Source organism: Carettochelys insculpta, chromosome 3 (genome assembly GCF_033958435.1).
Source record: "Carettochelys insculpta isolate YL-2023 chromosome 3, ASM3395843v1, whole genome shotgun sequence".
NCBI lineage: Eukaryota > Metazoa > Chordata > Testudines > Carettochelyidae > Carettochelys > Carettochelys insculpta.
Genome location: NC_134139.1, coordinates 65,324,090 through 65,434,770, shown reverse-complemented (window position 1 = coordinate 65,434,770; position 110,681 = coordinate 65,324,090). Strand labels below are relative to the sequence as shown.

The 110,681-nt window shown below is 46.2% G+C and overlaps 1 protein-coding gene and 1 long non-coding RNA gene across 2 annotated transcripts; one reads left to right on the top strand and one right to left on the bottom strand.

Annotated features, from left to right (window-relative positions):
• Positions 1–13,147: 13,147 nt before the first annotated feature.
• Positions 13,148–60,418, bottom strand: SRD5A2 (steroid 5 alpha-reductase 2). The gene is made up of 5 exons (XM_074988629.1): positions 56,780–60,418; positions 34,232–34,395; positions 19,635–19,736; positions 14,653–14,803; positions 13,148–13,554 (listed from the first exon to the last, which is right to left on the bottom strand). The coding sequence occupies exons 1-5, from the start codon at positions 57,058–57,060 to the stop codon at positions 13,488–13,490; spliced, it is 765 nt and encodes a 254-aa protein (XP_074844730.1). The 5' UTR covers positions 57,061–60,418; the 3' UTR covers positions 13,148–13,487.
• On the top strand, positions 44,061–46,055 carry LOC142010318 (uncharacterized). The gene is made up of 3 exons (XR_012644766.1): positions 44,061–44,083; positions 44,751–44,842; positions 45,969–46,055. It is a non-coding gene; the product is annotated as an uncharacterized LOC142010318 (long non-coding RNA).
• Positions 60,419–110,681: the final 50,263 nt, after the last annotated feature.

Here is a 110,681-nt window from a genome sequence, read left to right as displayed (position 1 = left end):
CTTAAAATAGGGGTTACGAAAAGTATGATTTAACCTTATTTATTAAGGACCGTCTCATATTCGCATGCATTGCAGCTCTCAAATTATTGAATTTTTTACTGAATTTGGAAAAATGGCTCTTGCTATTTTGGTTGTTGACCCCTGATCTACCCTATGGTAATGCACTACAGTCAACAAAGCACAATGCAGACACAACTGTTAAGAGAGTTATACAAGTGCATCAGTCTGAACATAAATAGACAAGCCCTTAGGGATAAGTCTAGATACGAGTTATGCTTCTGTGCTCACTCTTGTTTGTTAGTATGGTTGCAAAATAGGATCAAAGGCTTGGAGTCTTGTTATATCTTTGCCTCCTACTATCCCATCTTTTCCCCATATAGGCACTTACACACTCTGAACAATCTTTTTGTTAACCGGAAACAGCTGTGTTTCTTTAGTCTCTCATTGTAAGACAGGTTTCCAAACCCCAAAATTATTCTTATAGCTGTTTTTGGAACCTTCTCCAACTGTCACATTATTCCAGTGATGGTCCTTCTAATGCTGAACAAAACCTCTTTTCCCTTCCCAGGATTGCAGGATTCCCAGGACTGTTCTCTTAGCCACTGCATGCCACTGTGAACTCATGCTCAGTTGATTATCTGCTGTGACCTCTTAGTCTTTCACTGAATCATTGCTTTGCAAAATACAGTCCTGTGTCTCATAGGTGTGAGTTAGTTCCCTGTTAACCTTGCATCTGCCTGCATTAAAATATGTTTGGATCAACTCATTTTATTAAGCAATCCAGATTGGTTCTATGGAGTTATCTATCATTAAGTTGTCAGCTAATCAGCTAGTGGTTGACTATAAAGTCAGATTAACTACAAATATTAATTATTTAGGTAAATAACCAGAGTATCCAGCAGTTTGTAAACATATTTTAGTCACGATTTAAAATAAATATTTGCTAAAGAGCAATTTGTAACACGTAGTATGTCATATTCTATACCTTGGGGAAAGCACCATGTATTCCCCATATTCATCATTAATATAATTATGATATTGCATAGAAACAATAAGATGTGAGGTATAGGGGAAAGGCTATAAACTACTGAAACCCACTGTTCTAGCTAAATGTGTATATCTTTAGTGCATATGAAGCTCTGAAACTGTGTTGTGTGGTCATCACAAAAACATGCTGTAAATTGGAGAATCCACCAGACAGTAGCTCCCTAGAGACAACCGTGAGCAAAGTAAAACACCCAGGCAGATATCAAACAACCATGAGCAGCGATTGTCCAGCAAGGAAGCTCCAGTTCAATGACACATCCATACGAGACCACAATGACGTTTAGAAGCGCAGCCCCAAGGGGATCTTCCGGAAGGAAGTCCTTCTTCCAGAGGCCCCTTCTTCCTGAAAATTTTCAGGAAGAAGGGGACTCTGGAAGGAGGACTTCCTTCCAGAAGATCCCCTGGGGGCTGCGCTTCTAAACGTGGTTTTGCAGTGCAGAAGAGCATCTTCCTGACTCCAAATCATGTGACCTTATGCTAATGAGGCACTAGGAATTTGTATCCACACCTCATTAACATATTTGGGGCTGTTTATTAGTGTAGAAACAGCCTATGGTATCTCTTGTTAGGTCATCTATTGTCAGGGCTGCCTCCCCACTCTGATACTCTGGCTACGTCTACACTACAGAGATCTTTCAAAAGAAGGTTTTCCAGAAGATCTCTTCTGAAAATACTTCTTTCACAAGAGTGCATCCACACACAAAAAAGCAGATCAAAAGATAAATCTGCTATTTTGATAGAGAGCATCCATACAGCCCCCCTCCTTCAAAAGAATGGGCCAGGGATCAAAAAATCCAGTGCCATGAGGACTGCTCTTCCCAAAAAGGGCCCACAGAGCAAGTACACACACTTTTTTTGAAAGATGCTTTCAAAAGGAAGCGCTCTTCCTGATCTAGGAGCAGAAGAGGATTCCTGGAAGAACGCCCATGTTCTTTCAATTTCAGATCAAAAGAGCGCATTGTGTGTGTAGACGTTCCATGAGGTCTTTTGAAAAAGGGCTGGATTTTCCAAAAGAACTTGCTAGTGTAGATGCAGCCTCTGAGTGCAGAAAGTGGGGGCCTGCAAAAACCTTAAAAATACCTTGCCTCTATAGGTTCTGCTTACAAAAAGCTCCCTAAGGTCACAGATTCCCTGACCCTAAGCAATAATTGCTGCCGCCACCATCACATGAAAAAGTTGCCCTTAAAAACCAGATTATCTCCCTGTGGGTTAAGGCCCAAGCTTTACCCTTTCCTAAGCAGATAGCTTGGAAACAAAGAGCTGTAATCTGATAGCTGACCCTTGGGTCTACACATATACACAGACGCTCCTCTAGGACACAGCAATCAAATCACTGCCTTAAAAAAGTAATTTATTCACAAAACAAAAGATGGAAAAAGACTAAGAAAGTAAATAAGCATACTTGGTTGCTAGATGTAATTAAAGCAACAAAAGATTGCCAATATTAGAGCACAGAGAATTACCTCTCTGTGATTCATCTTAGAAATTACAATGTACAGGGCAAAAATCATCAACCAGCCTGAAAAGTCCCACACCAAATCCAAAATAAAAATAGCCTGAACTCACCTAACCTAATCACATTTCCTTTCTACTTACACATCTAAGAGCTAATTATGCCACAGCCGGGATATTTACTTGAGTCATTCAAGCGCCTTAAGATCAATCCTTTTTGCTTATCTTCTCTGCCTCCACCTCACAAAGACCCCTCAGACTGCAATTGTTTTCAATTCAGAAGAATTTCTCTTTCTCCTGGCTGTCCCCCACAGAGAACCCCCACCCCACCCTTCTGGGTTTAACCCTTTACAGTATTCATTCATGACATCTCTAGAAACTGAATGCAGGATGTCTGGATCTAAAAGCATTAGCCACTAGGGCTTAACCTGAAGGACAAGGTTTGCTAGCTCAGTGGGAAAAGCAGACATACAAACCTCTATACATAACTGAGCCAGAAGAAGGGCACAACTGAGTTGAAAACTATAATGTATTTGAACGCTCACAGCTTGGCAAGTTCCCTTGCTCTTCTAAAGGTTGATCTCTGTTGTTCTGCCACATCTATTGCAAAAACCTTAAAAAATCATCCCCTTCCCAAACAGCTGCAAAATTAGTTTGCTATTTATTTTGAAAACCAAATCTGACAAATTTGATAATCAACGTACAAGGTTTGGTATTCTTACTCCCACGGATTTCTTTATCCTTTCTGCCCTTCAGGGACACACACACCTTCACCCAGTTCCTGGGGCTCAAGGTGTAACCCTGTTAATTCAAACATCCACCCTTACCCAGTTCCTAGGGCTCAGGCATAACTTCTTGTGGGTATGCAGGATCTGTGCTACTGAAAAAGCCTTACACATTAATAGGCTTATTCTCTATTTATGAACAATTACCAATCAAACAGAATACATGCTAAGCACACAGCATCATGCTCACCAATCCATGATAGAAGTAGGCAGACTTCCCCTATTGGCCGGACAAAGTCAATCTTTCTGGATGCTGGTTCCTGCACTCCATGGTTATACAGAAGAATTCTGGCAACTCTGGTCTTATTTAGGCTGTTTCCTGGAGGTGAGTTCTTCTCACAGGTGTTTTCCTTCATCATCTTCTTCTGTTCCCTTTTCTTTCTTCTTGCTGTTCCTTTACCTTTCTTCTTGGCCTTCAGTTTATTTAGTGAAACTTGGAGTCCTGCTTAGCTATACTGTGACCAATTATTTTAGTATAATTTTACTAACCAATTGTAGCCTATTGTAACCTAACAAATCATACCTTACTTGATTTACACCTAGTAAAATTAATTATGCAGCAGACAGAAACTATTATAAACCAGACAGATATCATACAGACAACCAATAGAAATGTAAGGACAATCATCACAGAATGGTGATTCTACCACCTCAGCTATTGACAAGTAGTTTCTTGCCAGACAAAATGATGTTAACGAAGCTTTCTTCTTCTAATAGTCTGGTAACAGAGAGGGAGCCATGCTAGTCTATATACTATCAAAACAAAAAAGCAGTCAAGTAGCACTTTAAAGACTAGCAAAATAATTTATTAGGTGAGCTTTCGAGCGACAGACCCACTTCTTCAGACCATAGCCATAGCAGAATAGACTCAATATTTAAGGTGTTCCCTCCTTCTTAAGGTGGCACAGTGGCAGTTCGTGCCCGGTATGCAACGCTGGCCCAATAACACACCGGGAGTGGAAGAAGAATCTTTATTTGGCATGCCAAGTAAGGTGCAGGGGGATCTCTCCTCAAAGCCTGCACACCTTGCAACAAGCAGTGAGCAATACTTATACCTCTCTCCTCCTTTGTTCACCCCCTCCCAACAAACCAGGGGAGAGTTTCTCATAATTCCCTTATCCACTCCCCCAGCTCAAACTGAATTCTTACTGGTCTTATGCCATTCCGCTCTGGTAATTCTCTATTGAGCAGGAGGTCAAGTACCAATAGATTATTAACAAAAAGTAAATTACAGGAAGGTAGAGTTATTCGGTCGTATAGAACATGAACAGGATCTCATTAACAAAACAATACTGAAAATTAAGGAGGGTTCACTAACAATGCTAAATTCAATATTGAACCTTATGAGAACATCAATAAGCATTCATTTACAAAACAATGTCTCTATGAGATCAGAATATAATAACGTTTCCCGTGCCAACATTTCCCCACTTTGAGAACACTCAAGATGTCCCATATTGAGTCTTCTCATATTCCTTACTTAAAACCTGATTCATGGGTAGCATTCCCATTTTGTTATCTCTTAATACATGCATTCCTACTGATTGGTGGAAAAGGCCAACACACCCTTTAAATAATGGCAAACCTACTTGAATACAGCAACAGGCTAAAAAAAAGATTACTATTATTACCACCAAGGAAGATAACATGCTTTTTATCCAATTTAGCCAACCTCCTAGGCCCCAATTCCACCACTGAATACCCTCGGGGTCCTGTTTAATATGAGTAGCCAATTCCCGAAGTTTAGATAGACAGCTTTCAATAGTTTGGCTTTTATCAGTCAAATTAAAACAACAAAGCCCCTCAAACTCAGCACAACCATGATTATGGCGTAAGAGAAGATAATCAATAGCCATCCGATTCTGTAATACTCCCTGACGAACCTCAGCCAACTCTTCTGCTAAAGCCTCAATTAAAGTAGAAGTAAGATTAATTGGTTTAGCTAGAGCACAGGCTACTTTGGTTAACTGAACTGCATTATATGTGGCCAGACCAGGGACCCCTACCAGAGAGGCAGCAAGAGCTGCTGCCTCTGACTTTGATAACAAACTAACAGAGGCGTCACAGGACTCCTTCATGATTTCCAAACCACGTTTAACTCTACTTGGTGCGAAATGGGTGTCTGAGTTCGAGAAAACATTCCCTGGGAGTACCCCTGTTGTTAATCTTCCTATCACACATGGACCTCCTGAACTATTGGCTGGCACATATGTATAAGCTATCAAGCCACATATCAAAAACCATCCCTTTGGCAGGAACATGTGGGTTCTAGCATATGACACCATGCTAGCAGAATTACAACTCAGATCCGTATTATGATTAGCTGCCACTTTAGTGGCATTTTCAAATGTAAAACAGTCGGGGGCCCCACTAACATTTGCTAACCTTACCTCCAGGCGACGCTGATTAGAGTAAACATCAGGTTCTGGACTGGGGCCAAAATTATACAGGTGGTTGGCTGTGAGATTAATATTGAAACATTGGAAAAGTGTATCATTCTGTATATATTGCAAAGGAGTAGGTACTCCTATAAAACAAGTAGTCATTATCGAAGCCATAGTATAACTTCCCCCAACACAAAAGTGTGAACTATTAGTAGCGGTGATAGCTAAGAGAACCCACCAGTTATCCTCTACTGGGTGAAGAGAGGCGGGGGCCTCTTGTGGGTCCCCTATATCTAGAAATCCTAACAAACAGTTACATATTAGCAAATAACGCATTTTGCTACAGCATACAGAATTACTTTCGCTTAAACAACAATTTCAGTCCTAAGTCCTCTTCAGCTTCTGGGGTGACACGGCTCACAGTCCACTCCTTTTCCTCAGCCGGTTCGACCTTCTTTAATCGAGTGAAATGGACCCACGGTTTGACTCCTTCTAGTTTAGCAGCAGTTTTTGTGGTCAATAAAACGAGGTGGGGTCCTTTCCACTTCTCTTGAAGGGGCTCCTCTTTCCATGTCCGAAGCAACACGCTGTCTCCTGGCTGAATATCGTGAAGGGGTTGGTCCAACGGAATGGGCTGATTGTCACGAACAAACCTGTGGATTGAAGACATAACAGACAACAGCGACAGCAAATATTTCCTTAAAAACCCCTCCCCTATTCCCCATTCTATACCTGTACCAGGCACCCCATTCATTGGCCATGGTCGCCCAAACAAGATTTCGAATGGGCTTAATCCTAACCTCCCTTTGGGTAATATTCGGGTCCTTAAGAGGGCTAAGGGGAGGGCCTCTGGCCACTTAAGCTAAGCTTCCTGGCACAATTTTGACAAATGTCTTTTCAAAGTCTGATTCCCTCTTTCCACCACTCCGCTGGCCTGCGGTCTATATGGAGTGTGGTATTTCCATGGAATATTGAGTCCATCTGCTACTTTCTCCACACATCGGGCCGCGAAATGGGTTCCTCGGTCTGATTCAATCCATTCTGGTACTCCGAACCGGGGTACTATCTCCTTTAAAATTTTAGTGATAACCGTGTTGGCCGTACAATTTTTACATGGAAATGCCTCTATCCATCCTGTAAAACGATCCACAAGTACCACTAGGTACCGAAACCCACTGGCGCGAGGTAGTTCAGTAAAGTCAATTTGCCACACGAGTCCCGGTCCCAGGGCTGATGGTAGTGGGGAGGGTACCACGGGTCTTCCTGCTCAGGGATTATTTTTCTGACATACCATACAGTCTCTAACCACCCATCTGGCTTCATTTCTTATTCCATCTCCTATAAAGTACTTCTCTAATAATTGGATCAGGGCCTCCTGACCTGCATGTGTCCCTTGATGAAAACTCATAACCGTTGGCCTTATCAAGGGTCCAGGAAGCAACACTTGTCCTTTTTCACTTACATACCATCCTTCTCCCAGGTTCAGCTGTAACTGCTCAGCTAACTGCTGTTCTTGGGCAGAATATTCTGGCTTCTCATGGGGATCTGGGAGAGTGGGAATCAGAGGCAAAAGAGCAATATCTTCCGTATTCGCTACCCGTTTGGCCTCTCGGTCTGCCCGGGCGTTACCTCTAGTTACATCTCCATCCTCCCTTTGGTGAGCTCGACGATGGACAATAGCTACCTCCTTTGGTTCCTGTATAGCCTGGAGGAAAGCCTGGATTTGTTCTCCATATTTGACAGGCTCCCCTTGAGCTGTGAGCATTCCCCTTTCTCTCCAAATTCCAGCATGGGCGTGTGCTACCCCAAATACATACTTAGAGTCTGTCCAAATTGTAACTCGCAGATCCTTAGCCATTTCCAGGGCTCAAGTGAGGGCTATAAGTTCTGCTAGCTGAGCTGATGTACCCACTGGTAAAGGACGGGCCTCAGTAGTTTCGTGCAGGCTGACTATCGCATATCCAGCTCTCTTTTTTCTGCAACTTCCTCTTAATATCAGGGACAGATCGGGTAGTGAAAATTCCTTTTATAATAGCCTCTGTAGCCTGATCATCTGGGTTTGCATTAGTGTTCTGTCTAATGGAGTCCCGGATGCGCTGTAGAAAGGCTACAGGGCTTTCCTTAGGCTCCTGTAACAACTCGTATGGCTTTGCCCAATTGTTGTGTCTAACAGCAGACTGTCGAAGTCCATGTAAAAGTAATTCCTTATAAACCCTTAAACGGGTATAGTCGGCCAGGTTATTTGGGTTCCAGCAAGGATCTACCATAGGAACCGAGGCCTCTGGAGCTGGGAAATCGTTCCCCTCTAATTCACGCCTCCTTCTTGCTTCCTCCCGGGCTTTTGCCACAACCTGGCTACGCTCCACTTCAGATAACAGGGTTCTCATTAAGACCTGGCAGTCACTCCAATCAGGCCTGTGACTGGCTAAACACCCTTCAAAAATTGAAATAAAGCAACTAGGATCCGTGGAAAACTCCCCGGCTTGGGCTTTAAAGGTTGCCAAATTGATCGGATTAAAGGGCACATGGGAATACACCTGCATAGTAGTAGCCTGCCGATCTGCAGCTCCCGGTCTGTCAACCACTGTTTCAGTCACTAATGGATATAATCCAGCCGATGGGGCTATCTCTGAATCATGGGAAACCCTTTCCCTATATGGAGGGGGTGTGGGTGCAGAAGCCGAAGGGGGGTCCTGGTGACAGTTTACATTAGGCTTATTTACAGCTGGTTGTACTACACATGATAATCTTAGATCACGCTTATTTACAGCTGGTTGCCCTGTACATGGTAATCCACACATTTCCTGCAAGTCTTGTCTATTTCTAAGATATTCAAAACACTGGCCATACATATGTTCTTCCCATTTACCGGTACGTTGTAAGAACAAAAGCAGCTGCAATATGGTGTTATAATTTAGGGATCCCTCTGGTGGCCACCGCTCCTGCCCTTCTAAGTTATACTGTGGCCACTCTACTATGCACAGTCTCCTTAGCCTAGATTTGGTCATGGGGTCCCCCACTATAATTTTCCAATGTTTCAAGACACAACCCAAGGGAGTATTATCCTTGGGGCTACTTTGACCTAGTCCCATCCTTATCGCAACCTATTGCCCCAACCCTATATTGGCCGTCCAGCGTCCCGGAAGTCCCTTTCACAAAAAGGGACTGGGTCTTACCTGTCCAGAGGTCCGGCTCTCGCCGCTCCACCCTCTGTTTCCTCTCTCTCTTCCACGTTGCTGCGTTGCACCGTTGTGTCGTCCCCAGCAGGGGCTGCGGAACCCGGACGCCGAGTTCCCCGGTAAAATTACCGGTGCATGCTGGAAGTCCGACGCCGTCTCCCGCTACCCCCACCAAGAGGTGAGCCGGGCAAAGCTTTGATTTAGAATGCCCACCCAGGGACGCCAAAACTGTTGCCTCCTTCTTAAGGTGGCACAGTGGCAGTTCGTGCCCGGTATGCAACGCTGGCCCAATAACACACCAAAGCTGTGTCTACACGTGCACGCTACTTCGAAGTAGGGGCACTAACTTCGACGTTAGGCGGCGAGACGTCGAAGTCGCTAACCCCATGAGGGGATCGGAATAGCGCCCTACTTCGACGTTCAATGTCGAAGTAGGGACCGTGTAGACGATCCGCATCCCGCAACGTCAAAATTGCCGGGTCCTCCATGGCGGCCATCAGCTGGGGGGTTGAGAGATGCTCTCTCTCCAGCCCCTGCGGGGCTCTATGGTCACCGTGGGCAGCAGCCCTTAGCCCAGGGCTTTTGGCTGCTGCTGCGGCAGCTGGGGATCCATGCTGCAGGCACAGGGTCTGCAACCAGTTGTCGGCTCTGTGGATCTTGTGTTGTTTAGTGCAACTGTGTCTGGGAGGGGCCCTTTAAGGGAGCGGCTTGCTGTTGAGTCCACCCTGTGACCCTGTCTGCAGCTGTGCCTGGCACCCTTATTTCGATGTGTGCTACTTTGGCGTGTAGACGTACCCTCGCAGCGCCTATTTCGATGTGGTGCCGCGCAACGTCGAAGTTGAACATCGACGTTGCCAGCCCTGGAGGACGTGTAGACGTTATTCATCGAAATAGCCTATTTCGATGTTGCTACATCGAAATAAGCTATTTCGATGTTGGCTGCACGTGTAGACGTAGCCCAAGAGTGGAAGAAGAATCTTTATTTGGCATGCCAAGTAAGGAGCAGGGGGATCTCTCCTCAAAGCCTGCACACCTTGCACTAAGCAGTGTTCAATACTTATACCTCTCTCCTCCTTTGTCCACCCCCTCCCAACAAACCAGGGGAGTTTCTCATAATTCTCTTATCCACTCCCCCAGCTCAAACTGAATTCTTACTGGTCTTATGCCATTCCGCTCTGGTAATTCCCTGTTGAGCAGGAGGTCAAGTACCAATAGATTATTAACAAAAAGTAAATTACAGGAAGGTAGAGTTATTCGGTCGTATAGAACATGAACAGGATCTCATTAACCAAACAATACTGAAAATTAAGGAGGGTTCACTAACAATGCTAATTCAATATTGAACCTTATGAGAACATCAATAAGCATTCATTTACAAAACAATGTCTCTATGAGATCAGAATATAATAACGTTTCCCGTGCCAACAAAGGCACAGAGAACCAATAACAGTAATCAAGGAGGACAAAATCAGAAAAAAATTATCAAGGTGAGCAAATCAGAAGGTAGAGGGGTAGAAGCTGGGGGGAAGGTCAAGAATTAGATTAAGCCAAGTATGCAAACGAGCCCCTATAGTGATTCAGAACATTCCCATCCTGGTTCAAAGCATGTGTTAATGTGACCAATTTGAATATAAAAGACAGCTCAGCTGTCTCCCTTTGAATAGTGGTGGGAAAATTTTTCTTCAGTAACATGCAAACTCTTAAGTCATTAACAGAATGGCCCACTCCATTAAAATGTTGACTAACCAGTTTGTGAATCTGGAGTGTTCTTATGTCTGTTTTGTGCCCATTAACCCTTTGTCTAAGGGAGTTAGAAGTCTGTCCAATGGACAAAGCATCTGGGCATTGTTGGCACATGATGGCATATATGATGTTAGTTGAGGAACATGAGAAAGTGCCCATGATTCTGTGAATAACCTGGTTAGGTCCAGTGATGGTATTTCCAGAGAAGATATGTGGACAGAGCTGGCAGCGGGCTTTGTTGCAAGGAAAGGTTCCAGGACTGGTATTCCTGGGGTACAGACTGTGGCTGTTGGTGAGGATCCTCATAGGGTTGGGAGGTTGTCTGTAGGAGAGAACAGGCCTGTCACCTAGGGCCTTCTGGAGGCGTAGAGAGATTGTTATGCCTCACATTTTTGAGGAATAATACTGCCGAGGCAAATGCAGAGTTCTGTGGAGAATCTGTTGGCAAAAAGCTTTAAGTGTGTAGATGCTTCCTGGGTTATGTTGACAGAAGGCCCCTTATGTTGACAAAATTCTATGGTGTAGACTTGGCCTGAGCATGAGGCTATGTCTACACTAGCCCCCTCCTTTCAGAAGGGGCACGGTAATAAGTGAGTTGGGAATATGCTAATGAGGTGCTGCCATAAACGTGCAGTGCCTCATTAGCATAAATGGCATCCGCGCACAATTCAAAAGCACTGCTTTTGAATTTCGCACCGTCCTTGTGGATGGGGGCCTTTCGAAAGAACCCCCCGGATTTCGCAAGCCCCTTCTTCCTTTTCAGTTTTAGGAAGAAGGGGCTTTTAAAGTCCAGGGGGTCTTTTTGAAAGGCCCCTGTCTACACGGGTGGCACATGATTCCAAAGCAGCACTTTTGAATCGTGTGTGGCCACCATTATGCTAACGAGGCACTGCATATTCATGGCAGCACCTCATTAGCATCTTCCCAACTTGCTCATTACTGTGCCCCTTCCGAAAGGAGGGGCTAGTGTAAACACAGCATGTGTGTGTGTGGCAATCTGTTGACAGAGGTTCTGTCAAGATTTCTGTGTTGACAGTAACTTCTGTCGGCAGATGCTTCCAGTGTAGACATAGCCTGAGATTTTTTTGAGTTGACCAGACAGCACCAGAGAAAACTTACCCAAGGGAATAAACCTGCACTGGCTAATAGGCCTTCACTAACTTCATCTTCTTTGTCATTCACAAAACATTACACTGGATCCCACCAATAGTAAATCTAGTTCATCTAGCTCATCACCCTCTGAACAACCTCACTGAAAGGATTAGAATAATTAACAAAAGTAAAAATGAATTTGTGGAACTTGTGTGACATTTGCCACCACGGCATTGATCACTGTGCATGTGTGTCGTCAGCATGCTATTCCCTCCGTCCTTTTCTTGTCTATCTAGATTGTAAGTGCTATGGGACAGGGACTGTCTGTCATAAGTTGGTATAGTGCCTAGGACAATGGATCCCCATTCTCAGTTGGCCCCAGGGTCTATCATTGTAAACATAACAACAATAGCAAAGCAATGGGAGATCTCCAAAGAAAAGAAACAGAGCAAACAGGAAATTGTGTGCGGCATCTTGAACATTGTTCATATAAAAGCCCATAAACTTTATTTTTCTGTTAATAAAATTCCATACAATCAATTCAAAGGCAAGTTTCAGAGGCATGAAATGTGTTTAGCTTGACTTTTGTCTTTCGCATCTACTGACATAATTATTGTGATCTATGTCATGCTCTAATAAGTAATAATCAATATCAAGGTCTTCCTTTTGTAACTGGTGAAATCCTTGGCAAAATTCTCCACTGCCTTCTGAAATTAGTGGGAAACATACTGGGCTTCTGTGGAAATTCATCATTGTTCCTGTGGCAATTCAGAAGATGGAGAATACCTGACAGTGGGGTCCTTGGACAAAATTAACTATTGGCATCACAGAACATCTTCCTTCAGTAGGAGATTTTTATGTGGTTTTTATTTCGGTCCTGCTTTCGGCACATCTGATCTTTGTAAGAATAGCACTAGAGGGTGTTTCAATGCATAGCTTTTACATGTCTGAAGAGAATCTGAATTCACAAGCCAAAAATCCTGAGGTAGCTGTGAATGCTGTAATGAACACCAGAATGATCCCTGACTGTGAAATATTAAAAGTTTGGCAGTATAAAAGTTACAGTTTAAAGAGGTAACACACATAGGCTACGTCTACACGTGCCCCAAACTTCGAAATGGCCACGCAAATGGCCGTTTCGAAGTTTACTAATGAAGCGCTGAAATGCATATTCAGTGCTTCATTAGCATGCAGGCGGCAGCAGCACTTCGAAATTGACGCAGCTCGCCGCCGCGCATCTTGTCCAGACAGGGCTCCTTTTCGAAAGGACCCCGCCTACTTCGAAGTCCCCTTATTCCCATGAACTTCGAAGTAGGCGGGGTCCTTTCGAAAAGGAGCCCCGTCTGGATGAGCCGCATCAATTTCGAAGCGCCGGTGCTGCCCGCATGCTAATGAAGCGCTGAATATGCATTTCAGCGCTTCATTAGTAAACTTCGAAATGGCCATTTGTGTGGCCATTTCGAAGTTTGGGGCACGTGTAGACACGGCCATAATGTGTCTGATTTTCTACTCTTGTACATCAGTGCAACTCTCCTGATATCAACAGAGTTACATCAGTTTTAGATTTGTCTACCCTCATGCCCATTGTTTGGCAGGACTCCCTTTGCACATTCAGCTACCTCAGTGTCTCAGGTAAAGTTGTCAGTAGTACCCACTGTAGTTAAACACAGGAGTGGTAGTTCTGAATTACATTATTGTTCATTTAAACCAGGCAGATGAGTTTACATGTTTTTTTAAGTGAAACCCTAAATTAAAATTGATCTGTGTAAAATCATGTACAAAAAGGGTGTCCCCATTTTCACACTTTAAAATATGAAAGGAATCAGGGCTTTCCTTGATTTTGGGTAGTCTGTAAACATCCTGAGATAGTACCTGAAAAACAATAAATGAGTGAAACTGAATGTATACCAGAAAACTCCACTTATTGCTTCAATAAAACCTTATTTTCCTCCATCCTGAAATGCCCCCCAATGCCTATTTTTGCAACCATTTTCAGTAACTGCACAAAGGAGTTGTTTTAAAAGATTTACATAAAGATACAGTTACTTGTGAAATTGTTATTGTTAAAGTTATGACTTAAACATACAACAAATATTGCAAGAATTCAGATTTAAGGGCCAGATCCCGTTCTTAGTCACCACAAAGTAAGGTCTGAGTCACAGTTACAGTACAGCCACTCTGCACCGCTCTGTCAGTCAAAAGGGGCTTTATCCATGGGTCGAGACATAGAGTATCTCACAGTCATTTTAAGTCCCTTTACGGTGCCAGAGCTGGGTAAAGGGATTTAGCCTAAACAACAATCAAGTTCATTGACTTTTTCAGAGTGAAGAGTTACTGCTCTCCTTATTTAGCTCCAAATGTGCAGGTACGGTTCACTAGGAACTGTTTCTGCACTAAAAAAATCAAGCAGTCCTGTGGCACCTTCAAGACTGCCAATATTATTGATTAGGAAATGAGCTTTCGTGGGTAAGACCCACTTCATCAGATTTGTTCCTGGACTGAAGCACTTTCCTTGACTGCCACCTCATGGACGCTCTGAAGGCTTGTAGGAATAATCAGCAGTTACCCTTGTTGACGGAACACTGTCTTCGCTTTCACTGCTGGCTATATCATCCACATTAATGGGGTCTGCTTCCCAAAGGATGGCTGCATAGCCCTTTCGCAAAATCAGACCATTTTAAAGTGCTTGAAGTTGGGCCCCCAAAAATCAATATACCCAAAACCACAAGTCCCTTTTAAAAATGGAGGTTCTAGAAAATGTAATGAGGGAATCAACAGAAAAGCTCATTTTAAACACCACATCGTGTTTTTTTTCCTGATGTACCCACATTAAATGTTCATTACATTGAATGATGAAGCATTTCTGCTTCAATATACAGTACTGAGTATTTCAACCTGATCATGAATTCCACCCCCAGCCCTGGGACTACACAAGTGTAGGTGAGCATGAAACAATCTTGGTTTTGATACCTGTGATGATGATAAGCACGAGGCCCAATGCAGCACAATGTAAAAAGTGCAAATGCAAAGGCTGGAAAGGACCAGGTTGCTATGGCATAGCCAAACCATTCCACTATCTCACCAAAGTAATTAGCTCCAGATACATATGTGAACAGTCCTCCTGCATTCAAAAAGAGTGACGAGTGCATATAAGAAAAATGAAATCAAATTACCCTCTTTTTAAGTCAACAAAACATTGAAGGTCATCAGATTCTAAGTCATACCTATCACATTTACAAAGTTTGATTTTCCTCTCACTGAACCCTTGTAAATCAATGAATAATTCCACTGAAGCCAACAGAATCATACCAAAATAAAACTGGCATAAGTGAGAAGACAAATATGTCTACTGATTTCAAACCCCTTTAAAAACATCCATGGGCAATGGGTGAAGCTGCTGTTTGGGAAGAAAAGCGCCCCAGTCTGTGGCCCCACCCATCCACAGCCCCTGCTCTGCCCAGGCATTGCCTCCACCCCAGCCTCTCCCTCTTCTCTTCAATCCCCATCTCTGCTCACCCCTTTAAGTCAAATTCTTGAATGCGAAAAGCAAAACAAAAACCCAAATGCTTTCCTACAATTTCCTTTTAAAGAAAATGGAGCATGTTATCTACTGCATGCCAGATTATGGAGACTGGATTTGCAGAAGATACTTAAATAAAAGCACTAAATTTGGGAATACAAAATGTCAATCATGGGTTTTTTATATATCCTGAAGTTAACCAAAGATTTATTTGCAAAAATTTGGTGAGTAAGGGCAAGTCAGCTGTCCCACTGAATACAGCATTTAATATTATGGACTACATGATGCAGATATTCCACTTTTACATTTCCTTCATCAGTATTTCTAAGTGATTTTTTATGTTAAATGTACCCTTAAATCTTCACAAAGTAATCTTTCCAGATTACTATATATTTAATGCACTGAAACAAATCCATTTTACATTAATCAGAATGTATTAGTGTGTTCATAACGAAGTTCATTGTTTCAAAAAAAGTGAACACTCATTTATATTGTGTGATCTCCCTAACAATAGATATATTTATGAAATTTCATATGTTTATGCTGAAGATAAGTTTTGTAAGATTTTAGGCATAACAAGGATTTTATATCCTACTAAGATACTGGTTTTGGTGGAGAGTTTTCTTAAAGTTAATTTATCGAATAGTGAGAATTAAAAAAGGGAAACTCGTTTGTCTAGCTATCTGAAAGAAAAGGGAGGTTTCCTAAGGGCTCTCTTCAACAGGGTGGGGAAAGGAGAGCAGAGATGGAGAGGAAGACTTTGGAAACAGATTTCTGACCTGTAGTATTTAAAATCTGTGTTTTGGATATGGGTGTTTTTTGAAGAATTTATTGTAAGAACTGTATATCTGAAGATCCAAGTATTTAAGACTAAACCTGAATACTCAGGTTGTGCATCTTAAAAGTCTCTGCCAGGATTTTTTAGAGATGTGATTTTTTTATAATCTTCAGCAACAAATTAATGAAACATTTAACACCCATTTTAAACTATGAAAGTAATGCAAAACTGCTTTTATCAGTAAGTTCAGAAATTGACAGTGTATACCTCTGGATTTGCATTACCACTTAATGGCTCTTTCACAGGTTCAGTGTTATGCTAAAAGGTCTGGAAAGGTTTTCATTTTTTGTTAATGGATTCACTCTGGGGGAAGACTCATAAGGCTGCAACAGCTTACTATAGGAGCCTGCATGAACTGTAGAATAGGGTTAAGAAGAGGGGAATGATTGAGCACTAAGACCCAGGGGAGCCTCTTATATCTGCCACTCATGCAAATATGAATGCTCACAACTAGAGACAGGCTTGAACTTATTCCACAGATGAAAGTTGGTGAAATAAGGCCTGCACATGGTCAAACTGAACGATTGACTCACCCTTTCTAGCCTTAAAAATCTATGATTCTTTTAATTTTGGGGAGCTCAATTTCTGGATTTATGTTTTGGAGCGAGAGTCCATTGCTGCTCCCTAAACCTATTTTACAGTAATTAGTAACAGGCAGAAAGGAGTCAGAGCCAAGAACTTGAAAGCTCCTAGATTCCCATCCTGAGTTCAGACTGCTTTTCCCACTGAGACAAGACACTCCCGAATCACTTCTCTGCACAGGGGGCAGACAATAGAGCAGGAAATGGGTTGAGGAGCAGTTATGGCAATGGCAAAACATAGATCCAGAAATATTAGTGAGGGCTATTTTCACACAACACGCCACAGATTCAACATGACCTAGACAAGACAGCATGACAAAGAAGTCTCCAGTTCTATTTCCTGTGGTGGGGTATCTACCCATACCTGTCAGGAAGGAATTAAAGCACTCCTCCACTCACATTCAGCATCAGTACTGGTAGGGGTTATGGTTGGATGGAAGAACTGGAGCTCAAGTGGTCAGGTTAGTACTCACTGAGCAGTTCATACAAATATTCCTCACTTCCAGGTATGGAAGTGGGTATGGCGGCATCAGCCACGGTCATTAACAACAGTGCTACAGTTGATGGAAAACTTTTGGTGCTATAGAAACTCCACAGGCAGATGGAAGGGCATAATTTAGGGTTTACAAGCTGACTCTGATTGATGTGCCTGGTTACGAGAGGGCACCCTAATACCTATGTCAGGGACAAATATTTGTCTTCATTCTCTCAGCAATTCAAACAACCACCCTGACGGTTGGTGAGTCACAGCAATAGGTCCAGACAAAAGCTAACCAGGACAGCAGATCCTCAGTCTTGCTTTTGAGTGGACTATGGCCTTAGGTACCAGGCCCCAACAAGAGGCAGTGTTGTTGCTGAGTAAGAAGATGGGCTAAGACCACAAAACGGTTATCTTTTTCTCATGTGAGCAACTGGGACACGTGACGAGAAAGCCCCATAATGGAGTGCAAGCATGCCCAGGTGTGGACAACAGAAAGCAGACCAAGGAAGAAAGCCCACCAAAATACTGTACTTGGATTGATTAATGGGGCAAAAGTCCATGGTCTGTTCAGCTTCAGATGAAGGCAGATCATGGTGCAGTCTCCCCTGGCTGTAGTGGAAGAGGTTGGAAATGAGATAATCTTCCTCCAGTGCATTCACAGAGATGCGATGGGTTTCCCCAACAGAAGCTATGGTTAACTCTGGGTCAGCATAGGGATGCCCTACTGGTAAGTTCTTCCTCAACATTGGCCCTACCCTGTCATTGTTGGTCAGGACTGGTGGCATTTTTGGGAAATTATTCAAAAGTTAGGAAACTGGAGACTATAACCTCTGATGTGGCATTTGGGACAAGTCCCACCCAGGTTACGAGAATCAGGGGACCCTCCTGCCGGGAGTTCAAGATCCACGTTCAGGTTGCAGACAGGAGAGGTAACTGGGGGATTGCTGTTAACAATAGTGAGTGCCCGTTGTGCTCAGAAAATAGGATGTCTTTGAACACAGAAGAGGAACTTGTCTGGCACTAGGGCCAAGGAGTCAGATTCTAGCTAGAGAATCAGTGGTGCCGAGCAGCATTCAGTTGAACAGCTCTAGGTTTGCAGAAATGTGAGGGGGGCAGCGGCACGTGCTCGCACATGCCCCCAAGCCTCATCTCTTTTGAGGGGTAATGCCCCCCCCAAATTACACCCCTAGGCATACCCAGGCCTGCGTCCACCCTCCTGGGCTTCCTATTGCTTCCTCATTATTTTCTGCGGGGAAGCATACAAATTCTGCAGAGGAACAAGAATTCTGCATGCACACAGAGGCACAGAATTCCTCCAGGAGTACATGCTATGATACTTGTTAATGGGATGTTAACAGTTATCTGGTTAACGAGTAGGCCTCACACTAAACAGATGAGGCTTACCAGTTATGGTTAAATGTTATGAGCTGGACAGCTCCCTGCCTGCCATCGGACAGGGGGTGGGGAGGGTTGCGGGGGCACTCCAGCACAGCCAGTGTAGCCCTCATTCACAGTGGCCCAGGGCGCACCATGAGCCAAGGACTCTCCATCCTGGCTGGAGCAGTCCCTGGCCATCTATCCTTCATTTAATCGGTTAACTTAATATTTAACCGGTTAACTAACTAAACAGGATTTTACAGCCCTTGTGTCTCCAATCCCATAATTTTAGAAGAGTATCATTCAGGAAAGAAGCACAGCAATGAAGACTTCTTCTGTGGTAAGTGGGGGAGTCAGGTGTGGATGATGGAATTCTGACATCCATCTTGAGGTGGAAGGGCACATGGTGGGGGCAGATCACCCTCCTTAAACATGAGACATTGAAGAGCTCCTCTGGGCACAGTCAGCCTAAACATGGTGTGCATCATGTGACTTGTCAAGCTTGGAAATAGAAAAGCTCTTAAATGGGAGGATCCCTGCTCAGCGCAGGGCAGCACTTTTAAAAGAGCAGAGCCTGACCAAGGCTTGAGAGTCTTGGCTGCTCCGGCCCCTCTCAGAAAGTCAGAGGACTGGTACTTTATTCTTTGGCTTCTTGAAAGCCTAGAACTCTGCTTTTTATGGAGTGTGGAAGCAGACTGACTTTCTGTTTGTGCTAATTTGGCTCCCCTACAAGGGGGCAGAAGCCCTGAACTCCAAAACAGGAGCAGCACATACCCTCCCCTAAGAGGGCTGTGGAGAGGCATAGCCTACAACACTTCCTAGCCTGATGCTGGAGAACCCCTCCCACCCACCACCCAAACTGTGCAAAGTTCACATAGAAAATGTTCTTTAGGGCACAAAAGATAGGAGTGGCCTGCTGAACTCTCCTCCTGTCATCTGCAAAAATTCAAGCCAAAGACGTATGATTACCATGCCTCTGCAATTAATTCATGCAGTAGGGGAGAACATCTGGGCCAACTATCAAGGTGAAACAAATACCGCCAAATAACTCTAAGAGCTTCATGTTTTTAGGTATATTTTATTTTTTCCAGCCCCTTCCTCTCTCTTTCCCCAAAAGAGCTACGTTTTGTGGGTGCAGGCATAAGGGAAATGTACCTTTTGGAATCTTGTAAGTCTGCTCTCCAGGTTTCCTTAGCTGGCATAGCAGGAAGTCACTGTGAATATTGATTCCAATGCCCAACAAAAACAACAGAACACCTACAGAATGAAAATGAGATGTTGATTGGCAAGATAGCTCCTGGCCTGTCTAATTACAGAATAATAGAAATTTAGGGTTGCAAGGGGCATCATTACTGAAGGTGCAATAAGAGTCAGGTGAGCTGGGCAACCAGCCATGGTTGGAGCAGGAACAGGCTGGGATAGGGGCAGGACAGACTAAAGTAGCAGTCTGTCAGAACTACCATACAGCTGGAAGTAACTAGAGCTCTGTGGGGATACAAATGTATTTCTGCTGATATAATTCAGTATCCACAAAACTGCAGGGCTCTTCCAGGACCCAGCGTGGAGAAAGGGGCAGAACATTGAGCCATCACTCAATGAGCTAGTACACCTCACTGCCATTTCCTCTAGCATGGCAGTACTGCTATTAACCCTGCTCATTAGGGTGGGCGCAAGGCTAACCAGTACACCCCTGGACAGGAGACACGTACAGCTGTGTGCAAGGGCTGTGGGCAGTTCGGCTGCACCAGATATGCTTTCAGCTGGGGGTGCTGGATCCTGGCAGGAGTAGCCCCAAGTTCTGCTTCTTTTGCTGATGCAATTTCCAAGAGCAGGCCTGCCAATGGGAGCAGTGGGGAGGCAAAAGCGACAACCGCCCTGGGGCCTGGTGACAGAAAAGACCCTGGAGCTCCCAACCCCCACCACCGCTACTGCCACACTGGCAGTGGTGGCCAGAGTCCCAAACCTTTTGAATTGTTGCTCGGAGCGCCATGCAGAGCAGTCTGAGCAGCACTGAGGGCTTGGGGACCTGGGGGATGTGCCACAGTGTGTTTGAACTGTAGAAATGTAGAATGTAGACACTGTATGTAGAATGCATTGGAAGATTGTTAGCCTCAGCGACTTGAAAGAACCCATATTAGGGTGCTCCAAACAGCCCTTCCTAGCTGCTAATTTTGAGACACACACACACATCTGAAAAAAGAGCATGCCTCATAGATTTCAAACAGACTATGGTTAACTCATTGTCATATACAGTGTTATTGTAACTATGCAGGTCCAGGGATACTAGAGAGACAAGGTGGCTGATGTAGTACCTTTTATTGGACCAAATTCTGTTGGTGACAGAGACAAACTTTCAACCTCATACAGGACCTGGAGAAGAGTTCTGGGTAAGCTCAAAAGACAAGTATCAGTGAGGTAGCCGTGTTAGTCTGTAGCTTCGAGAATAACAAGAAGTCTTGTGGCACATTATAGACTAATAGATATTTTGGAGCATAAGCTTTTGTGGGCATAGACCCAATGACTCATGCATCTGATGAAGTGGGTCTTTGCCCACGAAAGCTTATGTTCCAAAATATCTGTTAGTCTATAAGGTGCCACAAGACTTCTTGTTGTTCTCAAAATACAAGGTTATGCACCTGCAGTAACTGGCATTCTCTGAAATGGGTATCCCTGTGTATGCTGCACATAAGAGCCGTGTCTACACGTGCACGCTACTTCGAAGTAGCGGCACTAACTTCGAAATAGTGCCCGTCACGGCTACACGTGGCGAGCGCTATTTCGAAGTTGAAATCGATGTTAGGCAGCGAGACGTCGAAGCCGCTAACCCCATGAGGGGATGGGAATAGCGCCCTACTTCGACGTTGAACGTCGAAGTAGGGCACGTGTAGACGATCCACGTCCCGCAACATCGAAATAGTGGGGTCCACCATGGCGGCCATCAGCTGAGGGGTTGAGAGACACTCTCTCTCCAGCCCCTGCGGGGCTCTATGGTCACCATGTGCAGCAGCCCTTAGCCCAGGACTTCTGGCTGCTGCTGCGGCAGCTGGGGATCCATGCTGTATGCACAGGGTCTGCAACCAGTTGTCGGCTCTGTGGATCTTGGGTTGTATAGTGCAACTGTGTCTGGGAGGGGCCCTTTAAGGGAGCGGCTTGCTGTTGAGTCCGCCCTGTGACCCTGTCTGCAGCTGTTCCTGGCACCCTTATTTCGATGTGTGCTACTTTGGCATGTAGACGTTCCCTCGCAGCGCCTATTTCGATGTGGTGCTGCCCAACGTCGAAGTTGAACGTCGACGTTGCCAGCCCTGGAGGATGTGTAGACGTTACTCATCGAAATAGACTATTTCGATGTAGCATGCACGTGTAGACGTAGCCAAGGTGTCTCAGTGCCTTGAGCTTCTGGATGGAAGATTTTTAGGGACTGCGCCCCCAGGGCAGCGCATGCAAAGTATACCGCTTGGACCTGTAGTGGCCATTAAGCATCACAGGCCACTCGTCACCCCTCAATTCCTTCTCTATCCCAGACCAAAAGTACAATCGGAAGTAGAGGGGCAGAGGGATGGGTTGTGGAGCATCCACAGGAGACCCATCTCAGAGAAGGTCAGTTACTGCAGGTGAGTAATCTTCTTCTTCTTCAAGGAGTATCTCAGTGGGTGCTTCACATAAGGGACTAAGGAGCAGTATTCTGTTGTGGTTGGTAGGACTTCGGTTTGTTGCTTTGTACCACATTCAGAACGGAGTGTCCGAAATGGGTGTTCACTGCTGCATGTTGCTCTATGGAGTAATGTTGTGTAAAAGGAAGAACTGAAACCCACGTTGCCACTTTGCAGATGTTCTGTATTGGAGTCCTCTTCAGGAAGGCCCAGGAAGCCAGGGTAGCTCTGGTGGTGTGTGTCTGGATTGATTGCAGCGCAGTGATTCCCATTTAGGTAGTCTTTGTTTAGAAATCATTTGTCCCATGGAACATTCTGTTGTACAGATGAATAATCATGATTTATGATGGGCTATTATTCTTTGCAAAGTGTGAAGCCTGGAATACTCTGCATTGACATGTGGGTTTGGGAAGAAAATGGGTAAGTAAAGGAAGGAGGAAGTGACTTTGGGGAGAAATGTTGGATGTGGTCTCAAAATCACTTTGTCTTTATGAAAAATAGCATAAGATAGGTCAGCCATAAAAGCTGCCAGCTCCCCTTCTCTTCTTTCTGTTGTTATGGCTAACAGGACCACATTTTTCATGGACAGAAGTAATAAGGAACATGTGGCCATTGGTTCAAAGTGTTTTGTGGTGAGTGTACAGAGGACCATGTTTAAGCCTGAAAAACAACCCGTGGGGCCGCTGGATGATTGAGATGCTGAGGGAGCACTCTAAGACGATAATGCCATTGAGGGGAAACTAAATGAATTCTTTGCTTCACAGTCTTCACCTCTGACCAAACCTGAGCCATTCTTTTCAGGTGACAAATCCAAGGAATTGTCCAAGATTGAGGTGTCATTAAAGGTGGCTTTGGAACAAATTGATAAACTTAATAGTAACAGGTCACTAGGACCAGATGGCATTCACCCAAGACTTCTGAAAAAACTCAGATATGAAATTGCAGAACTGTAGATTCGGGTTTGTAATTTATCCTTAAAATCAGCTTCTTTACCTATTGACTAGAAGATAGCTAATGTGACTTCCTTATTTAAAAACAGTTCTAGAGGTGATCTGGGCAATTACAGACCAGTAAGTCTAATATCAGTACCCAGAATGGCAGAGAGCTGGGAACTGGGGGCAGCCTGATTCCTGTTTCCCCACCCCCTGCTTGCGGGACCCAGGAAACTGACCAGCCCACCATGGCTGGTCAGTTTCCTGGCTGCTTCTCCCTGCCTTCCTCCAGTGGCACTTGCTGGGGGAAGTCAGGGAGAAGGCTTTTAGTTGGTGGGCTGGTCAGTTTCCTGGGTCTTGCAAGCAATGAGGAGATGGGAAACAGACTGCCCCCTTGTTTCCAGGTCCCTGCCACTCTGGCAGCCAGGAAATTTTCCCAGCTCCTGCAAGCCCAGGGGAGCCAAGAACCAGGCAGCAGCCTGGTTCTCTCTCCCCTGCCAACTTGTGTGAAAATTTGAGTTACGGTGGGATTGCAAGAACGCAGTCCCCACGTAACTTGAAGGTTTACTGTACACACATTTTCAAGATGCCCAGCTTCGTTCCTAAGTTAATTGCTTTGCTTTTCCAGATCTTATCCATCGCCTTCAAGCTCTCACTTGCTTTCATTATTCTAGTCGCTATTTCCTTCTTACAGTCTAGGTCATATGTTATGTTGCTCCCCAGATACATGAACTTCTCTATGGTCTCTAGTTCGACCGCGTCCACAAGGATCTTCCTTCTTATTTCGTTATCTCCAAAGACCATTGCTTTTGTTTTATCAATGTTCATAATCAGTGCGTGCCACTTCTCTTCCTCGTTTAGCACCTGCACCATTCTCACTAGCTTCCCTTCATCTTCCCTGATGACAGTTATATCATCTGCAAATCTCAATTTGTTAATTCTCATCCCATGCACTGATATCCCTTTTGCCTCTTCATTGATCTTGTCCCTCACTCTTTCTAGGTATATGAGGAAGATACTTGGCAATATCAGATCTCCTTGTCTCGTACCTCTGCTCATTCTAAACCAACTTCCCATCTCTTCACACATTCTTACTACTGCTTCCGCATTGTCATTGATATCCGTCGACAACTATCAGTCTGCTATCCCCTCCATATGACTCCAACACCGCCCGAGTTACTTTTTAATCTATACTGTGAAATGCCTTCTGAAAATTGACGAAGCAATTGTAGATGTTCTTGATCTTTTGTCAGCCTTTCTCTGCTATCAGTCTTAGTGCCTATAACTGTTGGATGGTACTTTTATCTTTCCTGAATCCCACTTGCTCATCCGCTAAATATTCTTCTTTCTGCAATCTCAGTCTCTCCGTCAGTATCATCATCAGCACCTTGCCTAGATGACTTGTTAGGGCAATCATTCTGTAGTTCTTGCACTCCAATACACTTCCGTTTTTGTGTACTGTCACCAGCACAGATCTTATCCATTCCTTAGGTGCCTTTCCTTTTTTCCAGGCTATATTACATAGTCGGTGTATTTCCTGAATATCTTATTGCCTCAATAGAAATCTATGGTATATCCCCATCTTGAATACTGCATACAGATGTGGTCACCCCCTCTCAAAACAGACATTGGCATTGGAAAAGGTTCGGAAAAGAGCAACAAAAATGATTAGGGGTCTGGAATGGGTCCCATATGAAGCAAGGTTAAAAAGACTAGGACTTTTGAGCTTAGGAAAAAGGAGACTAAGGGGAATATGATAGTGGTATATAAACTCATGAGTGGTGTGGAAAAAGTGAATAAGGAGAAGTTATTTACTTGTTCCCCTAACAAAAGAACTAGGGGTCACCAAATGAAATTAATGGGTAGCAGGTTTAACTGCCAATAGGGAGATGGAAGGAAGCATTGGGTATAGTAGTGTCCTTGTTTCTTTTTGGTTTGGGGGACATACATACCCAATATTTTGAGGGTATTATGTGAGTCTTTCATAGTGTGTAGGAACTGGGCGGCATCTCTAGAGCTAACAAAAGACTTCTGCCCTTCAAATGGAAGATTCTCAATTCTGGCTTATATTTCTTTAGAAAATCCAAACAAGTGGAGCCAGGAGTCCCATCTTACTATCACCCCCATGGCGAGGGAATGGGCTGTAGTGTTTGTGGAGTCCAGAGGATCTCAGAAGGCCCTTCTGGCTATTACAGAACCTTCCACCAAGTTGGCTGTAAACTGAGACAGGTATTCCTTTGGCAATTGTTCAGTAAAAACATTCTTGTTCTGGAAGAAGTTGTATGTGTATTTGCCAACAGGGCTGAGTAGTTAACAATACTGAACTGAAGAGATCCAGGGGAGTAGGATTTGCTGCCTAGGAGGTCCAATCTTTTCCAGTCCTTATCATATGGGGTTGAATGAAATTGAACCTGTTTACCCCTGTGGTGGACTGTGTCTACCACCAGGGAGTTAGGAGAGGGATGTGTGAACGGAAACTCTGCTCCCTTAGGTGGGACATAGTGGCTACGTCTACACGTGAAGCCAACATCGAAATAGCTTATTTCGATGTAGCAACATCGAAATAGGCTATTTCGATGAATAACGTCTACACGTCCTCCAGGGCTGGCAACGTCGATGTTCAACTTCGACGTTGCGCAGCACCACATCGAAATAGGCACTGCAAGGGTACGTCTACACGCCAAAGTAGCACACATCGAAGTAAGGGTGCCAGGCACAGATGCAGACAGGGTCACAGGGCGGACTCAACAGCAAGCCGCTCCCTTGACACAGTTGCACTAAACAACACAAGATCCACAGAGCTGACAACTGGTTGCAGACCCTGTGCCTGCAGCATGGATCCCCAGCTGCCGCAGCAGCAGCCAGAAGCCCTGGGCTAAGGGCTGCTGCCCACGGTGACCATAGAGCCCCGCAGGGGCTGGAGAGAGAGCATCTCTCAACCCCCCAGCTGATGGCCGCCATGGAGGACCCGGCAATTTCGACATTGCGGGACGCGGATCGTCTACACGGTCCCTACTTCGACGTTGAACGTCGAAGTAGGGCGCTATTCCGATCCCCTCATGAGGTTAGCGACTTCGACGTCTCGCCGCCTAACGTCGAAGTTAACTTCGAAATAGCGCCCGACGCATGTAGCCACGACGGGCGCTATTTCGAAGTTAGTGCCGCTACTTCGAAGTAGCATGCACGTGGAGACACAGCTAGTGTTTCCTTTCTGCACACTTAGCTGTTGGTGGGGGAGTTACTGGGATTTGCCACAGTTCTTTAGCAGGATCCATTATGGTGTTATTTATTGGGAGAGCCACTTCAGCACTGTGAGAAGGATGCAATGTATTAGTCAATTTATGCTGTGGTTCAGGCGATTCAGGTAGGGACATCTCTAAGGTATCAGCCACTCGACTGAATAAATCCTGGAAGTGGGTGGGGTGGCATAATTGTTTCATCAGGGGACGAGGAGGAGATGTGGGTGTGTAGTATGCTCTCTTCCTCAGTCTGATCCCCGTGATCTTCCACGCCTTCCTCATGATCTTGTTGGGAGGAAGGAGAAGGAGAAGGTGGTTGAATTGGTGCAGTAGCTTGTTCAGGAGGAGGTCGGACTTGATGTCTAAAGTTGGGGTCCCAGGCTGGCCAAGTAGGAGGCATCATTACTGGGGTCATCTATGGATATGCAGGCGACTGTAGTGTGGGTACTGATGGAGGCAGTGCTGGGTATTTGGGAGAAGAATGTGTGGGTATTGATGGCACCAGATTGATGTCTCCCTCATCATCAGATTGTTAAGACGGTCCTGAATTTGCCGGTGTGGAAATCAGTGTTGGTGCATGGTCCATCAGAATTGTGTCAGTGCCAAAGAATGGTGTGCCTGGCACTGATGTGAGTGTGAGGTTGCCTTGGACTGTTAGAGGTGACTGCAGATACAGCTGGTACCGACGGTTTAGCTGTAGTCAGTACCGAGGCAGCCAGGGTGCACAGCACTGATGGTTGTGCTTCTGCCAGTCCTGACAGCATCTGTTGAGTTGCAACCAGTGCTGACTTGTGCTGAGATGGCTTATGAATGGACCGTGCCAACATTTTTGGGGCCAGAGCCACTTGTTTCTTTGGCCGTACTGCAGCAGGCAGGGCAGGCTTTTGCTTTGCCTTGTCTCCTCAGGCCATCTGCATACCAGATGGGCCCGGTGCCTCACAATCCGGGGCAGACTGCACTGTCAGTACCAAGGCAGATTGATGCACCGGAGAATGCTTTTTCTTTGGCAGTTCTCCATGTGGCAGTGCAGAAAGGCTATACTTCATGGGCAGCTTGGATTTAGCTGGCCCTTAATCAGAAGCTAACACAGGCAAAGGTTGCCTCAGTGGGGCCCTCACCTCAGGGTCTGACATTGAGCTGAAAGATTTTTTCCATAAGAATTCATTTTAGTTGGAGCTGTCCAGCTTTTAAAGACCTCGCTGATGATTTTTGTACAGCGAGCACACTTCTGTGGAACACGTGCCTCACCTGAACATCATATACGCTGGTCATGGCCATCTGAAGCCGATATTAAGAGATGGCATGAAAAGCCCTTTTTGAAACCTGGGGAGTCAGGCATAATTGTAGAAATGGGCACTGAGTTGAACAATAAGAGAAAGAAAAAAATTAACTGTTTTTTTTTTGGTTGATTTTAGAAGGGGGGAAAGGACTAGTAGTGAAAACGATCTGTAGAGGGAGTGAATAGGGAGCTGCTAGGGTTCCAACATAAGCCAAAGGCAGTAGAGAAGGATTTGAAGGATGGCGGGCAGCACTCGACCGTTAACGGCCACTACAGGTGCGAGTAGCATACTGCATCCGTGTTGCCGCTGGGGATGCCACTGCTAAAAATCTTCCGACTAGAAGTGCAGGCCTCTGAAACGCCTCACGTGGAGAACCCGCAGGAACACTCCTTGAAGAAGGAGCTTGTCTCCCGAAGTTGGTGCAATCAAAGTTACTATCTCATCCATCTTTGCTCTCTAGTGTTAATTCAGTCAGCAACAAACTAGTAGGGCCTGTCTCTCCCCCACATTAAGGTAAATTGAGAATAAGTCTGTAGCATCAGTGGAGTTGGATCAGTGTGAAATTGGGGAAAGTGAAAGGAAAATCGGGATTAATTGTGCTACCTGGAGTCCCTGAAAGCGGACTCTTAAATTCTAGTCCTGTTTATATGGTCATTAACACACTTGCCTGAAGCATGCAACCACATCTCCCTCTGGTGGTTGATCCCTGCAACTAACATGCCTACCATAGCAGAGCTAGAGAAGTTCTATTGATTTATAGTATCGTCGGGGTAGCCATGTTAGTCTGGATCTGTAACAGCAACGAAGGGTCCTGTGGCACCGTATAGACTAACAGGAAAGTTTTGAGCATGAGCTTTCGTGAGCACAGACTCACTTCATCAGATGCTGGTCTTGGAAATCTGCAGGGCCAGGTATAAATAAGCCAGAGCAAGGGTGGGGATAACAAGGTTAGCTGAGTCAGCAAGGGTGAGGCTTACTACCAGCAGTTGATCTGGAGGTGTGAACACCAAGGGAGGGGAAGCTGCTTTTGTATTTAGCCAGCCAGTTGCAGTCTTTGTTTAAGCCTGAGCTGAGGGCGTCGAATTTGCAGATGAATTGTAGCTCAGAAATTTCTCTTTGGAGTCTGGTCCTGAAATTTCTTTGCTGTAGGATAGCTACTTAAAAGCAGACTTAAAAGTAGCTATCCTACAGCAAAAAAATTTCAGGACCACACTCTAAAGAGAAATTGCTGAGCTACAATTCATCTGCAAATTCGACACCCTCAGCTCAGGCTTAACAAAGACTGCAACTGGCTGGCTAAATACAAAAGCAGCTTCCCCTCCCTTGGTGTTCACACCTCCAGATCAACTGCTGGTAGTAAGCTTCACCCTTGTTGACTCAGCTAACCTTGTTATCCCCACACTTGCTCTGCTTTATTTATACCTGGCCCTGCAGATTTCCAAGACCAGCATCTGATGAAGTGAGTCTGTGCTCATGAAAGCTCATGCTCAAAACTTTCCTGTTAGTCTATAAGGTGCCACAGGACCCTTCGTTGCTATTAATTTATACTGTAGGTTCTGCGCTTTTGACGATGCTTCCTGGGTTCAGTTCTTGATGTCCACAACAGTTTCTATGTGTGTATGGGGTCCTGGTTCATTACACTCACAAAATCTCGTTAAAACTGTAGGAGCTTGCCAGGCTGCATATTAGGGCCCCCGAGTGCAGTTTCTTGAAAACAGTGACAGAGATAGCTGTGTCAGTCTGTATTCTATCAAAACAAAAAAGCAGTCATGTAGCACTTTAAAGACTAACAAAATAATTTATCAGCTGATGAGCTTTCGTGGGACAGACCCATTTCTTCAGATCATGGCCGTACCAGAACAGACTCAATATGTAAAGCACAGAGGTCCAAAAATTTTTATCAAGGTTGGCAAATCAGGAGAGGAAAGGAACCGGGGTTGGGGGGTAGGGGCTGTGCGGGGGGCGGGGGGGTGGAAGTTAAGAGTTAGATAAAACTTCAAAGTATGCAAAAGAGTCCTTATAATGGGTCAAGTAATTGCTGTCCCTGTTCAAACCATGTCTTAATGTGTAGAATTTGAATATGAATGTTAGTTCTGAGCATTCTCTCTGTAGGGGGCTGTTCAAGCCCCTTTCAGTACAACACAAACTTTCAGATCTTTAACAGAATGGCCTACCCCATTAAAGTGCTGGCTGACACATTTGTGTATTTGGAGTTTTTTGATGTCTGTTCTATGTCCATTCATTCTTTGTCAAAGAGTGTTTGCAGTCTGTCCTATATAAATGGTGTGTGGGCATTGTTGGCACATGATGGCATATATGATGTTAGTTGAGGAACAGGAGAACGTGCCTGTGATTCTGTGATTACATTCAGTGATGGTATCTCCAGAATAGATATGTGGACAAAGTTGGCAACAGGGTTTGTTGCAAGGAAAAGTTCCAGGATTAGTATTATTGTGGTACAGCCTGTGCTTGCTAGTGAGAATCCTCATAAGGTTGGGAGGTTGTCTATAGGAGAGAACAGGCCTGTCACCTAGGGCCTTCTGGAGTGTGGCATCATGATTTAGATAGGTTGTAGGTCTTTAATGATGGGTTGCAGTGGTTTCAGGTGGGGGCTGTAGGTAATTACTTGACCCATTATAAGGATTCTTTTACATACTGTAAGAGTTAGATAAAACATCCACTTCCCCACCACACAACCCCCCAGCCATCCCTCTGCTTTCCTGATTTGCCAACCTGGATAACAACTTTTCCGATTTGTCAACCCTGATAATTTTTGGACCTCTGTGCTTTATATATTGCGTCTGTTCTGATAAGGTTATGATCTGAAGAAGTGGGTCTGTCCCACGAAAGCTCATCACCTAATAAATGATTTTGTTAGTCTTTTAAGTGCTACATGATTGCTTTTTTCTTGAAAACAGCGATGATATAAGGTCCAAGAGGAACATTTCACTGGATGTGCAACTTTTATGCCACAACACTAATTATTTTATTAAATACCTTTAATTGGCCAAACATAGAATACATCTACAAATTGCAAAGAGGGGAGCTGTTTATTACTAGTTAATATTACTTACTATCCTATATAGTGAGGATATTCCTAGCTAATGCTATGCAAAACTTTCCTTGTGAACACTGCATTGAAAAGTGCTAAAAATGCATGTTTACAAATCATTACCCAACAGCGCTCTCAAGCTCACCTATGCCTGCTTAGTATTTTAATGTTTGCAGTGTTGTTGATACCATATTGGTCCCAGAATATAAGAGGGGAGGAAAAAGATAATATCTTATATTGGAACAACTTCCATTAGTGAGAGAGACAAGCGTTTCAGCTACACAGAGCTCTTCTTTAGGTAACTCAAAAGCTTGCCCTTTACCAACAGAAGTTGGTCCAGTAAAAGATAGTGTTTCTCCCACTGTGATGGAATGCACCCGATATTCACATCACGCACACAGGTGTAATAATCGTGATACAACACAGACCTTGGGAGGTTTTATTTGAAAACTAATAACTCATTGGTAAATAATGTCATTATGAAATATGAGCAGCAAAATTATATAATCAAGACAAAATGTCTTGGGGCGGGCCAAGGGGTCACAGGAAACGCCCCCCCCCAGGTGGGAGGGGCCAGCCAGCAGGGGGAACAGTGTGGCCAGAAAGCCAGCTCCAGCAGCAGGGGTCTGCAACCCCCCCCACGCGCTCATTGGCAGAGGGGTGGGGAGAAGTGCAGGAAGTTGTCCCCAGCTCACGCTGTTTTGCAGCCATGCTGTGCTGCTGCGAGGGACTACAGGGGCAGTCCCACCTGTCTTTGGGTGTAGCTGAAGAGCCACGTGAGCAGGAGCCACCTTGCTGTGCTTTCTTTGCTGTTGTCAGTGAATGCAGGGTGGGGGTGGGGTGGACCTCTGAAGGGCCGGCCGGCCAGTTGTCGGGGGGCCAGCAGCAGAAATCTGGGCCTCCCTGCACTCACTGGGCATGGGGAGGGGCACAGCAAGGCAGCCCCAGCTGCTCTGGCCCTGCTGTTTCGGGGGAAGGGAACAGGCTTGTCTCAACACTACCTGGAAGCAGAGTGGCACAGTCATAGAGCAGAGAGGAAGCCGTGCTAGTCTATGTACTATCAAAACAAAAAAGCAGTCCAGCAGCAATTTAAAGACTAACAAAATAATTCATTAGGCACTAGAGGGGCTCGTTTGCATACTTGGCTTAATCTAATTCTTGACACCGCCCCCCCCCCCCCCCCCCCCCGTCTGCCCCTCTGCTCTCGGATTTGCTCACCTTGATCATTTTTTTTCTGATTTGTCCACCTTGATTCCTGTTTTTGGTTCTCTGTGCCTTAAATATTGAGTCTGTTCTGGTCTGGCTCTGGTCTGAAGAAGTGGGTCTGTCCCACGAAAGCTCATCACCTAATAAATTAATTTGTTAGTCTTTAAAGTGCTACTTGACTGCTTTTTTGTTTTGGTCATAGAGCAGTGTGAGCTGGGTTTGCCGTGAACAGCTTCTCCTCCCTTCTGCCAGTAAGTGTGGGGGTAGGGCATGGAACCAAGCTGTGGGTGCTGTCCCTCTGGCCTTGCTAGTCCCCAGGTCCACCTCAAGTGGGGGAAGAGGCTGGGATGGAGTAAGGGTGGGGCGTGGGGCAGAGAGGGGTGTGCTGGCCCTTCCCTGGTTTGGGGGAGACATTGTGGTTGGTGCCCTTACCCAGGACCTTCTGATATCAAGTCACTTCTGAGAGTAAGTAGGAACATAAGCTGAAATCATGACTGATGTGTATCTTCCAGTCAAGTCTGGAGAATGGATAAACCTGTTTCTCAAAGACAAAGGACAAGCTGAAACTTCTAGCTAGATGTCATCACGGTTGATGGGCCATCACTCATCAAGCAGTAATCCTTTGGCAAGAAAGTGGAGCAGAAACGGAGATCTGCATCTGAGTCTATGTAAACAGTAGAACTTACTGCAGAGTAACTTATATTGCTCAGTGGTGTGACTCAGCCACCCCCCTGAGTGACACAGGTTACACCAACCTAAGTGCCAGTGAGGACATCACTGCTGCTGTACGCTCCATGGTGTATCCATGTTCTTAACAAACAACAGCGTGGAATCTCCTTCCTCCCAGATTCCAACTTGTGTGGAATTGTCTCTCTGAAAGTGACTGCAGGTTGTCACTGACGCCAATACTCAGGGTTTTTACACTGCGTAATGCTTTCTGAAGAGCCAGAACCCTGGCTCTGTTTTTAGGGAAGAGTTAAACTGACAGGCAAGAAAGGGGAGTGTCAGAGGAGCTGACAGGCTCCGCAGGCCCCTGGACAAGGTGTGTGTGTGGGGTGGGGAGTTCCCAGAAGGGGTGGGGAGGAGGTTATCCAGCCCTAAAAGCTGCCTGGAGTGCACAGTACAGTGCTTGGGCAGCAACCTAAAGGACTAGAGGGCCTGGCTGTCGCCCCTACTAGGACAATAGTTGCTGGAGCCCAGATGCCTTTGAATCACCCAGACCTGGACCAACTGCCCCTTTGCTCCCTACCCCATCAACAGCCCAGGGAGTGTAATAATAACTGTATATAACTCACCCCTACTTCGCCTTATGCTAGTTCTGCTGCTGACTTGTGGCGTGATCCTAAGCAAGTCTCTTCACCACTCTGCCCCCCCACCCCTCTTTTTTCTGTACAGACTGTAACTGGGAGCAACCTCTTGCTAGGTTTGTTTAGAGTGTCTGGCACAATGGGACTGTAACCTCAAGTGAAGCCTCTGGAATTGTTGCAGTTCTACTGCAATCTGTCATGAGATCCCTCTGCAGAGCAGAGATTCCCCCAGCGTGTTGCAGAATACAGAGGGCCCTAATAATAAGTAAGACATTTTACATAAGGCAAGCCCAAAAGTATGTCCTCCCACAGCTTTTTCCCCTTCATTTTTCATCATTTCTGTATTCACATAGTTCAGAATCTTCCCTTCAGCTCAGCACAACAGGACTACGTCCACTGGCTTCTCCTTCTCAGTAACTCTCCATGAAATTCCAGGGCCAAATTCAGTGTGCATACTACATCACCGAAGTCAGGGGAGTTGAATTTACTTACACCAGGACCAGATTTGTTCTTTGGTCTTTGCACGTGTTTCAGGTAGAGAAGGAGGTTGGCCTTTGAGGCCTTGTTTATATAGGTGATTTGCATTAACTCCATCCATGAGTGACCAGCTATCAGTGCAATCCCCTCATGTGGGCAAGGAAAGCCACAGTTTGCATGAGAGGAGCTTGTTGCTTTGGCTTGTCTGCACCAGTGCAGCCGCACTGGTGAATAGCCACCAATTGCTGAGTTAGGGACCTTCCATGGTGTAGATAAGACCTAAGTTCATTTGGAATTTGCAACTCCTCAGCCTTATCAAAGCACTAGTCTAATATGGTACAAGAAGGCTACAGCCAGGCTAATGATCTGAGTCTGTGCTTTAACAGCTGGTGTTTTCAAAGTTGGCTGCTTGGCAAAAAGTTACTACATTTAACTCTATTTTCATTGTAAAAAGGGCTGTTTATTCATTACCTCTGGGCCAGTCAGAGTGTTGTGTGTTGATTTCCGTCACCGCTGTCTGACTCACAGCTGCAGAAGGTTAGAACCCAATTCAAAATGCTTATAAGGTGCTTGAAGAATAGATACTGGAAATCATATGTCTGCAATTACCTGATTTAAATCTGAAGTCAGCGAACCAATCTTTTGGGTATTGAGCACAGTAAACCATGTAGTACCCTTGAAGAAAACCATTATAGCTACAGAATAGCGTGGCCATGACAAACAGCGGCAGTGGAAAAGGTCTGCCTCTCATGATGTATGGGTAAACAAATGTCCTATGGTAAACAAAAAACAGTCAAATCAGCAGTAAACACCAGATATCAATACATATACATACGTAAACCTTGGTAAAATGCGGTTCATGTGGGCTGGCATTACCCCAACATTGTTATTTTATACTTTTTAAAACTAGGTCTTTATTTAGAAAGTTTATAACAGGTTTACAAATCTTAACCATGTTAGTGATAGTACAATTATGATTACAATAGTGAGCTTTTGTTTAGAGAAACAATATGCAGTGATAGAATTAATGGATTGCTTTTTATCTGGGCATTACCATGTTAGTAACTTTACTTGTGGCAAGTCTGAACTATTTCTGTATTGCAGAGGAACAAACTTTACCAAATACACTGAATGATGAAAATAAAACCTGACTAGCAAAAGTAATGCAAATAACCACCAATGAGGACAAGTAGCATTAGAGAATCACAGAATCACAGGGCTGGAGGGGACCTCAGGAGGTCATCTAGTCCAGCCCCCTGCTTCAAGCAGGATCAACCCCCACTAAGTCATCCCAGCCAGGACGTTGTCCAGCTGGGACTTAAAAACCTCAAGGGATGGAGAATCCACCACCTTTCTAGGCAATGCATTCCAGTGCTTCACCACCCTCCTGGTGAAGTAGTTTTTCCTAATATGTAACCTACACCTCTCCCTCTTCAACTTCTGACCATTACTCCTTGTTCTGCCATCTGACACCACTGAGAACAGTTTCTCACCCTCCTTTTTAGAGCTCCCTTCAGGAAGTTGAAGGCTGCTATTAAATCACCTCTAAGTCTTCTCTTCTGTAAACTAAACAAGCCCAAATCCCTCAGCCTATCCTCATAGGTCTTGTATACCTTTCTATAAAATGGAACTTCCCCTTGTTGTCTAAGCACAAGGCTGGGAGCTAGGAGCTCATTTAGACTCACTGTGCTCTTGAGAAAGTCAGACGACATCTGTCTTGGTTTCTGTCTTTATAAAATGGAGACCACATTGTCAGCCCTCATAGAGGTGTTGTGAAGATTCGCTGGTATTTATAATTCACAGGTGCACTGACTGAATTGCTGTGCCCCTGGGCCTAGTGGGGCGGGAGCTGGCTCCATGCTCCCGGAAGGGGCTGGACCTTGGGGTAAGGAGTGGGACTGGGGTGTCAGCCCTTCTGCACTGCCAGGCGAACACTGTGTGGGGCTCTGGTGGTGATTTAAAAGGCCTGGGGCTCTGGCTGCCACCGTAACAACAGTGGCACCGAGAGCCCTGAGCCTTTTTGAGTTGCCTATTGCAGAACCTTTCTAACCTCCCGCCACCCATTGGTGGGCTCAAAATGCACTATATGAATGCTGAGTATTGTTCATTTCTGACTCTGTTGTCCCATTCTGACACCAACGTTGATGCCTATCCTGTCCTGTCTCAAGAGGTAGCAGAAAGAAAAGTGAGAAAAATGAGTGACAGAATCTTGGGACATTCTACATATAAGATGCTTAATTTGCAAAGTCCCGGAACCAAATGGCTGAGCAGCATGCAGGGAGCAACTCTTCCTCTAATCAAAAACTCTTAAAAGGGCTTTAAATGCCATTTCTCAAAGCTTCTCTTAAAAAGTAGAGGGGTACATGTAAGAATCAGAGTGTATTTGAAGAGTTATCCTAAGTACCCAAAATTGAAGACAACCACATTTTGAAAGCCACATATATTAGACATTTTTTAAACAGTTGCCAAATTTCACATCTTTTAAATCAGCATCTGACTTTCACAAGAAGGCAAAAATCAAAACAAGACAAAAATCAAAATGAGGCCAAAACAAAGCAATGCTTGAAAGAATCCCAACCCTCTATGTGACTACATTTCCTGCCCCTACCTTGCCTCCTGGTATGCAGTCTGGGTTCTGGGACTGTGGTGGGCCTGTTGTGCACCCCTGAACTCTCTCCCTCTTGGCCCAGCTTGTCCCCAGCTTCCAGCTCATGCTTGCCAGGGGTGGATTTAAAAAAAAAAAAAGCCTTGAAAAGCCAAAACAAGTGCAAGTACAAAGTACAAAGATCCTGAGATACTATCACAATCTGACACATTTCTGAATATACTTGTGTATCTTCTAAATATACTTCATGCAGATTTCAGTTTAATACACTCTTCAGCTTGCAGCAGACTTTGTAAAGAGCGTGTTATGACACACACATTTTGCAAAATATGCAAGGCTTAGATTAAATTAGCCATAAATGGTGGAAGGAGAAGGACACTAAATGGCTGGCAGGGAACACCACTGAGATGGACCTATTCTGAAAGAATATGGAGAGGAAAACAAACTAACAGATGCAAGGGATCCAGTCTGGGGAACAGAAGGAGGAAGCTATACATTGAGGTGGGAGGCAGCTGGGAATAGTTTGCAAGCTCTTCTGACGTCTGACTTGGCTTGCAAGATTTTCAGGAACTATGTTACAGAGCAATGCTTAAATCTTAAAAGCTAGAATGAGTCTGTAATATATGGGAGGTTTCCCCAAACACAGCTGAGAGAACCAAACCTGGGCAAATTGTTTAAAACCTGTCCACACACATCCCAGACTGGAGTTTCCTGCACTATAAGACAAACCAAAACCAGTCAAAATGAAAAAAAAAAAAAAAAGGCAGTCCAGTAGCACTTTAAAAACTAACAAAATAATTTTAGGTGATAAGCTTTCATGGGACAAACCCACTTCTTCAGATCATAGCCATATCAGCACCTTGCCACCATCCTGGCCAGCAAGAGGTTACACAAGCAAATCCCTCAGGCTCACCAGCTACCCTGATGCCCTAATCAGTATCCCTCCTTACACTGATCAGACGTTACGAAAACCAGTCTCATCAACTCCATGCAGGTATTTCCAGTCCCCAAAAGCAGAGCCAGCCTTAGGGGCGGGCGAGGTGGACTGTTGCCTGGAGCCACCAATTTCAAGGAGCTGTTGAAATGGACCAGCCCATGCTGCAGATGTGTGGGGAGGAACAGGGCTGCAGCTGAGCTTCCTGGTGGCCAGGGTGCCCTGCGGGCAGCCAGGAGTACAGCAGGACCCAGCAGGAGAGTACAGCAGCCAGGAGGGCACAACACAACCCCCCCCACACACACTTTGACAGCCCCCATTTTCCTGGGGCCTCCAATTAGTTATGACTGGCCCTGCTCAAAAGGACCAGCCACATTTCCAGGTCAATATATATTTAGAACTTCTCCCAAACAGCACACTGTGCCTACCCTTTAGAACTGAAAATCTAAAGGTTTATTAATAAAAAGAAAGAAAGAATAGGGTGAGTGAAATTGTTAAAGCAATCATTTATATACAGCAATCACAAAGCTCCTGATGCAGGCTACAGAAGATGGAATGGGCTCTGGAACATATCCTTTGTTAGGATGGGTCAGCAATTCATTCAGGCTCAGCTCATAGCAGAGATGTTCTTGAAAACTGCAGATAAGAAGCTGATTCTCAGTGTCCCTTATATGGCCTTGCCCATGTGGAGGGAAATCATTGCCTGGGATCATGTTCACAATGGAGAACCACATGATCAGGTCACCTGACAATGTCCTTTCTTGGGGCATCCTGCCACTGGCAGACATCCAGACAGCATATCCACAGCTAAATTCCTGAGATGTGGATGGGAGTCTGAGGGGCCCTTTCTTTGTTAGGTGCAGTTTCACCTGGCTAGGAAGTTGCCACGTCTTCTATTGTGATTTCACAGAACTTAACATTTCTAATACAAGTATGGAGCCAACCTTAAAACTTCACATACAAAAATTATACAAACATATAAGCAGCATAAACAGGTTCAGTGAGTTACCAGCTTTCATTAGGCACCTCACTTGGTCCACTTGGCCCAAGATTTGGTACAAACTCAAGACAGTGGTTACAGTAATGGGTCTCATGTTCATTTTGAAATCCAATAACGTCACAGTGACTTCTGGGATAATGCCACCTAGACCTGAGCAACAAGCAGTGTGAAGGAACAATGCCCTCCAGGGAGAATCAGGAGACATCCAATGGAGGCACAGTGCTTCTCAAGGCTTCACCATTTGCACTTGTATGCTCACTAGAGTTTGTGCGCACCTTGAAAACTTAACCCTACGTACTTCTCCAAGGTTGCATGAAGAGTCTTACAGAGCCACAACAGTACCCAGGGCTCATCTCTATCAGTCCAATGATTTATCTGTAAGAATATCCTTTCTACCCATCTCCCCCTTTCTGGGCAGCACACTGCTCGGGAAACAAAAACTACTTAATAGTTCTGTTAGTTTTTGACAAAGAATAGTACAGCAAATCTCCCAATAATATAAAACTTTCCTTCCATAATCTGTGTTCAAATCAGAGTGCAGGTACAGCCCAGATACACTGAAAAATTAGTACCTCAGTCAGGTAACAATCTCTAAATTGAAATCATTTGAACACAGTAAACAGCCAATTCTTACAATTTTATTATAAATCTCATTGTATTTGATGTTCTTCTTGAAACCCCTGTTCCTCACGTAAGTCCATGGCTCCAGAATGCCATCTTTCATTTATTTATTTAGTGCTGCTATTACTAGAAGCCCCAGTCATAAAGTAGCATCCCATTGTGCTTGGCACTGTATAAAGGAATTAAAAAGTAAACAGACCTATTTACTTCTAGTCCTTATGGTCATTGAAAGCATGCATCAAGCAAATGCTAAAAGCTCAGAAAACAGAAGGTAGATAAAAGAAGCCAATAAAAAAAAGGTTTGTCAGGATGGTTAAGCTTTGGAATAAATTGCCTAGGGAGGTTGTGGACTCTCCATGACCCGAGATGCGTAACAGCAGATTAGATGGACATCAGTCAGGGATGATCTATATTGGGTCAGCAACCTTTCTGAGGTGGTGTGCCAAAATTTGACCTTTTGTCCTCTATGTACGGTCCAAGCACCAGTGATATTTTTAAAGCTGCTAATAGTCCTACTTACAACAGCTTCATTAATAAATAAATTTAGATGCAGAGCTTTACTGTTTAGCTGCAGCTGGTGGTGGGGAGAGCTCTGGCATGTGCTGGGGACAAGTGAGCTGAGGGGAAGGTATTGGGCAGCCCTGGGGAAGCGAGACCTCCAAACACCTCGCTGGAATTAACCACTTGCCAGAAGTCTAGTGGCAATGACTGGTGAGGTAGCAAGAGAAGGCAGGAAAGGAAGTCAAGAGGGCTTGGCCCCCATCCCAGACAGTAGGAAGAGGCAGATGGACTAAAAAAATCCCTGCCCTGGGTCAGATGGCAATGGGGCAAGGGACAGGTGGGTCAGAGGGGCTCAGTGCCTATGCCAGGAGGAGGAATGGCAGGGGAGCCAGTCTCCTTTCTCAAGTGAAGGAAGGGCAGATGGTAGAAAGAGGGGTTCTCCTCCTCACCAGGCAGCTCACATTCTGGTCTTTGCCCAGTGGGTCCAGATGCAGGGTGTGTTGGAAGGTGCTGCCCCTCCAGCTGTTCTAGCAACTTGCACCAGGTTCAACGACACAATGGCCCTCTGTGCACCTTGAAGGCCTCAGTATCAGGAAGCCTCAGGCTGGCAAGCAGAAGCACCACCACCAGCACCCTGCCCTGTAAAGACACAGGGAGACACAGCATGTCCTCTGGGGCGGCTGACTGTTAGGGCAGTGCTACCCTCTGGCCCCTGCAAGCCTCACCTGAGGGCTGCAGCATGGTAGCCACGGGGGACTGGACCCTACCTGGTACTCAGCACCGTGTCTTTGGCCAGAGTGCAGCACCATACCAGGGGCCCAGCAGCTGAGACTCCAGCCCTGGCCCACACTTTGGGGGCCAGGCCCTCTTCTCTGCTGCATGGAGGGAGCAGGGTGGAGCTGAGCTCCTGCCAGCAGGCCACTCAAAATTGGTCTGTGTGTCAGGAGCTGATGACCTTTGATCTAGGTGGTACTTGATCCTGCCGTGAGTGCAGGTTACTGGACTCAATGACCTAGTGTCCTATGAGTCTATGATTGCTCCCACTGTGACAGCTAATCAGAGTTCTGGAGAAATCACAGGTGGGAGGAGCTGGGAGGTTAGGGGACAATTATATTGCCCAGGGGGAGATATTTATTGGACATCATTGGAGCTGTTGAAAAGCTGGTTAGATGAACATCTGTCAGGGATGATCTAGACTGTGCTTGGTCCTGCCATGAGCACAGGGGACAGGAGCAGCTAACAGGGAGTTCTGTGTGGGAGTATAGAGGGGGAGTTTGAAGGGGGCTAGATACACATGGAGTTCTTTAAAACGTCTTCTAACTAAAATAAAAATCAAAACTATCCAATTTAAACAAAAACCCTATCAAGAATCTAATTATCCAGCAGCACAGTGGCTATTATCCTGTTTATTGCACCCAACATAGCATGTACGATAGCCTGCCCTATGGATGGCTGGCATGTGTGCATTTGATGAAAGGAGTACCCGGCCCTCAGAGACCACATATGGGCTTTGGAGGAGCGCAGGGTGGCTGAATTGGAGGAGCTAAGGGAGGTAGAGAAGTACATAGATGAGGCTTTCCCGGACGCTGTAGAACTGTCCCGCTTCTATTCAGACAGCACCTGTGGTGTTGAGGGTGAAAGACACAGGGCAAAAGAACATTCAGCTGGAGCAGAGGGAAACTATCCCATAGTACCCTAGAACCCATCCCACAGTTCACTCAAATGTGAACTTGTGGAAGGTAACAAACCATAGTTAATGCGATCCTTTAAATCAGCTTCCACACCTGATGACCGGGAGCTAGCTAATGTGATGCAAATCCTCATAAAGGGCTCTCCTGGATTTTTGGAACTCTGATACAGCTGACTGAACATTCTGCAGCAGCTTCTTTTAGCTTTTTAAAAATCGGATGTTTTTATTAATTATACCTGAAAATGGATAACACCAGAAATACAGTATCCTAAAAGGAGATATGAGACGCTCTTTGGTACAGGGTGATAAGCACACTAGGTCAGTGGCTCCCAACCTTTTCAGTAACGCGGCACGTTTCAACAAGACAATCAGTTCTACAGTACACTCACAATTTTCAGCTGAATCAGTTGCTCTTAAATGTCACATTTATTTACTTTTACTCTGGTTATGGTCTTATTAGAGAGGTCTGCAACCTAGCAGTGCACACAACCAGCTAAACAAGGATCAAATGCATTAATATTTCAATCCACCACAGAACGCACCATCTTACATAGCGAGGACAGACACATTTTCAAAATCTGCTCAACCCCAGGCTAGGAACGTCGAGTAAACCAGTAACCACTGCCAACAGACTCCCCTCCCTGCCAGCCCACTGGAGCCAGGGCATGGCGTTTAAACCACATCCTAGCTCCAACACACTCCCACCATCTCTCCCTCACCTTTGCCACAGCAGGGACAGGCTCATCGCCCTCTCATTTGGGCCAGGAAACAGAATTTCAGCTTCCTGCCGACATGAACAGGGTCCTGTGGGGTTGGTATTTCCCCTCATGGTGGCTCTGCAAAGAACCCCAGCAAGGGGAAATTGATGCCATTTCCCAGCAAACTGAGACAGTTCGTATGGTGCACCTGTGTACCACAGCACGCTGGTTGAAAACCACTGCCACAGTGAGATGGCTCACTAAAATCAACCATCAAAGACAAAGTTAGCAATGCTGCCATTAATAATTGTCCTCTTCAGATTAGTTTTTAAAATATATTTGCTAAAGGAGGTAACGAAGGTAGTCTCAGATTGCTTTCTAAGAGCTGTGACAAACCCGTTGACTGTCCATTAGGGGCCCTGCGCTTCCAGGCGGCTCCTTGTGTGCCTCAGAGAGGCCCTTTCATTGCCCTGGAGCTTCCTTTACCAAGCCATTTTCATCACAGGCCAGTCTCGAGTGAGGTCGGAGTATGAGCCTCTCCACCAGACTCAGGCTGCCCTGGTTCGGCTCAAGGTCGGTACCTCTCCAGGGGAAGGGTGGGGAGATTCCAGTCCCACCCACTGCCCCGGACTCTAGGAAGGAAGGGAGCTAGTGGGGCTTTTGCCCCTGCCCCACAGCAGTGATCTTTCCCTGGGCCTCTGCACCCACCACTTCCCTCTGGTACCTGGTGGCTGGCGTCCCTTGGCCTCACTCGGCCTCTCCTGCTCCATCTTTCTCTCAGCCCTTCAGCCTCCTTCTCTCTGGGCACTGCGCTCCTCCTGCTGCCAAGGGAAAACCTTTTATAGGGAGCCTGGAGGCCTTAACTGGTAGCAGGTGCTTGATTGCAAGCAGTGGCTGGCTGACTCCTAACGAGCCCCAGCTGACTATGCAGCCTGCAGGTCTGCATCCTCTGGGAACTTCGGAGGGGAAGGAAAAAGGCATTCCTCCAGCACCCAAAACTTTGGGCCTCCATCAGACATTTGCCAGCTGCTGCATCTGGTCTGCCACAGAGCTTATATTTACCTTCCTTTGCCCCCCAGAGGTGGATGTATAAATAACTTAACACCAAAAATGTTAATATTAAGGCTGTAAAGTCAAGCACAAAAGTTAGAAAATGCCAGAGTGATGGGTGTCCCTTCCTCTCCAGCTTGTTCTGCAGCTTTCCTCCACCTCCCTTCATTCTGATCAGTTTGTTTGTGTTCTCCTCCACGGGAGATGAGCACTAGCACCAAGGACAGGGAACACAAGTCACAGCTTTCAGTTCCAGTACCTGGGGCCAAAAGTGACCTCAGGCAGCCAAGAGCAACAACTGCAAATAAAGTGCTGCTCAGTCTCTACAACTGTAGGCTGGAGCATCCTCAGTTGCTATGTGAAGGTGGCATACACACTGTTCAGTCACAGACAGGAACTCTGAAGAGATGGAACATGTTCAGTTGTGCAGAATCTTCAGCAAATTTAGGTCAAATCTAACCGAGGCTTATGAGTTGGCCCGATTTGGACAGCTTTTTACAGGAATAATCAAAGGCACATCTTTGACACAAAGTAGTCCATCTGCAAAGTTTAAAGTTTTAAGCTCCAATACATGGGAGGTGAGAACATATCAACCAAACTGTTTCAAGACCTTTTTTTAGTGTTGACTAAACGAAGTATTTTTTCATAACCTTGCTCTCAGAAGTGGTGGAACCATTTTAGCTGAATGTTAATCAGTGGACTCAGAAGCCCCAAAGAGTTCAGACAAAAATCGCTATTGTGACTTCACTTGGCCCTCTTGGAAATTTGGAATTAAAATAGGAATCAGGGTGGCGATATTCCAGTCACACAGAAAGAGTTCTGTGGATTCCACTAAACTATTACTACTATATGAGTTTCACAGCAACACTGCTTGTCCAAATAATTATTCTTGCACCAAAAAAATTAAAACTCTGCCAAGTTTTGCATATTTTGTCAAGCGTCAATTGTTTTGTTATTTAAACTACAATACTAAAAGGAAGGAAAAATGATGACTTTTGTCTTCTGAGAAACACTGTGATTATGGCAAGCATCTTTGAAAATACTCGAGGGGCTGTGGAGAAGTCAAAAGGAAGGACCCTTTACTAGAAATGTTCCTGACCCATGACAAATCTGAGGAATCGTCGGGGGGGTAGGTGTACAGTCACATGGAAATAAGCATCCGGGAGGTCAAGGGCTAAGAACCAGTCCCCCTTCTCCAATGCCGGTATGATGGTTGCCCTGGTTACCATTCTGACCTTTGTATTGTGAATAAACCTGCTCAGTTTCCTGAGATCAAAGATCCATCTCCATTCCCCTGTCTTTCTGGCTGTGAGGAAATAATCTGAGGAGCATGTAGGATCTCATCTGCGTTAGTTAGAAAAGGTTGTTTTCTGTCAAAGGGGAGATCCTCTCCCTTCGTTTGGCACTCCCTTGGGATCCCAGATGATTGAAGCCATGCAGCCCTGTGCATCTCTATGGCTGTGGCTCAGCTGCAGTGTCTGCAATGTCCATAGCTGCCTGGAGAGCTGCTTTGGCAATTGATAATAGACTGGAGGAGTGGTCATTTGTTACTGGGCAGAGCCTGCATGAGCTCCTGTAATTTGGCATAACTGGCATGGTCGTAACTGACAGGGAGGGCTGCATAGTTTGATACGTGACACTGGAGCATAGCAGAGGAGTACGCTCTATGACCAAAGTTGTCCAGCTGTTCGTACTCCTTATCACTGAGGGTAGATTTAAACTGTGGATTCTTAGCCCTGTGATTTACCAAAGTCAACACCAGTGAATTGGGCTGTGGATGTGCAAAGGGAAAGTCCATATCTTTTGCAGGGATGAAATATTTTCTGTCTGCTCTGCAATTCGTGGGCAGGACAGAGGCTGGGTTCTGCCAGAGAGCACCTGATGGTTTGAGGATAGCCTCATTAATGGGTGGTACTATCTCAGAGGATGGTGTAGGTTGTAGTAATCTATACTGTTTGTCCTGAACCTCCCGTCGTGCCATGTCTTGTGATTGAGCTACCCGTTTAAATAGCTTCTGAAATTGTTTCAGATCTTCCACCGGTGGAGAATGTGAGACCTGGAATAGTGCCTCATCTTATGCAGGCCGAGGTTCATGTTAGGAGCACTCTGAATCTGAGTGAGGTAGGTCCCCACCCTGATTGGAACCCACTTCAGAGATCGCTGAGGGCGGGCGAGCTGATGAGGAGTGCGCTGAGATGGTGGGTGAGTGAGTGCCTGGAAGCATGCTGTTGTTGACGTGTAGAGTGCCTGGAGTGGTAAGTATGAGAGGAATGCAGTCTGTAGCCCTGCCACGCATCCCAGGGGCCCCAGTATGGTGGGAAGTATTGGGGGGGATACAACCATGGGTGGCTGGCCCACATGGGATACTGGGTGAAGGAAGGATCCCTGTATGAGTGCCACGAAGCCTGTGGTGGAGGAGATGAGCAGCACGATGACAGCCTGCTTCTGTACGCACTGCCATAATCAGATCTTGGGGATAACGGTGTGGGTGAGTGCGGGGCACTCTGTGGCACACTAGTGAGCCCAAGCTTTAGACCATGGTGAGCAAGTCGGTGCCGCTGTATCAGGCTTTGCAGATTTTTGTAGGTGCTTCATTTTGCACTGAGCTTTCTTGTGATGCTGGGCCTGTTGGCATAGAAGGAGGGCATGTTGGAACTTGTGGTTTGTCCAAAGCCGATGTCTCAGTAATACTATCCGATATGGCCAAACTGGTGCCTACCTCAGTCATCTTGTTTGGGGTGGGCCTGCGTTTCTCCACAGTGACAAACACATATGGCTCTGGGTAACGCTGATGACGAGTGTGCCGGAGAAGCCTTATTGGCCTGAGAGCCCTTGAGGGGTAATGGAGTTGCCCTGTCAGAGGGTTTTTGGAACAAGCATATCTCATCTGGTTTGTCCCTTGGTGAAAGAAGAGTCTTTTCCCAGAGAGTCAATTTTTGCCACATTTCATGGGCTTTCCTGGCCCTTGCCAGCATGCTGAGGCAATGAGGGCACTTGCTGGTGACGTATGCGTCCCCTAAGCACTTAGCGCATGAGGTATGCCCATCCAACATGGGCATCAAAGCTCTACATATATATCACATTTTTTAAAGCTGTGAGAGTTGGGCATGATGGCAGGAAAAAAGCCCCCGTGGCAGCTGTCGCTTTTTTTTTTCTCCCCCACAGTAGTAGTAATATTATAGTCATAGTACCAAAGTTCTGAGGTAAAAGTCTAAGGCAAAATGTAAATTTGTATGTTGCCTGTCAGAAACATGGAGCTGCTCCGAGATCCGTGTCAGCCTGGAGATGGTAGAAAAGGAACTGAAGGGGGGCTTGTGCCACACATGCACTCCATAGAACATCTGAGGGCCAGATGCTCTTCTGATCAGCAGTGCAAGGGGGCCAGAAGACCTAAAGTGGGGCACCGACAGTGATCACTTGAAGAAGGACATTGTCCAGGAGGGCTATCCGACAACAGCAAACCATGAATAGGAAATCAGAAGTGGAACCAGCAGAGGAGGAGCACGAAGCAGGAGCCCATGCCAAAGGAAAGGCAAAGAGTGTGAAAGGAGGTGAGAGTAGAAACAGAAATACAGCTGTGGGCATGCTATTGAGCAGCCAGAAACCCGGGCCTGTTGCAGGAAGCCAGATTCATTAGCTTAGGAGTTAACTGAGGGCAATGAGCAAGGTCTGGGTTCAGCTGTCAGCCCCTGATATCAGGGGAAAAAAATAAAATTGTAAGTCATTTACCTTCTTATATTTTTAATTGCCTGCTTCTTTATGAAAATCAATAAACAATTAATAAAAAAGAGCAGTTACCAAGATCAATACAGGAGACATTAGATGACCTTCTGTAGAGGAGCTCAGACACAGACCAGATGATCTAACGGAACCAGAAAATGGCCCAAAAATGTCTATATCTGTTAAACCCTTTTTCCTGGCCCCTGTGCACTCATGTCTTTATCAGAGTTTCCCCGCCCCTATGGATCATATGGATGTTTGGAGCCTTCAGTGGTGGTGCCAAGATTACAAACCATAAATACCTCTGTAGGGAAAGGCAGATAGCACATTTATGCAGCATGAATTTCGGCATAGAACTAAAGAAAATTCCATCTGTGCAAAATAGGACCTTTTAATACAAGTCCATAGGAATGCCCATATAGAGGTGTAACCAGTGATCAACACTGACAACAGCAACTACTGCTCAATTAATTAAAATATGTTTATTATCACATATAACATCTTTTTACTGATTTTACAAGTTCAGAGTCAAAGGGAACAAGGGCAAGAGATGAACTAAATACATGGTGGTTCTGGTGGAGGTACCCCAAGAGATGCTAATGGAGCTGATCTTGGTGCCAAGGGTACTGACAACACCAAGATGAATGAGGGTGCCTGAAAATGGGGTCTAATGAAGTGTCCAGGGGATACCACACTGACCCGACAGCTACCTGCTAGGGGATAAATTTTCCAGCAACCGAGACATACATGTGCATGCACCTAACTTGGAATGCACATGAACAATCATTTCAAGAAGAATTTGAATGTCTGCTATTTCCATTAGGGATATTTGTGCAAGATAGCAAGTATGTTGAAAGAAAACAAGATGTATTTTGTAGACCCATCTCAAAGGCATGGCCTGCATACTGTCACACACCTTTCACTGACTGTTTAGACAAAAATGAAATGCCCCTTCCTGAGAAAAATCCTTCATCTGCTCCAGGCATGTCAAATTCAAAGCCTACTGAGGCTTTCTGGTAGCAAAAAAAATGTACTTCTATCAGAAAATTGCAATTATTTTTATTATAGATTATGTTTTAAGTATATTTTATAATATTTTCAGGTCTTGTTTGAATATAATACAATACTTTTAATTGAGAATTTAATACTTAATATCAGCTATACTGTTTATTAATTTTATTAATATTTCACAAAATTTGAGAAAAGACACACCTAGCAGTGAAGGAAGAAAGAAATAGAAAACCCTGATGATGAAAGCAGACCAGGGAGAAAAGCCAAAACATCTCTAAGAAAGAAGGGACAGATGGTTTTGCAGAGAACATGCAAGGCCAGGTGTCAGGACACTTACATTCTATGGCTAGCTCTCCACTCTCTCTGCTGTCAGTTTCACCATCTCTAAAAATGAGGATAATCATTTCCACAGAGGAAAGTCATGAGTTACCAACATGAATGAATGAATGAATGAATGAGTGTATGGGCTTTGAGATTTGTGGCTGGAAGGAACAACAGCAAGAGTTAATTTAAAAAAGAGGTATCTGAGGGGAATGGAGTTGTACAGACTCAGAGAATGAAGATTAGGGCTGAGAGAAACTGATCACAGCCAGCTCACTAGTGGAATGCCCCGATTCACCGCTGTCTGAGGAGTGGAAGACGCGGCGAAGGAAGAAGCTTTGCGAGAGATCGAAGGTGTTGTCACTGCATGAGTGGGATGTGCAAAAGCGGTCGAGCATAACATCAAACTGCATGATGCTCAACCTTTCTGGGAGAGATCTAGAAAGATAGCCCTTTCTGAGATGGAAGATGTCCGACAGCATCTTCAAGAGCTGGCAGAGAATGGCATCATTACAGAATCCCACAGCCCACACGCTTCACCCATTGTGGTGGTCCATAAAAAGAATCGGAGAATTCGGATGTGTATTGACTTCTGCACCCTAAACAGCTGTACCGTGGTCGACCAGTACACTACACCGCAGATTCAAGATGCTTTAGATTGCCTGCTGGGAAGTCAGTGGTTTTCAGTTTTAGACCTTCGAAGTAGGTATTATCAGAATCCTCTGGAAGCAGAAGATAAAGAGAAGACAGCCTTCATCTGCCCATTAGGGCTCTACCAGTTCGAATGCATGCCTCAGGGGATTTCTGGGGCACCAGCCACATTCCAGCGTCTTATGGAGAAAGTTGTGGGCGACATGAACTTACTGCAAGTCTTGGTTTATTTGGATGACCTGATTGTATTCGGAAGAACGTTGGAGGAGCATGAAGAAAGACTTCTTAAGGTCCTCGACCGTTTGGAGGCCTATGGATTGAAGGTTTCTATTGACCTGTGCCAGTTCTGTACAACATCAGTGAAGTATGTAGGTCACATTGTGTCCCAGGAAGGTGTGAGTACTAACCCAGGTAAAATAGAGGCACTTGTTACCTGGCCACATTCCAACAATTAATGGGAGCTTAAAACCTTTCAAGGGTTTAGTGGATACTACTGTAGATTTGTGAAGAATTATGCTACCATTCTCAAGCCTCTGAACGATCTCTCCCACGGATACCCACTTGGCAAGAGCAAGACTAGGACCAGGGGTAAGTGGAGGCCCCCAAGGCTTCCAGAACAGAGGTGCCATGGTCCTCTAGATCTTTTTGAATCACAGTGGGATGAGAGGTGTGAGAGAGCTTTTCGAGAGATCGTTAACTGCCTAACTCATGCGCCAGTATTAGTGTTTGCTGACTCAAACAAACCCTTTATTTTACATACTGATGCCAGTTTGGAAGGTTTAGGTGCAGTTTTATACCAAGAAGTGGATGGCAAACGTAGACCTGTGGCCTTTGCCAGCCAAGGATTGTCTGACAGTGAGTCTCGTTACCCCATCCACTAGCTGGAGTTCTTGGCCTTGAAGTGGGCCACCACGGAGAAGTTTCATGACTGCCTGTATGGTGCTAAGTTCCAGGTATGGACATACAACAATCCATCGACGTATGTGTTGACCAGTGCCAAGCTGGACGCTACTGGACAGAGGTGGGCGGCTGCCTCGGCCAGCTCTGAGTTCAGCCTACAGTTCCGATCTGGGAGAAGCAACATCGACACAGATGCATTGTCACGGCACCCACAGCCATCAGAAACTGCTGAGATTCCTTTAGATGGCATGAGAGCCATTTGCAATGGAAGTTATCACAAGTCCAAGGCCCCTGAGAGTTGTATTGCTGAAACTCTGGGTTTACCACCCGAGAGTGTGTCATCAGCTTCCGTGAACTATATTGTGTGGGACCAGTCTCCATTGCCCAGGCTCAATGCAGTGACTGGCAAAAAGCCCAATTGCAGGATGCTGATATCGTGACACCCTACGTGCAAAAAGAGAGGGGCAAAACCCTATGACCATTGTTTCCTCTACTGCTGGAAGTAAACTACTGTTGAGGGAGTGGAACAAACTCAGACTGATACAAGGTGTGCTGCACCGGGTCACAGTAGATCCATTGGAAAACTGACGAACACAACTGGTACTGCCAACAGAGTACAGAGCCCTGACCATGAGGGCCCTGCACGATGATTTTTGGGCATTTGGGTATGGAAAGAACCCTTGAGCTTATCCGCAATAGGTTCTATTGGCCCCGAATGGCCAAGGATGCACACAGGAAATGTGAGATGTGTGCTTGACGCATTCAGCGGAAAACTCTGCCCACTAGAGCAGCCTATCTGCAGAACACCCTGACCAGCAAACCCTCGGAATTGGTATGCATCGATTTTTTGTCGTTGTTCCTCCTACCGGCCACCCACCTGTCACACTGTCCATCCGTCTGCTGCTTCTCCTACCGGCCACCCGCCGGTCATGCCATTTGCTGCTCCTCCTACCAGCCACCCGCCGGTCATGCTGTCCATCCATCTGTTGCTCCTCCTGCTGGTCGCACCACCCGCCTCTCCTCCTACCAGCCAGTTGCTCCATCTGTCCGCCACGGTGGGTCTGGCTTGAGGAAAAACCCTGTGATTTCAGCTCTTGGTGGCCTCAGCTGCCACTCTGTGATTTCAGCTCTTGATATCCACCAAAGTGGATGAAAAGGAACCCCTAGATGTTGAACCCGGCCCTGGTTGCTGCCAATTCCTTCCAGCAGAAGGGTTACATGTCGTTAAGGGTGTACTTAAGTTGGAACATTTCCATTGTACAGGATTTGCTTTTTCAATCATTCTGACCAGGTCTGAATAATGCTTTGGCTGATTTGATGTATTTCCCTCTCACCTTTGTACAGGGTGGGTACGCAGTGAAACCCATCCCCAGTAGAGATTCCCCTTTTCCCCACCTGCTTTTAGTGGGCCAGAGAAGACATCACAATCCAACATTTTTTCTCCTACAAAGAGGAAGGAGGGAGTGAGACCATTTGAGGCTTGCACTGCCCCCCCGCCCAATGCACCAGCCCCAGGGCCCATTGGGCCTTGCACTGCCCCTTCCATGCACTACACCCCCAGGCTCCCCAGGGTCCTTGAGGCTTGTACTGCACTGTACTCCCCACCGTACTTCCACCCATATAACTCTGACACACCCTCCTCTACCCCTTTCTCCCCACCGCTGCAGCTCTCTACCTGCGGCTGCCCCAGGCAGGAACTCCCTCCACCTCGGCCCACGTGAGTTTCAAGTTGGGTTCCTTAGAGCAGTCACACACCCTTCTCTGTCATGCATGAGCAGCTGCGGGGAGGAAAGAGAGACCTGCCCCTCCCCGCCCCTCCCCCCAGAAGTGCCCCAGTGCTCCTGGGCTGCAGAGGGAGAGTTGACCACACGCTGCTTCCAAGAAGGGAAGGGAAGGGAAGGGAAGAGAGAAGCCAGCACAACACCTGCTCCTCCCTTTCACAGGAGGGAGCAGGCTAAAGGTGGGGCTCAGCCCAGAAGAGAAAACACACACCCAACAGTTTTTCATTGACTACCCCTGCCCACCATAAGCTCCGCTGCCTGCCTGGGGAAAACCCACACCAGGAAAAGTGGGGGAAGCATGATGCTCTCCCAGAGCCTGCTTCAAATGACCTGCTCTTTTGTAACCAGGCCTGGAAAGAAAGACAGAGAAACCTGCACACCAGGACCACGGCGGGTGTGCTGGATTGGGGGAGAGACACTGGGAACATGCTTGACCGGAAAGGCAGCAGCCTGAGAAAATCACCGGCCAGTCCCATTGAGCCCCTGAGCTCTTAGAAAACTCACGCTTACACAAGCCTTGAAGAAGAAACAGCATTCCTTCCCCCCCCGCTCCCCAGTGCTGATGCCAGACAGAGCAAGCCCCCACTTTTCTTGCGGCTTAGCTAATGGTTTTCTTCTTTACAGCTTCTTTCCTGGTGGTTTTTCCTTCTCAGACCTCTTTTTCCTCCTTCCCTCATCTTTCTCCTTCTTTTCCCTTCTCTCCCTTTTCTGTTTGCGCCTCCAAGGGCAGGGATCAGGAACATCATAAGCACTGGCAAGGACCTGCTTTTCTCCTGTAGATCCAGATGACCACCTCGCTCCCTTTTCTACCACCCTCTCACATGCAGCAGCTCACTCTCAGGGGGTTAGTCTTTCCCATCTCCATGGTCTCTGGCCTTCTTCCCTGCAAAATCACTAGTGACAGCCAAATCCCCAGAGGGCTCTGCAGCATCTCTGGCAGAAACATGCCAGCTGAACAAGCGGCTTGCAGCCTCTGGCAGCAGAAAGAAGGGGGACTGGCCCAGTGGCCACAGGGGCCAAGATAGGTGTTTGTCCCACTCCCTACCTCTTTGAGCTGCCCATGTCCAGCCCATTCTTATTAAAAGCCCCAAGAGCCAAAACCCCCGAGATCCTGTTTCTCCATGCATGAGTGACAGGGAAGTCTCAGTGTGTTGAGTGCCTGGGCAAGCCGCACTTTTAATGTTTCATTAGCATCTAGGTGGGGGCTCAAAAACAAGCGATAGTGCCGCATGCAGCCCCATAACAGGGTGTTTGACGTGCCTGATCTGCCCTCTCTACAGCTTTTCCCATGTAACTTGAAAATAGCATTAATTTTTAAGATTTTTTTTCAAATATTGCTTGGTTCAATAAAAGTAATCAACATTACTTGTATTAACAGAAGAATTTATTAGAGAAAAGGTGCTGTCATTATAGATTTACAATTGTTGGGATAACAATAACAGTAATACTGGGAATCATTTTTTGTGTAGTCACAAACTTGATAAAACTGAGGACATCTTGATGCAAACTGGGGATTAAAATGGGAATCAAGGTGAAGATATTCTAGTCACACATAAAAAGTTCTCCAGATTTCACAGCATCATTACAAATATAAACTAGTTCAAATCTTTTGGGGATTCTGCACCAAAAAACTAAAAATTATGCATCTATCACCCCAGCTTCCATTGTTTTGTTAAGTTATTTAAACTACAAAACAAAAGGAAGTCACAAGAAATATTCAATGTTCCTAAAAACATAAAAAATTAAGTTAAACACATTTGGTAACTGCATTTATAACTGCATTCCAGTTATAATACTGGATGTTCATTAAAATTGCATCACAGAATACCAAAAAAAAAAAAAAAAAAGTAGAATGTATTTGTAAATTGCTCAGATTTTCACATATTAAAGTTTTGTTAATCATTGTCCCAGACCTGTCAGGGTACGTTGGAGAGTGCTTCGTTCTGATTGTCTTGACATCTTATTAACTCCTTCGTAAATATTTTATTTGCCTTCAAAGCTGTTTTTTAAATGGGTATGGAAAATAAATCCTGAGCTATAATCTAACCCCCATTATGCCCTTTGGGCACAGGAAAAAGAAAAGAAGAAAAGAAAAGAAAATGAAAACACAGAGATCTTCCTAAGGATTCCCTTATTGTCACTGTGGCAATGTACTGGGGCTCAAAACGTTCACAGATTTTATGTTCCTAGTGAAATTGTCAGAGAATGGGAACAGTTAACTACCAATAAGAATGCTGCTATATTTCTGCCTCAGAGAATGGGATCAAATAACTATCAATAGCAACCTTAACAATTTTATTACACAGTCAGGGTGCTGCTACATTTGTTCCTCAGTGAATAAGATCAGGTAACTCAAGCAGGTTGCTTCATTTGTGCCTCAAGCTTGCTTCCTGCATAATTAAAAACCTTACCCTTACTGTCAAGGAGCCTCAGAGAGAGGAGTGGAGTCCTTTTCTCTTGAACTTGTTGGCACCCCTTCAAGGTGATCAGACAGGCCCTGCCACCCCCCTCTCATCTCTTTGAGTTTGCTCATTAGGGTGGAATAGGCACACTGCCTGCACTGCCCAGGGAGAGGTTTGCATCCCCCTACAGATTTTTTTATGTAATTTTTTATGCACAGGGGGCATCAGAAAATTCGAGCTATGTGAATTATGAGCCCCACAGAGCTACAGAATCCCCCCTCCACCCCCAACCAGGAGTATAAGCTATGGGATAGTATTCGTTTAAGTAGCTTTTGAGCACTGTTGTGGTGCTCGCTGCTTTCTATGTTTTAGAACGGGGTTGTGCAAAGTTGAGGAGGGAGGCTTGTGAAATTTTGTAAGTAGGATGCAGTGCAATTGGGCGGCCCTCCGCCGAAGCCTCTGTTACCTTCCCCACAGCCATTCTGCTCCTATTGCGCTGAGCTCCGCCCAGAGCTGTCTCCTTTTTTTTTTTTTCTGCCCAAGGCAGCAGCTCACTCCAGGTTGTCTCTCCAGGGAGACAGGTGTGGCCTTGCTGCAGGACAGCAGCTTGACTCATGACCCTCCTGCGGGGAAGTGAGCCGCAGCTGAGTGTTCAGGGGAACTCCAACTGAGCTTCCCACCGCACACAATCTGTCGCTCACCTTACAAAAGTCTCTGCTTGAGGATGCCAGCAGGAGAGGCTGGGGGACAGTGTGGCTAGAGAAGCAGGCAAGCTTCCACTCTATGCAGACTAGACAGCTTGGATCAGCAGCTGCCAGGTTCTCACTCCCCGCTCCCACCAGGCAGGGCCAGCGGGAAAAGTAAGTCCCCCTTCAGCAGCATGTTGAGACCTCCCGAGCACAGGCTCTGGGCTCAAGCTCCACCAGGAGCTTTGCTTTACAAATGCTGATTCTATTTTATGACATGTTTAGACTTAATTCCTTGAAGCACCCAGGGCTGGGCTTGCTTCAAAGCTTCTGATATAGAGAGGAGCATATTGGCCGCATCCACCCTACAGCAATCTTTTGAAAGATGATATTCCAGAAGATCTCTTCTGGAAGCTCTTCTTTTGAAAGAGTACATGCACACACAAAAAAGTGGATCAAAAGAGCGATCCAATCTTTCGATAGAGAGCATTCACACAGCCCCCGCTCTTTTGAAAGGATGGGCTAGGGATCAAAAAATCCACCACCATGAGGACTGCTTTTTCCCAAAAAGGGCTCGCAGAGTGTCTGCACATGCGTTTTTTTAAAGGACCTTTCGAAAGGAGACACTCTTTCTAAGCCAGGACTGAAAGAGGGCTTTTGGAAAAAGAGCTACATTCTTTTGATTTCAGATCGAAGAGCATGTTTTATGTGTGGCTGCTCCGTGTTTTCTTTCAAAAAGGGCCTGATTTTCTGAAAGAACTTGCTAGTGTAGACGTGGCTATTTAGTTTAACGTTTCATTGCTGCTCAGAATCCCTTACAGTAAGAAGCAGTGTAAGTTACAAAACTAGCACAATTATGATCAATCTCTTTCTGTTTAGTGCCAGAGTCAGAGAAATCATCCCATGGATTGTACTGATAAATAAGGAGATTTATAATTTTTTTTTGCTGGCCTCTCTTCCTTGAATGAACTAAAAATAAAAACCTAGCCTTTCAAAAGGAACATGGCATTCAGAAAGCTGACTTATCTACTTCCTCTCCACTCACTCCTGGGGCCTCCATTACCACTGTTGCTGAGGGAATGCAGAGTATCACTTACAGGAAACCACTGTCTGCTGAACAGGGGTCAGGGGCTGCTAAATTGCAAGGACAAAACTTGGGGCCCAGTGTAAAAAGTTTGCTCATCCCTGGTTTAGAATCCGTCAAAAACAACTCAATGTCTGGCTTAACATACACCCTCTGCTCTATATGCTATTAGCAAACATGATTATTGGGGAACCACCAGAACCCTGATAGTGTCTTCGTATTATTTTTATTGGGTAAGGAAAAGACAATGCTAAACATAACAAAGGTTTCTGTATCTATAATTCAAACTTTTTTTGTAACTGTAGCCTTTTCCCTGTCCTTAATTCATGTAGCAACAATACAAAATTCCCATAAAACACCTCAATTTGTGTCGATCATAGAATATGTTAAAACATTACAGCTGGATTTGCAATGGCTGAATACTGCTTTTTGTTGATTTTTAACCAGACATTGTCTATTTCCTAACAGAGGAAGTACATAATTAAAATTGGGGTAATACATTTGTCAGCCCAGACTGAGAGGCTCAGTTCTAGGAATGGTATATCCTCTCGTCGGCAGAGTGAAAGACATGTCACCTGGAGTCAAGTATCGGAGGGGTAGCCGTGTTAGTCTGAATCTGCAACAGTAACAAAGGGTCCTGTGGCCCCTTATAGACTAACAAAAGTTTTGAGCATGAGCTTTTGTGAGCACAGACTCACTTCATCAGATGCTTTCCAAGACCAGCATCTGATGAAGCGAGTCTGTGCTCACGAAAGCTCATGCTCAAAACTTTTCTGTTAGTCTATAAGGGGCCACAGGACCCTTCGTTGCTGTCACCTGGAGAGTGACCCAGTAAGTATTATGTCAGGTACAGGCAGTCAAAACCCAGCTCCTAGTCAAAGGCCCTGGAGAAAATGGAAGGGAGGGAATCGCATCTCTCAGGAACACACCTAGGGGCCAGGGCTGGGAATGCCATGCCACAGCTCCTCCAGCAGCAGCTGGGGGAGGGCTCTCTCAGAGGTTGGAGCACTGGCTTGTTAAGCTGAGGGTTGCGAGGTCAATCCTAGAGGGGGCCAGTTACGGGCAAACAGATTCCTTTAAAAAAAAAAAAAAAGAGGGACGGTGCTTGGCCGTGCCAAGAGGGCAGGGGACTGGACTGGACGACCTCCTGCGGTCCCTTCCACCTCTGCCAGACGCCTATTTCAGAGTGATTGGAGCTAAGCCTGCCAGGCAACACGTGCAGTGCTCGTGGAAGGCGGGAGGGGGCGGGGCAGCACAGCACAGCACGCAGCTCTGGAGCAGCGTCGGGGGTCACGCGCCGCCTCCCCGGGGGACGCGAGCCTCGCTCTGGCAGGGCCACCCGGCTGGCTGCCCTCGCGGCCGGGAGCGAGAGGCTGCCCGGGGGGCAAGGGGGGGCTGCTCACGCGCCCGCGGTGTGCAGCAGGGGGACCCCCCCCTTCAGCGCCCGCGGCCAAGCTAGAGCACCCGGGGGCAGCAGCCCCGCCAACCCCCCGCCCGGCTACCTGTAGAAGTAGTGCCCGCAGAACATGCCGCCCAGCAGCCGGCAGGCCAGGGGCTCGAGCCTGGGCGGGCTGCGCAGCGCCAGCAGCAGCGCGGGCACCAGGAACGAGGGCAACTCCTGCAGGAACCAGGCGCGGCGGGAGGGCATCCTGGGCCAGCGGTGCTCCGGCTTGTCGTGCTTCCCGTAGCAGGGCGCCTGGCGGAGGCTGTGGAAGAGCTGCAGGATCGCCAGGACCGCCATGAAGGAGCTGAGGGCGAGCACCAGGCTGGGGAAGCACTGCATCCTGGAAGCGGGACCCGGCCAACGCTGGCCGTGGCCCTGATAAAGTACCGATAAGCCTGCCCCCTCGACCAGCCTCCACTTAGCCTGAGTAGGCTGCGGAGCCCGTCCTAGAGGGAGGGGAGCTGGACAGGGAGGGGCAGCGCTCCTTCACAGGCGGGAGTCCCTCACCTTTACACTCATAGGGGTAGATCAAAGTCCCTGCTCCACCCACCTGCCTGGCAAGACCAAGTAGCATTTTTGAAGTCATCTCTATTGCACAATATCACTATCAACGAACAGTCCTGCAGCACCTGAGAAACTAACACCTTTATTAGGATCCATCTGATGAAGCAGCTTTTATCCATGAAATCTCTCAACCTAAGACATTTGTTAGTTTGTAGGGGGCCAAGGACTGCTTGTTATTTGTGAAGTTCCAAACGTACATGGTGATGCCTCTGGGGCTTTTTAAAATATCACTATTGTAAGAAAAAATGAAGGGGAAAACAACCAAGCTCTCTGGGCTCAATTAAAATAACGTGTAGCCCCCCTTCTTTTGTGGTGTTCTTCTAATTGTTTTCAGGTCTAACAACAGTGTTCCCTGTTTTGCAGCACTGGCTGCACAAAGAATGCATTTAAATAATTAAACCAGCATTTAAGTGCAAAACAGCAGGGAGAGCTAGCAATATTTAAATCTGCAACAGTTATCCTATCAATATAAATGAAAGCAATAAATACAATTAATAATCTCTGATAAATTTAAATGATGCTCAACTGCATAAAAATGTGCATATAATTGGCGGCAGCAAGTGTACACCATAATAATTTAATTTGCATATGGACAAAATTTAAAGTCCAAAATATACATTAATAGTGTAACGCATGTATATTTCAGAAGAAATGCAATTTAGCACATACCATTTTGGAGTCAGGAAGCACTTTTCGTCATTATTCAGTTCTTGAAATGAAATTATCCAGGAGACTTGCAAAGTCCAATTCAGGGGTAGAGTTCTTATGAATGTGCAGAAATGCCATGTGATTTAGATGTTCGTGACATGTCGTGGTTCTCAAATAATTTTTTAGTCTGTTCAGGCAACTAAATGATGACTGTGAGCTGAAGGTTGTAGTTAGAATTGTATAAAACAATTTCAAGAGAATTGTAACTTCTGACATCAACAACCAGGCCTTCACTGTGTTTCAGAAATTGCTGCATCAAACTACACAGGCAATTTCTTGATCTGTGAATATCAAGCAGTGTTTCTAAATGAAGAGAGAGCCTCTCCCTGTTAATGTCACAATGGTAAGATTCACTTAAGCTGTGTCTACACTTGAAGAGAGTTGAAGAGTTCCACCGTGATGTCAGCCGTTTCCACCCCACGATCAACCTTAGCCTGGACCAGTCTAAGGCATCATCGGTGATCTGCAACCCATCCTGGACAATGATCCTTCACTCTCACAGACCTTGGGAGGCAGGCCTGTCCTTGCCTATAAACAGCCTGCGAACCTTAAACAAGTTCTCACCAGCAACTATAGATTCCAACACAATAAATCTAAACCTGGAACCAATCCCTGAAACAAACCTCTCTGCCAGTTCTGCTCACATATCGTCACAGGACCTAACATCAACCATACCATCGGACTCCTTTACCTGCACATTTACTAATATAATATATGCCATCATGTGTCAGCAGTGTCTCACTACAATTTATATTGTCCAAACTGGACAGTCTCTACGTAAAAGAATAAATGGACATAAATCAGACATCAGGAACGGTAATGTACAGAAACCTGTGAGAAAGCACTTCAATCTCCCTGGACACTCTGTAACAGATTTAAAAGTAGCAGTGCTAAAACGTAGAAATTTCAAAAATCAAGTGGAGAGAGAAATCTCTGAGCTGCAATTTATTTGCAAATTTGACTCCACCAACCAAGGAGTAAACAGAGACTGGGAGTGGCTGGCCCCTTACAAAAGCAGCTTCTCTTCCTTGGGTGTTAATATCTTCCTATTAAACTCGGACAAGGGGCCCACATCCCCTTGTCTGATATGACTTGTTTTTGACTCTTTTGATACATGCTACTGATAATGGGCCATTCCCACCTTGCTGAATAAATCTTTTCAGCTCTGGCCCTACCTTTTTCCTGGGACCCCCACCCACCTACCCACTCATACATCTGATGAAGTGTGTCTTTGCCCATGAAAGCGTATGCTCCAAAATATCTGTGTCTATAAGGTGCCACGGGACTTCTTGTTGTTCTCGAAGATACAGACTAATGCAGCTACCTCTCTGATACTTGTGACAATACAGGGGGCCTTAAAGCTTTCACAGCTTTTCTACCCTTGTAGGAATTGACTGAGAATGAGGACGGATGACTAACAATACAAACAATAGGAATGTAGCAACATTCCTGCCTCTGAGAATGTTAATTAACCATCAACAGCAACTTAAACAACTTTATAACTGTTAGGCTGCTTTATTTGTGCTTCTAGCACGCCTAGTGCACAATAAAAAGCCCTGCACTTACAGCTAGGGAGCTACAGAGAGAGGGCCAAAGTCCTGACTCTCCCTTTTGTTGACATGCACTTCTGTAAATCCAGTCAATGCCATCCATCCCTGCAACAGTGATCACATGTACCTTGCCACCCATCCCAAGTCCTCTTCCTTCCTCTGTCCCTGAGTCTGCTCTGGCATGTTGGAACAGACTCACTTCCTGGGCTGCCCAGGAAGAGGCTTGTGTCCTGCTCTAGGTAGTTTTGTTTTTGTTTTTATTTTTTACTCTTTTTTTTTTCTTTGCATGAAAAATGTGACCCATGTGAATTATGCATACCCGCAAGAGCAGGAATATCAATATTGTATTCCAACGACATAAATCTGGATAACTAAAGATTGCTAAAACTCCTGTTCTTAAATTGTAGATTTGCCACATTCTTCTTTTGCATAACTTCAGTTTGCAAGCTGGTGGTCAAACTCAGGCCATCACTTGCTGAATTACCTTTTTGATTTTATCGTCTGGGTAACTTTATCAAGAATGTAGCCATCATTGATGATTATTACTGTTCTTATGAACTGAGAATTTGTTCGTGGAATAAACTGAAGCTACAGCATGTCAAAGGCACAAAATGATAAGGGCTGATTAAAAATAGAAAATCAGAAGCTGCACTCACCTCCTTCGATACACTATATTTTGTTTTACACTTATACAACCCTTTCTAGCATATTATAGAGTATAACATAAGTATTGTGCTAAACAAGAACATACCCCACACTGAGCACCAAATTTAAGTTGTGTGTTTTTTTCCCTGTTTGATTTGGCCAGTGTACATGGGAGAGGGACATTGCTGATGCTTCTGTGTCTGCCCCACACCTTGGGGCACTGGGAATGGGGCTGCTGTCCTGTGGGGGACTTCCCTGTCTGCCCCATGCCTTGGGGTACCATGAACAGGGCTGCTGCCACATGGGAGACCTCCGCAACACCTTGTGGTGTCAGCAATGGGGCTGCCACCCTCGGGGCACTGGTAATGGGGCTGCCACCCCACAGGAGAGCGCTGTGGCTGCCTCATGCCTTGTGGTGCCAGCAATGGTTCTGCTGCCCTGCAGGAGAGATCCCTGCAGGGAGTGGGGGGCAGCTGCATGGGAGGGTGTCCTGTGGCCAGGATTGGGCTACCTCCCTGCAATGGTCTCCCTGGCTACAGGGGCAGCTGCCCTACAGAGGAGCTGCCCATCACTGCTGGGGCAGGAGGTCCTCCTTAAAATCTTAGAGAGGGGACAAAACACACTACCTTACCCCCCAACATACCCTGCTTTACGTCTATGGCAGGACCCCTGCCTGCCCCTGCTGCTGCTGCCTCTACTGGCCCATCAGTATGTTCTGTATGTGCTGTCTGGCCAGCTCCTGACTGATTTTACTTGCAGCTGGAGCTGCACTGGCTTAGGGAAAGGGCAATTCAGTGGGGGGGGGGAGTGAATGAACGGGACAGTTCACCCTGTTGTTAAAAAAAAAAAAAAAAAGGCAGGACACCTGCCTGAAATACGGGACTGTCCCTGTGAAAACAGGACGGATGGTACCTTCTTCTGGAAGACGTGCAATTTACATGTAGCACTCCCTTCAGAAAGTACTTCAGAGTTCTTCAAATTTAGGGAGGCAGAAAACTTGTCACCTGTTGAAAGATTTGAAAACTTGATAAATATTTGTCATGTGGACAATCAGGTCTAAATTTTCTGAATTCTTGTAGGTTATGTGATCCTCATCATGTGTAGATTCTGCCGGAACATGGGGAATACTTTCAGGCAATACCTGCTTTCTCTGAGATACAAAACCAGGAGTTAAAATTGTGTATGAAGATGCTCAAAGTCAACCTATCTTTCCAGATATTCAAGGCTATGTCTACACATGCCCCTCCCTTTTGGAAGGGGCATGTAAATGCAGCAGGTTAAAATGCTAATGAGGCACTTATATGAATATTCACTGCCTTGTTTGCATAATGGCAGCCTCCCAGAGTATTAAAAGTGCTGCTTTCAAATTGCAAACTAGCCATATAGATGGGGTTCCTTCAAAAGGAACCCCAGTTTCAAAAGCACCCTTCTTCCCAATTTTTTTGGGGAAGAAGGGTGCTTTCGAAATTGGGATTTCCTTTCAGAAGAACCCTGTCTACACAGCTAGTTTGCAATTCGAAAGCAGCACTTTTGATGCTCTGGATGACCACCATTATTCATATTCATATTCATATGTTCCTATCAATGCCTCATTCACATTTTCGCCCTGCTTCATTTATATGCCTTTTCCGAAAGGGAGAGGCATGTGTAGAGATAGCCCAAGTGTTTTGGCTTTCAGTGACAGAGACTGACATTGAATTGCATAACTGATGTCTCAAATTCTGCAGATGCAGAAAGAAAATGTTCACTGTACAATCCGATCCTTTCTAACAGACGCAAATAACTAAGTGATAAAAATATTCTTTTTTTTTTTTTCTGTAGTATAATTTAAATGAAAACACTGGCTTGCACTGAAATTCAGGACAATAATTAGCAAAACTGTATAACTTTCATGTGTGAAAGTCTGAGAAATTTAAAATGACATTTTACTCTTTTGTTGTTGGCGTTTGGTTTTCTGTAATGTAATTTAAATGAAAACACAGAATTGTAACTGGAATGCAGAGTATTAGTCACTAATTGTAATTTAATTTTCTTGTGTCTAGGAAATGCTGAATAGTTATTGTTATTCTTTTCTATATTGTAGGTTAAGTAATGTACCAAAACACTTGAAGCTGCTGTCATCCTATTACATTATTTTTACAAATAAAATATGCAGAATTTTGCAATTTTTGGTGCAGAATTTTGAATATTTTAGTACAGAATTTCCCCAGGAGTACAACATGGAGGTGACATGTGACAAATCACCTCCATGTTGGTGCACATAACAAAATTAATGGGGTGGAGATGAGGGGTTTGTTGTGTGGGAAGGACTCAGGCCAGGGAAGAGGGTGGGAGAGGAAGAGGGCTCTGGCTAGGGGTGAGGACTCTGGATTGAGACTGAGGAAGAATGACTTGGGGTGTGGGAGGGGAAGCAAGGGACAGAGGGCTGGGTTCCAGAGGTGAAGGATACCAGAGCCAGGGATGAGGACTTCAGAGTGTAGAAGGGGTCTCAGGGCTGGGACAGAAGGTTGAGGTGCAGGGGGGGAGGTGAAAGCTCTGGCTAAGCGTGCAGGCTCTGGGGTGGGTGTGGGTATAAGAAGTCTGGGATGCCGCCAGACTGCTCCAGGGTTGGGGCCAGAGGATTCACCTCAGCCATCTCCCTGACAGCAGCTCATAGTTCTAGGGATGGGGCCCATCTCTACCCACCAGCAGCACAGTACTCTGGATCAGGTGGAGAGGCCTGCTGCAGCCCTATTAGCAAGCCTTCCAAATGAAGCCAGATCCAGACATTGGTGGAGCCAGGACCATGTTCCTTAATATCGGTAGAGCAGCACAGACCCATATGATCGCTGCCTATTCCTTCACCAACATTCCAATCGTCTGCCCCCTCTGAGCTCACTGGGTGTCTATATCGGGCTTGCTGCAGAGGCTTTTGAAGAAGTCCCTGTGAAGATACCCCATAGATTTCTGAGTGCATCTTTTCTTTTCCTTTGGCAATCTTTGAGCCAAAATCGCATTTACCACTGGAAAGTAGGAAAGCATCTAAAGTTGTTAGAAAGCTCAGTAGGAACATTGAGTGTTGTGCTTCATACAATGGTAAATCCTAAAATGTCTGTTAGTCTACAGCGAAAAAGGGTAGAGACAGTCATTTCAAACAGAAAGACATTATTTTATGGAATGCTGGTGCTAGTAGTATAGGATCAATCTTCCCTGCAACCACATGGATTTAGAAAATGGCTGGCTAAGAAAAGACTGAGAAAATCCAAAAACTCATCCTTAGGCACCACTTGAAAGGCAAATACTGGATTCACCTGGATATATTGGCAAGAGGAAGGATGGTTTAGGGAATAGAGCCCAGAAGAGGAGGTCTGTGGTTAGTTCCTGGCTAGCTCCTTCATGTATTATCTGTGTGACCATGAGCAGTTCAATTTACTAAGAGTTGTTCTTCCTTTACAATGGGATAATAAAATTCTTTATTCCCTGCTGTGGGAGGCTATTGCAGGGGTTAAGTCATTAATATTTGTAGACCACTTGCAGGTATTTGGGTGAAAGATAATATAATGCAAAATGTGCAGTAGGTTATTTGTGATTCAGATAAAGAGAATCATCCATTTGGCGCTTATATGGTCCCTATCACCTCACAATCTTTAATATGGTGTTTTAAATAATTATTTTAAAATAATAAAAAATTATTTATTTAAATCAAGTTACCAAAAAAGCCAATACTGACTATACTTAGAGTGCATTTAATTTTGTAGTAATCCCCCTTAAACTAATTGACACTTCTTCTTTTTTGAGAAAAGAAGCATTGAATGGGGTTCCCCTGAAAAGCTGAGTTATGCTGAAGTAAAACAGGGAATAGATTTATGGCACCACCATTATGGTTTGTGACCATAATATTTCAAAATAAGGGCCATGTTTTATGTAATATAAGAAAATGACACTCAGTGGCAACTGGCTACTCTAGATTTCTCTCACTGCAGCTTTCTCTATTGTATACTTGGGTGATAGCATCAACTAGACGTGGTCATCACTAGGCGTAATAACCTCAAAAACGTCCTTCTGACACACAGCTATCATAGTGCTGACTGTGATACAGGTCACTCGCTAGTTTGCTCCAAGCTCAAGCTGAGACCCAAGAAGCTGTACCGCTCTAAACCTGCCGGAAGGCCCCGCATTGACGCCAGAAAGACGGCAAACTTGGAGAAAGCTGAAAAGTTCAGAGAGACCCTCCAGGAAAATCTGTGCAGCGGCCCTGTGGGTGCCGATGTGACATCCAAATGGCAACATCTGAGGGATACAGTTTACAACACGGCCTTGTCGGTGTTTGGAAGAAGAGCTAGAAACACGAACGACTGGTTCGAAGCTAACTCTGATGAGATGATTCCAGTCATTGAAAAGAAGCACGCTGCACTCCTCAAGTACAAACACTCACTGAGCCAGAGTACCCAGCAAGCACTTAGAGCGGCCAGAAGAACAGTACAGCAGACAGCCAGGCGCTGTGCCAACAACCACTGGCTCCAGCTATGCAGCAGCATCCAGACCTGTGATGACTTTGGTAATCTCAGAGGAATGTACGAGGGTATGAAGAAGGCATTAGGACCCACCCAGAACAAGATGGCACCTCTGAAATCCAAATCTGGTGAAGTCATCGCTGACAAAGCCAAACAGATGGAGCACTGGGTTGAGCACTACTCCGAGCTGTACTCATGCGAGAACGTTGTGGTTGACGCAGCCCTCGATGTCGTTGAGCTCCTACCACTTATGGACGAACTGAATCAAGAACCGACTGTGGATGAACTGAAGAGAGCCATCGACAGCATTGCAGCAGGAAAGGCCCCTGGCCAGGATGGTATACCACCAGAGGTAATCAAGTGTGCCGCGGACACACTCCTGGAACCCCTACATGAGCTACTGTGCCTGTGCTGGAAAGAGGGTGAGGTTCCACAGAATATGCATGGCGCTAACATTGTAACATTGTATAAGAACAAAGGAGACAGAAGCAACTGCAACAACTACCGTGGAATCTCCCTCCTAAGCGTCACTGGTAAACTGTTCACTCGCATCATCCTTGGCAGACTCCAGAAGATTGCTGAGAGGGTGTACCCTGAATCGCAGTGCGGATTCCGCGCAGAGAGGTCTACCGTTGACATGGTCTTCTCTCTAAGGCAGCTGCAGGAGAAGTGCAGGGAGCAGAGGAAGCCACTCTACATAGCCTTCATCGACCTGACCAAGGCCTTTGACTTGGTCAGCAGGGATGGTTTGTTCAAACTGCTCCACAAGATAGGCTGTCCTCCATGGTTACTGAAGACGATCCAGTCGTTCCACGAAGACATGAGAGGAACCATCCAATATGACGGCGCATTATCAGATGCTTTCAGAATCAGGAGCGGCGTCAAACAAGGATGCGTGCTTGCTCCGACATTGTTCGGGATCTTCTTCACACTCCTCCTGAAGCATGCCTTTGGATCTTCAACAGAGAGCATCTTGCTGCCCACAAGATCTGATGGGAAACTGTTTAATCTTGCAAGGCTGAAAGCTAAGTCTAAGGTGCGGAAAGTCCTCATCAGAGACATGCTGTTCGCAGACGATGCTGCTGTAGTGTCTCACACAGAAGACCAGCTTCAAAAACTGCTGGATCGGTTCTCCAAAGCGTGCAAGGACTTTGGGCTTACCATCAGCCTAAAGAAGACAAACGTACTCAGTCAGGATGTTGCTGAATCCCCATCAATCAGCATTGACAACTATACATTAGAGGTCATCCACGAGTTCGTTTACCTCGGGTCCACCATCACTGACACCCTGTCGTTGGACACTGAGCTAAATAGGAGGATCGGAAAAGTGGCCACAATGCTGTCCAGACTCAGCAAGAGAGTGTGGAATAACAACAAGCTGCACACTCACACCAAAATGCAAGTCTAGAGAGCCTGCATCCTCAGCACCCTCCTTTATGGCAGCGAGACTTGGACGTTGTATGCCTGCCAGGAAAAGAGGCTGAACGTCTTCCATTTGCACTGCCTCAGGCGCATCCTTGGAATATCATGGAAAGACAGAGTGACCAACGTCACCATCCTCGAGCAAGCTGGAATCCCAACCATGCACACCCTCCTCAGGCAGCGTCGGCTCCGCTGGCTTGGCCACGTCCACAGGATGAATGACGGAAGGATTCCAAAAGACATCCTGTATGGTGAGCTAACCTCTGGCAAAAGACCTCCCGGACGCCCCCAGTTGCGCTACAAAGATGTCTGCAAGAGAGACCTCAGAGAGGTAGACATCGAGCTGGACAACTGGGAGGAACTAGCAGACGACCACAGCAGATGGAGGCAGGGGTTACACAAGGGCCTTCAGAAGGGCAAGATGAGGATCAGACAGCTAGCAGAGGAGAAGCGAGCACACAGAAAGCACACTAAGGACTTGCCAGACACCCACCACGTCTGCAAGAGATGCAGCAAGGACTGTCACTCTCGTGTGGGTCTTCATAGTCACAGTAGATGCTGTAAATGAAGTCCTCAATTGAAACTATAAAGGGTGCGATCCATAGTCTATGCAGACTGAAGGATGCCTACTACTAGTCCTCCAATTTATCCAGGTCACTCTAGATTCAATCTCTACCCTACAACGTATCTACCTCTCCCTCTAGTTTTGTGTTATCTGCAAACTTGCTAAGGGTGCGATCCAGTCTCTCATCCAGGTCATTAATATAGATGTTGAACAACACTGGTCCCAGAACCAAGCCTTGAGGAACTGCACTTGACACCGACCATCATCCAGATATTGAGCCATTGAGCACTACCCATTGGGCCTGACCGTCAAGCTAGCCCAGGGTTCCACCCACTTCTATTTATCCTATTAGTTCTTCCCTGTTTGTGAGCAGCAGGTCAAGTTGCACAGAGCTCTGGTTGGTTCCTTCAGCACTTGTACCAGGAAGTTATCCCCAACATTCTCCAAAAACTTCCTGGATTGTCTCTTGTGCTGCTGTATTGGTCTCCCAACAAATGTCCAGATGATTAAAGTCTCCCGTGAGAACCAGGGCCTGTGATCTGGAAGCTTCACTTAGCTGCCTGAAGAAAACCTCACCTATCTCATCTCCCTTTGACTCCCTCTGGCAGTCTGTGCAGACACCAACTACAACCTCACCTCAATAGCTGATTTAAGGGTGGCAGTCCTGAAACAAAGAAATTTCAAAAATCAGATGGAGAGAGAAATCTCTGAGCTGCAATTTATTTGCAACTATAACTCCATTAACCAAGGATTAAACAGACACTGGGAGTGGCTCGCACCTTACAAAAGCAGCTTCTCTGCCCTGGGTGTTAATATCTCCCCATTAGACTCTGACAATGGGTCATATCCCCCCTGTCTGATCTGACGTGTTTTTTCCTCTTTTGATATATACTATTGATAATGGGCCATTTTCACCTTGCTGAATAGACCTTATCAGCTCTGGCCCTCCCTCTTTCTGGGACCCCACTCTTTAAATACCCCTCTGAAACCACCACCCCCCACTCATGCATCTGACGAAGCGGGTCTTTGCCCATGAAAGCTTATGCTCCAAAATATCTGTTAGTCAATAAGGTGCCACAGGACTTCTTGTTGTTCTCAAAGTTACAGACTATCACAGCTACCTCTCTGATAACCTCACCTCTGTTACTTCCGCTTCTAAGCTTAACCCAAAGACACTCAACTGGATTTTCTCCCTCTTTATACTGGAGCTCGAAGCAATGATTCTTCTCCCTCACATAGAGCAGAACTCCTCCTCCTTTTCTCCCCATCTGTCCTTCCTAAACAGTTTATAACCTTCCATGACGGCGCTCCAGTTATGCAAATCGTCCCACCAAGTCTCCGTTATTCCAGCCACCTCATACTTGTGTGACTGTGCCAGGGCCTCTAATTCTTCATGTTTGGTCCCTAGGCTTCTGGCATTAGTGTACAAGATAGGATCAACAACTCCACTGCAACGCTTAATGACTGACATTTGTATTCATGTTAGTTTTCAAAAGTTGTTAGCACATCAAACTTAATGGTAGTAAACTAAAAAATTGGATCCAATGACAAAACTTAGACAGAAAGACTTCTGAGCCTTAGTTCAGGCAAGAAATTAAGTAGTAAATACACAGCTATGTATTAAGAAATAATAATAATAAAGAAACAATAGTATTTTAGTTTTGAAAGTACTTTTTAAGAAGTCAAACATTTAAATTACTGACAAAATAAATCCCTTCTTAAAATAGCACAATTCACATTTCACCATCTTTAACAGCATTTTAGCTTTTGTTAAGAATTTATTTAGTCTAATTGCAAAATTAGTAGTCACAAATGAAATCAGTGCTGCCAACAGTCAACGGTTCAGAAATAAACCATCCGGCTAGCTATTAAAAGAGGTGGAGTAAACAAACATTCCTTAGGTGGTCAAAAATCTCTTGGGCAATGCCTTAAGACTTGAGGTCCAAAAGTGTGTTACTCTTACAAACACCTACTAGTGAATTTACTGTGGCTGAAAGCTATTGAGGACAGAAGACATCTCTGTCCCCACTAGGTGTTTGTATGCAGGTGGGTTTCAGTCTTTTATGGAGCAACAGGTGAATTTCCTATTTGAAAAGTTAATTGCTGCCAACCTGAGACAGACGATGTGAAATGGACAAGAGGTCGGGGGCGAGTTTTTCTTAGCAGCCATTGGAGACCATCTTACTGTCCAAACCCCTAGAAGTACTCACACATCCCTCTCCTTACATCTCTACAACGCTAAACCCAGCCACATCCCCAGAGAGAGGGGGATGGGAGGTCTTTTACTAGACTAACCTTTGTTGGAGAAAGGGCAGGACAAAGCGAGTGTCAAGCCAAGCAAAGCTGTTCTTCTGCTCTGGGAAGGCCCTGGAAACCACACAGCAAGCCTGCACCAGCTGCCCTCAACTTGTCCACCCAGCCATGTCAGCAGGGCATGGGTTGGGCCTTAAACAGTACACATCTAGTCGGTGGCCCGGGGCCAGACCTGCCGGGAGGGTAGTGTGAGGCACGCCCCTGTCCTGCTAGCTGTATGGGACCGAGCTCACCGCCGCCTGCCCCTCCATTGGGACAGGAGGGGGGGCAATACACGATGTATGGGACACCCATTGTCTATTAGTGGCCACGACAGGCCTGTGAAGCGTTTTCCAAGCCTGGGCTGGGGAAGGGTGCCTGTGTGTATATGCAGGAAAGCTGCTTGTCCACTGGCAATGGCAAGTAGTCTGTGAGAGAAGCTGGTTCACCTTCTGGGTATGTGTCTGAGATCAGCCAGCAGGGCTGGGATAGAGGAGAATGTCTCCGATTGTCTGTCTGTGTTGAACAACAGCAGCTTTCCTGGGGAGAGAGAGCAGAGCCTGCATTTGGAAAAGGTGCCAATGAGGAAACGAATCCATTGTCTGAGGAAGACTCCCCCAGCCTGTGGTAGCTGGAGAGGGAACCACAAAAGAGCATGCTAGGTGTGATCCTGAATCCAGCCGGGGGGCTGGAACAGAGGGAATGTCTCTGTGAAGGGCAGTGGCATCCCTAATAAGGACACTAGTCCTTTTTGTGAGGAAGGTGCTTCTACTTCTGGAGAAGCTGGTTCTTTGCCTGAGCCTACGGTGGCTCAAAATGGTGGTAAGATCCCAGAGTTGGACTTGAGTGCAACTGAAGCCCAGAAGGAATTGGTTGTGGCTCAAGGGAGCAGTGCCACTCTAAAGCCAGATGGACGTCAATTGTTTTATGACTGCTATAACCAGTTGGGTGCTGCTACCAAAAGCTGTAGAATTGTACCATATTCTGAATGTTTTGAAAGAACCATGTAATGTGTTGACATCGATGTATAAGCATGAACTGTACGTTGAAGGAGTTTAATTCTGAAATGTCACCATTGTTTCCTGTAACTAGTCTTGCAACCTCTCACATTAGAATGAACATTCTAAACCTATTATGTGGTATGGATGGGGAAACTGAGGCACACAACCATTTTGGTTGTGTGGCTAAATGCCAAGGGTGGAAAGCATTCGTACCTTCATTTACTGGACAGTGACTGAATTCCAAACATTTGCTGGAGCAGCTGTATGGACTGGTGGGCAAATGGGGCAGGGGCCCCAACCAGAGAGGAACTGATTGATCTGCTGGTGCTGCAGCAGCTGTCTGGGCCCTGCCTGCCCAACTTGAGAATGGGGCTGATGGACCAGGGCCTGAAGCAGGGAGACCAACCACCCCCAGGGAACCAATAGGACTTGTCTGGCTGCATCACATGGAAGAGGCCAATGCCAAGCTCCTGATGGGGAGCCTCCCCCCCCAGCAGAATTATGACATGGAGATGGTACACATCAAGGGGAGCACTGAGGGCATAGCTGATGCCCTATCATGCAGGGAGGGCCCCGAACTTCCCCAGGTCACCGGCTAAGTGACCCTATTCAGTGTGGTCTGGAATGGGGGAGAGATGTGATGTCGTGGGGGATACGTGTATGGATGTGTGTGTGGCTCACATAGGGCATGGGGTTCCTGCTGAGGGCAACCTAGGTGACCAGGTGAACACCTCTGTACTGCAGACAAAGTGGGAGGTGGAGCCTGAGGGATTTGATTTGGAACTGGGAGTTGGAAAGCAGTTAGTCTGGGCTGAGAGGTGTAGAAGTCTGGTCTGAAGTTGAAGAGGGAGAGGTGTGGGTTGGATATTCAGAAAAACTACTTCACCAGGAGGGTGGTGAAGCACTGGAATGCATTGCCTAGAGAGGTGGTGGATTCTCCATCCCTCGAGGTTTTTAAGTCCCGGCTTGACAAGGTCCTGGCTGGGATGACTTAGTGGGGGCTGATCCTGCTTGAAGCAGGGGGCTGGACTAGATGACCTCCTGAGGTCCCTTCCAGCCCTGTGAGTCTATGATTCTATGAGAGAGAAAGAGAGAGAAAAAGGAGGTGGCAAAGCCTTGGCTTGGGGTCCCCTTGGGGCCTCCTCTCCTCAAAATGGATTGGACTGGCTGTTTCTGATTGCTATATTGACGCCTCTGAACAATGCTGTGCCTCTGTAGGCTCATAAACCCACTGTTCTCCTGCTAAGTGAGAGTCACTCCTGCCTGTAGATGGGGTGCAGAGCTTGGGGACCCCTGAACCCCATCACACCTGGCCTCTGGCCTTTGTCCTGCACCTGAGGCCCCTGCCCAGTTGCTGGCCCCTGCCCAAGGCTAGTGCCTCTGCTTTCAGAAGCTAGCAGCTGCGCAGACCCACCTTCTCCTCACCCTAACCCCCAGAGTCTGGGCAGCCCCAGATCCCCACTCAAGCATCCAGAACAGCAAGGCAGCCCCAGCTTCCAGGAGCAGCTGGACAACATCAGGACCCCATCGGATGAAGTGACTTCCGGATAGCACGCCAAAGAAAGCTACCAACAGCACACCCTGAAGAACACTTGTGTCAATTGAAAAGAGCCATCATTGAATCTTGTGGAGAAACCACTGGCTACCAGTCCAGGAAGCATCAGGGCTAGTTTAATGAGAACAGTGTGGAAACTGGACACCTGGGTGAGGTGAAAAGGAAAGCCTTTAGGGCCTGGCAAAGTGACATCAACTGCACAAAGAAGGGAGAAGCGCATGCCAAGGTGGAGGCGGAAGTGCAACATAAAACAAGGACTCTGAAAAACCAGCGGTGGACTGAGAAGATGTGGGATCGCCAGCATCTCACAGACATCAATGATACATCAATGCCACCAAAGCTGTTTATGGGCTGAGAAACTGTGTAATCAATCCCCTGAGATCAAAGGATGGTACCTAACTCTTGAAAGACAATGAAGCCATTGCTTCTCGCTGGAGGGAGCACTATAATGAGTTCTTGAACTGCCACTCTACCGTGGTTCTAGAATCCCTTGACCAAACCCCTCAGCATCTGCCGAGGGAAGATCTTGCAACACTTCCTAGCTGGAGTGAGGTCCAAGCTGTCATCAAAGCAATGAAGTGCAACAAGGCAACTGGACTAGATGGAATCCCCATTGAAGTCATCAAAGAAGGCAGGTCCGAGCTCCACAAACAACTCCACCTCCTGAGTCTCAAGATCTGGAATACGAAGCAGATGCTGCAAGAGTTCAGAGACACACTGATCATCAATCTCTTCAAGAAGGGCAACAAGTCGGATTGTGGAAATGATCATGGCATCTCCTTTCTGGCAACGGCAGGGAAAATCTTAGCTCAAATGCTTGCAAACCAACTCCTGCCATTTTCACAAGAAATTCTCTAAGACTCCCAGTGTGGCTTCTGACCACTCTGAGGAACAGCAGGCATGATTTTCACAGCCCAGCAACCGCAGGAAAAGTGACATGAACAAAACCAAGCCTTATACATGAGTTTCATTGACCTAACCAAAGCTTTTGACTTAATCATTCATAAGCTGCGTCTACACGTGCACGCTACTTCGAAGTAGCGGCACCAACTTCGAAATAGCGCCCGTCGCGTCTACACGCGTCAGGCGCTATTTCGAAGTTAACTTTGACGTTAGGCGGCGAGACGTCGAAGTCGCTAACCTCATGAGGAGATAGGAATAGCGCCCTACTTCGACGTTCAACGTCGAAGTAGGGACCGTGTAGACAATCCGCGTCCCGCAACGTCGAAATTGCTGGGTCCTCCATGGCGGCCATCAGCTGGGGGGTTGAGAGATGCTCTCTCTCCAGCCCCTGCGGGGCTCTATGGTCACCGTGGGCAGCAGCCCTTAGCCCAGGGCTTCTGGCTGCTTCTGCGGCAGCTGGGGATCTATGCTGCAGGCACAGGGTCTGCAACCAGTTGTCAGCTCTGTGTATCTTGTGTTGTTTAGTGCAACTGTGTCTGCGAGGGGCCCTTTAAGGGAGCGGCTTGCTGTTGAGTCCGCCCTGTGACCCCGTCTGCAGCTGTGCCTGGCATCCCTATTTCGATGTGTGCTACTTTGACGTGTAGACGTTCCCTCGCTGCGCCTATTTCGATGTTGGGCTGAGCAACGTCGAAGTTGAACATCGACGTTGCCGGCCCTGGAGGACGTGTAGACGTTATTCATCGAAATAGACTATTTCGATGTTGGCTGCACGTGTAGATGTAGCCATAGTGCCCTGTGGACCATCCTCTCAAAGATCAGCTGCTTCCAAAAATTCATTGACACCTTGAGGCTGCTTCATGTCAACATGACTGCCACAGTATTGAGCAACAACAGGTGCCAAAGCCACCCCTTTGAGGTCAAAACAGGAGTCAAACACGACTGCATCATTGCCTTGTTGCTATTCTGCATCTTCACCTCATTGATAGCAAGCTTCCAGATGGCCTGAAGATTGTCTGTAGTATGAACAGGAAGCTTTTCAGTCTCAGGTGTTTTCAGTTTCAGTTACTTTGACAGTTGGAAATGCGTATCTGAGAGGGTTTGATCCTTTGTTCCCTTGATTGCCCTAGATCAGCCTTCCCCCATGTGGCTGATAACGGGGAAGGCCTAACCTAGATTTGCAGGCTTTAAAAAACCAGAGGCAGAGCAACCAGGGGGCTGCAGACAGGGGAGTTACAAGGGGGAGTTTGATAGAGGGAGTTTGACAGAGGGTATTCTGCTATGGTTAGGGAGATCCACGACACCTGTACCAGCACTGCTCCTGTCTCCTCCACCTGAGCCTGTAGTCAGACAGACCTCCTGACCAGGGATGCCCCTACCCAGACCCTGATGTGGTTTTGCAGGGACTGTGACTTGAAATTCCCACGTACTGAAGTCCAGGCTGGTGGGGGGGACATCCCTTCTGGATGGTGTCTTCTGATGGAATCTCTCAGGAAGTAGGTGGGAGAGCTATAGGAGGAGGTGGCTAGGCTAGGTTAGTCACCAGGACCTGATGGAATTCATCCTAGAATACTCAAGTAGGTGATAGAGAAGATACCAGAACCTTTGAAAAGTCCTGGAAGATGGGAGATATTCCAGAAAACTACAAAAAGGCCAATATAGTGCACATCTATAAAAAGGGAGAGAAAAGAACAACCCAGGAAACTACAGGCTAGGAAAGATAGTGGAGCAAGTAATTAAGGAATTCATCTGCAAAGTTCTGGAAGAAAATAAGGTGATTGCTAACAGCCAGCATGGATTTGTAAAGAACAAATCATGCCAGACGAATCTGATACCTTTCTTTGACAGGATAACAACTCCTGTGGATAAGGAAGAAGTGGTGGATGTGCTATACCTAGACTTTAGTTAGGCATTTGATACGGTCTTGCATGATCTTCTTGTGAAAAAACTAGGCAAATACAACTCAGAAGGGACTACTATAAGGTGGGTGCATAACTGACTGGACAACCATTCTCAGAAAGAGGTGATTAATGGTTTGCAATTATGCATAACAAGTGGGGTTCTGCAGGGTGTCTGTTTTGGGATTGGTTCTAGTCAATATCTTCATCAACGATTTAGATATTGACACAGGGAGGACGCTTATTAAGTTTGCTGATGATACCAAGCTGGGAGGGGTTGCAACTGCATAATTCAAAATGATCTGAGGTAAACAAGATGAAGTTTAATAAGGACAAATAAAAAGTTCTCCACTTAGAAAGAAACAATCTGTTTCATACACACAGAATGGCAAGTGACTGCCTAGGCAGGAGTATTGCAGAAAGGGATCTAGGGGTCATAGTGGACCACAAGCTAAATATGAGTCAACAGTGTGATGCTTTTGAAAAAAGTATGTTCTCTTATATACGTTGATGTTTGACCTTACTGTTAATTTCCCCTCCTAGCCACACACACCCCACCCTGCTTCTCTGATTTGCCAACCTTGAAAATAATTTTTGGACCTCTGTGCTGTATATATGGAATCTGTTCTGGTAAGGCTATGATCTGAAGAAGTGGGTCTGTCCCATGAAAGCTTATCACCTAATAAATTATTTTGTTAGTCTTTATAGTGCTACATGACTGCTTTTTTCTGTTGAAAGAAAGCAAACATAACTCTGGGATTCATTAACATGAGTATTGAAGGTATGACATGAGAAGTCATTCTTCCACTCTACTCAGTGCTGAGTATGCCTCAGTTGGAGTATTGTGTCCAGTTCTTGGCACTGCCTTTCAAGAAAGACTTGGAGAAATTGGAGAAGATCCAGAGAAGAGCAAAAAGAATGATTAAAGGTCTAGAGAACAAGAGCTATGAGGGAAGACTAGAAGAACTGAGGTTGTTCAGTTTAGAAAAGAGAAGATTTAGAGGGGACATGATAGCTGTTTTCAAGTACCTCAAAGAAGGTCACAAGGAGGAGGGAGGAAATTTGTTCTCCATGGCCTCTGAGGATAGGACAAGGAACAATGGGCTTAAACTGCAGCAAGGGAGGTTTAGGTTGGATGTTAGGAAAAACTTCCTGACTGCCAGGGTAGTTAAACACAGGAATAAATTGCCTAGGGAGGTTGTGGAATCTCCATCACTGGAGATATTTACGAGCAGGTTAGGTAGACATCTATTGGGGATGGTCTAGATGGTGCTTGGTCCTGCTGTGAGGGTGGGGAATTGGACTTGATGACCTCTCAAGGTCTCTTCCAGTTCTAATGCTCTATTATTCCACGATTCTATAAAGGCAAAACCTCCATGACCTTGACCATGGAGCTCCAATTCGCGAATGACAACATGGTTGTTGCTCTTTCTCATGTAGCCCTTCAGACCATCTTAAGGGCCTTCACCAAACTACATGAGAATCTCAGATTCACACTGAATCTGGTATAAGCAGACTGTTGTTGACTTTCCTCCCCTGAACTCTGAGCACTTTAATGAAAAAAGATAAGACCTGTTGGATTTAAACATGCCAATGAAACAGAAAGCTCTCCATTTTAACACCAGCCTGAAACACCAGACCTCGTAGTAACCAGGAAGTCATTACAGCAGCCTTGGTTGGTTCTGTTAAGATGCTGATTTTCACTGAAGCCTTCTTTGTTCAGGACAAGGAGGGAGGAGCAGAGAACACAATAGGGTTCTGCTTTTTCAACTCCTAATCACTGAAAAGCTGAGTGGCTTTAGATTGCGTGTAAAATGTTTGTACAGTGATACCGAACAGCTAGTATAGTATAGAAGTGCTTATTCTCCTAGACTGGGCAACCATCAGTTCTAGCTTAAAACAAACCTACACATGTAGGTGGCTGGTGCACACAGAACTCATGCTTAAAATACCTCATGTCAGAGCAGCTGATCACACGTTCTAGGATAGATAATACTTGGTCCTGCCATGAGTGCAGGGGACTGGACCAGGTGGCCACTCAAGGTCCCTTCCAGTCATGTGATTCTAGTCTATGACTATAATTATGGGAGAAGTTGGTGACAGAGTGGCCTGACGTGGTGAACCACTGGAGATTGATTAATTACACAAACTAAGCATCACCCAACCAAAGGTATTGGATTCAGTGTGAAAACAGTAATTCATTGTCCTTAGCCAGTGCAACACTGGGAAGCAACTTTCAGAGCAAAACAGCCTCAAATACACCACCATCCAATGTAATTTTCCCAGGACTACAGTAGTTCGGCGGATTTATTGCCATTGTGTCCTCGTGGGTCTTTGGCTCTGTTGATGAAAACCAGAAGGTGAGGAAGAAGAGAAGAAGGAAACTACTGAGCAGCCAAGTGTAGTAAGATGGAAGGCCTTAGTCCATACAGCACAGGCCTGGTGTGAGGCCTGCAGCCTGGCAACCATGGACAAAACATGGCTCAAAGCAAAGCTAAACTGTGAGCAAGAGGCAGGCCTCTGCTAACAGAACTTGACACAGACAGGCCTGAGAGTACAGAACGCTAACTGGTAATTGTTCCAGGTGCAGAACAGTAACTGGTACAAGTTGAAATCACAAGGTCTCACCTGCTCATTAAAATAGACTTTGGTACCTACTCCTTACAGATATGGACCCAGGTTCAGGAAAGGGTCTAAAATGACAGCATGAGGGATAGAGATGATCTAATCAAACCACGAGGTACAGGGAGATGGGTGGTATCTAAGTAGCATAAGAAGGTGTTAACCTGACAATGTCAGAGGGCGATAACCTGAAGCATCAGCAGTGAGGTGCACTTTGTTTGTACTTGTATATGACGTGATGTCTTGGTGACCGTCTTTGTCTGATCTAGTGGGGCAGTGGAATTTCCACTGTTTGTGTCTGTCTATTGCAGCAGGTGCTTATACACAGGGTATCAGTACAGTATACTGTTCCTAACAACTGTTATTTGTGCCTTGCTTGACAATAAATCCTGGCTGGGTGCCTTCCACCCTTATCTGGCCTGTGGTTTTTGGGAAGCGTTTGTAGTAAGTACAGGCCCAGTATGAGGCCTTAGGCCTGAACCAAAGTAATGGTCAAGACTTTGCTAACAGAAAGCAAAGTGCAGCTGTGAGCTAAAGGAACACATTGCTCACCGAAGTTGGCAAGAAGAGGGTTGATGTTGCATAAACATATCTACCTAGCATATTGAAGTAGCAACATGCTTCCAGAACACCCTACCGTGGAACATTACACAGATAAGAAAGAACAGGCCAACCCATCCCAATGACAGGGGCAAAAGGGTAATATGATGGACAGAGTTGTTTTGTTCGACCCAACATGTACAAGGTGAGAGGCGGCACCTGACTACGTAGAAGGGTTGTACCTCAATACGTCAGGAGTGATGTGTAAATTGTTTGTACCTGTGTATAAGAATGTACTCCTGGGGTGTTGTCTGGGCCCGGCCGAGGGGGCAGTGGAAAGTCCTGCCACTGACTGAGCCGAGTCCATTGACCGTGGGTGCATATCTGTAGTATGCCCTGACTTAGACTAAGAAGTCTACAGGGAACTACTATTGTGTCCAATAAGGCAATAAACCTGGCCGACCTGCCTTCACACCTTACTAGACTCTGTGGTCATTGGGGGTTCTCTTCGGGTCTGCTGTGTCAGCTATCTGCAGAGCTGGGGCAGCGCACAGAGGGAACACACTCACACAGCCGAGTGATACCAACAGTGGAGAGAGCAGAGCCCCAGGCTGGTAGCATCTGACAACAGCGTTGGCTGTGGTCAGTGGGCCTGCTTCAGTGAACACACATCTATACGCACACACACGCACGCACATACTTACACACACAAGCAGCCTTCTGGTTATCATCACTGACAGAGCCAAAGACCTGTGAGGACACCCCAGCAGTAAATCCAATGAACTACAGCAAGCAGAGGGTCTGAGCGCACATACAACCCCGACCTATTTCAAACTTTGAAGCCAATCCTCTTCAAGGACCTATTGCTGCTGGACCCTGGGAGCAGGGAGGGCACCGCTGGCGAGTTCAAATTTGTAGTGCTATCGTGATTAAATGTAATTGGGTTTAATCTTTGATTAGCCCCGAGCGACTGGAATACACGGCAGCCAGTTCACGACACAGTGGGAGCTCCCTAGAACTCTTTATTACCATATTTGGAGATGCAACAGGACATCCCCCTGCACATCTCTCCAAAGCTCTCATCAAAGTCCATGTGGGACAGGAGGGCTGAAGTCTGCAAGAATGCTGTGGGGGGGGGGGGTGGCATGTCCATGCGCTGACAGTGAGCCCCTACGCCCTGCTGACTGTCCCCCCACCATTCAGATCACTGTGGAAAAGGAGGGCTGCAGCCAGCAACCATGCTGTGCAGGTAGGGGGCCCTTTGCAAATGCAGATGCCTAAACAATGAGGGCTGTAGTTTATAAGCACCTTTTTCCCACGTGTTTCCTAAGTGGATGAACAAGAGCACCCCCAGCTGGTTGCTTGCCATGCCTGCCAGCAGACCAAGTTCAGCTGCCCAGCGCTTCGTGGTGTACTGTTCCTCACTGATAGGTGCTCAGTTTAAAATGAAAAGTTCGGTCACGTATATACCACATGTATAGATATATGTATATAACGCATTTTTTTTGCAGCACAGTGCTTCATTCATTCGTCATTCTGCATCTTACAAAATATTGTCTGGAAGGTTTATCCTCTTCTTTTTTTTTCACCATCCAGAGGTAGCAAACAGTCTTACCTGCGAGCCACAGTCCACCCACATTTAGGCTATCACAGCTTAGCAGGCAAAAATGTTCATGGGATGAAATACTCACGGGATTAAATGTTTTATGAGCTCATGCAATGAGCCCTCGCTGCAATGGCTCAACTGAATGCACAGAGGCAGATGCTGTTATGAGTCATCCTCACTAAACAGGAGGAAAAGAGACTACGCAGGGAGTCTGACTGTGAGATGCAGGATGAGATGTTGAGGCGCACAGAGAAGCAGAGCTAATGAGGTGCCTGGTAGAGGTCCAGAAAAAGCAGCTGGAGCACAGAGTCCACCTGTCCTCCTCACCAAGGTCTATAGCCTTCTCCTCCCCGGCACGTGGTAGGGAGCAGCAGAGAGGGGACGAGGAAAGGCCTTTCACTCAACTCCCAGGTGCAGCTCCTGGAGCAGAAGGCTGTCATTTCCACAGCGTTGCTTGCTACATAAGGGGATTGTAGTAAGCCACATGTCCTTACATTTCCCTCCCATCCATTATCGGATCTTACGCTTGATCTTAGCAGAAGCAAGGCAGACTGTGAGGCCCTTCAGAGACACCAAAGTAAGACAGGTGAGTGGGCAACGTAATGGTAATTGAAATTCAGTGTTGATAAATAGTCACGCTGTGTAGCAATCAAACATAGCTTGTACCTCATAACCCGCCTTGCCCCAGATACATGTCGTGGGAAGATTACACTAAAGCAAATAAGCAGCACCTGGGCAAACATTCATATAGCAGAATCTTAGTCTGTCAACATAAGTAAATACATTAATTGCAGAGATTTGTTCCTCTTGGGGATAAACCCTAATATTTAAAAAAAAAAATTATCTCAGTCCAGATTAACTCAGTCCATCTGGCCATGGAAACCAATGCTAACCCATCCCTCGTCAGCGCCTGTCATGTCTCTTGGTGGGTGTCGCTCATCCCTCAGTCCCTGATACAGTCTCCTGTAGTCCACAGTCATGTTCCTTGGCAGTGGTCTCACATCCCTCTGTCTGGCTGACATTTATGAATTGAGCTTTCAATACCCCCTCACCACCTACCTCCGGGACAAGGCAGGTTATTGCCAATGGGATTTTAACTTTGTTCACCTGCCCCTTTCTCCTTTAACCCACCTTTGACCCCTGGATCCCCCATACTTTATCTTTTTAAGTCCACCTTTTTGTTTGTTTTAAACATTAGCTATAATAAAACCTTTTCATCTGTTCTTACCAGTTTAATATCTGATATGTTCTGCATCTGAGAATTTTATATTAAATTAATCTAAATAAATATATCTTATTTGCAGATTTTTATCATTTATATCATTTCATGAATTTTTTCACCATTTTCCAACAAGTTCTGTGACAGATCTCATGGCTTGGTCAAGTCAATTTCCCCCCTGGCAAATACACACAGATCGAGAGAAGGGAAAAGGAAAAAGTAACAAATGCTCCTTTCAGGAACACAAGGAGTTCTTCAGTTATGCATGGAGCTTTTCATAGCTCTTCCTGTGACATATTTTTATTTCTATAAAGTGTTACCTACTGTACCTTCAGCAATGGCCACAAAGAGCTGCGTCGTCTTAAAGAAGGGCTTACTGCAGCCAATAGAGGAATCAAGCAACCGTCTCTCATCAAGGGAGGGCAGCTGTTGCTCCTGCTGGAAGCTATGAGGTTTCAAACGGAACACAGGCGGGAAAATATGCTGACTAACATGGAACCCGGAGACCACTTTCCACAGGAAAGCTGTGTGATGGCATAGTTGGACCTTGTCTTTATGGAACACTGTGTATGGGGACTTGGACATGAGAGCTCGAAGCTCAGACACCCTTCTGGTAGAGGTGATACCCACCAAGAAGGCTACTTGCAAGGCGAGGTAGAGGAGAGAACAAGTAGCCAGTGCTTCAAAGTGCGGGAGGCCATAAGCACCTAGAGGTTAAGGTTAAGGTCCCAGGCTGGGGAGGCAAGCCGGTGGGTGAAGTCAGTCCATGTCCTTGAGGAAGCACCCCACGATTGGATGTGCAAAAACAGAGCACCCACCCTCTCCAGGCTCAAAGGCCAATATGACCATCAGGTAAACCTGTATAGATGAAGAAGCAAGGCCTTGCTGCTTCAGGGAAATGAGGTAGTTTAGCACCTGCAGGACAGAGGTAGACACAGGTACAAGATCGCGCTGACTCCACCAACAGGAGAAGTGTGTCCACTTGGCCAGGTAGGACTGTCACGTAGATGGCTTGTTGCTGCTAAGAAGAACCTGCTGCACTGGCCCCATGTAAGCCTGCTTGGCAGGAGTCAACCACAAAGCCACCTGCCATGAGGTAAAAGGACCGGAGGTCCAGGAGAGGGAGACAGCCATGGTTCTCTGTGATGAGATCTGGAACCAGGGGAAATCAAATGGGTGGAAACATGAGAGCTCCATCAGAGAAGCTCCTGGAGTGCCCTGATGTTGGTGGGTGGAGGCCCCAAGACAAATGCACAGGCCACGGACTCATCTAGAGATGAGCCAGAAGATGCCAACAAGTTTTAGCCTACAAGCAGAAAGTTGGGAACCAATTGTGCTTGTATAGTGAGGGATGAGTGTATACTCTTACAAGCATTCACGTTGTGAAGTCTTAGTTTAAATTAATTGTCTTGCTAATAAGTGGTTGTGTCAGAATCTGACAACTTACCCTTTTGGTGACAAGGAGCTGTTTTTGGTTTTTGTGCCGCCAAGTGTCTGACAGTTAGACTCTGTATTAATCCATATGCCTCGTCCTTTGCATTTGGAGCTGCTTTCCTTTGTGACAGGTCTGGGGTAACTTTGTCTGTCTGTCTGTTTGTATGTTAGTCTTGCTGGTGTATCCGTAAGGAGGAGATGCCTTCCGATCTGGACACTGTCCAATATCAGAACACAAATTGTGTAAAACCTAAACAGGCTCACGGGTTAAGTTTTCTCTTGTGTTGTAAAATGAAGTAAATTATAAAGGTAACATCAATATACAGAAACAACGGGTGAATGTAATTGGAATCACCCACTAAGGTTATGCTCAGCAGGACCACAGGGATCTGTGGGGTCTGATGAGTCACATATGTAAGTTAGGAGAAGGGTTTAATACCCATCTACCAACAGCTCTCAGCCTTAAGGTTAATCCTGGCTATCCCTATCCTGCCAAAGTGGAGACAGAAATAGAGGAGGTAATCTAAAATTCATTAAAGGGGTCCTAATTAAGACCCAGAGCACCTTCAATAGCCCAAATTTGGCCAGTTCTAAAGGAGGACGAGAGGTCCTGGTGGCTCACTGTGAATTATAAAAAATAAACCCAACAACCTTTGCTATGACTCCTGTAGTTGCCTTATGTCTTATGTCCTATCCTGGATACAAGAAACAAGGAAAGTGACCCATTTGCTAAAAAACAATAAGTCCCGGCATAAAAGAATCAAGTCCCTGCAATATTACTTAAAATGGTAATAGCCAATAAAATGTCATTTTGGCAAATAAGCAGGTAATTCAAGGAAAGAGTAAATTAACTTTGCAGAGGTAGGAGGAAACTAAGCAGTTAAACTGGGTAAATTAACTTGGTAAAATGCTATAGAGAATAATTCTTGGTTTCTTTGCAGCCATCCTAAAAGAAAAAATGGGCCCTTTTTCCAAAGAAGTGTCTGTAAATAAGCCAGGCAAAGAGATAATCAAATTTACATCTCTATAATTCAGTAAAAGTTGCTAAGAAAAGAAAGGGGGTTCTATTGGAATTTAAATGCCCCAAAAGTATAAAAGGGAACGTAAACTATGTACAGCAGTGTAAAATTACCTAACATAGTGCAAGTGTGTTAAAAAATGTATACACTTAAAATGAGGACCTTGTAATAAGGTGCAATGTGTATAATTTTCTCTTAATAAAGGAAAAGTCCTTAAGCAATGTTAAAAATGGTAACTGGAAACATCCCTCTCAATAAAGGGGTCAATTTAAATAAGTCCAAAATTATCACAACAGAAAAACCATTACAAACATGGTCTGCTGTGTAAAAAAAAGGAGACTAAAAACACCACTTCATAATCTTTGATAACTAAACAGTAAATTAATTAGTTCACCCTCAAGCAGCTTAAAGGGTAAAAGCCATTAAAACCTCGCCTAATCACAGAACAAAAGCCAAACGAGTCTGGAATCAAGGCAATGCTTCTGTTTTACCCAAAGTCAGTAAATATGTTGGTAAAAAGAGTATTTTAAGATGTAATCTGCCACCCCCAAAAGGGGTACAAAAATGTTCTTTTGGCTTTCAAAAGAAAACCAGAAGATGCTAGTACAAGGAAACTGCTTTGACCTTGTGGTGATCCACACAACAAATTCTTTCCATTGTAATAAAAGAAAACTCAGACTCAGGTACACAATAACGGGAGCCTAGATAAACCAGCTTTTCCAGTTGGGGATTTGATAAGGTCTTGCATTTATCCTGAGGATAAAGAGATCCTAAAACCAGAGTGGCAAGGTCTCATGAAGCTCTTGTTAACCACAAACACACAAACAACTGTGCAAACCTGGAGGGGAAATGGGGATGTTTTGGAAGCACCAAAATCAATTGAAAATGTTTAAACCAGAAACTGCAAATACTAACAAGGTGTCTCCAGTCTCCACAAGAAGGATCAAAAGATGGCCATGAAGTTGCTCCTGTTGAGAACCTTCACTTTTCTAAACTAAACAAGCCTAATTCTTTCAGTTTCCCCTCATAGCTCTTGTTTTCTAGAATTTTAATCATTCTTGCTTCTCTTTTCTGGACCTTCTCCAATTTCTCCACATCCTTCTTGAAATGTGGTGCCCAAAACTGGACACAAAACTCCAGCTGAGGCCTGAGACTTCTTGAGCCTTCCTCACAACACTCCTTTTAACACACCCCAGAGTCAAGATGAATAGTAACAGAGAGGAAGCCGTGCTAGTCTATACACTATCAAAACACAAAGCAGTCAAGTAGCACTTTAAAGACTAGCAAAATGGTTTATTAGGTGAGCTTTCGTGGGACAGACCCACTTCTTCAGACCATAGCCAGACCAGAACAGACTCAGTATTTAAGGCACAGAGAACCAAAAACAGTAAGCAAGGAGGACAAATCAGAAAAAGATAATCAAGGTGAGCAAATCAGAGAGTGGGGGGGGGGGGGGAAGGTCAAGAATTAGATTGAGCCAAGTATGCAGACGAGCCCCTATAGTGACTCGGAAAGTTCCCATCACGATCTTTCTGAGTCACTATAGGGGCTTGTCTGCATACTTGGCTCAATCTAATTCTTGACCTTCCCCCCCACCCCTCCACTCTCTGATTTGCTCACCTTGATTATCTTCTTCTGATTTGTCCTCCTTGCTTACTGTTTTTCGTTCTCTCTTTCTTAAATATTGAGTCTGTTCTGGTCTGGCTATGGTCTGAAGAAGTGGGTCTGTCCCACGAAAGCTCACCTAATAAACCATTTTACTAGTCTTCAAAGTGCTACTTGACTGCTTTTTTTCTTACCCCAGAATCATGTTTTCTCTTTTTGCACCAGTATCACACTGATGACTCATATTTCAGTTGTGGTCCCCTCTGATTCCTTTCTGCAGTACTCCTTGCTAAACAGTCTATTCCCATTCTGTACGCGTGAACTGATTGTTCCTTCCCATGCGGAGTACTTTGCATTTGCCCTTATTAAACTTCATCCCGTTTACCTCACACCATTTCTCCAGTTTGTGCAGATCATTTTGAATTATGACCCTATCGTCTAAAGCTGTTGCAATCTCTCCTAGCTTGGTATCATCTGCAAACTTAATAAGCGTACTCTCTATGCCAATATCTAAAACATTGATTAAGATATTGAACAGAACCAGTCCCAAGAGAGACCCCTGTGGAGCCCCACTTGGTATGACCTTCCAGCACTAACGTGAATTGTTAATAACTATTCTCTGAGAACGGTCATCCAGCCAGTTATGCACCTACCTTATAGGAGCCTCATCTAAGCTGCATTTCCCCAGGTTATTGATAAGATCATGTGAGACTGCTGGCTCCCCCCACCCCATACAGTTCCTTCATCATCCCACACCTCATCCCCACCCATGAAGAGGGTGATAGCTGGTCCTTGACATAGCCGTGATCTTTTCCCTGCCCCAACATTTTCCAATACCTCCCTGCCTTTATCCATTACTTCTATGTGTCCAATATTCACACACGGAAAACTCAGGGGTTTATCTTTCTTCCCCCCCTCTGTTTCTAATACCCTGCACCCTTATCCATTGCTGCTCCATTATGAATTGTAAGTGTTTGAATAAATAAAACATACAGGTGTGTTCAGTACATTTATTTTTGCAATTAGCGCAGGTAGCAGACGCCTGTGGGGAGGAGGGGAAGGGTATTAATTATGATATTAATGGCCAGCCATACTGATAGCACTTTTCTGGCTGATCAAGTGCTTTGACCAGATGCTCTGCCTCTGCACTCCAGCCTTAAGCAAATGCTTCCCACTTGCTCACCCACAGGTTGTAAAGGCAACAAGGCATGGCCAGGATTATGGGGATATATGGTCCTGAAGCAGGTGAAGCCTCTCACATAAGATACACCACCTAGCTTTCAAGCACCCAAACGTGCACTCAGCACTTTTGTGGCATCTGCCGAACCTGTAGTTACTCGTTGCTGTTGTCTAGCTGCCCTGTGTAAGGTTTCATGAGTCAGGGTTGTAAGGGGTGGTCAGGGTCCCCCTGGATCACGATGAGTATTTCCACCCACCTCTCAAACTTATTTTGTGGTCTGGAAAGAAAGTGCCTTCCTGCGGCTTTTGGTCTGGACCGCTGTTTCTAAAATGCACGTGTCTTGCACCTTTTCAAATCATCCAGCATTTGTGTCTGTAAAACAGCCATGGAGAGCTAAAAGTGCTTGGATCACCACTGAGAAGTACCCCTTATGGTTGGTATACTCTGAGGCAAGGAGGGGGTCCCATCGATCACCACTCCACAGTTAGGGAACCCCATTTCTGCAAAGCCTGCTATGATCTTATCCACATTCCCCAGAGTCACAGTCTGGTGCAGCAAAACATGATTGGTTGCCCTGAAAACCTGCCTCAGCACTGCCCCAATACTAGACTTTCCCACTACAAAAGGGTTGGCGACTGAAAGGTAGCAGTCGGGGTAACCAGCTTCCACAGAGCAATGGTAACATGCTCAACGGGGAGAGCAGCTCTCAGCTGGGTGTGCCTGCTTTGCAGTTCTGGTGCCAGCTCAGCACAGAGCTCGGGGAAGGTGGCTTTACACATTCTGGAGTTCTGTAGCCGCTGGTCGTCATTCCACATCTGCAGGAAAATGCCATCCCCCCCCATGCCCTGCTGGTCTCCCTAGCCCATTGCTAGCAGCAGCCGGACCATTCTACCACCTCAGTCCTTGAAACAGAACATCCGATACATACATCCACCACCTACATGCTGGTCCATGACTAAAAGCTTCCAGATTTCACAATCCAGCTCCCATCACCATTTGCCAGTCGCCATAGGGCTTAAGTTTAGAAGAGCAGTACGTAGTAAGATGCCTGGGGGTGACTTCTTTTAAAGTGGGGAGACTGTTGTACTGCAGCCACCCCACAATCCTTGAGGGCTAGAAAGTTCAGGTCCAATGGCATGAGATCCACAACGAGTGGAGTCTCCTCTCCACTGCAGCCTTCACAGTCATTGTAGCGTTACCTTTGCTATCCTCCACCTGTTTGGCAATTGAGGACTTTTAGGATCATTCTTTGTCTTTAACCTACACCTTGACCTTGCTGCCAATAGATAACCCTGCTGGGAGTACGAGACTCCTTATGGCATCACTCTCAGATTCATTGGAACACACAAGCCACTCACGATGACAAGGTGGTGACCCAAAGAGACCTCTGACTGCTCCCTCAAATTGCTAATGACTGCGCAACAAATTCAGTTGACCATTTTATATTAATTTCATTTTCCTGTCCTCTGGATTTCAGTTTGTAGATCGTGTTGGTAAGGGAAGGGTCTGAATATATTCAGGGCAATTGGAGGAAAAAGACTGAGGAACTAAGGGGAAAGGAGGGAAATTATGAGGGGAAAGGAAGGTTGGGGAAAGCGGGGGAGCAGGAGCACAGTAGGTGATCTTTTTGGAGTACATTTGAGCCAAGCTTACACATAGGTCATGTATAATCATAGAATCATAGGGCTGGAAGAGACCTCAGGAGGTCGTCTAGTCCAGCCCCTGGCCTAAAAAGCAGGATCAAGCCTAACTAAATTGTCCCAGCCAGGAATTCATCAAGCCAGGACTTAAAAATCTCTAGGAATAGAGATTCTACCACCTCTCCAGGTACTTTCCAAATTTGAAATCATCTGGCAAGCTGAGACCTTCTGAAGGGAAGCGGAGCTCTAATTCTCATGGGATTGCTTTTCTTTGCTCCTTCAGGCACTTCTATAATTCTCAAGTTATGCCCATGAGACCTTCCCTCAAGCTTTCTGTGCCTGAGCTGAGAGCCCTTGCATGTGATCTTCCACCATTTGCATTCTCCCTTAGCTTCATTCACCAACTTTTCAGCTTTTGCAGAGGAGTCAATCAAGATAACACTCAGTTGTGTTGTGGTCATCATGTCCTTGTTATCTAGTGCACCTGCAACACCAGCAACCCTCTTCAGACAGGCCTAACCGTACTTATACCTTCTATTCAGCCGAGCCATCCTACGCACCCTATGATGGGGATCCTCCACTTTTTTCATTCTTCACCTAATTATAGAGCTCCAAGAAGTCAAATGCTTGCCTGACGACAATCCAGAGATACTGGCATATCTGCTCCCCTACTGGGGGGTGGGGCTCACCAGGATTCCCGTACTCCAGACAGAAAGCAGAGATCATTTACTAGGACAGTAACTTGAGTTCAAGACTTTTTTCCTTATGGGTCTCCACCATGGTCTGTGTCTTCATAGAGCAGCAACTCGTGTTACCAGGGGAGCCATATAAGTAGGTGCAACCACACTGTCACCCCAGTTCCTTTTTTATCTGTGAAGCCTTGAAAGGTTGCTGCAAGTTACTGTAAGGCGAGTAACCCTTCCTTCAAGCACATAGCCAACAGAGAATAAGGACATAATGACCACAACACATCCTTGCTACCAGTGCATCACTGCAGGAAACACCTAAGCAGTAACCCAGCCTGGGGGGTGGGTCATAAAGAGGAAAATCCAAGTCCGTCTGGAGGATTGCATCACCAAAGAGAGTTATTGCTGGGCACGTGTATGATGGCATAATATGTGGTGAGTGTAGGAACTAAAGACTGCGTTGCAGCCCTGCAAATGTCTGTTACGGGGCCATCCTGAAGGGGAGCTATAGAAGTGGACCGAATCCTAGAGGAGTGGGTTGTTGCTCAGAGACAGGAAGGTATCCCACCTATTTCAAAGTATGTTAGGATATAACCAGAAAACCCACTCTGAGTAAAAATTGGCTGGCCCTTCCTCCTTTTGGGAAAGCTGCAAAGAGTCTGGCAGGGCCCCTACAGGTCTTAGTACTGTTGAAGCAGGATGCAAGGGCTGTCTGAGTGGCTAGTGACTGAGGACCAGCTTCCTCACTCGCAATACAAGACTTTGGATAAAATCATGCTAAACAGATTTCTTGGGTGATATGCAACTCTGATGAGACTTTCGAGGGAAAGAGGATGTGGCTGCCCTACAGCAGGTCTGCCATGAGTGCCCTGCGTTCTACCATTTTTCCGGTTGCAGTGATGGCTATGAGATTGGCAGTTTTAAGGGAAAGCTGGGTAACAAAACAGGTAGCCATTGGTTCAAACGTGATTTATTAACACGTTGAGAAATAAATTAAGACCCCATGGAAGGAGAGTGCTGTCAGAGCCCTTCCATGGCACCGCTCTGCCTACTGGCAATAGAACCCTTTCCCATCAGAACAGAATGCAATCCCCTGCTCCTGCTTCCAGCACTGACAGGCAACAGCTACCACCTGCTTTTCAGTTCAGGAATGAACCATCCTCAGCCTCCGAGGTCTCTGTACAGAGGTCTGTATCAGCATCACTCCACCACAGTCCTCCACTCATGTATCCTGAGGAGGACTTTCCAGAGCCCAGCAGACATATCATAAGCCCTTTATCGTTTGCTCAGGAATGTATTTATTCTTTCCTTCACAATTTGTTCTGAAGCCTTCCGTGTTACTGAGATCAGACTAACTGGATCACTTTTTCTCCCCTTTTTAAATATAGGTATGATGTTAGCATATTTTGCAGTCATATGGTACTATCCACAAATAGACAGTTATTAAAAAAATCCTTGTTAGCAATCTCAAATGCTAGTTCCTTCAGTATTCTCATATAGCCCTTTAAATCTTTCTTCTACCACAGATATGGTAATTTCCATCACTTGGCCTGCATTTCCACCAAGCATATTGTCTCCAGACATGTGTTCCTTATTATTTTTACTGAAAACTGGGCTTGGTATTTGTTCAGCGTCTGGGCCAGACCTACATTAGCTTTAATCTCCTTCCCATCCACATCACACAGTGGGCCAACCGCATACTTCTTTGTTCTTTTTCAAATTTATGTAACTAAAAAGAAAAAAAAGTCCAACCCTCTCAGTGTCCTTGGCAAGCACTAATTTAGCTTGACTTCAGCAATTCTCACGTTATTCCTACATTTTCTAACCTTCATGATGTAGCTTTCTGTGTTGATCAAGCCCATGGGTGGAGGTTATGATAGGCAGGGCAAGACATTGCCTTCCCAAAAATGCCTCAACTGGCTCGGCTCATGCTTCACTAGAGGCCCCCAGGCTCCCTCCCCAAGCCTACTGTTGTGGTAGCAGGGCCTGGGACAGGCAGGCTGGGGGCTGCACTGCCTGTCTTCCCAGCACTAGGACCAGTGGTTCAGCTGGGGGGTGGGTGGGCAGGGAAGGCTGCAACCATGCTGCATTGGTTCCCCAGAGCTCTAGGGACTGCACTATCCCAGGCTGGGGGCCAGTTACCCCACTACGTGAGGGTTGGGAGAGCTGTCTCGCAGAGACCACCAGGCAACGATGACCGCAGTGTGGGGGGGCCGTGGGTAAGGCCTCAGGCAGAAAGAGTGAAGCTGGGGGTGCTTACCTCCCTAAGCTCTGGAATCACCCACTGCCCATCACTCCTTTTCTATTCCCTATACTCTGATTATTCATAATAACCGTTTTAAGGTAGGTACTCAGCCAACCTGACTTTCCCTGCAAGCTTTTCCCTCGCTTGTAACTTGTCTTCTGGCTTACAATTGGCCATTGTCTCCTGCTGGTCCTTTTAGGGCTGTGAAGGAGTAAGACATGAGGGTAGCCCATTCTGGGTACATTTTCCTTGGGCAGGGTTTAGGAAGTGCTTGTGCCTCCAGCAGGGACAGAGAATACCTGCTAATCGCATGACAGGTGGACACTTGCAGGAATTAAAAATAAAGGCAATTCTGTCAATACTGATTTGGGGAGCTCACCTGCCACTATCTGCCAGTTGGAGGCTGTGGACCAGATCCTTAAGGCAGCTTTCAACACAGATAGAGTGTTGGAAAGCAGTCAGCTGAGCCAATAAGGAGAGAGAGGGATCGTCTGAATTGAAGCAGTTGCCTGCTGAGGTGGTCTTTGTTCTCTGGCGAGAGCAGAAAAAAAACAACCAAGATGCTTAATTCTAAACAGGCTTAAGGAATCCAGTAAATATCCTGGCCGCATCATAATCAGAATGAGCAGGTACATCCGCAGAAGGAAATGCTTAGTCAGACGTGATCAGGTTATTTTTTATTTTGGGTTTGGTGTGGAATTTTTTAGCTGGTTGATTTATTTCCCCTGTATGCTGTAACTTCTAAACTGAATCCCAGGAAAGTAATTCTCTGTGCTCTAACCTTAATGTTTTTAGTTGTTTTTGTAACATATTGCAACCAAAAATACTTAGTCACTTTTTTGGTATATTTCCATCTTTCTGTTTTGTTCTGCTAATAAATTACTTTTTAAGACCACAATTTAATTCCTGTATCCTAAAGAAAGTTCTGTGTATATTCATACCTAGACCAAAAAGTCAGCTATCAAATTGAAGTTGAATTTCTTCTCTTTGTTTCCACATTCTTTCCTGAGGGAGGAGTAGAAGCTTGGGGTTACCCATAGGGAGACATCCTGAATGTGTCTTGCTGGTTTTTAAAGGGGATGTTTTCCACTCGGGTAGGGGCAGCCATCTCCCAGAGTCAGGGTATCTGTGACCTTGGGAAGTTTTTTAAGCAGAGCCTATGTTGCAGGCCCCCACCTTCTGCACTCCAAGTGTTTGAGTGGAGATCAGCCTTGGTAGGGAGTAGAAGTGGTCATGATTAGAACACCTTCCACACCAGCAAGCCTTCCACAGCCCCTAGAGAGCCACTGCAGCTGGCAGATGCTTGAGCTCTTCTAACTTACCCTTTAAGGTGGTCACAATCCCACATTGCTTCTGGGATCAGGGGAGCACAACGTTGGCTTCAGGCCCTGTCTTTCCTTAGCTATAGTCCTGAGTATAGATCATTGGGATCTTGGACTGTCCCTTTGGAACAAAGACTGTGGCAGATGCTACACAACATACCAGTTTCTCCAAGAGCAGGTCAGAACTGAACCACCTTTTCCAGTGAGGGCTGAAGTGACTCGTTCACAGAAGTTTTTCCAGTAACCAACATTGCCCAGCAGGAAGTTGCTCACCCTGTTAGTGCTGTGTGCGGATCTTCGTCATACCCCAGCTTTAATTTGTATTAGTGATGATTTGACACCATTACATGATGCCAGGAAGAAAAAAAAAGTTGATTCTGTTTGTTTTTTTTTAATACTATAGTTGTTATACGAGTTCCACGAAAATTAAGCCTCCCATACTGTTCAGTAATGCCAGAGGGACAGCACCAGATGTCAGAGATTAACACGTAACGGAGTATTTTGTTAAAAATTACAGAATTCAGAGAAAAATCCAGGCTTTGTACTCTGACTGAATGAACAATTGTTTGTAGAACTGTTTGTTTTCAATGATCACCCTTTACATTTGCTTCTCAGACACAATGGATTATGACATGGTAAAACCATTTTTACAGCCTCAGGTTGTTTCTGAAGCCTGATAAGCCTGATAAGGAGTAAGACACAGCAACAGATATCCGGAAATAAAAAAACAAGAATCAAAGTGAATGAAATAACAATAGGCCAAACAATAGGGCTAAGGCTACACTGCATTTGTATCCTGAAATAGAAATCACAAGGCCAAACATCACACTAAAAATAGCAGGGCTAGCACAGTGTTTCATTCCCAGTAACCTTTGCTGTACAAGGGTTACTGGGAAGTTCAAACCGAGCACTTCTTTCTAATCCCAGCTCAATGAAGCTGGCACCAGGTTTGAAATAAGATGCCTGGGCAAATTGTGTAACTCATTTTGACCTAGGGCTACAATGTACCCCGAGCCTTGGAGAACGTTATGTAAAAGTGGGCCCATGAAGACTCACAGAAAGAGGCTTTTTTTCTCCTAACGCAGGCGAGGTCACAGTGCTCTTGCTAAGGCTATGTCTGTGCGACAGCCCAAATTCGAACTAAGCTATTTCAAAAGGGATATTTTGAAATATTTTATTTCAAAGTAATGCATTTAAATACAAAAAGCGCAACGAAAGAGCGACTTGCTATTTCAAAATAGAGCGTCCAGTGGGCTTTCAAGAAGCAGTTCAGGCAGGGCAGCAGTTGCATGCCCTGGCTGCTGCTTGAGGCTATCTGAGACATGTGCTTAAAGGAATGGCCCCCGCTCGCTCTCTCTCTCCCTGCTCACGTGCTCACTTCATCGCGGGACAGCGCAGTATTCACACTGTGTGCCCTGCTTGTCCTGACACAGGACACCACAGGACTCCCTGCTCCGGAGCTGCAGCCACCCCCAGCCACTCAGGCACCCCTGCCGCTACTGCTGCAGATCACACAGCACTTAGCGCTGGCCAACCCTCACCCCCTGGAATCTGACCAGGAGACCATCTGGCAGACCCGGCTGTGGTATCTGGAGGACTGGAGCTGGCGGTTGAAGGCCCCTGGCTGCAGACCCAACATTGTTCCCCACGCGACAGGTGACTGGACGCCAGTGTGGACTGGTGGGACCACATCATCCTGGAGTGCTGGAGAGACCAGCAATGGCTCCACACTCTGTCCTTCCCCCTGTAGGTGATCAGCGCCATCATTCACCTCCTGCTTCACTGAGTCATCCATCTGGCAGATGTGGACACCACCATCGAGGGTCCAGTGCCCTAGGCTTCCCCAGCTGCTGGGGGTGGGGGGAATTGGTGGGACATATATCCCCATCTGTGCCCCAGAACATGCCCAGGCAGCCTGTTACATCTTCAGCTCTGCTCTGCACTGGTTAGGCCTCAGTTGGTGTATTGCGTTCAGTTCTGCGCACCGCATTTCAAGAAAGCTGTGGAGAAATTGGAGAGGGTCCAGAAAAGAGCAGCAAGCATGATCAAAGGTCTAGAGAATGTGACCTATGAAGAAAGGCTGAAAGAATTGGGCTTGTTTAGTTTGGAAAAGAGAAGATTGAGGGGGGACATGATAGCAGTTTTCAGGTATCTAAAAGGGTGTCATAAGGAGGAGGGGGTAGAAAACTTGTTCTTCTTGGCCTCCGAGGATAGAACAAGAAGCAATGGGCTTAAACTGCAGCAAGGGAGGTTTCGGTTGGACATTAGCAAAACATTCCTAACTGTCAGGGTGATCAAAGACTGGAATAAATTGCTGAGGGAGGTTGTGGAATCTCCATCTCTGGCGATACTTAGGAACAGAAATAGTAAATTTTCCGAATGGAGGGGGTAACTATGGTGTCCCCCAAGGGTCAGTCCTTGGACCAATCCTGTTCAATTTATTCATAAATGATCTGGAGAAGGGGGTGAGCAGTGAGGTGGCTAAGTTTGCAGTTGACACTAAGCTGTTCAAGATAGTCAAGACAAAGGCAGACTGTGAGGAAATTCAAAAGGCTCTCATCAAACTGAGTGACTGGGCAACAAAATGGCAAATGAAATTTAATGTGGATAAGTGTAAGGTAATGCATGTTGGGAACAATAACCCTAACTATATGATGGGGGCTAATTTAGCTATAACTAATCAGAAGAGAGATCTTGGAGTTATTGTGGATGGTTCCTTGAAAACATCCACGCAGTGTGCAGAGGCAGTCAAAAAAAGGGATAGAGAATAAAACAAGGAGTATCTTACCGCCTCTGTATAAATCTATGGTACGCCCACATCTTGAATACTGTGTACAGATGCGGGCTCCTCACCTAAAAAAAGATATCCTGGCACTGGAAAAGGTTCAGGAAAGGGCAACTAAAATGATTTGCGGCTTTGAACAGGTCCCATATGAGGAGAGGCTAAGAAGAGTGGGACTTTTCAGTTTAGAAAAGAGGAGACTGAGGGGGGAACATGATAGAGGTATATAAAATTATGACACGTGTACAGAGGGTGAATAAAGATAAGTTATTTACTTGTGCCCATAATACAAAAACTAAATGACATGAAATAAAATTAACGGGTAGCAGGTTTAAAACTAATAAAAGAAAAAGCAGTCAAGTAGCACTTTAAAACCTAGCAAAATAGTTTATTAGGTGAGCTTTCGTGGGACAGACCCACTTCTTCAGACCATAGCCAGACCAGAACAGACTCAATACTCTGGTGTGGCTATGGTCTGAAGAAGTGGATCTGTCCCACAAAAGCTCAACTAATAAACTATTTTGCTAGGCTTTAAAGTGCTACTTGACTGCTTTTTGTTTTGATAGTGTAGAGACTAGCACGGCTTCCTCTCTGTTACTAGTAAAAGAAAGTTCTTCTTCACTCAGTGCATAGTTAACCTGTGGAACTCCTTGCCAGAGGAGATTGTGAAAGCTAGGACTATAACAGAATTTAAGAAAGAGCTAGATAAATTCATGGAGGCTGGGTCCATAAAAGGCTATTAGCCAAGGGTGGGAATGGTGTCCCTGGCTTCTGATTGTCAGAGGCTGGAGGTGGATGGAAGGAGACAAATCTCAAGATCATTGTCTTCGGTCCACCCCCTTTGGGGCACCTGGCACTGGCCACTGTTGGCAGACAGGCTACTGGGCTGGATGGACCTTTGGTCTGACCCAGTATGGCCGTTCTTATGCTTTTATGTAACAGGTTAGATAAATGTCTATCGGGGTGGCCTAGAGAGTACTTGGTCCTGCCATGAGGGCAGGGGGCTGGACACGTGGCCCTCTCGAGGTCCCTTCCAGTCCTAGCGTTCTATGATTCTATGGTACTCCTTGGTGGTCCTGCAAACTATGACTGACCACTGGGGACAGTTCATGGACACCTCCATCAGGCGGTCAGGGAAGGCACACAAAACCCGTGTCTTCCAGCTCTCCAGCCTGTCCAGGTGGTTGTACGTCAAAAGCCTCTTTCCCGACCGCACCATCAGGGTTGGAGACCTGGACATGCCCATCTCCCAGGTAGAGGATGCGGCCCATCCCCTCATGCCCTGGCTCATGACGCTGTTCACTGACCATCGTGACCCCTCCCAAGAGGCATTCAATGCCTGGCTGGCCAGTGCCTGCATGGTGGTTGGGAGCACCTTTTGCCACCTCCAGGGGCATTTCCCATCTCTCTTTACCCGCTTGGACCTCGGGGAGCTCAACAGCCCACTTGTTGTGGTGGCATGTTGTGTGTCGCACAAGGTGTGTGAGACAGAAGGGCAGGCCTTCCTGCCTGTGTGGAGGGGCAGAGGCTGAGCCGCTGGGCCAGGCCTATAAGCAACCGTAGATGGCTGCCATCCTGCAGGCACATGGGGAAGCTGCACACGTCCATGAGGCCCGATGGAGAACTGCATCCCAGGGGAGCACTGACCCCATCCACTGGGCTGCCCCACTGGAGGTGTCACATCCATCCCTGCCATCCCCCAGCCCGGCACTCCCCTCCCCACAGACACAATATAAAGACATTTGTGAATGAAAAGGGTGGTTTATTTACAACGGAGGCCTCATGAACTCTCGTGGGGGGGGCGGGTAGGCAACTTTGGGGTGATGGGAGACTGGTAGAAGGGACAGCAGCAACCAGAGACCAGGGACTGGGGGCATCAGGGCTCAGGCAGGGTGGGATGCTGTCCTCCATGGGTTAGACCATCATGGGAGCAGGGACCTTGGTGTTCCCAATGGTGGGGAGAGGCTGTAGGGGTGGAGTGAGGTGGGAGGGAGAGAAGGCAGGGGGGTGAAGCGATGGCAGGTGATAGGGCCCGGGCCCAAGCAGCGGGGGCCAGTGTGCTCCACACCAGGGCTTGGGAGGCCTCTACTGGGGCCTGTCTCTGTGCCAGCTGCACCTGGGAGTGCTCCCAGCAGCGCCAGGAGTCTTCCTGCACCCCATGGGCCATGAGGTGGCATATGGCCCATAGCTCCATCAGGTGCTGACACTGGCATTCTGTCATCCAGTGGCAGTACCTGGGGTGGCCCTGCGGGGGGGGTAGGGGTCCGGGGTTTCCAGTCATTCTCCTGCTACCACGGGTTGGGCTGCGGAGGACAAGGATGGAGGCTCAGTCGTCCTTCAGGGTCCAGTGCATGATGCTCAGCCCCCACCCGTGAGACGAGAGCACCAATTCTCAGCTCCAGCGCAGCTGCTCTGTTTGACGCCAGGCCCTGTGCACTCTGGCCAGGCGCCTCTGTTGTCTCTGGTAGTGGGAGCGGCCAAGGAACTGTGGGGCATGCCCATGTGAGGGACTGCTGGGAGTGCACATGTTGTGTCAGCTGCTGCCCCGAGCCCACGGAGACCTGTGGAGGGAGGGTGTCCCACCCCAGGGTTGGGGGCATGGCGGAGCACCCCATACTCCATAGCCCTGGAGTCCCCTGTGACAGCCCCCGGGGCCTCATGCCTGGGAGCAGGGAAGCACGTGACCCCATGTGCACTGGTTGCTGCATGCTCTGTGGCCAGCCAGAGACAGATGTGCAGCCTCCAGTCCCCCACCTGGCCAACCGCCCCACCCCCTACACGGGGAACAGTGATGGAACTCACCAGATGGTCCCTCACCTGCATCAGACAATGACAGGGGTGGCTCCAGAGCCTGGCCTCAGCTCCCTGCAGCGACCTGGCTGGACTCCTCTGCCACCCAGTCCCCCTCAACGGTCTCCCCACCAGGGAGGGTGACGATAGATTCCTCTAGACTGGAGTCAACCATCTGGGGCAGGGAAGGAATGGCCCCACCCCGCAGGATTCAGTGAAGCTATGCACAATATGGACACCTGGTGGAAGTTGCCTCAGAGCGGGCCCTGTGCTCCCGGGCCCTGGTGCAGACCTGTTGGAGCTCCTTCACCTTCATCTGCACCTGCTCCTGGCTGTGGATGTGGCCCTCTCACTGCTAGGCTGTTGGCCATGTGGCTGTACACAACCACATTCCTGCACTGGGTGCAGAGGTTGGCCTCCCCCACGCCCCCCAAACCTTGATGAGGTCCTGGATCTCAGCACCTGACCAAACGGGAGAGTTTCTCCTGTTGATCTCCCTCTGTAAGGACAACCTGATAAGTTGATCTTTGCTCTGTCGATTCCAGCTATTCAATTTTTGTAGCTGGAACTGTGCATCTAGGATTGACCTTCAGGTCTAGTGTTGACTTGCCCTTAGAATTTTATGGCTATACGGAGTTGGCACAACCACACTTCAGAAGCTGTTTCTGTATACCTGGCTGTTGTTTTATTGCAAAGTTGGCATTAAAAAATGCCCACCCACAAAATCTTATCTACCCTTTTATTTCTTGGATACAAAATTTTGCATTATGTAGCTAGCCTCAGCCTTTAACATCATCATCATCATCATCATCAATAACTGTGGGCTCAGCGCCCGTTGGTGTCTGATGCCTCTCTCACTATTTCCTTCCATCTTTCCCTATCCAGTTCAGAGTGTTTTAGTTTCTGTTGACAAGCTCCGCACCCATCTACTACATCATCTATCCATTCTCTGTGGGGTCTGCCTCTCCTTTTCAAACCACCCATTATGCCGAATACCAGGGTCTTGATTTTTTGTTCGTTGTTCATTCTGCAAATATGTCCAAATCGTTGTAGCTTCTATTTTATGACCTTCAGCAGCAGGTTCTCTTTCGGCTGTATCTTCCTATATAATTCCTCATTGGTGACCTTCTGCATCCATCCTATTCTCAGAATCTTTCTCTAACAACTCCTTTCGAGTGCCAATATTCTTCTTTTCGAATCTTTTGTTATCACCCATGTCTCACATCCGTACAACATGCTGCTGAATACACACGTTTTCAAGATGCCCAGCTTCGTTCTTAAGCTAATTGCTTTGCTTTTCCAGGTCTTATCCATCATCTTCGAACTTGCTTTCACTATTCGAGTTGCTATTTCCTTCTTACAGTCTAGATCATACATTATGTTGCTCCCCAGGTATGTGAACTTCTCCACATTTTTTAGTTCAATACCATCCACACTGATCTTCTTTCCTATTTCCTTATCTCCAGCTGCCATTGTTTTTGTTTTATCGATGTTCATAATCAGTCCATACCGCTTCCCTTCTTCGTTTAACACCTGCACCATTTTCGCTAGCTTCTCCTCATCTTCCTCAATGATAACTATATCATCTGCGAACCTCAAGGTGTTCATTCTTTTCCTGTGCACAGATATCCCTTCTTCCTCTTCCTTGATCTTGTCCATCACTCTCTCCAGATGTGCAATGGAGATACTTGGTGATATTGGATCTCCTTGTCTCGTACCTCTACTTGTTTTAAACCAACTTCCCAACTCCCCACATGTTCTCATCACTGCCTCCACATTATCATTGATATCTTTCAACAACCGTATTAGTCTGCTATCCACTCTGTATGACTCCAACACCGCCCAAGTCACTTTCTGATCTATACTGTCAAATGCCTGTTGAAAATTGATGAAGCAAGCATATACGTTTTTCATACTCCAGCCTTATTTGGTGTAGTAACAAATCTAGTGCCCTACCCCATGGTCTACCTAGAACATTAAAACACCTGCCAAAAACAAACCAGTCTTAGAAGATACCTTGAGGATCATTATAGTCCTTACTCACAGCTTTCAAACACCCTGCAAAAGGAGTCATCTACCATTATCCCCATCTTACACGTGGGGAAACTAAAGCATTGAAAGCTGTGACTAACCCAAGATTGTAGAGCTGCAGTATAAAGTAGGTCTCTTGTTTACATTTCAGTGCATGATCCAATAGATCTCCCTGTCTTCCTCCAGCCAACCACTCTACAAATGATCTTGGAAGAACGCAACTTTTCATTAAGCATCAGGCTGAGTGCCAGAGTTTCTTTCTTCCAGGATAGCCATGCAGTTCGGTGATCAAAAGGTAGGACAGCCTATTCTTTCATAGCATCCTAGGGCTGGAAGGGACCTCAGGAGGTCATATAGTCCAGCCCACTGCCTAAGGTAGGATCAACCCCAACTAAATCATCCCAGCCAGGACTTTGCCAAGCTGGGACTTAATAACCTTCATACTGAAGTTTACACAAACTTTCCCTTTTTTGAGGTGTGTTGGGGGAAGCGTTAAATAATTGGCTACCTGTTATTCACAGCTCAGACTAACAAATATAAATGATCGGCCCTGGAGGGTGGGGTGGGAAGAAAAAACGCCCAACTAGTTTTCTCATTTTGCTGTGATGGAGAAAGGTAGCTGCTTAAGGCAGAAAGACAGAAAGGGTGAGTCAGATGAATGACTCATAAAAAGTTGGTCTAGAAGGTCTAGATTTTTTGGTTTTTTTTTTTTTTTTTGTTTATTGCTCATGTTGAGGCCACAAGGCAATGGCTAGAACCTAGGATAAATCAAACTTCTAGTCTTGGCTTTGCCACTGACTTGCTGGTTCACCCTGGGCAAGTTACCAGAGCTCTATTTCAGTGCCTGCAAAACTGGGAGAACACCAACAATCCACTTTCATCAGGCACTTTGAAATCTCTGGATGAAATATGCTTTACCCAGGTAAGTAAGACCCTGAACCTGGTTTGGTTTAACAAAATATTAGTAAATCAATTCCTCTTGTCCTTCCGCGATGAATGTGGTGGGGGTAAGCTAGCCAATGGCAGCCAAGCTCTTTGTGTGCAGCGTGACTCTCACTGGTCCTGCCTAAAGAGCAACAACGGCGCATGGGAGGGAGTGGACAGTAGCTGAAGCCCTCACACCAAGCCACTAGGCTGTTCCAGCAGTGACTGCATCAGGAGTGTGTGTAGCCAGTTACAGCCAACATTTGCTTGAAATGAGAAAAACAGACCTAAAATTCTTAGGTTATGGCCGGGGTCTGCAACCGAAATAGTGAGAGGAGCCATTTTGTCAAATTCAATTACAAAACCAATACTACAGGAGCCGCAGCGCACGTGAATACAAAACAGTCCTCAATAAATAACATCAAACCGTACTTTCTGTAACCCCTATTCTAAGAAGAACATGCACACAAGGACTTGTACCAGTCAGAACGTATGTAACTTTCACCCCCCATTGCATGGCTTAACGCCTCTCAGCCCCAAACTGCCCCCCGCATCCCAGGCTTAACGCCTCTCAGCCGCGAACCCAGGATTAATCTGCTTCAGCTGACCAGTGCCTCCAGCTGCACGTGCATGCTACTGCTCCTCCTTCCTGACCACCCCCTTCTCAGCACAGCTGCATAGCTCCAGCAGGGGCAGACTCAGCTGCCCCTCCCCCAGCTCTCCTGCTCACTCCCCCCACCTGCCACACAGGCAGCTCCCTGCTATGCCATGCTGAAATAATGGAACTAAATGTAATTGGTTTAACAGCCAGATCTCTCCTGCCACCCTACAGCCATTAAACCAATTCAATTTAATTCCATTACTTCAGTGGTCGCAGGGCAGGGAGCTGCACGAGGAGCTGCAAGTGACTCCTTAAAGAGCTGCAGATTGCTGACCCTAGGTTATGTCTACACCACAAACCACAAACATAAGTTGGCCTATATTCTTTGATAGAATAACGAGCCTTGTGGCTAGGGGAGAAGTGGTAGATGTGGTATACCTAGACTTTAGTAAAGCATTTGATACAGTCTTGCTTTATATTCTTATATAAAAACTAGGCAAATACAATTTAGATGAGGCCACTATAAGGTGGGTGTGTAAATGGCTGGATAACCATACCCAGAGAGTAGCTCTTAATGGTTCTCAGTCCTGCTGGAAAAGCATAACAAGTGGGGTTCCGCAGGCGCCTGTGTTAGGACCAGTTCTGTTCAACATCTTCATCAACGATTTAGATATTGGCATAGAAAGTAAGCTTATTAGGTTTGCAGATGATACCAAGCTGGGAGGGATTGCAACTGCTTTGGAGGACAGGGTCAAAATTCAAAATGATCTGGATAAATTGGAGAAATGGACTCAGGGAGACAAGATGAAGTTTAATAAGGACATATGCAAAGTGCTCCACTTGGGAAGGAACAATCAGTTTCACACATACAGAATGGGGAGAGACTGTCTACAAATGACTACAGCAGAAAGGGATCTAGGGGTTATAGTGGACCACAAGCTAAATATGAGTCAACAGTGTGATGCTGTTGCAAAAAAAAGCAAACATGATTCTGGGATGCATTAATAGTTGTGTTGTGAAGAAGACACGAGAAGTCATTCTTCCGCTCTACTCTGCGCTGGTTAGGCCTCAGCTGGAGTACTGTGTCCAGATCTGGGCACCACAGTTCAAGAAAGATGTGGAGAAATTGGAGAAGGTCCAGAAACGAGCAAGAAGAATGATTAAAGGTCTAGAGAATGTGACCTATGAAGAAAGGTTGAAAGAATTGGGCTTGTTTAGTTTGGAAAAGAGAAGATTGAGGGGAGACATGATAGCGGTTTTCAGGTATCTAAAAGTGTGTCAAAAGGAGGAAGGAGAAAACTTGTTCTTCTTGGCCTCTGAGGATAGAACAAGAGGCAATGGGCTTAAACTGCAGCAAGGGAGGTTTAGGTTGGACGTTAGGAAAAAGTTCCTAACTGTCAGGGTCGTCAAACAGTGGAATAAATTACCAAGGGAGGTTGTGGAATCTCCATCACTGGAAATATTTAAGAACAGGTTAGATAGATGTTTATCAGGGATGGTTTAGACAGTACTTGGTCCTGCCATTGGGGCAGGGGGCTGGACTCAATGGCCTCTCGAGGTCCCTTCCAGTCCTAGTGTTTGGTCTAGGCGACCAGAACAGTCCTAGTCCTAGTCTGGAGTCTGTTCTGGTCTGGCTATGGTCTGAAGAAGTGGGTCTGTCCCACGAAAGCTCACCTAATAAACTATTTTGCTAGTCTTTAAAGTGCTACTTGACTGCTTTTTGTTTTGATACTGCAACATCAAGTGTAATTTGGACTCCGGTACGGGAGGCAGCATACCCTCCCTGTACTATTGATTTTAGAATAGGTTTCTTAGCATCAGGGAGATAGTCCAATAGAGATGTGAGCTTTGTATAGTTATCAAAGTTATGCTTAGAAAGGTGAGCGGCATAGTTAGCTAGATGTAGTAACGAGGTGGAAGATGAGTACACCTTTTGCCCAAATAGGTCAAGTCTCTTAGCCTCTTTGTTGGACACTGTGGACTTATACTGTGGCGTCTTCGATCTCTGTTGGGAAGATTCTACCATGAGAGAGTTTGGTTGGGGGTGATTGAACAGGAATTCCATTCCCTTCGAGGGGACAAAATACTTTTTGTCCACTCTCTTGTTGGTTGTTGGGATGGAGGCCGGAGTTTGCCAAATATTGGTAGCAGCTTCTACAATAGCGTCATCCAACAGAATGGTTATCTTGGATGATGTTGGGGGCCTTAGGTTCTTGAGCAGCCTGTGCTGCTTTTCCTGCACCTCTGCAACCTGTATGTCATGTGATCGAGCAACCCTTTTGAAAAGTTTCTGGAATTGCCTCAGATCATCTGGAGGGGATATATTGCCCAGGACAACTGCCTCATCCGGGGATGATGAAGAAACATCAGTATGGTAGGCTTCCATTTGTTCTTCAACCACTTGGTGTAATTGCTCCCCTATGTGTTCTGAAGGGCATCGATGGACAGTTCTGAACATTCTCTTGAAGAAGAGAAACGGTATCGCTTTGGAGCGGGAGATGAAGATTGTCTATGTGATGGGTGAGAGTCTGGAAATGTGTCTCTGGATCTAGAAGAGTAACGGCTCCAATTACATCCTTCTCAATGGTATGGGTGTGGGTAATAGCAAAGGCTTGATCCCATCAAGGAAGATCAAAATTGCAAAGGTTGCCTATGGGTGTGATGGTGAAATGAGTATGGTAAGTAAGACCGCCTTGATGATAGAGAAGGGGGTGGAGATATCTGACAGGAATATTCCCACAGTTGGCGTGATTATTGACAAGTAGGTGGGAGTGTCTGAGCCAAGGGGAAGAAGGTCTTAGGAAAGGAGATGGAGTCTAAGAAAAGGTGGTGGAGGTATCAAAGGCGGCTCTGGTACAAATGGTTCCGGGGGAGAGCTTGGAGATAAAGGTGATGACATAATGACCAAGTCTGGAGAAGGACTACAGTGGTGTGTTTTGAAGTGTGCTTTCCTTGGTCCTTGAGCTGACTGGATCAGTGCCAACACAGTTGGTATCATGCTCAGTGCCGACGGCCTCGCTGTGGAGTCTGTCGGTGCCATTGGTTTTGTTGGAGGTGGTGGTGCAAGTCCCGGTTTCGAAGCTCTCGGTTCCATGCGCACAGAGGTCTTCGGTGCCATGGGTCTGTGTTCAGGTGCCTCCGGTTCCAATGTTGTTCTCTGTGCTAGTGATGTTGGTCTTGGTGCTGTAGCCTCCAGCACCAGCCATTTAGAGGCATGCGGGGTCCTTGGTTCCTGGGTATGTCTGTGCATCTGAGTCACAAATGCTGCCTTCTGCTCTTTAGGCCATTTGTCCCCTTTAGATGCAGAGGGGTCACAATTTGAATCTCCCTTGTCCTGCTTGTAGATAACACTGACAGTGATGGAGTAGGAGAAGCCCTCTTTCTTCTATGACCCAAGGAAGCCAAGGAAGCCGCTTTTTGCTTCTGAGGCAATGACGAACCCTCAGGAGGTGTCAGTTCAGATGTTCAAGAACAACAAGAAGTCCTGCGGCACCTCATAGACTTACAGATATTTTGGAGCATAAGCTTTCATGGGCAAAGACCCACTTCGTCAGATGCACGAGTCAGATGTTGTAGGCTGAAGGGCCTTATCAAAGAGAACCATCTTTAGCCTCATCTCTCTGTCCTTTCTGGCTCTTGTGGTAAGTTTAGAGCAGTGGGGGCATTTTTGAGGCACATTGGCCTCTCCCAGGTAGCAGATATATTTGCTGTGGCCGTCAGAGGCTGGCATGGCCTCACGGCATGACTCACATTTCTTAAACCCGGCTGGGGACATTTTAGTTTTAAACAACTGTACTTAACAGGGCTGAACTATAACAGAAGGATACTTAACAGGCAATAAGAACAGTCTTTAGATAACCCTTATACAAATTGAACTATTATGCAAGCTCTCCTACCTCTCTTTGTCTCTCTCCTTCTCCTCGTCCTTCGTCTCTCTCCCCTCCTTTTTTTTTATTTTAACTATATACAGTAAAAAGTTCTTTAAAAGTTTTTAAAAAGTTGAAAAAGGGTAACAACATAAACAAATAGATTTATCTTTTCAGATATGCTTTGGAGCACAAGCGAGGTCCATCCTCAGCTGCTGGCAGTTGAGAGGAACTGGCCTGGGCTGGATCGCACACGTGACCAAAAACGTGCGAAGGGCCCGGCGCACTCCTGTGCATGCACGATTGATGATCTACGGCTTGAAAATCTCTGAGCTGTGGCACTGCGGAGAGCCTGACACCTGCTGTGGAGCTCCCACAGCAACCACTCAAAGAAAAAGGGACTGTTCAGGTAAAAACAGGACCAATGGTCAATCATGGGGCAGAAGAAGATGCTGGCCACAGCTGCAGCACCAGAACCCGAAGTGATGCTGGAGAAATTGTACCAAGAGCTGCTGAGCAACCTGAACCTGATGTCGCAGCCACTGGCCTCCCACAAGTGCTACAAATGCAACAAGAAAGCTGCAAATCAGAAGTGGATCTGGCAGGGGGATGAAGGAAGTTGAGATATTCCTCAACAAGGTGAGAAAGGGATCGTTGTCCTTGCTGGAGACACGCTGCCCATTGAAGTTGATTGGAAGACATCATGTGGGAAGACAGGAGCCTCCCCTATGCGTACATCTCCTCCAAATTGGACCTGGGAGCAGCTGAAAGCTCAGAGCCTCCTGTGCGATAATGATCAAGCCACATGAGCAGTACCAAGAGGCAAAGGACAAGTGTTTGGAGGAGGTGGTCGCCCTTCCTGTCCCCGTGTGAAGGATGTGTGGAAGGTCTGAAGTGGTGCTTCTGGCTGGCTGGGTCTTTGCTGCCCCAGCAATGTTCACTCATCTCAAAAACATGAAATGAGCTGGTCTGTCTGGTCCTTGCTGCGTCTCAGTGGCACAAGCAGGCTGCCAGGCCCCAGGGCTTTTTACCTGTCACCAAACTAAACTGTTCTGAAATAGAGCAGTGGCTGCTGAGAATGGGGGCAGATGGTGACTGATTGAAGGGAGGGGGAGAAAGGACTTCCTGACCTGGGCAGCGCTCCAGTGAAGGAAGAGCCTAAGGCACAAGCAGCAAAACTGACCTGTTCTGTAGGGTATGGAATACATGTATTTGTACAGTTGGATTGACCTCCATTCAGATGCCTCTGCCAAATGTGGCTCCCAGCTTGCTCCAGCTGAGAGGCACAGGTGATATGTCTGGGAGACTGGAAATAATGCTGGCCTTCCGAGGGGAGGGAGAACACCTCGGGTCCGGGTGGGCTGGCAGTGCAGGTCAGGTGAGCCACAAGAGGCCATGAGGGAAGGCAGCAGAGGTTCCTGTCTGTGTGCGCACAGGGTGGAGACCAGATGTGATGTCAGGGCTCTGGCAATAGGGCCAGGCAGCAGCACACAGCTGAGCCTGGAGAGGCCATGGGGTGAGGACCCCATGGGGTGGGGGAAGCTTGTGGTATTGTGCTTCCCTTTGAAATTTTGTGCACCCCTAGATTAAACTCTGCAGTGTGAGCCTCAGCTGTTCTCCCTGCCAAGCAGGACCTGTGGAAGCCGGAGGGCAGTCACTTAAGCTTTTCTTCTCCCACCCCCTTCAGTGTGTTTTCTTGCCCTGCTGCAGCAAGGGGCTCAGCGGCTCTCTCTGTCCAGCGGTGATTGTGTAAGTCAGAGAGGTATGGGGGAGGAGGGATACGGCTGAGCTCCTGTCTGGCGTGTCACTGAATGCCACGCCTGGCAGGTGTGCCGGGGGGTTGCCAACCTGTTTACTATACATTTGCACACCTGTTAAATCAAAAGATGGTGGCTACAAAAACCAGTTTTTTGTTCTTCTCTCTCCTACCATTATGCCATTGTTCCACAGACGAGGTGGAAGCTGCTAGTCTAAACAAGGCACTGGTATCTTTACCAGTGTTAACTGGCACTGCTCAGAGCAGGCTTACATAATAAGGGTAAAAAAAATACCCACTGCTGGCGTGCAGTCTGCACCAAATTTTCCACCATTGCTACCAGCAGTGGAGCTGCACCAGAGTCATATCAATTTTGAGAGAGGCTATTATGGACTACGGCTAAGAAAGCCATAATAAAATGTAAGGAATGTGCCAGCAGGAACTCAATGCTGCTGAAGGCTGTGAGGATGGATGGCGCAACCGGCGGCCGGCTGGTAGGAGCAGCGGTGGATGGATGGCATGACCAGCGGAGGGCCAGTAGGAGCAGCGGACGGATGGTAGGAGCAGCAGCGGATCGACAGTGCGACCAGCAGATGGCCAGTAGGAGCATCGGATGGACGGACAGATGGCATGACTGGCAGATGACCACTAGGAGCAGCAGATGGCCAGTTGGAGGAGCAGACAGACGGACAGCGCAACTGGTGGATGGCTGATAGGAGCAGCGGTGAATGGACAGCACGACCAGTGGATGGCCAGTAGAAGCATCAGACGGACGGACGGACAGACAGCGTGGCTGTTGGATGGCCAGTAGGAGCAGCAGCAGATGGACGGTGCAACCAGTGGACAGCCAGTCGGAGCGGTGGACGGACAGATGGCGAGACCAGTGGCCAGCCGGTAGGAGCAGCAGCAGATGGAAGGTGCAACCGGCAGACGGCCAGTGTGGCAGCTGGCAGGCAGCAAGCAGGACACTGGACCAGTGCAAAGGTGGCATTGTCTCCGGTTCCATGAGGAAATGCATCAGTGTGAGGTGTCAGGGCCTGCACAGGCTGGACCAAGTTGTAAGTGGAGCATTTGAAGTGGGGGTATGGAGAAAGTTGGGGGAGTGGATTGGCTGTTTACAGTATTGGACTGGTGAGCCTGAAAAACCCAGGACACTGCTCAATCCATTTGAGTTGGGACAGTTACTTGAGGATTGGTTATGAACTGTAGGTGTGGAATTTTCCCAAGCTTATGCTAATTGACCTTTCTGCTTCTTTCATTAAAGCTCTTCTCTACACTCAGGCTCTGTGCTTGCGAGTGGGGAAGCATTGCCCCCCTGAGGCGCCCAGGGGTGTATGAATTTCCCAGACTACTAGTTGGGGGCTTGAGCTGGTTCTGTGCAAGATGAATGGAAAGGAACCCCTAGATGCTGAAACTGGCCCTGGTTGCTGCCGACTCCTTCCAGCAGAAGAGTTACAAAAATAGTATGCAAAAAGCCTTCAGTATGGATGCTCTCTGTTGTGGGGGAAAAATCAAGCTCAGCAATGGAGATTTAAGGAGGGGATGTTCAAAAGCTCCAAGCTTTGTCCTAACTCAATCAATTGGAAAAAACAGGTGATGCTTTTCCTTTCCCTCTCCAAGCCTCAATCCTCAGTTTCCCAGCTTCTCATTTAGATTTGGAACGTCGTTTGTCTACAGAATAAGTTGGACACAGGCTGAGATTTCCGCCTCAGATAATAATGCACAGTTCAAAGGGAAGAGGATATTTTGATCATGGAAAAACCCTCAAATGTCAAGAAAATGGGTCCCACTAACATTTACACAGTTTGGCTCCAGTTCTTATGGGGAAAATGCAAATCATAAATTCAACAAGCAGACTACAGAATTAGAACTGCTGTTTTGTGTTATAGAGGTATGGTAACTAGTCTCCAGACACAGTCTGGCAGCAGAATTCCCCCACAACTAACTTCTTTTTCCTTCCCCACTCCCTGCGTTGTATTTCCCGAATTCTTTACTTCTACTCCAGAGTCTGATGAAGTGGGTCCCTTGAAAGCTCATTACCTAGTAAAAAAAATTGTTAGTCTTTAAGGTGCTACAAGACTGCTTGTTTTTTATCTCTGGTTTTGTTCATTATAATAGTTGTTGGCAGCATAATGTTACATCTTTGTGCTTGATTTATAAGTGCTCTGCCATGGCTCTCCCTTGTTTTTCCAGCAGTATTGTACGTATTTAATCTGGTTTCCATCCTGCTCCCTTTGATTTCAAAGGAACTTTCTTCCCCAAGGGTAAAGAAGCTCATATATGCAAGAATGGAAGTTCAGTCCACTGTCTCAGCCAGTCCCAGAGAAAAAGCCTTGTGCAGGAGACAAAGCTTTCTCAGGGACTGGTTCAGACTGTGGAATGAACTTTTATAGGAACTGAAGTCTGCCATGAACCTAGTACACAATCAATATCTTCAGCCTGCCTTCACAAACAAGTGCAGAAAAGTATGTACATTACACAATTAAACCCCCCAAACCCTACCAGATTCTTTCTCTGGGGACAGGGTGAGGCAAAATATAAATCTCATAGGGCAGATGAGATTCACATGACTTAATGTGTTACTGGAAAGTGTCCAGATACTATGCTGATGAAGATGGTATGAGGAACTGTGGAATAAATCAGCAGACAATAGACTATTTGGGGATGGCCCATAAAAATGCATCTGTCACAGCTGTATTGTATTTACCAGTTTCCAGGCAGGGACACGTCCTGGTTACTGCAGTGTAGCCTAATCCAGGACAGAGAGGCCTGGGAGCTAATTAAAGTGGGAAATAAAAACCAAGCCCATCTTTGCACCTCATGGCTGCTTCATGTCCCTATGAAAGGTGGGCTTCATTCAGAAATTGCAGATGGTAGAACCAGAGAAGTCACAAAGCAAACCACACAGAGACTTTTCATCAGTTGGACCCATTCTCCCCTCAAAACCACACAGCTCTTCACAAATCTGGGTTTCCTCCTTTGCCTCTCCAATGTTGTGAAAGGAGTAGCCACTCTTCCCTTCCATCTACACCCTTCCCTGCAGACACAGCAGTTCCTCTAACTCCAGAGGCTGGCAACATTTCCACTCTTCCTGGGTAAGACGATTTCTTATACCCTACTACTCAGCTTGAGTGACTGTGGCAAATCAGGGTCTGGACTAAAGGTCATTAAAAATCAACAGGAAAACCCATCACTGACTTTAAAGGACCTGGCTCTGGCCTTCTGTGTATTCACCCAGCTGCTAGTCAGTTTGACGGGCTTAACCCACACAGAAAGCTGGACAAAGAGGGGTGCGGTTGGAATTCCTCCCCTATATGCACAGGGTATCTGCACTGGCTGTGGTTTAAACCAGGTTTATTCTCTTCTTTTGGTAATTTCTTCTACAGCTTCAAATTCTATTTTGATTTATAAAATAGAGCCTCTTGAAAGAATCCTCAAGCCCATACTTCAGTTAAATATCCCAAACATCAATCTGTTAATGAGAAACAAAGCCCAAAGAAGGAATGAATTGCAATCACTTATTGTTTGCATTTATACCACATCAATCTCATTGCTTTCACATCAGCCTCTGCAGCAACCCCGGCATCAGTCTTTACAGAGCCAAAGTCGAGAGCCCTGAGCAGAATTTGGGAATAAGGAGTTTCCCCTTCCCTTTTCAGGTGGCCCAATTTTCTGCTTTTTGACTGCCCCACTTCTCACTTTTACAATTTTTGGGGAATGAGGGGTTCCTCCTATTCTTTGGCTGAAAATTTCTATTCTTGATTTCTGCCTGAGTATTTAAAACAAAGAAAACCCATTCAGCTTGTCACCTGACAAATAGTACAGGAGCGCATAGTCCAGGTCTGTGCATACAAACCCAAAGACAAAATTGAGATTGCATGACCAACTTTAACCTTCACATTGCCTCACTTTTGAATAACCAGCTGCTTGTGTAATAGGCAGCAGGTTTAAAACAAACCAAAGGAATTATTTCTTCCCACAATGCACAGTCAACCTGTGGAACTCCTTGCTAGAGGATGTTGTGAAAGCCAAGACTATAACTGGGTTCGAAATAGAACTAAAGGATAGGTCCATCAACAGCTACTAGCCAGAATGGACAGGGACAATGTCCGTAAGCTGTATGCCAGAAACTAGGAATTAGGCATGTTAACCAGTAAGCACAAGACTTGCCAGTACGCTTACCAATTAACCAGCCCTTGCTAATGAACTCCGACAGCAGCAAGTTATGCCAACCAAAGCAGGCACAGCTGTGGAAGGGCCAGCGAGCCAGGCAGTGGGACTCCACAGCTGCAGCAGGACCTCATAGATGCAGCTGGGACAGACAGTGGGCACCAAGTCCCGAGTTGAAGCACCTAACCCATTTAAGTTTTAACATCCCCACTGGGAATAGGCAACGAGGGATGGATAATTTGATGACTACCTGTTCCATTCATTCCCTCTGAAGCACATGGCATTGGCCACTGTCAGAAGACAGGATACTGGTATAGATGGACCTTTGG

Coding starts and splice junctions, on each gene's coding strand:
- SRD5A2 (XM_074988629.1), bottom strand. CDS start 57,060: ATGCAGTGCTTCCCCAGCCTGGTGCTCGCCCTCAGCTCCTTCATGGCG. Junction 14,804..19,634: donor GACTTACAAGATTCCAAAAG/GTACATTTCCCT, acceptor TTTTGAATGCAG/GAGGACTGTTCACATATGTA. Junction 13,555..14,652: donor CGTGCTTATCATCATCACAG/GTATCAAAACCA, acceptor ATTGTTTTTCAG/GTACTATCTCAGGATGTTTA.